General features: G+C 43.5%; 1 protein-coding gene and 1 pseudogene across 2 annotated transcripts; both read left to right on the top strand.

Moving 5' to 3' along the window:
* The first annotated feature begins 794 nt into the window (after positions 1-794).
* SRPX (sushi repeat containing protein X-linked) lies at positions 795-111,910 on the top strand. 2 transcript variants are annotated; one of them, XM_072744568.1, is made up of 10 exons: positions 795-1,041; positions 52,448-52,507; positions 58,553-58,744; positions 60,035-60,211; positions 70,458-70,584; positions 74,041-74,162; positions 74,891-75,070; positions 76,948-77,081; positions 100,379-100,500; positions 111,371-111,910. In XM_072744568.1, the coding sequence occupies exons 1-10, from the start codon at positions 951-953 to the stop codon at positions 111,552-111,554; spliced, it is 1,389 nt and encodes a 462-aa protein (XP_072600669.1). In that variant the 5' UTR covers positions 795-950; the 3' UTR covers positions 111,555-111,910. The 2 variants fall into 2 exon arrangements, with proteins under 2 accessions (XP_072600669.1, XP_072600668.1); XM_072744567.1 differs by lacking the exon at positions 52,448-52,507 and having other exon boundaries at positions 801-1,041.
* On the top strand, positions 89,270-89,654 carry LOC112929971 (cytochrome c oxidase subunit 7B, mitochondrial pseudogene; annotated as a pseudogene).
* Positions 111,911-113,759: the final 1,849 nt, after the last annotated feature.

Genomic DNA, 113,759 nt, shown 5'->3' with positions numbered 1-113,759 from the left:
AGATCCGTCCTGCAGGCAGCCTAGAAAGCCCATCCTGATGCCAGGCCACAGCACAGGGTGGAGGCTTCAGGCTGGTCCTGGTGTCCTTGGAGGTGGTGGAGAACAACTCAGGAAATGGGAAAATCTGATTGCAGAAAAGCACAACAGCTGGATTCCCAAGACTGGGAGCGAAGACAGAGAACTTTCTGTGCCTCGTTCTTGTGCATCAGCCCACCCTGGAAAGAGAACCCCAAGGCCCATTCCAAACTGCAGTGCAGCAGGCACCCAGCCCAGCCCTCGATTCATTCCCTTACAGAAGAGAAACAGAGAAGCTGTAGGACGGACGTCGGTGCCACAGAACCGCACAGCGAACTTCAAACCCCCTCTGTGTCCTTAAGGCGAACTGGGCAAGCTTCCAAGCATTGGTGTCTTCTTGGGTACAATGGGCATCATCGGACTGAGACGCGGTCCTGAGGGTCAGGTCGCGAACGTGGCGGGTAATAGCCGGCCGCACGGGCCACGGGGGCCCGACCGGTGGTCCCGTCACACAGGATGAGTCACGCGGCTCCCTGCGCAGATGACAGCGCGGGGGCCCGGGATCCGGGAGGCGGCGGGGCGCCGGCGTGTGTGCTGGGGTGAGCGGGGTGGGAGGGCAGGGAGACACTGGGGAGCAGGCGGTGCGCTCTCCTGCCCTGGGGGCCTGCCCCGCTTGCAGGAGAAGCGCTGGCACCGAGCAGGGCTGGGTCGCAGCCCCGGCCCGCGCCGCGTCCCGGGAGGCGGAGGAAGGCGGGCCGGCCCCGGCGGGCGGGAGGGAAGGGGGGCGGGAGGGACAGCGGCGAGAGGAGGAGTTTTCCAGCTCGGCTTCGCCCGCCCGCCCGCCCGCCGCGCAGCCCCTCGGCCCCGTCCGTCTCCTCCGCCCCCTGGAAGCGCCGAGCGGGAGCCGAGCCGAGCGAAGCGAGCGCCGCCGCGCCATGGGGAGCCCCGCACTCCGGGCCGCGCTGCTGTCGCCGCTGCTGCTGCTGCTGCTGCTGCCGCGGGTCCCGCCGAGCCGCGCCTCCCCAGGTAGGACCGGAGGCGGGGCAGCCTCCCCGGCGGGGCGCCCTTTGTCCGCCCGGGGCTCGGCTTCGGTGGCCCCCGGGAGGGGCTTGCGCGCGGTGGGCTCGCGTCTGGGCACCGCGAGGGGAGAGCCGGCGGTCAGCCCCCGGCTCCGCGCCCCCCGGGACCCGAGCGGACCCACGCTGGCGCCCGAGGCCACGGAGGGAAGTTGGGCGGCCGGCTGGTCTCTCGGCACCTGGAGTGGTGCCTGTCACCGGGCGGCGCGCGGCCGAGGCCCGGGGGGCCGCGGCTTGGCCTGGAAGGAGCCCCTACCCGCTCCCCTGGGGGTCCCGGGCCACCCCGGGGGCTGCCGGGCACGCGCCGCGGGACAGCGGCCCCCGTGGACGCCACGGGCGGGGCCTCTCCCGCATCCCCCCGACCCCCCCTGCTGGGGATTCCGAGAAAGTCTGCGCCTCCGGGAGAGAGGTGCCAGCTGACAGCGGTGACTTGGGGCAGGCGCTCGGTGACACACGCGCGGCAGTTAGGCGGGGGCGTGGCCTCCCACGGCGGGGGCGTGGCCTCTAGCATCTAAGGGGCCCCTGGCGTTTATTCGGGGCTCTCGCCGCCGCGTCGACAAAAGCTTTGGTGTTGACCTTTCAGAAGGCTCCAGCCAACTCCCTCATCTGGGAGTCTTGGGTTGGCAGAGAGCTTCAGGGGACCAGGGCAACACGGATGCGCCTTTGCCCCCCTAGAATGGAGAAGAAATCCAGGGGCGCGTTTTAACTTAGTGCTAATGGGAAAGTGGGGGACGTGGACTTTAGAGCGTGCAGACATTTGGCTCTGCGTTCAACAGTGTGGGCACTTCACAGCGGGGCTGTGCGGGGTGGACCTGCCAAGTCCTGCGTGAAGGACGGGGCGGCGGAGGGCTCCCAGGTAGTGTGCCCCGCAGCTGTAGGGCCGGCTGCTGGAAATACCCCGCACCTCCCCGCATGAATGCGGGAGGCAAACAAACGTGTAAAGTGATCAACAGGAACGTTTGTGTTTTGAGCAGACTCGTGCAAGTTTTAAGCTCTTTGGTAGGAACGGATTGAGGGCAAAGTAGAAAGGAGACTTCATCCTCAGCCCCGGCAAGTCCATGTCCACGCCCCCCACTCCCCTTTAGCCGAAGTTGGGTTAAAACAAACGTGGAGGGGAGGGGAAGGGGGGGCAGTACTGGCCAGGACAGGAGCAGGGAGAGGTTGCGAAGCTGGAGCAGCGAGCCGCTCACGCTGAGGTCCCAGGCATCTCTGGGCTGCCCGGACGTCTGCTGGAGCCTTTCTCAGCCAAAGGGCCTCTTCTCTTTTTCCGTCTCAAATCCCTCTGCTCTCCTTTGTCCCAGCATCTATCCATCTGTCGTGGACCTTGCTGCCAGGGCCCAGCCATCCACAGAAAAAACTGGTTTGCCACTTTGGGCTCTCCTCTCTGGCTTTGGGGAACCGCGCCTGGCTAACCCTGCCCGCCAGCAGGCTGCCCCCAGTTGGGCACCTCTCAGTGGGGTCTCTCTCGGGAAATGGGCTCTGCTGGGGATGTTGAACCTAAAGGAGGGGTTTTCAGTCCAAGCCAGAGGTTTGCCAAGGCTGGAGAGGGGAGACTCTGTGGGCCAGTGGGTCCCGAGGCAGATCACATCAGCTGAATTCACCCCAAGTGCTGGGTGACAGATGGCTTTGCACATCATTTCAGAGGCACTCCTTTAGCAAGTGCACATTATGTCTCCAGTAAGAGAGAAGGTGAGAGGCCTGGAATTGGGAACCTCTGAAAGAAGGATGTGGGGGTCAAGGGCCCCATCATTCCCACCACCGTAATATAACTGTCTGAGATTTAATAGCTAATCTGTCACAGAGTAAATCATTCCCACTCCTAGAAGGTCTCTGGAGTTCTTCCATCTTTGAATTTGATGCAGCTTTTCTGGCCATCTGATTCATTGTTTGCAGCCTAGCAAAGACACAGTGTCTGCAAAAATCCACAGGAAATGTATAGAAAGTTCTTAGCAAAGTTGTCTGTGTTTGATTGTGTTTGTATGCCTATAGCAGATGAGACTTTTTAGTCTGTTCTTTTTGTTTGTTTTTTTTTTCTGGGTGTAGCTGACATAACATGTTAGTTTCAGGTGTGTGACATAATGAGTTGCTATTTGTGTACATTGTGAAATGATCACCCCAAGAAGTCTAGTACCATCAGTCACCATATGCAGTTACAATTTTTTTTCTTGCAATGAAGACTTCTAAGATTCACTCTCGGAGTAACTGTGCTGTACATTTTTACATGCCTGTGGCTTATTTATTTTGTAACTGGAAGTTTGTACCTTTTGACCCCCTTTGCCCATTTTGCCCATTCCCTACTCCCCCCCCCCCCCAACGTTCGAACCACCAGTCTACTCTCTGAATCTATGAGCTTGGGGCTTTTTATTTTGTTTCTTAGCTTCTACATATAAGTAAGATCATATGGTGATTTTTTCTTTTCTATCTGACTTACTTCACTTAACATAATGCCTTCAAGGTTCCATGTTGTCCATTGCAAATGGCAAGATTCCATTCTTTTTTTGTGGCTGAATAGTATTGCCACACACACACACAGCACGTCTTCTTTATCCATTCATCTATCAGTGCACGCTTGGGTTGCTTCCATATCTTGGCTATTGCAAATAATGCTGCAGTGAACATGGGGATGCAGATATCTTTTTGAGTTACTGTTTTTGTTTTCTTCGGATAAATACCCAGAAGTGGAATGGACACCAGATCACACAGTATCTATTTTTTAATTTTTTGAGGCACCTCCATCCTGCCTTCCACAGTGGCTGCACCAGTTTGCATTCCCACCAACGCTGTGTGAGGGTTTCCTCATCTCCACATCCTGGCCAACGCTTGTTATTTCTTGTCTTTTTGATGATAGTTATTCTAACAGGTGTGAGGTAATAGCTCATTGTGGTTTTGATTTACATTTCCGTTTTTATTCTGTGCTTAAATGAACTCTTGGAACCTCATTTACACCTGAGAGTTTGGAGGTTCCCCCCACCTCATCATGCAAGCAAGGTTGAAGGTGGAGAATGAGCGTGGTGGGCACTAAGAAAGGCTTCGTGAATCTTATGCCTGGAGAGAACTGGTGAGCTAGCAGGGTTTCACCAGTCAGGAAAACCGAGTGAGGTTTGCACAAAGCCCAACCAGACCACACCAGCCAAAGCAGTCCAACCGCCTTTGCAGATAAGTATTAGGAACTGAACACCTGGCTCAGGATATACAATTAAAGTCTCTCCAGGAGCAGGCTAAGCTAGAAATTTCGATTTGGAGTTATAACATGTAAGGAGCTGAAAAAAAAAATGCCTCTTCATTAAAAAGGGGGGAAGAAAAGAGGGGGAATGCTGGGGAGAGCAGGACATTTTCTTCTAGCATTTTCTTCACCGAGAACATGTGCAGTCCAGTATGTTGGGGTTACTGCTTCTCATTTCACAGATTTGTGAGCTGAAAGAGACACCAGAAACCATCCTTCAAGCATTGTCTTCATACCTTCCCACCTCATCAGTCTTCGCACCACCATTGAAATATAGCCCCTCTCTTTTCAATGATTACTAGAACATTCTTGCTTGCTAGAACATTCTTCCCGCATTCTGACCCATTCTACTTTCTCTGGCCAGATACTGGTCTTTTAAGTACAACTCTACTTTCATCACGTTACTGTCCTACTCAAAAACCTAGAGCGGCAGCTCCCTGTCCTCTCTTATGTTAACTAGAAAGTTCTCAGCTGTTTTCAGGGGACTGCACCATTGCTTCCAGCCTCAATTTTCAGCCTTTCTCTCCTGGTTTCCTAAAATGTGGGAAAGAGACTCCCTGTTTTTTGCAGAGCTTGAGTCACATTTTCCCTCTTCTTGGCGATTACTGCTTCCTGCCCCTGGAATTCGCCCCTGCCCTGCCTGGCCCTCCGCCCCCTACCCCAGCCACCTGTCTGCCCAAATTCTCTCCATCCTCCAACGACACCCTCTCTTGGATGAAACTTTTCCTTGATTCCTCAAATGGGAAGCTTCTTCTGCCTTCCCTTAAACACCCATGGCTCTTCATGTTTTTCTTGTGCCATTGATGACACATGCCGGACGGTCCAATACTGTATGCACGCCTGTATACTTCAAGATTCTGTGCTCTTGAAGGCCGGCGCTGCGGTGTCTTCACCTTCTTTCTGTTTCTCATGGTGCCTGGCCGAGCACCTTGAGCCAAGTGGGCATTTGTGCTGATCAAATTAATAGCCCTCGAATTTGGCTGATGGGCCACTGGACAGAAAGGAGGTGAGAAATGCGCATAGGTAACCAGGGCTTTGTGCCACCATGAATCTCCATGCGTGGGCACTGTGGCTCGCTGGCTGTAGAGGTTGCTTTTTAGATCCGCGAACACCCTCTGTTTAAGCAATAACCTTCTCTGTTGGGGGCTGTAAGGCGAGAGACGTACTGCAGCCACAAGCTGGAGCGTACATTTATTATTTTTGTTGGCCACTTTGCTACAGCCCCTTCCAAAGCGGTTGAATGGCTTCCTTAGTGAACGCAAATATGTGCACTACATCAATTCCCCTTTCAGAGAACGCGGCTAAAATGGGTAATTGAAAGTGAAGATTGAGTTTAAACAGAAGAAGGTTTCCTTTTGCCAGGCTATAGCATAGTATGAGCTTGTGGCAGCCAAGTTATGATGAATCCCCAGGTTAAAGATTCACTTCCAGCATAGCAGGGTGAATGAGCTCCAGTTCCTGGGGAGTTTCCCGAGCCAGCCCCTTCGGTTCGGTTGGCCATTGTGTGAGTTCTCGACTGTCAGCTTTTATGGGGCATTGTGTATGGGAGCCTTTTAAGCCTATACTTTTCTCTTGGATATTTGAATGTGGTTTGGGAATAGATTCCATTTCTGCCTTTTCTGATGACAACTGGGCTCTACCCAGAGACTTTTTCAAGCAGACACCAAATGATGAGGTGCTTGGGACAACGGGGTGAAGAAGGTGGGGAATTCCTTCTGGCAGTACTTCCTATCTTACAGGGATGTAGACACCAGCTTCTCTGGGTGGGTAAATGTAGCAGAGGCCGGTGGACAGGCCCTGGGAGCACAGAGAGCAGCCATGCAGGAGCACCGGGCTTGGATACTAAAGAATGATGTTGATGGGTGGCTGATGCCCATGACAGCAGCTCTGCAGGCCCAAGGAAGGCTAACAAAGGGGGCCTGTGCGCTACTCTAAGAACATCTGGAGATTGGGAATCAAAGTCTACATGGGTGTTCTTTTTCTGGGGAGAAGGCTCTTATCCCAATTCCGAACCACTACTCACTAGATCATCTTCATGAATTTCGAGAGCGAGCTGCCCTTCACAGGCAAAAACATCTACATACAAAGTAAGATGAAATTGCCAGGCTTGGAAAACTGTGATTGAACCAGTGAGCAGGTGATCTTTGGGGTTGCAGACAGTGAGTGGTACAATGTCTCCTTCTCCTCGCTTAAAAAGCAACACCCAACAAAGTAGGCATAATCATAGATTGTAATTGATTGTCTTTGGGCCTGGGCCAGCAACTTGTTGTACCCCTCACTTAGCACAGTGTCTGCCACCGGAGGGACGATCTTCAGCCAATTTTTGTGGATTAATTAACTGCCTAAACTAATTGTGACAGAGAACAAGCATTCTGTTTCAAATACTCCTGCAGGATTTAACTGGAATTTCCAAGATGTTAATTCAAGAGTAAGGAATGCCAGACAGCAAAATGTCAGCGGAAATTGGCGCTGCTCTGAAGAAGAGACCCATCCCGACAGGTGACGGGTCAGGGCCTACTTCATTGATGAGGCTCTTGGATTTCATATCCCCCTGGGACATGATACTAGGAGACTTCGAAACTCCCGGGAGTTCCCAGGGCAGGATTTTCAGATCACAGTTTAAGGTTAAAGCTTGAGCAAGAGAAAAGTCATTGGTAGCATTGCAAAGCTCCCAAGTTTTCCATATGGTAATTGGTTTCACCTGGATCTTACGGTTTGCATGGCGCACTCGACTCCGAAACCTCTAGAGTGCTCATTCCTGAGCTGCATGATTCACTCACCCGTAATCCTTAGCTCATACTGGAGGCCGCTTTATGCATTGTTCTCCAGGGAGAAGATAAATGGGTTTGGACCTAATGGCTTGGATTATCCCAGAGGTTTGGGGTTGTAAATTGAGTACACTGGTTTTAAAACGTTTTTTAATGAGTAATAGTCAGACAAATCCAAACATAGAGCTGGGGGCAGCCTTTCTGCCTTGGCCTTAAAATATCGTCCCGCTATTTCTTCTGCCCTGCTTTCACAGTGACCTGTAGTGCGATCGGTCACATGTACCAGCAGCTTGTTCGGTCTGCTGTCACTGGCTCTTCGCAGTGTCTGCCCAGTTAAGCCTAATGACCATCTGTCTCTCCAAAGCCGATTGCGCCCTGGGACCCTCTGACTGATGACTCTGGCCTGCCACTTACTGTGTGGGTGGTTGAGCTGAATGACCCTGCCAGATCCAGGGATCCAGGAATGTTCAAAAACACTGGCTAAATTAGGGCCACAGGGCAAAGATTGAGCCAAGGGTTGGCAGGCTCATTGTGGAGTGGTGAGGAAGTGGTGGCGTGGCCACGTCCCCCACCTTCTGAGACTCTGCCCCCAGATTGGCCTGATCCATAGAAGAACTCTGACAGATTTGCCACTGACTCAGCATTCGTCAGACAAAGGCTCCGACTCCTTTAAACATCCAGTGTTGAAATCCTGTTTCCACTTAGATTTTAATTTAGCTTTCCAAGGGGTGGAATCATATTGTTTCCCTATTAGTTGCTCATGGATCCGAGGCCTCCGGCCATGTGAGCAGATCCTGGAGTCTCTCGTTCATTTTGTGTCCTCCTGGTGGCTCTCAATGAGTGTGTGTGATGAGATCTAAGAGGGAGAACGCCTCTGGCCAGTCCTGACCCTGCTGGGTATCTCAGGCCCTATCTAGATTCCTGAGGAGTTTCCCTTCCACATACAGGCTCCCCTGTGTGGGTCACCTAATCTGTGGAACTGTGGAATACCCGACTTGGAGCACCCGAGACCTAACCCCTGTGTCTTAGTGATGAGCCTCCGAGGCTTGGTGAGTTGAAGAGGTTTGTCTGTGGTCACCTAGGGCTGTAGAAGCACAGCTGGGTTTAGAGCTAAGTGGTAGCTTCAGAATTCCCATCACTCTCCCCAGGCTTGTCCTGAATTCAGTTTTGAGTGGCCACTACGTGTTAGGCACTGTGCCAGGCCCGGAGAAGAGGGGCAGGCCAGGATCATTCCCACTGCGGGCACTCGCTGAACCCCTGTCTCGGTGTATTTCGGGCATCGTTGTGTCTCTCAGGACTTGGCTGCCGAGGGAGGCTCTCATGCCTGGGGCTGCTTGCATGTTCCTCAAGGGCTGTAAGCATCTGGGGTTGCTCCCTCTCTCCACCACTTGCTTTGGCTCCTCAACTGATATGTCATGACATTCTTAACAACTTTACTGAGATATAATTTGCATCCCATACTATTCACCCACTGAAACCAATACAGTGATTTGTAGTGTATTCACAGAACTGTGTATCCATCACCATGGTTTTATTTCATCTTATTTTATATTTTTAGATTTTGTTTATTTATTCATGAGAGACACACAGAGAGAGGCAGAGACATAGGCAGAGGGAGAAGCAGGCTCCCTATGGAGAGCCTGATGTGGGACTCAATCCCAGGACCCTGGGATTATGCCCTGAGCCAAAGGCAGACACTCAACCACTGAGCCACCCAGGCATCCCATCACCATGATTTTAGAACGTTTTCATTATCCCCCAAAAGAAACCCTTTGCCCCATAGCCGTCACTCCCTAACTCCGACCCCCAAGCTCTAGGCAACAATTCACTTGTTTCCGGTCTCTACACATTTGCCTATTCTTTACATTCCGTACAAATGGAATCATGCGATATTTGTCCTTTTGTGTCTGGCTTCTTTCACCGAGCATAATGCTTTCAAAGTTCATCCATGTTGAGGCAGGTATCACTACTTGATCCCTTTGTGTGGTTGAATTTTATTCCATTGCATGGGATAGACCACATTTTATCCATTCATCACTTGATGGACATTTGCGTTTCCACTTTTTGATTATTATGAGTAATGTAGCAAACATCCCCATAAGTTTCCATGTGGGCACAATGGTGTCATTTCTCTTGGATAGATACCTCGGCAGTTTTCCAAAGCCACTGCGCCTTTGTCCATTCCCACCGGCGGTGTGTGGCAGTTTCAGCCTCTCCACGTCCTCAGCAACTCTTGACATTATCTGTCATTTTGACGAAGTGGTATCATTTTATCCCAAGTCGGTAACAGCTTCCACTCAAGGCCTGAGTGAGAAAGCCGTGTCTGTTCTGCCAACTATGGTGGTGAGAGTCACCTAAGGCTGCCTGCCACCCTTTCGCTGCTGGCTGCTGGTCATCGGGCACCCTTGGGCCCAAATCAGAAAGAAAATGAGAGCTAAGTGCCGTGTGTGGGTACGTGGGCACCGAGCTTGGTTAGAAGACAGACTTCGGGCTGATTAGGAAAAGGATAGAGGCAGACCCAAGGCTCAGGATTGAAGAGTGATGGTCAGGATGATTTGAGACCCTGCCTGCTCTTTTTTTTTTAAAGGTTTTATTTATTTATTCAAGAGACAGACAGACAGACAGACAGGCAGAGGAGCCCGACGTGGGACTCGATCCCGGGTCTCCAGGATCACGCCCTGGGCTGCAGGGGGCACTGAACCGCTGGCCCCCCCCGGGCTGCCCCCGGCCTGCTCTTTCGGTGGGTAGGACGGTGGCGGGAATTCCCCGAACAACCTGATGCCTGGCCGTCCTGGGCGTCAGTGGCTCGCCCCAGTGGAACCCGCCATAGCCTTTCGGAGCTTGTGGCTGTTTCAGAGGAGAACAGAACCAACCAAAAGAGCGTGCTGGCTCACCCGGGCCGCACCCTGGCACGCGCGGATCCTTGGATCCCCTGGGAGCGGGTCAGACGTGGGGCGCCGGGTGTTATGTGCAACTGATGGATTCTTGAGAACTACGTCGAGAAATAATGCTGTACTGTATGTCGGCAAATGCAATTCAAAAAAGAAAGAAGGAAGGAAGGAAGAAAGAAAGAAAGAAAGAAAGAAAGAAAGAAAGAAAGAAAGAGAAAGAGGAATGCAGAAGCTCAGGCCCTGTCCGAGACCTACCCAAGCAGCGCTCACATGTTAAGAAGATCCCCCCACCCACCAATCCTTCTCCACAGTGAAATTTCAGAAGTACTGGTGTGATGAATGACTTCAGCGCCTTTGCCAAGAGCAGGCGGCGTGCCTGTTCCCATCTGCCACACAGTCGCCCCCTCGCCTCCTCCCCCCTCTCCTCTGGGCTTTGCCTCCCTCCTGGTCCCTAGACTTCCTTTCCGCAGTTCCCGACATTCCTGAGATAAGCCTGCACAGCCTTTAGGTCTCTACTCGCTCTTCCAGCTCCAAAACAAACCCAGCCCCAAGGGGGAACCTGGACTCCATGTCCTTTGAAGTCCTCCAAGGCCTGACCTCCAAGCAGCAGCAGAGCCACCTTCAGTGAGTGGGGACAGGAGCCTCCCCTGGCTCTGCTCTGCCACTAAGTCGTCCCTTAGAAATAGCTTCAGCTTGTTAAGAAAGCCCTGCTGGGGCGGTCAGGGCCTCCCCTGCCTCTCCAGCCAGACCTTGTCTTGTGACTCAGAATTGCCACCGTGGGGATTACACATCTTTGTACTAGAAACTGAGGCCCCTGGGATGAGGGAGGGGGCAGCCCCGTGGCGGGCAACACCAGCAGGGAAGTCGGAAGAGCACATGCAGCCCCTCGCACTCTGCACCCCCAAGCCCCACGAATGGGGCAAGTCAGGGAGACCCAACTGGTAGCAGCAATAAAAAGGGAGCCTCCCGGGCACCTGGGGGGCTCAGTAGTTGAACATCTGCCTTTGGCTCAGGTCGCGATCCTGGAGTCCAGGCTCCCTGCAGATCGAATCCCAGGCTCCCTCTGCCTGTGTCTCTGCCTCTCTGTGTGTGTCTCCCATGAATAAATAAGTAAAATCTTAAAAAAAAAAAAAAAAGAAGGGCAGCCTCGACCTTTTCTGGGATGGGGATGAGGGGAGGGTGGGCTCTGTATTCTGCTTTGGCAGATCTTGTCTGATGACTAGGATCTAGGGCGGGGGTCTCCCAAGTAAGTCTGGGCAGGCCAGATATGGCCCACTGCCTGGTTTTGTATGACCAGTGAGTCAAGAATGGTTTTTAAGTTTTAAAATGGTTGGAGAAGTCAGAAGGAGAATATTTTCTAACGTGGGAAGATTTCATGAGATTCAGATATCTGTGTCACTGGCTCACGGCCATGCTCATCTGTTTGGGCACTGTCTGTGGCTGCTTGGTGATACCATGGCTGGGTTGAGTAGGGATGACACAGACCATGTGGCCTGCAAAGCCGGAGGTTATTTCTTATCCGGGCCTTTACAAAATGTCTGCCACCCCTAAACTGGGGCCTCACTACTCAAGGTATGGATAGAGTCCCAGTCTCATCTGGGAACTTGAGAGAATTCTAGAATCTCCAACCCCACCTCAGACCTGTGAAGTCAGAGCTAACCATCTAACAAACTCCTAGGGGAGTGGGGCTGCTTCTCGTTCACCGTGCGGCTCAGCTCAGGACTCGTGTTGGCCTTTGGTAGGGAGTCTTCTAAGAGATATGGGCCCGCATGCTGTAACTAGCCCCGTACCCTGTTACTGTCAGTTTACGTGACAGATAACTGGGTGTCTCAGGATATGCCTTCGAGGCTTGGTAACCTCTCAGACCCTCTAGAAGCTAGGACCTTGTTTACTCTTGCCAATTCTTGGCCGGGCCTGATATCCTAATTCAAAGCTGGAGGCCGACTGGCCTCTGCTACCTGCTGACAGGCTCTCTTGATGGTGCGTGGACTTCTGGGCATCTTTCCAGATCTGCTGCCCTGCCAGGACCTTGCTGTGTGGTCCGGCCTGCGACTCTCCCAGCCCCTTACCTTGGTGCCGAGGGCTTGACTTGCACATCTGTCTTTGGCCGGATGCTGTTCTTTTAGGAGCCTGTAATCTTTGTGCTGGTCAGGACCATCCCTAACAGAACATTTCTGAAAGTGGCTTCCTTGCAGCACTGCTTCTCAGGGAGGGCCATAGAGATTGTAGGGGCAGCAGAATGTGTGGTAGTTGGGAAATGCGGGGTTAAGTAGGTTTCTTTCTTGCGGGTCTGTTCAGGGTCATTGATATGTTAATGACCTTGTTACCCTCTGGGAGAGGACCCAGGAGGCTTGGGGGAGAGCACAGATCAGCAGGGGCAGCCCCACCACGGAGAACTTCTTAGATATGTGAATTCTTAGGCGGCACCCAGAGCTACTGAACCTGGACGTGAGGGAAGGTGGGCCCAGCAATCTGTGTTTTATCCAAACTTCCAGGTGATCCCGGTGCTTGCACAAGTGCCAGAGCCACCGGTATGGTCATTTCCAAATTGTTTTCTCAGAGCATCTCATTCGACTAGTGTTTCACATTTGGTTTTGTGCTTTTTATTTTTTTAATTGAAGTACAATTAACATACAGTGTTATATTAGTTACCTGTGTACAACATAATGGTTCAACAATTCTAGACATGACTCTGTGCTCTCCATGGTAAGTGTAGTCACCCTCTGCCACCAATGTTAATATGACATTATCGACTGTATTCCCTATACTTTTCATCTCTGTGACTTAATTATTTTATAACTGGAAGTTTTGGCCTTTTCATCCCCTTCACCGGTTTCACTCATCCCCCGCACCCCTTGCCCTCTGGCAGCCACCAGCTTGTTCTCTCTAGTTAAGAGTCTGTTCAGGTAGCCTTTTGTTTGTTCATTTATTTTGTTTTTTAGATTCCAAATGTAAGTGAACTCATATGGTATTTCTGTTTCTCTGTCTTCCTTTATTTAGCATAGTATCCTGTAGGTCCATCCATGTTGTCGCAAATGGCAAGAGCTCGCTCTTCTTTTATGGCTGAGTAGTATTCCAGTGTGTGTGTGTGTGTGTGTGTGTGTGTGTGTGTGTGTGAGTGTGTGTGTGACGTTGTCTTTATCCATTTGTCTATCCATGGACATGTGGGTTTCTTCCGTATCTTGGCTGTCCACAGTGCTCCTATAATCGTGGGGGGTGCACATATCTTTTCAAGTTAGTATTTTTGTTTTCTTTGGGTAAATATCCAGTAGTGGAATTACTGGATCATACAGTAGTTCTCTTTTTTACTTTTTTTAAGGAACCTCCATACTGTTTTTCACAGTGGCTGCACCAGTTTGCGTTACCGCCAATAGTGCACTAGGGTTCTTTTTTCTCCACATCCTCACCAACACTTGTTACTTGTTTTCTTTTTGATTCTAGTCATCCTGACAGGTGTGAAGTGGTATCTCACTGCAGTGTTGATTTGCATTTACCTGATGATGAGTTATGTTGAGCATCTTTTCATGTGTGTTGGCCATGCGTATGTCTTCTTTGGAAAAATGTCTCAAGGCCTCTGCCCATGTTCATCAGATTATAATTTTTTTGTACGTGTGTGTGTTGAGTTGTATAAGTTCTTTTTTAAAGATTTTATTTATTTATTTATTCATGATAGACATAGAGAGAGGCAGAGACACAGGCAGAGGGAGAAGCAGGCTCCACGCAGGGAGCCCGACACAGGACTCGATCCCGGGACCCCAGGATCGCGCCCTGGGCCAAAGGCAGGCGCTAAACCGCTGAACCACCCTGGGATCCCTGAGTTGTATAGTTTTTTTTATGTATCTTTGGATATTAACCCCTTATTGGATATGTCATTTGCAAATATCTTCTCCCAATCAGTAGGCTGACTTTTCGTTTTGTTGATTGTTTCTTCCCTGCTCAGAAGCTTTTTATTTTGATGTAGTCTCAATAGTTTATTTTTGGTTTTGTTTCCCTTGCCTCAGGACACATGTCTAGAAAGAAGTTGCTACAGCTGATGTCAAGTTACTGCTGCTTGTGTTCTTATCTAAGATTCTTGTGGTTTCAGGTTTCGCATTTAGGTCTTCCATCCATTTTGCGTTTATTTTTCTGTATGGTGTTAGAAAGTAGTCCTGTTTAGTTCTTTTGCATGTAGCTGACCAGTTTTCCCAGCACCATTTATTGAAGAGACTGTCTTTTCCCTGTTGTATATCCTTCCCTCCATTGTCATAGATTAATTGACCATAGAAGTGTGGGTTTATTTCTGGGGTCTCTGTTTTGTTCCATTGATCTATGGGTCTGTTTTTGTGCCACTACCATATGATTACTACAGCCTTATAGTATATCTTGAAATTTGGGATTGTGATACCTGCAGCTTTGTTCTTTTTCAAGATTGCTTTAACTATTCGGGGTCTTTCATTGTTCCATACTGATTTCAGGATTGTTTCTTCTAGCTCCGTGAAAAATGCTCTTGGTGTTTTGATAGGGATTGCATTGAATCTGTAGATCAATTTGGGTAACATGGATATTTTAACAATATTAATGATTCCAACTCATGAGCCGGAATATTTTTTCATTTGTTTGTGTCATCACATTTGTTGTTTTTAAAGGGAAATATGTTTTTGGTTCCAGGACAGGACGTCTGAGAAGATGACAATGAATTTCCTGAAGCTGGTCGCAGTGACCACTGCAAGCTCATAGGGGGAAAAAAACCCCAAAACTTTGGGTAGCATCATCTGTCCCACATCTGTCTCACTAAGCAGTTGTATGCATACTTGGTTAAAAGAAGTTTCTTCCAGTTGAAAGCCACCAATTTTGGGCTGGTGCAAACATGTGTTCTTTAAAACGTGCTTTTCTGTATTAAAATACGAAGAAAGCTGGGAACAGCCCTTGAGATATATTTCTCTCCTCCTCTGCACACTGCCCCTTTCAGGATACTCTTTTTTTCCCCCTTCTGAAAAATTTCCTCATGCAAATCCCACCCCATCTTTCCAGACCAGTCAAGTCCAACTGGCTTTTGCTGGTGTCCTTGCCCACAGTGAGTGACCCTTCTCTCCATGGGAATGGCCAGGGCAGCATTCAGACCTGAGGGGAAGGCCTCTCCCCAGGCAGCGCCTCTTTATTCATTCTTAACACTCAGCTACTGGCCTCACCTTCCAGAGCTTTCTCTTTTGCCATTCACTGTGAGGGCCAGTGGTGTCACAACCTTGGGCCTGCAGATGGATACTTTTCATTCTTTGCTGTCAGAGAGTTTGTACATGTTGTGTTGTCTTTTAGTTGGAAAATGCCAGTGACACCGAGGCTGGAAGGGGAGGGGAGAGGAACCACCAAGTTCTCTGGTCTGGACCTTTGCTCTTCAATTATATGGAGGTGAGGCCTCAAGAGCACAAGGGCTGATGTGGAGGGGTGGGTCCTTGATGTGGATTTACTTTCTGAACAGAATTGTAACGAAGCAGAATCACCTCACTGCCAGGTGACAGAGGCAGTCTGATGGCCCCCAAATGTGAACCTCAGTTGGCTGAGGCAAAGAGTATCTTAGTGGTTCTCCAGACTAGGATGAGCGTCTCTCACGCTTGCCAGGCCACTCTGATGCCACGTGACCTCAGCCTGCGCCTCAATCTGGGGCCTTCTGCCCAAGGCCTTGCCACAGCCTTCTTCCCTTCTTGGATTTTGAGTGTGTTGCACTTGACCTCTGAGGAGGATCACCAAGCCTTTTGGGGACCATATACTACTGCTTTGGGGCCACTGTGTGGTTTTACTTTCAAGGCTAGACCTTCTTGCCCATATGTGTTAAATGTGCGCAGTCAGCCTCCAGGGCCTTGGGGTGCCCCTTGGTGGGCACAGGAGCTGCCATTTGTTGAGGGCCTCTGCTTTGGGCTGACCTCAGAATCAGGCACGTGACTTTTCCCTGTTTATCCTCTCTTCCAACGTTAGGTGAGGGACAGGGCCCCACTTTGGCTCTTTTTTTAAAAAAGATTTTATTTACTTACTCATGAGAGACACAGAGAGAGAGGCAGAGACATAGGCAGAGGGAGAAGCAGGTTCTTCATGTGGAGGATGCAAGATTCGATCCCAGGACTCTGGGATCACACCCTGAGCTGAAGGCAGATCCTCAGCCACTGAGCCACTCATGTGCCCTGGCTCTTTATAATATTAAACAATAGAAGGAGAATAAACTGACCAAAATATATTATTTTTCCCTTGAACAAGAGTGATGCCTTCATTTATAAAGCTGTCCCTTCAAGTTGTTTTTTGTCAGCTGTGTAAAATATGACCACAGCTATTTTTTTTAAAGATCTCCTTTATTTATTCATGAGAGACACAGAGAGAGAGAGGCAGAGACACAGGCAGAGGGAGAAGCAGGCTCCCTGCGAGGAGCCCGATGTGGGACTCGATCCCAGGTCTCCGGGTTCACACACGCCCTGAGCCAAAGGCAGGCGCTCAACCGCTGAGCCACCCAGGGGTCCCTATGACCACAGTTAACACTTCACAACCCACATGCTGTCTTACGTGTCCTTGCTCATGAAAGGTGGAATGCCTGGGCACCGTGGGTGCCGTGGACTCCCCTAAACATCTCCCTTTGGGGTTTCATGTGGAAGACTTTGACTACAAGAAGGAATATTCTCTCAGGTGAAGCAGCTGTAGCAGCATGGCTGTCTCTGCGAGCTCCTGTCGGGCAGGGATCACCAGCACCCCCCCCCCACCACTTGTACTTTTTTTTCTGGAGGACATAAAGTTAGAATGGATATTTAAGAGTAGCCTTAGTGGGGAAAGAAGTTACATAAGGCGGGCATTTGGGTGCAAGAGAGGGAGGAAGAGTCCTAGGTAGGATGGAGCCCCAGTTGCCCACAGCAGCCCGGCCAAGGGTACACTTACTGCCTTTCTCCCTTCCCTCCCCTCCCCCTTCCCTTTGTTCCCCCCACTTCCCTTCTCCCCCTTCCTTCCCATCCTCCCTTACCCTAGCCGTCTTCCCCTAGCCCATTATGCGGAACCCTGGAATCTCCTCCCAGATAAGCTATTTGCACCTTATCTTAGAGCCGGCTTTTGGGGAAACTCCCACCATATCGAAGCTGCAACTTAAGCCAAGATTTTAGGTTCTGATTCAAAGTGCTCTGTACTGCTGAATTCATTCCTGCTGAACAGAACCATCCAGGTCAAAAAGTGAACCCATAAGGCAGACCTCCGTGAGAGGCTTGGGGAGCGGTCAGTCATCTGTTGTTGTGAGAAACTATCCTGAACCTCAGTGTCTCAAAACAACCCACCACCGCTCATGTGCTTCTGATTCTGCACTCTGGGCCGGGCTTAGTGGGGCTGGCTCATCTCTGCTCCACATGCTGGTGGCTGGGGCAGCTCACGTGGGGCTGGAGGACCCAAGATGGCTCCACTCACAGGCCTGGCACTTCCTCTGGGATGACTGGAATGGCCAAGATGGCCAGGCCTCCCTTTCTACCTTGCCACAGTCTCCTATTCTCTACATCTCCTCTGTCTCTCCATGCTGCCTTCCTCCCCAGCAGAGAAAATGGACTTCCTTCCACGCACATAGCTTCTCAAGGGACGAAAGCCAGAGCTGCCGAGACTCTTAAGGCCCAGGCACAGAACTGTCATGGCCTCACTCTTGTCACATTCTACTTGTTAAAGTAGATCATGAAGCAGGCTGAGGTGAAGGTGGTGAGAGTGGAGAGACTCCACTTCTTGAAAAGGGAAGGGTGGTATCATGTGCAGGGTTGGGGGGGATTGGTGGTGGCCACTTGCAAGCAGTCCACGGTGGGTGTGGTTTGGAAGAGCATATTGGAGATGTGAGTTTAACTTCCCAGGGTGTTTGCCGGGTGCCTTCTGACTAAATGCTGGATCCCAGGTTAGCTCTCTGGGTGTTAGCCTATTTAGCTACAGGCTGTGGCATGCCCCGATTCACTGCAAGTACATGGAAGTGAATAAATCTGTGTCCTGGGAATATCCAAGGTTCGTGTGCCAGTGCTTACTGATACTAGCACCACCCCCATCCTTTGCTCCCCCAGACTTCTCTCATTTTCATCAATGGCAAAGACTTAAAGGTAACTCCAATAGATCATAGATGTAACTATAAAACCTGTAACTGTAAAACTTGGTGATAATATGGGAGAAAAATCTTTATGAGCTTGAGTTAGATCAGATTTCCTTAGATATGACACCAAAAGCATGCTCTATAAAAGATAAAAAAGTACTTCATCCAAATTTGAATTTTCTGTTTTTCAAAAGACACAGTTAAGAGAATGAAGGGAGGGGCACCTGGGTGGCTCAGCCAGTTGAGCGTCTGCCTTCAGCTCAGTTCATGATCTTGGGATCCTGAGATCAAGCCCCACATTGGGCTCTCCAGGGAGCCCACTTCTCCTTTTGCCTCCCCCTCTGCTACTCCCCTTGTTTGTGCACACTCTGTCTCTGTCAAATAAATAAAATCTTTTAAAAATAAAAAAAAGAGAATGAAGAGATAAACCACAGACTGGAAAAAGTATTTACAAATGCCGTATCATCCTGATAAAGCACTTTCATCCAAAATATATAAAGAGCTCTCTAAACCCAAATAATAAGAAAGCATGTAGTCCAATTTAAAGAGTAGGCAAAAAAATTTTTTAAGATTTATTTATTTGAAAGAGAGAGAGCATGAACAGGAGTGGACAGAGGGAAAGGGAGAGAGAATCTCAAGCAGACCCCACACCAAACACAGAGCCCGACGTGGGCCTAGATCCTACCACCCGAGCTGAAACCAAGAATCGATCACTTAACTGACTGGGCCACCCAGGCACCCCATGAGAAGGCAAAATATTTTAACAGAAACTTCACCAGAGAAGGTATGCTCGATGTCATTACCCACCTACCAGTTGGATGAACTTGGCCAACTTCTGCTTTCATCTGCTAAATGTGAACAATGGCACCTGCTCCTGTAGGGAAGTGATTTGTAATGTCCTGTGCAGATATAAGGTATGGTTACAACTCCCAAAAAGCAACTTGCACACATTTTTGTTCTTGGAGAGGGCTGACTAGCCATTTCTTTCTCTCCCTCATTGGATTTTATGTGACAGACACCCACAAATTGCTGGCTATGACTGCTAGGTAACCACTGGCCACCAGCAATTTGAGGCTGATCATTTACTGTAAGCTCAAGTGGACGTGGGTGCCTCCCACCATGCTTTTCCAAACCAGTCTGGTTTTTAGGGCTCCCTAAAAAAATCTCCCACTGTCTACTTCTTCTGCCCTCAAGTGTCCTAATGTCCTTTCATTTCAAGGAACTTGCATCATGTGTGCTCTGTAACAAAGGGCTTTAGTGTTTCTTGGTACTATCAATACCTAAGAGATTTACCTTGGCCTTGATTTTTTTTTCTTTGAATTCATTTGTAATCACTGATGAAGTTTGAGATGTATTATTTTATATTCTTATATATTATTGTTTTCTAGGACCTAATGTTAAACTCAATGCTGAATGCTTAGTAAGGACACTGATTATGTGAAGAGTAAGTCACAGAGCATTTTCCATCTAGTGTCTAAATTTGGAAAAAGAAGCCTGGATGAACAGCTGCAGTATCCCAAATCATTTTCCATTTCTGTGAATCCCAAAGGCCCCTCTTCATGCATTTAAAATTCATGGAATTCCTGAAATTAAAAAAAAAATACTGTGAGAGAAACACACAGGGCTGTGTTGTTTTTTTTTTTAACAGCTTTATTGAGATATACTTGACACAATAAATTCCACTGAACTGCCTTTGTGCCTTTTCAAAATTAATTGGCAAATTAATTGCTTTCTGCAGGTCTGTTTCTGTGTTCTTTGTTTTCATCCATTGATCTACATGTCTTTCCATTTGCCACATTATTTTGATTACTGTAGTTTTGTAAATAGTCTTAAAATTGGGTAGTGTGCTTCCTCAAACTTGATTCTTTTCCAATGTTGTCCTGGCTATAAACTCCATATAAATTTTAGAATCATCTTGCCAATATCTATCAACAAAGCTTGCTGGAATTCTGACTGGAATGCTGTTAAGTCTATCAGTCTAGGGAGAATTAACATCTATCTTTCTGATTTTGAATTTTCCAATCTACAGACACAGTATATCTCTCCATTTATGTAAGTCATTTTTTATTTCTTTCGTCAACATTTTGGAGTTTTCAGGATACAGATTGGGTACGTGTTTTTTGTTAGATTTATTTTTTGTTAGTATTTCATTTCCTGGAGCCATTGGAAATGTTTTTTTTTTTTTAATCACTCTCTAATGATTCCTTTGCTAGCAGATAGAAATACAAGTGATTTTTGTGTTTTTTTTTTAAGTTGCAGTGTAATGAACATACAGTTAGTTTCAGGTGCACAATATGATCCAGCAATTTCATACATTACTCAGTACTCCTCACAAGTGTGCTCTTGATCCCCTTCACCTATTTCATCTATTCCTCCACCCACCTCCCCTCTGATAACCACCAGTTTGTTCTCTATAGTTAAGAGTCTGTTTGTTGTTTCATTTTTTCTTCGTTTGATTGTTTCTCAAATTCCACATACAAGTGAAATTGAGTTTTCTGTTTTGACTGTATCTTGAAACGTTGCTAACCTCCGGAGATATTTCATCGATTATTTAGGACTTTCTACATAGATAATAATGTCATCTGTGAAGAAGGACGAGTGTACCTTTTCCTTTCCAATCTGCATGTCTTTCTTTTCTTTTCTTTTCTTATCATAATGCATTGGCTAAGAGTACCAGCCTAATGTTGAATAAGACTGGTGAGGATGGAGGTCTTCATATTATTCCCAATCATCAGGGGAAAACATTCCATCTTTCACCATGAAGTATAATGTTAATTGTAAGCTTTTTATACATCCTCTTCATCAGGTTGAGAAAGTTCCTTTCTCTTCCTAGTTAACTGTGAATTTTGGTCATAAATGGATGTTAAATTTTATCAGATGCTTTTTTGTGTCATTTGATATGATCATGTGAACTTTCTTTTTCAGTCTATTAGTGTGGCAGATTACATTGGTTTTTTATTGATTTATTTTTTATTTTATAAAGATTTTATTTATTTATTCATTAGAGACACACACAGAGAGGCAGAGACATAGGCAGAGGGAGAAGCAGACTCCCTGCGGGGACCCTGATGTGAGACTCCATCCTGGAAGCCTGGGATCACACCCTGAGCCAAAGGCAGACACCCAACTGTTGAGCCACCCAGGCGTCCCTATTGATTGACTTTTTAAATATCAAGCCAGCCTGAGGCACCTGAGTGGCTCAGTGGTTGAGCGTCTGCCTTAGGCTCAGGTCATGATCCTCGGGTCCTGGGATCAGGTTCCATATCAGGCTCCCCGCAGGGAGCCTGCTTCTCTCTCTGCCTGTGTGTCTCTGCCTCTCTGTCTGTGTCTCTCATGAATAAATAAATAAAATCTTTTTAAAAAGCCAGCCTTATATTCCCAAGATATATAACAGTTGATGTTATTTTTGTTTACGTATTGCCGACTTTTATCTAGTAATATTTCACTGGGGACTTTTGCACTTATGTTCATGACAGATATTGTCCTGTATTTTTATTTTCCTGTAATTTCTTTGTCTGGTTTTGGCATCAGAGTTAATGGTGGCTTCATAAAATGAATTGAGACATGTTCTCTCCACTTCTTTCTGGAAGACATTCTGTACAATTTGATGTTATACCTCCTTTAAATATTTGGTAGAATTCACCACTGAAATCATCTGGGCCTGGAGATTTTAACTACAGATTTAATTTCTTCAGTATTATGGAATTATTCAGATTACTGATTTCATCCTTGGGTGAGTTTTGGTAGTTTGTGTTTTGAGGAATTGGTCCACTTCATCTAAGTTGTTGAAATTATATGTAGAGTTGTATGTAGTGTCTGAAGTGATATTCCCTGCTCTGCTCCTGATATTAGTAACTTGTTTTCTTCTCTGTTTTTCTTTGTTGGTCTTGCAAGGGTTGTATCAATTATATGAATATTTTTAAAGAACCAGATTTTGAATTGATTGATTTTTTTTCTGTTATGTTCTTTACTGTGTTGTTGCATTGATTTCTGCTTTTACATTTATTATTTCCTTCTTGCTTTGGTTTTATTTTCTTTTTATCTAATTTGTTAAAGTGGAAGCTTAGGTTATTGTTTTGAGACTTTTCCTCTTTCCTCTTTAGGCCTGAGACTTTTCCTCTTTCCTTTTAAAGGCCTCTTTTTTAAAGATTTATTTATTTGAGAGAGACAGGGGGAAGGGGCAGAGGGAGGAGAGAGAAAAATCTCAGGTTGACTTCCTGAGGTCAGAGCCTGACATGGGGCTTGATCCCATGACCCCAAGATCCTGATCTGAGCTGAAACCAAGAATCAGACGTTCAACCAACTGAGTCACCTGGGTGCTCTGTTTTCCTAATAGAAGCATCCGATGCTATGAATTTCCCTCTTAAGTACTGCTTTAACTGCATCCCACTGCACTCTTTCTCTTTTCCTTCTTGAACTCTGTTGCCTTCAATGTTGCACCTTTTGGTTTTGTCCTATAAGTCTCTGACAACAGAGAAGAAAAATTGAAAAAATATACCAAGCAAAGGGATGATGGGGAAGGAGAAAAAGCCATAGGTGATCTCCCTACCCTTCTGAGACCACAGCTTCTCCAGTCAGAGAGAAAGTCTCTCCTTACTCAGAGTTGTAGGACCCTGCAGACCCCTGTTGCGTGCTATCACTCCTGCCTGTTGCCACCACAGGGTTACCGCAGTCTTAGAACACAAGAGAAAAAGGAAAACCAACAAAAGAAATCTGGAAGATTTGGAATACTGGGGTGGCTCAGCAGTTGAGTGTCTGCCTTTGGCTTAGATCAGGCTCCTGGGATTGAGCCCCGCATCAGGCTCCCCTTCGGGAGCCTGTTTCTCCCCCTGCCTATGTCTCTGCCTTTCTCTCTGTGTCTCTCATGAATAAATACATAAAATCTTTAAAAAAAAAACTGGAGGATTTTCCCCTCTCTTTGAATATTAGGAGTATCCTTTCTTCCTCCTTGAGCCAGAGCCAGAAGGCTTCTTCTGGAACTCTCTCTCTGCATCCAGTGCCCATTTCTGTGTTTGGCCTGACCTGAGTTCAGCCCAGGGGAAAGTCACCACTGATCCGATGGTACTTCAGATTCTGTCTTCTTCTCCAGTCGGCCTGCTAATGTTTGCTTTTCAGAGCCCTCAAAGAGCTGGGCGGTGTACTCTGTTTGGGTTTGTTAGTTGTATTCTGTAGAAAAGCCAGGGAGTGTATTTAACTCCATCCTACCCAGACCTGGAATCTTGGGAGCTATTTTTCTAATGTTACATGATCTTCTTCATGGTAGCCAAACAGGTGTTGTCCTACTTCCTGTCTTTCTTTCTCTCTTTTGTTTCTTTTTTTTTTTTTCTTTACTATATTTTCTTGATATATAGTATATAGCTTGACTTTCTTGATAACAAGCATATTGTTAGACCTTGATAACAATGCTTTCTGACTTGACTTTGTTCCAATGCAAACATGCTTTTTTGCATTTGCATGATAGTTCATAAATATTACAATTTCAAGAAAGGATGGGAATGCTTTGCATTGGAAAACATTTTCTGCTTTCCAAAGATATATCTACTAGGGTGAGATGAGAAAACAATCACGATTTAAAAACAAGAATACTGATATTATGGGGTCACCTTGGAAGTTCAAAAGGACAACATACCTATATGTGGCACAGGGATAAGTTACTTGTGTTCCTTTGGGTGAACCCAGTTCCATCTAAAATTTTTTTCATGACATAATGCCAATAAAAAATTTTGATGAAAGGAACATGACCATGAAGAACAATTATGTGTCGAATGCTGCATATCCTTCCTTTGCTTTATTAGATAGCTTATCTTAGTAGCGAATGCACAATCCTATCTTCTTTGGCCTGAACAGTGGAAATTGTGGAATTAACAGAGATTTGGTAAAACATGATCTTCCACACAGGTGAGGCTTTGGGGAAACTTTTCAATTACTTATTTTAATGTTGGCACTTGTATTGATACCAAACTAAACAGCTTTATTTTTAAAAATATTTTATTTATTTATTCATGAGAGACACACAGAGAGGCAGAGACATAGAGGGAGAAGCAGGCTCCCTGTGGGGGGCCCAATGCAGGACTCAATCCCAGGCCCTGGGATCACGCCCTGAGCCAAAACCAGACGCTCAAACACTGAGCCTCCCGGGTGCCCCAAACTAAACGGCTTCAGAACCGAAGTGAAATTATATCCATTTATTTAGAGAAGAGTGAACTTTGAGGAACCATGTTGATCCTACTGTCAGATGATTGCTTTCCGCAGCAGACCTGTGAGCCCTGCAAGTCACACACTAGGTGGCCCTGGTTCAGGTGATCGGCTCAGCTCCCTACTCTACCAAAGCTCTTTCCACTCACAGAGAAAGCAACCACACATCCTAATTTTGAGCAGGCATCTGAATTTGACTGCAGCCCAATTCCAGTGAGAACTGAGGCTCAGAAAACAGCATTTGCATTAACATCCAAGTTCTGTTCAAAATATCAACAAAAGCCAAATCCCCCAGTTTAATAGGGCTCTTTTGAAGTCTTCTCTTGTGAAACAACACTGTTGACGTGTCATTCATCATTAGCTCATAAAAACACTTCAGGAATATAAATCAGGATGGAATCTAAAGTGGAGCCATACTGCTTTCAACTAGAGTATCCAGCCCTGGGATCTGAGACCTGCTCCAGCCACTCTGTCATTTATCAAACCCGTCTTCCTCCTCCTCTGTGTCCTTCTGCTCCTGCTCTTGAAGTCAGCCTTTCCCTCTGACGCACTGCCTGTGTTTAACAGTCTTCCAAAGAATACACCAGGGGCGCCTGGGTGGCTCAGTGGTTGAGCATCTGCCTTTGGCTCAAGTCGTAATCCTGGGGTCCTAGGATCGAGTCTCGCATCAGGCTCCCCAAAGGGAGCCTGCTTCTCCCTCTGCCTCTGTCCCTGCCTCTCTCTGTGTCTCTCATGAATAAATAAATAAAATCTTTAAAAAAAAAAAAAGAGTACACCAACTCCATGTTTAAACAGGAAGACACTCAGGCTCAGAGGTGGTAAGGTAGGCCACAGTCACACAGCCAGCTGATAGTGGAGCTGGACCAGGCGTCCTAGCATCCCACCCCATTGTTTTACTCCCAGTATTCCAGAAAGGCACTGTGCTCTTCCCAGAACCTCATCCCTGAAGAGATCACGCTGAATTTTTCATCTGCTTATGTCTTTCTTTCCGCACCTTTTGAGAATGGGAAAGAAAATCAACTCATGATGATGTTAGAAGTCAGGATAGTGGGGGCGCCTGGGTGGCTCGGTGGTTGAGCGTCCACCTTCAGCTCAGGTCATGATCCTGGGGTCCCGGGATCGAGTCCTGCATCGGGCTCCCCTTAGGGAGCCTGCTTCTCCCTCTGCCTCTGTCTCTGCATCTCTCTGTGTGTCTCTCATGAATAAATAAATAAAATCTTTCAAAAAAAGAAAGAAGAAAAGAAGGATAGTGGTGTGATTCTGATTGCAGTTCATTTCTTGAGCCGAGTGCTTTTACGTGGGTCCGTTTGTTTCGTGACAACTCATTGACCAGCGCAATTCTCTTGAAATGAAACCTTTATAAAAAAGTATATGGAAGAGAGATTGACTCTCGCAGTGGACTGTCTGGGAAACATGCCTAAGAGGAGACAAGTGGCATCTGGCATGGTCCCTGATTTTTTGCTTGGGCCTCAGAACTTAATGTTCTACTAATGCTCTTTATTATGCAGCAAGTCATCTCTCTCATCCATCTTAAAAATTCATTTTCCTCTTAAAGACCTTTGATTCTGCTCTCTGGGGTACTCCTGCTTCCTGGCGCCTGCATAATCTTTGTACCATTGGTGCTGCGGAATCCTGCCTAAAAGCAGGCATTTGCTGCAGCTGAAAATCATAGTGATAATCATGCAGTGATCTTGGCCCCCATCCCGGGGCACTTGCCTGCTTAATATTTGCTGTGCACGCTTTCTAACAAGCCAGGGCACATCTGGATTTCTAGTTTCCCTGCGCGTCTGTGCGCCAACACTCCAATATGTGTGAGAGAGTCTGTAGCTTCTTTTCTAAATGACAGTACTGAAACTTCTTGTTTTGCTCTTTTTGCATTGAATCTGAGAAGTAGGAGATGATTCTTCTTTGAGGCTTCTCCGTCTCTCTGTGCCCTGCCCCTTTCCTTTTACAGCAGGGGGAAGGGGCAGGAGCCTCAGTGTGTAACCAGCAGTGAATGGAAAGCCATAGATCCTGCCTCCCTCCCAGGGCTGACGAAGTGATCCTTTGGAGGTGTTCATCCCTCTGACTTCTTATGATTTCTCTCTTGTGTTTAGAGTTGCCTTTGGTCGCTTCCTCCACCGTTCTGCCCATCCCATTCTCCCCAGAGTTTGCTTTTCAGCGACCTAAACGTCAATCTGGGGTCTGTGTGCGAGACGTAATTGGGTATTATAATCTTACAGAACCACAGAATCTTAAGCTTGCAAAGGGCCTTAGCGCCCCACCCTCGTCCCCAGTGCGGGGTCCCCCCCGCTCACCTTCCCTGCCAGCCTCCCCCAGCCTTGCGGGAACTCTTCCAGGCTCAGTGAGCTTTGATGGCGTCTCAAGATGGTCTCGAAGCCTTAGAACATTTTTCCCCCCAAACTGAGCTGAAATCAGCCCCTGGGTAACTTCCAGACATCCTCCCTGTTTTTCACTTTGGGGCTGATACAGATCACATTGCCCTTTTTATAGTTTCATCCCTGAGCAATCAGGGAATCTGCTTACCTGAAGTCTAGTTTTCTTCAGACTATAAATCAAAAGTCTACTCCGCACTCCAGACTTTCTGTTTCTTTGTTTACTTATTTACTTGTTACTAAAGCGAGCACCCATTGGCCCCTTTTCGGTTTCTCTTCCTGGTATCTTCCAGCACGTCTGTGTCATTCGCAATATGTGGGCGCAAGAATCGGCCTAAGTGGCCTGGTCTTGCTGGCGTGGCTGGTTCCGTCTAGAATAAACTAGCCCTCCGTCGTGTAGCCTCTGCCCTCTTTCTTTTTTTTTTTTAAGATTTTATTTATTCATGAGAGACAGAAAGAGAGAGAGAGAGAGAGAGAGAGAGGCAGAGACAGGCAGAGGGAGAAGCAGGCTCCATGCAGGGAGCCCGACGCGGGACTCGATCCCGGGACTCCAGGGTCACACCCTGGGCTGAAGGAGGCGCTAAACCGCTGGGCCACCCGGGCTGCCCCTCTGCCCTCTTTCTGATCCCGTGGCTTCCTCTCCTTCAGAACATGCTTCACCCGCGAGCTCATAGTGTGGACAACCAGACCAAGTCGGCCGGGCCGATCCCGGGTTGGTATCCCCGTAGCTGGGTTGGTACAGCTTATGTGTGGGAAGAGAAGTACAAGTCTTCATGTTTATAATCTCCTTCAGTGTCTCCTTGTAGGTTCCCAACCACCTACCACCTCGGGGGGGTTCGTCCGTCGGCGGGCAGTCGCTTTACAAGTGCCCTACCCGCACCCAAGTCCTTGTCACAGGCTCAGCTTTGGCAGGACAAAACTGAAAACCTGTCCTCTTGGGCAGCCCGGGTGGCTCAGCACCCTGCTTTCGGCCCAGGGCATGATCCTGGGGTCCCAGGATCAAGTCCCACATTGGCCTCCCTGCATGGGACCTGCTTCTCCCTCTGCCTGTGGCTCTGCCTCTCTCTCTGTCTCTCATTAATAATAAATAAAGTCTTTAAAAAAATAAAAACCTGTCCTCTCCAGCTTTGTGTCTTCTTACACTTTTTCTTCTTAATTGTTCTTCCGCTCCCAGAACTACACCAAGCCCTACAGCAAGTCTCCCGAAAGAGTGTCACCCACTAGTGGGGTACACACTCTGGGGAGTGGGTCATGACTGACACTTTTTCGAAACTTAAATGGAATAGAATAGAAAATATGAGAAGGCATTGCACCTTAAGTAGTGTTCTGTGAAACTTATTTTCTCAGCCCTATAAATGTATGTGTTCACTGAGTCACAAGATACCATTTATTTCTTACTATGGGTTGTGGTTTTAAAAAAGAGAGGGATTGAGGGGCACCTGGGTGGCTCAGTGGTTGAGCATCCACCTTTGGCTCAGGTCGTGATCCCGGTGTCCTGGGATCAAGTCCCACATCCAGCTCCCCGTGGGGAGCCTGCTTCTCCCTCTGCCTGTGTCTCTGCCTCTCTCTGTGTGCCTCTCATGAACAAAGAAATAAAATCGTCTTTAAAAAGGTTGAAAAGTCACTGCTTTTACAAACGCAGTGTATAAATCAGTATTTCTTTAGAATATTTAGATCAGCAGAAGGTATTACCATCTGGTCCTGGGGATATCAAATGGGGGTGTGTGGGCCTTTATGCACATATGATGTGCTGGATCAGAGGGGCATTCTCTCAAATAAACCAAGGAAATGGAGTTCATTTGGCCTGATTTGTTCTTTGTGAACCAACGCTGATGCCAAATGATCACTTTTTAAAAACCACCTCCTTGTTTTTCTGCTTAACGAGATGTCTTCAAACAAAACATCAGATAGAATTGAAGCTTGTCGTGTCTCTATTTTTCCACACCCCATATTTTGACCAGCTTGAAAATTGCCCATGCTTAGTCTCCGACGCTTCTTTGGTTCCCTTTCATCTTCTAGCGACGACGAGCAATTGGCCCACAGTCTGCCCTGCACATTCTCTCAGCTTCGAGGTGGAGGCCACCTGGCTCTGGGAATCTGAGCTCAGGTGAGGCAGGCCGCAAGAGGGCCCCGCTCCTCTGGTATCAAGCCCCTTCCTAACCTGGGCTTTTTTCTAGTCTCTTGGTATGTCGATTCCAAAAGCACCGTGGGCATTGAAGAAAATCTCCTTTCTGTCAGTCAATCTGTTAATGCTTCCCCAGCTTCTTAGGTAGTCCAAAATTCCTCTTTATCTTCTTGATAAAGAAGATACTTAAGTTAAGATAAAGAAGAACTTAAAGTTTTAAGTTTCACCTTAAAACTCCTCCTTTAGATGAAAATATACGGAAACTGGGCACTTTGTATCATAATAGGATGGATAAGATGTTGCCCTTCCTGGTCACTAATTCATCGACTCTTCTACTTGACTGTGGGAGTAGCAGGCCATGGTGGAAGCTTCCAGATTCCTGATGAGGGCAACACTGCGTTTAGGGCCAGGTCCTGAAACCTGGCTGGTGTGGCAGCAGCAGAGTTAGCACACCTGCCTGGGCTTTGAGCTTGCTCCATTCTCTGCTTCCCTCCTCAACTCACCCCCTTCCTGCTTTCCATCCTCCAGACACGTAAGTTCTTTGCTCTATTTGCTTTTTTGGAAATAACTATCAAATAATTGTAAAAGCCACAGCAGGCCATTGAAAAAAATTCCCCAAAGGCTGAAAACCATAAAATATGTAAAAAATCAAATCATCTGTAATCTACCACCCGGAGCTAGCCACTTTTAATATATTGGTATTTATCTTTCTAGGCCCTATTCTACTCATCCACTCACACAATGAAAACAGTGTAATTTGTCCATCTATGTTGGGGTAATCTGCTCTTTGTAAACTTGAAATTTGTGGTGGTCCCCTTTCCATTGCAATTAATATTTTTGCCAATAAATTGTTGGCAAAAATTTCAATATGTTGAAAGCATTTTTATGGTGAATCACCATATGGTACCTATTAGATTCTATGATTAATATTTACTATATGTGCTTCATTGCATAGATATCCATGTTTTTATCCATCTGTCGATATATCTAGTTTTGAAAAATATATCAGACATATAGACCTTAGCACCCCCTATGCTTTAATCTGCATGCCATTATCATTTCAATTATTATTTGCATCATTATTTTTTATTTATTTTTAAAGATTTTATTTATTCATTTATGAGAGACACAGAGAGGCAGAGACATAGGCAGAGGGAGAATCTCAGGACCTGATCCCAGGACCCCAGGATCACGACCTGAGCCAAAGGCAGACGCTCAACCACTGAACCACCCAGATGCTCTGTATCATTATTCTTAATAGCTGTATCGCAATTTATTTAACTAGTCCCCTCTTTTTTTTGAGAGACAAGAAGAGAATCACAAGCAGGTTCCACACCCAGCACAAAGCCCGACATGGGGCTCGATCTCATGACCCCGAGATCATGACCTGAGCCCAAATCAAGAGTCAGTTGCTTAACCAACTGAGCCACCCAGGTGCCTCTAACTAGTGCTCTTTTGAGGGATATTAGACTATTTTTAACTTTCTGTTAATGTAAACACCATCACAACAAACATCCTTGTTTATGCACACTTACCTGAGTGTTTCCTTAGGATGAATTTTGGAAGTGGCTGGCTCAAGGTTCATGTTTATTTTTAAGGGTCTCCCTGTGCATCACCACTCTGCTTTTCTGAAAGACTCTTTTGAATTGTACCTCTATGAGTGATGTATCTATTTCCCCACACTCTAAGCAACACCGGATATTTTCAAGTGTTTCTAATCCCTTCAGGAAAATACATTTTGTGGATTTAATCTATAAGCCTGTTCCCTTTTGTTCTTTCTCAGACCTCCAATCCCTTCTCATCTTGCTATGGTGGTCAGCACTTCCTGGTCCTTCTCCCCTGGGCAGTCTCCATTTAGAACCTCAACTTCCCACTGCAGAGGTGGGAAGTTCCGTTGTCTGCTTGAGTGACTTCATGGATTTGGCCTTGCTTCCAGTTGGCCTAGTTTTGTTGCCTGAGCCCCAAGGGACCCTTTATGTCTACTTTGATACACGCTCCTCAGCCCTTTCCCAAATGACCATGTAGAAAGTTTCTCCCAAGCACTGGTAGTGATGGTGGTAGGATCTTGGCATACGTATTAAAGCAAGACAGATTTTAGGGAGACCTTGAAGAAGGACTATGGACCATCCTAGAGGTAACACGTTGAGAGCTGCTTGAGAGTAGGCTGGGATGGCACTGTCTCCAAACTTTGAGTCTTCATTGGGACACAATGTCCTTGATGCCGGTGTCTGTACCAGATTATCTTCTGAGAGCTTTTCCAGATCTAAGACTCTCTAATTTCATTGGCAAAGCATGCCTTTTACTTGAAGCCCACATGGTCATTCTTCAGAACTTCTAGGATAAACAAGTTTTTATAATTGCAAACAAATGAAAAACCAACCTAACAGACTTTCTTTTTGCATCAAAGACATTATAATTGCTCTGGTTTAAAAAAAAGTTTAATTAAACACTGAGTAGAACAAAAGAATATGTAATATGGGCAAAGTCATAAACAACAACAACAACACATAGCTCTGTACTTTCCAGCCATTTAATAAATAGGATGTTACCAAAAAAGAGCATCTAAGTGTTACCTTGAAGTCCTTGCTACCCTCTCCCTGGATTCTATCCCTTATATCACCTCAGAGGGAACCAATACCCAAGCTTCAAGTTAATCATTCCTCTGGCCTTCTTTATGGTCTTACAGAATATGTTTATATCTCTAACAATATATTATTTACTTTTGCATGATTTTTTGACTTTTGGGTGAGTGGGCTCATCCTGAATGTATTCTTCAGCAATATGCTTTTCTCAGTCAACATTAGATTCTTGAGGTTTGTTTACATTATTGCATGTAGTTTGTTCATTCACATTACTATATAGAATCCCATTGTGTAAATATACCATAATTTATTCATGGTACTCTTGACGTGCATTTGGGTTCTTGCTAGTTTTTTTTGGGGGGGGGTGGCGGTTTTTGCTAGTTTTATGTTACCACAAACAGTGCTGTGAAGAAAGTTCTTGTGCATTTCCCTGGAATGTGCAGGAATTTTTCTGAAATAAATACCTAGGAGTGGAATTGCTGGATCATGGTACATGCATCACTTTGAGTTTGTTCAGTAATACCAAATTATTTACTGAGGCATTGTACCAATGAAAAATTCTACTACTAATGTGTTTCTACTGCTCAACATCCCTGTCAATACTTGATCTCATTTGATTTTTTAATCTTTTCTCAAACTGGTTGGGCATGAAATGGTTATCACTGTGGTTTTAATGATTATTAATGAGACTTTAGTAATAATATACTAGCAATAATCATGTAGTTATAAATACTTATAATAGTGTATATTCTCCTGGGAAGGTTTTTTTCATTTTTTTCATCTTCTGGTCAGTGCCTGGGAATAAGACAAGAACTATTCTTTGTAGGCCTGACACATGGGGTAGATTTATTTCTAGCTTACTCTTTTTTTTAAGATTTTATTTATTTATTCATGAGAGACACACAGAGAGAAGCAGAGACATAGGCAGAGGGAGAAGCAGGCTCCCTTTGGGGAGCCTGATGTGGGACTGGATCCCAGGACCCTGGGATCACGACCTGAGCCAAAGGCAGACGCTCAACCACTGAGCCACCCAGGCGTCCCTCTAGCTTACTCTTTATACCAAGAGTGTAGGCCTTATGGGGGTGATGAGGGGAGGTTTTGGCCTTTGAGTATTCCTTCTTTCTTCCAAATTCAAAATGGATTTCAAAAAGTAAACAAAAAATTCAGACTTTTTAGTTGATCTTTATATGAGCACAGTCAGACTCCAGTGCCTCCCATACTGTCTGAAATGGAGTCCCAATTGCTTGACTTCAAAACTGATTCCCTTTCCAACTTATAGTTGCTTTTAGATGGATTTTATGGGATTAGACCAGCACACTCTAGTGATTTGATGGGTCAAAGGCTACTTGTACCTCCTCAATTTCATATACTAGAAAATTCTCAGTGGAGGTGGCTACCTCATTGCTTGTTGAAGATTTTACAGTAGACCAAAGAGTTGCCTTTGCCAGTTTGCTGGGATGTTTCCCATTTCCTGCCTGCCTTTAGATTCCATTCGCAGTCCCTTGCTCAGCATCTCGTTGAAGAGTGGTAATCTAGGAGACATCTGCATTCCTGCTCTAAAAATGCCCATATCTTGCTTCCCCAGTGCATCCTAAATGATGAAAAAGAGTCCATACTTGATTTGATTTTGCAGCGTATAATTTGCATGTGACATGACAACCGTACATCTAGGAAAAACTTTCAAAGACTGATACCACCAAAACAATTTACTGACAGCTGTTGTAAGGGATACAAAATAGTGTGTTTCCATTTTGCCTTCTCTTTGGATAGGCTTTATGGGAATACATGGGTTAAATAAAATACTTTATACAAATCACCCAGGGCGTGCCTCAGGCAGTGTCTGTTCACTAAATAGTGGGTTCTTCTTCCTTACAAGCCACAAGTGTTTACCTGTGTTAGGGCTCACTGGTGTCTACTTTGGCCAATAAGGCTGAATAAGTTGGTGCTGTGCAGAGCTGCTCCTGCGTGATGAAAGATTGGAGAAATCACTGCTACCTCATTTCATTTACCTTTTATTTGGCCGTTTCCTCCTTACACTGGACTTGAACCTGCTCATCAGAGTGGTAGAAAATTGCTCAGAAAGATACAAGGGTGTGTACTTCCTTTTTCACTGGCCCATTGTTTCTGGGAACTAGCCTCATCCCTGCAAATGGGGACTTGACCAGCTCTACCAGTCCCCACCTTGCAAACTGTCTTGCCTTGACCCTGGGGCTTACTGATGATTTAAGTTGCTGGAGGAAGGACAAACAGAGCTTGGGGCTGGGAAGGGGCCAACATGCCAGCAGGCTCCTGTATTGACAAGTTGCAGCATCCTTGACAGCAGCCAAGACATAGAAGTGGGGATTTGTGTTTGCATCTGGAATTCCTGAGCTTTGAATTCTTGGAACAGAGGATTCTCAAGAGAAACAAGGACACACATAGAAATATCCATATTCATCTCTTTGTTGGACTCTAGGTTAGCAGATCAAGACCATCAACTAGCAGGGCAATTGTACTGGGAATAGAATGAGCCTGAATGCTGTGTCCCAGGGCTGAGGTAGGGAGCAGCAGATGTGGGATGTTGCAGGCACTAGAGGGAGGAGAATGTCCTCTCCTTTTATTTATTTATTTTTATTTTTTAAAAGATTTTATTTATTTATTCATGAGAGACACAGGCAGAAGGAGAAGCAGAGGGAGAAGCAGGCTCCATGTTCGGAGCCCAATGTGGGACTCGATCCCAGGACTCCAGGATCGTGCCCTGGGCTGAAGGTGGGAGCTAAACCACTGAGCCACCCAGGGATCCCCCTGTCCTCTCCTTTCAGTGAATACTGCATCACCCCCAGGGACATCTAGAGTTCCACTATGTTATGACTTAAAATGGCTCTGGTGGACTCTTCAAGGGATTTGATTACCATTTATAATATGGATTCCAAGGGAAACCCAAGTTCAGATTAGAAGCAACTGACTTACAATTGCACTTGGGGGCCACTGCCATCTGTAGGTGAGGGGCACTTGGGCTCCCCTCTCACCAGTGCCTGAAATCTTGGCAGGGTTACAAGCTACTCTGTGTCTTTCTTTGGGCAGAGGGCTACATGTGGTATATGTTGAATGATGCCAGAACCCCATTGATACTGCCCTCACTTGCCTGTTCTATTACCTGAAGTTTCCCTGTGAGTTTCTAGAATGAGAAGGAAGCCATTTTGGGAACCCTTTGTGTAACTGGTTGTGTTAAGGCATTCTATAAGTATGAGAGTGAATAAATGCCTTACTTGATATGTTTAGCAAAGATTACTGTGTTTCATTATCAATTTGGGATCCCTAGATAAGTTCTGTAATGTAGTTATTTTCAAATTCTTTGCTACCTGCAGAAGAAAACATATTTTCCATCACAATCTAGAATACACACATATATGCACACTGTATGTCATCAAATCTAAGACTCTTCCGGTTGTCAGAGGCACCATTATTTTAGGTACCACTAGAAAAAAGCAGTGCTAATTAAATTATGCCCTTCAGTTGATTATAAAGATCATCATCATGAGTTCACAGCAATTAAATGTAAAAGAGGTGCTTTCTAGGGAAAGCACCTGGGTGGCTCAGCGGTTGAGCATCTCTGCCTTTGGCCCAGGGCGTGATCCTAGAGTCCCAGGATCGAGTCCCACGTCAGGTTCCCTGCATGGAGCCTGCTTCTCTCTCTGCCTGTGTCTCTGCCTCTCTTTCTGTGTGTCTCTCATGAATAAATAAATGAAATCTTTTTAAAAAGGTGCTTTCTAGAATCAATGAAATATTATGTGTATAATATATGCATATATATATATTACTGAAACAAAAGTTTCAAAACTTTTTCTATGTATAGTGTGTTATAAGTATTTACTGTTTTTTTAACCTATTCTGATCTAATGCATTTTATTAAAAATAAAGCTGATCCCGGTAGATTTGCTCAGCAACACACATGTGTTGTGCTTTTGGGCATGGAGCCCAACATGGGACTTGAACTCATGACCCTGAGATCAAGATCTGAGCTGAGATCAAGAGTTGGACACTCCACCAACTGAGCCACCCAGGCACCCCACACACACGTTTTAAAACTGAGCTGTGAAAAATAAAAAATAAATAAAAATAAAAATGAGCTGTTGTATTGTTTTAAAATAAGGAATTGGAGGTGATATGTTGAGACTGATATCTTATTCCAAACCAGATGCCATGCCATAGGTCATGGCCATTCATTTCATTCAAATGTGAATAGATGGCCTACTGTTTATAAGTCACAACTCTTGATGGCAAGTCACAGAAACCCATCTTGAACTAGTCATGGCAAAAGGGAGATTTTATTGTTTTATGTAAAGGCAGGGGTATGCTGGTGGGCCCAAGGATCCTGGAGCCAAGGACTCAAATACTGTGAGCTCTATCTTGACCTCCCTCTTCCTCTGTTTTGTCGCTGCTCTTCTCTGGTGACTTCTTTCGCTTGACTTGGCATTTTCTCTGAGACTTAACTTTTGTCATTGGCAACTACAGGCTCATATCTTCCTTATTTTACCACTGGAGGAGAATACTCTGGAGGATCAGATTGTCCCAGCTTGGTTCATGTGATTGTCCCTGTGATCAGTGGCTAGGATAAAGCCATCTCCCCTAGAACCACACGGGTGGCATGGAGAATTATGTAATTCTCCAAAAGGAGGGGTCTCATTTCACATAGAAGAACGCAGTACATGCCCCCCACACCTAGACCTGGGTAGCACCAAGCATTGTGTCCTAGGGCTTAACCTCTCCCAGCAAGCATCGTGCAAGGCCTGTCAATGAGCATTTGGAAAACCAGAATGGCCGTCGGTTCGGCTCCACCTTTTTTTTTTTGGCCCAGAGCTCACATCTCTCAGTAAAGACAATAATAATTGACAGCAGCCAGTATGTGACTGTCAGTTCAAGGGCACTTAATATGAAATGGATGCTTGCAAAAATCAAGGAGAGAAACGACCCCAGAAGAAACCATTCAACCACCTATCCAGGGTGGAGCTGGCTAAGTAAATCATGCATGAAGTTTTCAAGTTGAGTCCAGGTTTTCATCCTTGGGTGCTTATGCCCCACCCTCTGCCAGGAAACCAGAGAATGTTGCAGAAAGGCAAAGCCTCAGGTTTAAGCTGAGCAGGGCTACAGCCTGTCACCTGCAGACATTCTCACAATGTTCATGTGAGGGCTGTTGCCTGAAGTGTCTTACCTCATAGTCTCGTCTCTCCCTCCGTGTGTGTGTGTGTGTGTGTGTGTGTGTGTGTGTTCGTTCTCTCTCTCTCTCTCTCTCTGCCATTTAATCTTTTTTTTAAGATTTTATTTATTCATGAAAGGCAGAGAGAGAGAGAGAGAGAGAGGCAGAGACACACAGGCAGAGGGAGAAGCAGGCTCCATGCTGGGAGCCCAATGTGGGACTCGATCCCGGGTCTCCAAGATCACACCCTGGGCCAAAGGCAGGCACCAAACCTCTGAGCCACCCAGGAATCCCCTCTGCCATTTAATCTATATTAAAATATCATTAGCTGTACATTTATCTTTTTAAAGGATGGATGGATTTGTTTGTTTATTTATTTATTTATTTATTTATTTATTTATTTATTTATGAGAGAGAGAACAGGGAGGGGAGGGGCAGGGGGGAGAGGGAGAGAGTGTCTCAAACAGACCCTGCACTGAGCGTTGGGCTCAATCCCAGGACCCTGAGATCACGAGCTGAGCAGAAACCGGGAGTGGGATGCCCAGAGGCTGTGCCACCCAGGCGCCCCATCATTAGCTGTGCATGGAAAGACTTGCTGCTTACCATTCTCAGTGCACCCTGCCTCAATTCTCTATTATTTTCGTAGTATCTTTCCTGAGTCCTGTTATTCTCACTTTTGCCATGATGTGCCAGAATTTTGTAAATTATACCGCTGGTTGAGTGCCAAGAGTGATGTACCAGTTGCCACTTTATTTGGGTAGCTTTCCTGAATCTTAAATACAGTATCTGTTTCTGTAGGTACAGCCTTCATCAAGGGAGATGGGTGTCTCCTTTTGACGCTGGCGGAACAGCTCAAACAGATCGGTGGTGTGTAGGCTAAAGTCTGAGGGGAAGAACCCTTTTGAGGGCCTCTTGGTGAAGATGTACTTTGTTAGTTTCACGGGGACAGGAAGAGGACCTGGATCCCCACCATATTCCTTGGGGAGTCTGATGCTTAGCTGAGAAGACAGACTAGAACCACATGGGTGGCATGGGGACACATCTGAAATGGCTTCAGAAAACCCAAAGCAATATGAGATCAGTCCTGATTGGAAAATGTGAACAGAGCATATCAGTATGAATAGGATTTGAAGTAAAGATTAGAGAGGTTCCTGGGTGGCTCAGGCAGGTAAGCATCTGCCTTTGGCCCGGGTCAGGCTCCGTGCTCAGCAGGGAGTCTGCTTCTCTCTCTGCTTCTCCCCCTCCCCCTGCTCATGCTTGCACTCTCCTCTCTCTCTCTTTCCCTGTCTCTCATGTTCTCCCTCTCAAATAAATAAATAAAATCTTTAAAAAATAATAAAGATTAGAAAAGACAAACTAGGGCACCTGGGTGGCTCAGTCAGTGAAGCGTCTGCCTTCAGCTCAGGTCATGTTCTCAGTGTCCTGGGATCGAGCCCCGCATCAGGCTCCCTGCTCAACGGGGTGTCTGCTTCTCCCTCTCCCTCTGCTGCTCCCCCTGTTTGTTCTCTCTCTCTCTCTCTCAAATAAATAAGCTCTTTTTTTTAAAAAAAAATAAAAGACAAATTAGAACAACCAGGCTTTGAAATAGCTTTGTAAACAGGCAAGGGATTACGAAGGGTGGGAAGGGCTTTTCAGGTCGGTTGTGCAGAGAAGGCATGATGACTGAGACCAGTGGTTGTGAAATTGCACAGGATTTATGGTCAGGAGAGTTCACTTCTTCTTTCTCTTATGATTGATATCTGCTTCATTCCCAGAGCACAGAGTATAGTCATGAGCAAGGTAGCAAGAAGCCGCCACCCTGCCAGCTTTACATTCTAGTCCTTGGGTCCTAGGTACCTCCTGGGCTGGTAGGGAGGGCTGCAAGGGGCGATGGCAATGAGAGAAGCTGGTGGAGTTCAGTGCCGCACCATGCTGATGGTTCATTACCAGCTGGAGGGCGAGGAGGCGGGCAGGTTGATTCACTTGACTACAGTGACCCCAATCCAGCTTGAAGGTGGGGGTGTTGGCAGGGAACATAATTCAGAAACATGTCCTGCACTCTACCGTGCACTCCCTTTTACAGATGAGCATCAGGAAAAGGTTTCCCCAGTCGAGAACATAGTAGAGGAGCTGGTACCAGGGCTCTTCCAGCTGCATTCCTGCCCCACAGGATGACCATGGGCAGCTGAAGAAACTCTGGACCTGCTTGACTTCTCATGGGATAGGACATCCATGTCCTGAACAAGGCAGGGGAAAGCAAATGCTTCCATCACTGCTCCTGGAAGCCTTTCTCAGATAGATGACCTTCATTTTGAGGGAAGAAATAAAGAACTAACAAGGCAAAGCCATCACCTGTGGGTTTTAGAAATATTCAGAATCACTGTTTTTCCCATTATTTTCACTAAGACCCATAGGAAGACATATATTCTACTGTGGCCTCTCGTTAGGGTGAATATACCATTTAGTGTCCACTTTTGCATGTGAAAAGGAGTGCTGTTGATAATGCTGGGACAACAGACACAAAATAAGACTGTCTCATGCAAACTGGGGACAGTCTACCACACATACCCCCACATAATTGAAACAATGGTTGTGCAAAGCCCTATTCATCTTTAATACACGTAACAAACTGTGATACTGAATTTTTTAAAATTGAAGCCCAGTTGACATACAATGTTACATTAGTCTCCAGTCCAGGACATAGTGACTGGACGAGTCTATACATGATGCTGTGCTCACCACAAGAGTAGCTAATACAATAGTATTACAATACTATTGACTAGGGCAGCCCTATTGGCTCAGCGGTTTAGCGCCGTCTTCAGCCCAGGGCGTGATCCTGGAGACCCAGGATCGAATCCCATGTCGGGCTCCCTGCATGGAGCCTGCTTCTTCCTCTGCCTATGCCTCTGCCTCTCTCTCTGTGTCTCATGAATAAATAAACAAAATCTTGAAAAAAAAAAAAAACAATACCATTGACTATATTCCCTATGCTGGACCTGTCATCCCTATGACAGATTCATTCCATAACTAGAAGCCTGTATCTCCCAGTCCCCTTCACTCATTTTGCCCATTCCACTCCCCCCTCCCCTCTGGCAACCATCAGTTTATTCTCTGTACTTCTGGATCTCTTTCTGCTTTTTGTTTGTTTATTCATTTGTTTTATTTATTTTTATTTAAGATTGTTTATTTTGGAGAGAGCGAGCAGGGGAGGGGCAGAGGAAGAGGGAAACAAGCAGACTCCCCACTGAGCAGGGAGCCCCATGCCAGGCTCGATCCCAGAACCCCAAGATCATGACCTGAGCTGAAACCAAGAGTCAGATGCTTAACCGACTGTGCCACTGAGGCACCCTGTGTTTGTTTTATTTTTTAGATTGCACATATATATAAGATCATATGGTATTTGTCCCTATCTGAATTATTTCACTTAGCATAATATTCTCTAGGTCCATCCATGTTGCAAATGGCAAGACCTCATCCTTTTTTTTTTATGGCAGAGTAGAATATTACTCTATAGGATATAATGTAATATACATAATATACAATATACATATGAAGATGTGGTATATATATCTAGCACGTCTTCTTTAGCCATTATCTATCCATGGATACTTTCAAACCCTGACATTTTCAATTCTGTTTCCCTACAAAAGTACCATATGACCCATTACATTGGGTTACAGGTTTGAAACTCACAACTCTAGTTGTTGTTGATACCTGTCTGGGGCTTGGGATGGCAATGGGGAAAGGAAAAGGTGGGGGGGCATGTAATGAATTGAATGTCTGAGATGTACTGTAAACTTATCCCATCTGAACATTCTGATAAACATTCTCCCCCAAGAAAAACACTGGTATTTAACGTTTCCTTCGATTTATTACTCATGATTAGCAAAAGGTTCAGATCGATCTCTCTGGATCCACTTGTTGCACTTGGAACAGGCCTCATCTTAGTGTACGTGCCCTTCCATCCCCACCCCCTTTTCTTAGCTTTGGGCTTCCTGCCACTGATTTAGAGGAGTAAGGCTTCCAAGAAAAAGTGGCCCATTTATCATTTCTGACCTTCTGCGTATTCTTTCTGGGCCTGCGTCTTCAAGCTGAAGCTGATGCTCTTGTAAAGCATTTTCTCCGTTCCACTCCTTTAAACACACACATTTATCCACAGCTCTGGATATCTCTTGCCTGTCTCAAAACTTTGCCAAGACCTAATAGACCAGGTCCTGCCTGCCAGTCAGGCCTGTGGGACTCCCTCCTGTGGTTCTTCAGTGCCCCTCCCATATATTTAGAAACCTTGTAAATTTACCCATGGAGCAGAGAAGGGTTACCACTCTACCCTCTGTCTATCCTTCCCCCAAAGTGTTTGAACACTCAGATGTGCTACCAAGAGCCACAAAATGAGAGGCTCAGGAGTAATACAGCAATAAAATAACTTTCTGGAGGTTCCCACTTTGTGAGGATTTTTAGATTAGGAAGGCACATAGGGGACCACAAGGATTTTCCTGCCTCAAAGGATAAGTTATGGTAATATAACAAACCTGAAGGTCACTTTTTCCTAAAGCAAATGTTATCATCTGCTCATCTGAATCCATAGACTAAATTTGACAATAGTTTATTTTACTAGAGAGGACTGAGGATGTGGCTTTTCCGGGTGGTTATTCAAAAATAAAAGTATTGTGTACACACACACACACACACACACACACACTACATAAGATGGTTTAGGTGGAGGAATTTGAAACACAGAGAGAAAACTTTGGCAGCACTGAGATTCCTGATGGTGCTTAATGCACTAAAAAAATTGTTGAAAAACACATCAGGCCAGATACAAGTTTGTCACATTTTCATCTTTTTCTCAGAAGCTCATTTACATGCATAGCAGCTCAGGGCAGCAGCAGCCTAAAATATATACACACTGAATTAAATAGAAGATGTAATTATGAGGCATCAAATAAAAAGCTTGTAAAACAAACCAAGGATGGTGGTAATGATTTTATTTTAATAGAGTATCTTAAAAACATACACATATGCCATTCAACCTTTACAGCAGCCCTATGGGGCATGGCCAATTGGGGTATTTGAGTTTTAGGGAGATTCAATGGCTGTCTTACCTTGGTTCCCTGGAAGCTGAGTCAGTCTGTGGCGTGTTGATGGACAGCTCTCAGGGGAAACCTCTAAGTGAGGGCGGGATGCAAAAAAGAGCCAAGCAAGGATACGGTCTCAGGTAAAATCTAGCACCATAGGATGCTTGAAAACATGCATTCTGCAGGTTTGCACCCCCTCACCCCATCATCCATCTTAGAGGACGCACATCACAGTCTACCTTCTGGGTAGAACCAATGATTCATGTCCTTTCCACATGCAAAATACACTCACCCCCTCCCCAGGTCCCTAACATCTCATCCCATTATAGCAACAGTTCAAGACTGAGAAGCTCATCATCTAAATCAGGTCCAGGTGGGTTTGAGCCCCCTCAGACCTACCTTAACTATAACTCCTTGAATACAGTTCTTCTCTATCCGGAGACCTATAAAACGAAAGAGCTAAGTTATCTGCTCCCCATGCACCCAACCTGCAATGGTGGAATAGGCATAATACTATAGACATTCCTTTTAAAAATGAGGTTAAATGGGGGGCACAAAGTCATCACTGTTGTATAGAAATTCTGAATAGAGCTGCCCCAATTTTGGTAGTTACTTAGTCATGCCTCACAATCTGGAAAGAATCTTTTTTTTTCTTAAAGATTTTATTTATTTATTCATGAGAAACACAGAGAGAGAGGCAGAGACACAGGCAGAGGGAGAGGCAGGGTCCCTGTTGGGAGCCCGATGCAGGACTCAATCCCAGGACCCCGGGATCAGGACCTGAGCCAAAGGCAGATGCTCAACCACTGAGCCACCCAGGTGTCCCTGGAAACAAATTTTTTGTATATTTTTTTTATTGGAGTTCAAGTTGCCAACATATAGCATATCACCCAGTGCTCATGCCGTCAAGTGCCCCCCTCAGTGCCCGTCACCCAGTCACCCCATTCCCCACCCACCTCCCCTCCCACTACCCCTTGTTCGTTTCCCAGAGTTAGGAGTCTCTTATGTTCTGTCTCCCTCTCTGATATTTCCCACTCATTTTCTCTCCTTTCCCCTTTATTCCCTTTCACTATTTTTTATATTCCCCGTATGAGTGAAACCATATAATGATTGTCCTTCTCTGGTTGACTTACTTCACTCAGCATAATACCCTCCAGTTCCATCCATGTCGAAGCAAATGGTGGATATTTGTCGTTTCTGATGGGTGAGAAATATTCCATTGTATACATAGACCACATCTTTATCCATCATCTGTCGATGGACATCGAGGCTCCTTCAACAGTTTGGCTATGGTGGACATTGCTGCTATAAACATTGGGGTGCAGGTGTCTCGGCTTTTCACTGCATCTGTATCTTTGGGGTAAATCCCCAGCAGTGCAATTGCTGGGTCGTAGGGCAGCTCTATTTTTAACTCTTTGAGGAACCTCCACACAGTTTTCCAGAGTGGCTGCACCAGTTCACATTCCCACCAACAGTGCAAGAGGGTTCCCCTTTCTCCACATCCTCTCCAACATTTGTGGTTTCCTGCCTTGTTAATTTTCACCATTCTCACTGGTGTGAGGTGGGATCTCATTGTGGTTTTGATTTGTATTTCCCTGATGGCAAGTGATGCGGAGCATTTTCTCGTGTGCATGTTGGCCATGTCTATGTCTTCTTTGGTGAAATTTCTGTTCATGTCTTTTGCCCATTTCCTGATTGGATTGTTTGTTTCTTTGCTGTTGAGTTTAATAAGTTCTTTATAGATCTTGGACACTAGCCCTTTATCTGATAGGTCATTTGCAAATATCTTCTCCCATTCAGTAGGTTGTCTTTTAGTTTTGTTGACTGTTTCTTTTGCTGTGCAGAGGCTTGATGAAGTCCCAACAGTTCATTTTTGCTTTTGTTTCCCTTGCCTTCATGGATGTATCTTGTAAGAAGTTGCTGTGGCCAAGTTCAAAAAGGGTGTTGCCTGCATTCTCCTCTAGGATTTTGATGGATTCTTGTTTCACACTTAGATCTTCTATCCATTTTGAGTTTATCTTTGTGTATGGTGTAAGAGAATGGTCCAGTGTCATTCTTCTGCACGTGGCTGTCCAATTTTCCCAGCACCATTTACTGAAGAGACTGTCCTTTTTCCAGTGAATAGTCTTTCCTGCTTTGTCGAATATTAGTTGACCATAGAGTTGGGGCCCCATTTCTGGGTTCTCTATTCTGTCCCTGGAAAGAATTCTTTATGGTTTTCTACCTCTGGGCTCATGATTCTACCCTCTGAGCATTCTTTCTTTTTTCATGAAAGGTCACACCTATTGGCAGCTAAGTGGTTCTGTGAGCCTGCTTCCTGACAGGAGAATTCTGGGACCCCAAAGACCTCCCCTCGTTCTGTAATGTTCTGTCCCATCAGTCATGCCAGGGATATTTCTGCATATATAACTCGTTAAGGACATCATGGGTCACCTGTGAATCTTCTTGGAGTTCACTCCACTAGACAAAAGCCGTACCCACACAATTCATAGCTACAAACTCTTTCCTCTTGTTTGGTTGAGAGGATCTATGAGACAAATCCTGAATATCTTCCAGGGGCCTACTATATGATTGAAGGGGCTCTGAGTCACCACCTTGACTTAATGAAGGGTTTGACAGTCATATCTTTGGCTTCATCTTTAGACTGTGTTTTCCTGGCAATGCCCTGGATTTGATCTTTGTTCACAAGCCACCCAAATGTCCTTTACACTTAATTGTGGCTGCAGTGTAACCCCTTTGGCAAATCATTTGCTCGCACTAAATTATCTGGCTCTCACAAATAAACACCCTATGGCTTTCAATAGTACAAAATGCCTTTTTTCTGGGGCTCCGGGTGGCTCAGTCGGTTAAGCGCCTGGCTCTTGATTTCAGTTCAGCTCATGATCTCAGAATCATAAGACTGAGCCCCGCATCGGCTCTATTCCCAGCGTGGAGATTAAGATCCTCTCTCTCCTTCTCTGCACTTCCCTCCCTCAAAAGATAAAATAAAACAAATATAATTTAAAAATACCTTTTTCTAAACATCAAGGTCTCTCCAGGATTGTCACATTTCAAATTTATGTACTGAAGCTATACTGAGTAGGGTAAACCATGCCAGACACATAAGCATAAGGACACATGATTTATGTGTCATAGAAACTTAAGGGGATTTCTCTCTTTTCTTCCAACATTTGGTGACTACCAATTCTGAATCATATGCTAGGTATATAAGGCATATTAAACATGGTTCTCACCACTGAGCTAGAGACATAATTTATCACCATAGTTTTCTTTTTAAATTAAGTCTAGACCTATGCTGTCTAATATGGTAGTTACTAGCCACATGTGGCTGTTAAAATTAAAATTAAATGAAATAAAAACATGCTGTTCCCCAGTTGTACTAGCCATATATTTTAGGTGCTTAATGACCACATATGGCTAGGGACTACCCTCTTGGACAGCACAGATATAAAACATTTCCATCATTGCAGAAATTTTTCTTTGACATCAAAATCTAGGGGAAAGACAGTAAAATATAATAAAGGTAAGCATTTTTCTCTGTTTTATTTTTTAAAAGATTTTTTATTTGTTTGTTCATGAGACACAGAGGCAGGGACATAGGCAAAGGGAGAAGCAGGCTCCCCACAGGATGCCTGATGCAGGACTCCATCCTGAGACCCGAGGATCATGCCCTGAGCCAAAGGCAGATGCTGAAGCACTGAGCCACCCAGGCATCACTATCTCTGTTTTAAATATATTTGTCTCTTCTCCTATACAAAACGAGTCAAATATCAATGTTTCTTCAGTAAACGTTTTAACATACTTTATAATAAATAATGCTATACAACTGTATAGTTCTTAATACTTTTTAGATTGCAGACTCTTATTAAAATCTACTGAAAGTTAGCAACTTTTCCCCCAGAAAAGTGTATTCATGTACCAAAAGGCATGTCTGATTACAGGGGTTCATGGACTCCTCACACAAAGCCCTTCCATTGATCCTCTGGGAGGCCTGGCACTCAGATTAAGAATCTCTGCTGTTCTTAGGGAATAGGGAATTTTATTTTGCTGCTGACTTTCAGTATAAAATTGATGATGCAGTTTGCTATTTAATATGATGACTTTTGATAATAATTAGAATAATGATGATGAAGGGAAAAAAATTTCCTACAACACATTAAGAATGCAGAGCTGTCTTCAAAATAACTAAAAACTAAACCCAGCCCTTTGGGCTAAAAATATAACACAGAAGCAGCAAATCTGTCCATTTGGATCATGTGTCACAATCAATAACGAAATACATAGTTTTAGCAAATTGGCTCCATTTTTATTAGTCTCAATGCTTCCCCTCATCCACCATGAGAAATCTTTTAGGGTGATGGAAAGAGCATTCCACTACCCTTCTAAAATCTAAATGTCTGATGTAATTCTAATACATATAACAAATATTTCTTAAGAGTGACTTGGTGCCTCAGTGATATGTGGACATTCAGAATGATAGGGTGGGTCTCAGTAGACCAGAAAGACCCTTATTTGAACTTTGGGGGAGAGGAGTGGCTGTTTCTTTGGAAATCTGTTGAATTAGATGAAGTTTCTGCAAGGAGAGCAGAATTATAAATGGAATTGGCTCCAGGTATGGCTGAGGGACAGAATCCTTCATGGCACTGAGTTTCTGATTTCTGAGCCAATGTAGAATTTGTATTTGTGTGGAAGAAGCACTGAAGCATTCTTTCCAAAGAGTGGTAATCTGAACCATATGAGGACTGATTAATGGTTGGCGTAATAAAACCTCAGTTAACCAGAATTCTAAAGGGATAGACTTTCATAAATTAAGAAGAATGTGTTGGGGAACCTTCCTCTCTCCTCCCGCCATCCCCTGCCTTTTCTTCTTTTCTTTCTTTTCATTGTAACCCAGTGGAACATCCCCAATATGAATGAACCTCTTTTATTGCTCATTAAGCTTTAGTAAGTAAAATCTACTGCATGTAAGTTAGTCTTTGGTCTTATCGTATCCTTCAGTATGTCCGTTTTGTAGACTGGTCGTTATTTTTTATAGAAGTTGATGTGTGAGTTTAGGCTGATGATAAACTGGACACTTTCAGAGAGGGATGGCTGATGTCCATGTATTTTCTTTTCCCTTCTTTCATCCCCTGTCAGTAATAGGCAGCACATTTCCCATTCATTTGTGTATCAGTTTGGATGCATTCAGCTGCAAGTGATAAACAGTGCTATTCCCCAAAGCTTAAACTGAAAGGACATTTATTGTCGACCTAACAAGAAGTCTGGAGCTAAGATGTCTGAGGTTGATTTAGTGGCCCCGTAAGGTCACCATAGACCCCAGGTTCTTGTTATCCTTCCACTGTACCATCCCTAGCTGAACATTTTTAGAAGTCCCAACATCTTATCTCATAGTTGCAAAAGGGTTGCAGTAGCTTTGGGCATTCATCCTTACACAACAGCTTCCGAAGCAGGAAGCGTTTTCTCCCTGTGCAGTTCTCTCTTTTATCAGGGAGAAAGTCTTTCCCATGTTCCCCATCCCCCCCAAATCAGGCTTCTTCTTACTGGTCATTGACCAATCCCAGGTTTCGTGCCTATCCCTGCAACAGACATTGGCAAAAGGGCAATGTGTGACTTAAACTTACCATCGTTCATTTCCTGGGGAAGGGCATGTTGCTGCCAAACGTGGCCTGGAGGTCTTTTAAAGCAAGAAAAAAAGAGGAGAATGGCTGCCAGGCTGGCAGTCAGCAGCTTTTGGTACACCGAGATTCGTCTTGCTTTTGGGGGGCCCTCTCTTCCCTGGCATACACCACGAGAAGGCCATTAGCTGTTGGCCGATCAGTGCTAGGGAGAGACAGACTCGTGGGTTCGGATCTAAGTGAAGGTGGATAGAGCAATGTATGGGGGCTGCTGCTAATCAAGTTGCTAACCAGGGCAACCTCTGCCAGGATTCTGAATTGAGATAATCTGCAATGTCTGCCTTGCAGTCTCTAATTTAAGTAAAAACTCTAGTGAGAAGGCTTGGTTTGGGTTTGAGTAAGCTCTCCAGAGAAACAAATGAAGAGGAGAGCATAGTTGCTTTACCTCTGCCAGGGAGAGTGCTGCATTCGGGTGGTCATTGGACACCCTCCTTGCGTCTCCTTCTGGCTCATTATAAAGATTTCCTCACCATGTGACCTGGAAGTTTCTTCTCTTTGGGCAAACATCTACCACTTTTCAAATGACACTTGAGTTTCAGAGCTTGTGGTCTTGACTTGAACTACTACAACACGCGGAGTTTACTCCTGACACCCCTAGAGGCAATGAGCAGGGTGGAAGCTCACTGTGGGAGTTATGTGTGTGCAGCTGAAGGGGGAGGTGGGGGAAAACTCAAAACCCAGAGTATAGAAGCCCAGCTTCTGGCAGCTGGTCCTGCACTTGCTTATGCGGCAGTCCTTCGAGACGTCTATCAAGGCTTTGGGATGTGAAAACTTGGAGTAGTGTGGAATGAACAGGAATATTAAATACCACAGTCCACCAGGTCTAGTCTTCAATGATTGTTCAGTATGTTTTTGTTAGAAATTTTAAAGTAATGACATGCTCAATGGAGACAACCTGAAAAGCATAGAAAAGGGGAAATTTTCACCCAGGAGTTCCACTCGAGCATGGAAGTTTCTGGTATGTTCTTCCAGACAGCTTCCCCATTTCTTTCTTTTTCTCCCTCCTTTCCTCTCTTTCTCTTTTCCTTTTTCAAATAATGAAGTATTTCAAGTATAAAAAAAGTATTCATCTAGACTCAACTGATATTCACATTTTCCCACATTTCCTTCAGACCTTTTTTTTTTTTCCTGCTAAGACATAAGATTATCAGTGGCCCTGTGTATGAGTTTCTGAGTTTCTTCCCCTTCCTTCCTGCCCAGAGGAAACCACTAATCTGAAGTTGATGTATATTTTTCTAATCCATTGTAAGTTTATAGTTTCCATATCTATGGAAAACATAATAGTATTTTTTTTGCATTTTAAGATGTTATGTAATTGATATCACATGCTATATTTATCATGTGACTTGCTTTTGTTCACTGTCCATCATGTGTTTGAGATTCCACCTTGTTTCATGTAGATTGAGTTCACCGATTTGAACTTTGACAGCTTTCTATCATTTCAACACACCACCATTTATTTCCAGTAATGGTTTTATACAGTTGTGTTTACTACCGGCAGTGCTGCAATGAGCATTCTAGCACACAGCTGTTTTTGCATTATGTAGGAGCCCCTGAGGAATATCTCTAAAAGTGGGATGGCTGCTTTGAAGGGTAGTTTCAAAGGCAGTGCACAGGATCTCTTCCACCTAGTTGTACCAATTATACTCCACGGGCAGATCTTGAAAGTTCCCGTATCACGACATCCTTGTCAGGGAAGGTTGTGGCAGTCTGATGAGTGTGAATTGGTATCTTGATCTCTATTGTCCTGATTACTAGTGAGGTTGAGGATTGTTTCATATTAATGTGTTGCAGCATTTGCTTCAAATCCAGGAGTACTTGTTCGTATTTGCCATTTTTCCCCCATTGGACTGTTTCCTTTATATATCCTGGATAATAATTCTGTATTATATGTGTTGCAAATATTTCCTCCCAGTCTGGCATTCATCTTTAAACTTTGTTTATATGTCTCTTATTGCACAGAAGTTTTACATTTTAGTGTGGTGAAGTGTAGCAATATTTTCCTTTATAGGTTATGGTTTGTACGTTTAATTTAATAGTCTTTCCCTACCTCATGATCATGCAGACATTCTGCATTTTTCCCCAAAGTTTTGGCTTTCGAATTTAGGCCTATAAATGCTTTGGAAATGGTTTTTTGGTATGGTGCGAGGTAGGACTCTTATTTTTTTTTCTTCGTATGCATATCCATTTAATCCTAGCATATTTATTGACCTTTACCCCCACTGATTAGTAATCCTACCTTATGGTATTACAAGTTAGGATTATAAGTAATATATATATATAATACTATATATATAATATATATAATACTATATATATTCAGTGTTTTATATATATATAACATATATATATGTATATATTCAGTGTTATACTTCATTCCATGTATAGTTTACAGTATCTTCTTTTCTGCTAAGCTGTATTTCACACACATTTCCCTATTCCAAACTTGATTAGTGGATATATTGTTGATAGAAGATAACTTATTTGCTGATTCCCCTGTGGTCAGATGTTAAGTTTTCCCTATAATAAATAATATATGATGAAGGTATCTTAGAATGCTAATGTACCAGCAGAATGGGGCTGTGCACCCCAAGTGCACCCACCTCTCCAATAAGTTCCTTCCCTTCTCTATGGAGAGTATCCCCCTGCCTTGTGACTACACATCTTGAGTTATTTGTCAATGAGGGAGTGTTGTGATGGGTCACAGAGATGGCCTGACCAGCTCTCCCTTCAAGGAAGGACAGGTGGTCTCAGCTGGAGGCAGTGCTGGTCTCAGCCAGTCATCAGCTTTCAGCCCCTTCTGAGATCACCTTTGTGTCCGGAGTGCTTTGCCCATGTTCGTGTCCTCCCAACGTGGGCCATATTCAGTGGCTGATCGAGGCAGGGGTATAAAGGCTCAGCCATTTCAGCCCAACCTGAGAGACTGTCATTGCTCTGACATCAAAGCTCAACTTCTCCCTCTGTCCAAACCTGCTTCTTTCTTATCCCTTTCACAGATGTTGATGATTGATCACTAATAAACCTCCTATGCCCTGAACTCCATCTCAAAAGCCACTCCCCCAAGAACCCAACCTATGACAGTTGTTTTCTTTGCTTCCAACCAGGAATAGGTCTAGAACCTCTTACCGTGTAGGTAGATTGTATGGAGGCCAGGATGACTTGGGGGAAGAGGGAAGCACTCTTAATATAAGATCAATCTCTTAGGGAGACAAAACATGAGAGACTCCTAACTCTGGGAAACGAACAAGGGGTGGTGGAAAGGGAGGTGGGCAAGGGGTGGGGGTGACTGGGTGATGGGCACTGAGGGGGGCACTTGATGGGATGAGCACTGGGTGTTATGCTATATGTTGGCAAATTGAACTCCAATTAAAAAAAAGAAAGAAAGAAAAGAAAAAAAGATGAATCTCTTGACAATATGAGATAGGCCATATGGAGCTGAAGAATCCAACAACTGTTAGAGCACTCCAGTTCAGCTCTGAATGTGGAGAGAAACGGGCAGGGTGGGAGGGGAGGGACAGCAGATTCTGAACCGCTTCTGATATGTTCAGAATGCATTTTGGAAATGAAGCTTCTTTGAGTTACATGCATAATAAAGTTTATTTTCCATTGTGAAAGTAATACATGTTTATAGTAGAGAATTTAAATGAGAAAGAAGAAAAACATCCAATTACCATAGCTCTTCTATGCATTGTTTATTTTGAACTTGATTGTTTTACATTGTTGTAAATCACGCAATTTGTGTAATTTTGCTATAACACATTGCTCACTTAGTGTTATAAGCTTTTCCCACACTGTTGTATCTTTTTATAAACATTTTTAATGGCTATATTACATTATAATCCAATGAATGTCCTATGGTTTATTTAACCATAATATTGACTGTTTGGTCTGTTTATAGTCTTCTGCTATTCTAAGTGACATCAGAAAGAAATCCTTGTGTGTAAAATTTTTTCCTATATTTAATATCCTTTCCTTGGGATAGATTCCCAGAAGTGGAATGCCTGGATAAAGGGGTTTGAACATAGGCTTTTGATTCATGTTGCTAGATTGCTTTCCTGAAGAGTAATACTGGTTTTCATGTTCACTTTTTGATATTGAGGAAAGAACAGTTTGTGTAACTTTGTACCTGTTGTGGTGGCTAGAGACCAAGTGAAGAACCCTGGAGCAAAGCAGAACACAGAACTTCTCTAGTTGGGAAAATTGAGGCCTTTTTCAAATGGATATGGTCCAGGCTTCATCAGCTTCCAACCTTGAATTTCCACTCTACCTCTTGTCCAGAATACATGTGCAGTGAGGACCGTTACTGACTCTCTCTTATCCTGTATGGGGATTTGAAAAGCCTCATAATAGAGAGTATCATTGTCCCTGTCTGTTATGCTTGCACGTCCCTGTAGGTAAATGTGTGACCAAGATGGTGCCAACTCCATGGTCAGTGATCAAACCAGGAAGTCTAGATATGTAAATTTAAGATTATGGTTTTGAAGTTTGGGCCCTGGTACCACTTTAAAGATTAAGAATCTACCACTTACTGGAATCCAATACTTAATATTCTAAAAATGATTCAGTTCCAACTTCAAAATGAGTTTAAATTTTAAAATTAAATGCAGATTTTCTCTCTGAGGCTGTGGTTTTCAAGAGTAGCAAGACTCATCAAGAAATTCTGCTTTAGCGATGCCTTGGTGTGAGGCTCGAAATAAACATCCAGATTGTTGATTCCAGCCCTCATTTCCTACAAATATACCAAAGTAGCTTTGTATTTCTTTGGTCATTAAGATAAGACATTTGCTTTGCCTCCTTATCCTCCACCCAAATTCATTTCACAAGATGGACTGATTTTCACTCAGTTCTACCGGGTTTTCTTTAACTGCCGGAGAAACCATAGGCCATGTCTGAGTCACACACATTTTACTGTGTCTCCCCTGGCATGAGATTCATATACATTGGCGTCTTCTCAGAGTGAAGTTGACTTTCTATCCTGAGTCTAGAATTTCAGTTGGCACGTGGTGATTCCAAAAACAGTTGGAGGCTCATTTTGATTGGCTCTGGCAATCTCAGCCCAGCCAGGTTCACTCTGAGAGGTCCCTTGTCCCCTCATGAATGGCCACAGAAGCTTTCACTCTTGGCTCTGCGTTCTAATTGCCCTTCTTGCATGGACTGTGCCAAAGCATCGCTTCGAAATATTCGTCCATATCAGGTGGCTTTTCTTGCTGCAGTTTCTGTTCTTTTTTTATTGTAGGATCTGGAGACTCACCGCTAGAAGACGATGAAGTCGGGTATTCACACACTAGATATAAAGGTGAATGCTTTGCTTCTGTGCTAATGAGGACCTGCTGATGCCAGGAGAACTTTCCTTTTTTGCCCTGCAAGAGCAGACTATAATAAAGTGACCAGCCAACACATTAAAGTGCGAATTACCTGTCCAGAAAAAAATATTCAAAAACTAATCAGCTTATATTCCCATTTTTTTAAAAAAAAAATGAAGAGAAATGAAAGAAAGAAAAAGCATGTTGAATTTTCTGAAGTGCTGACCTTCAGCACCCCAGTGGTCATTTTATTCTCTTGAGTCTCTTTACTGTCCTTACTTCTGCAAAGCCAAGCTCTAGCTGATGAAAGTGAAAATCAAGCCATGACTTCTGCCTGATTCATACATTACAGCTAGAATGGTCCAGAACAAACCCCCCAAGGTCAAATCTGGACCCTGTGCTGCTAATGTACTGAGATGAATGGAGAATGAGAAAACTTGATTTTCATAAGCTCATTTCATTGTGCTCTTCCTGAGTCCAGCTTGGCTCCCGAAATGTTTAAGTAAAGTGTGTTGCCCAATGACACTTTAATCTAATGACAAAGAACTCCATCTCTACACATTTCCAGCAATCCGCCCCCCTACCACGTATAAAAAGCCTAATCAAGAAACTTCTATGCAGGCTCAGGTAAGTATGTCCACAAATATTTCTACTGGTGAGTCATTTCTCTGAAGCTCAGCCCTGGGAAAAGGGAAGGGAAATTTAGATGATTTCTCTCTGAATCCTGGTTCCTTTTGCAGTGGAGGAATAATTTGAAGAAAAATTGGTTAATAAAGTTCTGTTGTGGCACTTTGCCCAGGAAATTTGCCCATAGTCTAGCAAGAGGACACTGCCCTGGTCTGTTGTGATATGTGTAAGCTGTAGGAGAATCAGGGTAGTGCTGGCCAGCCTTTGGCTGCAGAGAGTCCTTCAATTGTTTTCCACAGAAGTGAACAGTCTAACATAATGACTGGTGCCTATGTCCAGGTGTGTTTCCCACCATGTTCCACATTTTCTTATGATTTGTGAATGCAGATACTCATTCCTACCCATTACTTCTATAGTAATTGCCTCAGGAATCAACCAATCAAGGAAAAGACAAACTTGTTAATTAGATGTTTGGGTTAAGGAGGTATTCTGATTCCTCACACTTCCTTAATTATTTGAGGGTTTGAAAATTTTTTTTTCTTTGAGTTACTTGTTGAAAAAGCTTCCTAAGATGCATATGTGCACATATGGCCCTTCACCTGTACAGTAAAAGTTGTCTAGTGTCCTCGGCTCATGGTTCCCAGTGTTCCTGCTCACCTCACAGCAGTGTGATTGTGGGAGGTAGACCAGATGGATAAGATATGTGCCTGTCCTATGGCTTTAAGAATAAAAATTCTTAGGAGATTGTTTTTATTGTCAGTTTTCTTAAGTTTTTTGTTGTTGTTGTTGTTTTGGGGTTTTTTGGTTTTTTTGTTTGTTTTTTTTTGTTTTAGTAATCTCTACACCCAACCAGGAGCTTGAACTCACAACCCCGAGATCAAGAGTCACCCACTCTACCGACTGAGCCAGCCAGGCACCCCTGTTGTTTTTTAAGTTTTAATACTTTAAGCTCAAACCATCGGTAACCAGGGGGTCAGCTGTAGGTCCTCAGGTCCCTGCACAGTGTCTGGCACAGAGCACATACTCAATAAGTGTTTTTGAGTTAAAGTAAAGAAAAGAAGGAAGTGAAATGGAATTTACTGTGACCCCAGAATGTGGCAAGCATTGCTTTTGATTCTCTTTTGTGGAATGCCACTGTATAGTCACACACTGAGGGAAGGGGGAAGGCGTGCAGGGCTAAATGTTATTCCTTATTCAGAGATGGAAACAGAGATTAGAGAGGGTAGGTGACTTGCCCAGAGTCACACAGCTAGCTGACATTGCATTTCGGTCTGAAATCCAGACATTTTATTCTTTTTAAAAGATTTTATTACTTTATTCATGAGAGACACAGAGAGAGGCAGAGACAGGCAGAGGGAGAAGAGGCTCCCTGCAGGGAGCCCAATGAGGGACTCAATCCCAGGACCCCAGGATCATGACCTGAGACAAAGGCAGATGCTCAGCCACTGAGCCACCCAGGTGCCCCAAATCCAGACATTTAACTGAATGTCCAGAGTTTGCTAGTAGCTCCTCACGGATCTGCTGTAAGACACTGTCTATCCCAGGAACTCCCAGTTAACTGGGATGCTTACCACTTTAGCCTAGGGGGCTGAAAAAGCTTTGCTGAATAATCAATTTAGATTTCTCCTGAAATAAACCCTGTCTTAATTGAAGCAGCATAAGATATGTTTTTCACTAAACCTGTGTTAAGTGTTTTGCCCATTCACTTCAACTCATGGCACTTTCGTGCATTTCAGATTCAAGTCACTCACTACCATTTTAATTATTGTTACTGAAGAGCTGTTAAACTGTCAAAATATCTTCCATATATTTGTCTTGGAAAGTAATATGAAAGAAATTCCTTTTGCAAATAAATGAAAACAAGATTATTTTCCCTACGTGTTGACAACAGCACAGCTTTTGGATATGCAGCCAGCCCTTCTAGGAGGATTTGAGGACTCAGAATATGGGGCATAATCTAATTGCATTGAAAAATACTATAGGAATATAGAAATATAGGAATTTGTGATATATGTATCCTCAGGTCATTCTCTACTGGATACGCCAGCCTTAAATATTAGTCCTGGGGTACATTTGTGGAAAAGCCAGCCGTAACACGTGTGCTAAAGTGAAGGTATGCTGCTTCATTTTAGCTTCCTCAAGAATCGTGTCCCTCCTGAAAAAAAGTCCAGAAGCTGGAGGATGTGGGTGTTTTCGATATTTGAGTGAAAAACAGGTTGAGAATTGGGACACTTTTCCCATTTTTACATCAGTGGAGTTGTGATCGGGACCCAGAACGCACAAAGGATTTGCCTTTGGCTGAAAGGGTCATGGGAGTTGGTTAGGAGAGACTACCCAGTCAGCAGTCAGAAGAGGGAGTGAGGAGGCAGGCATGGGTGGGAAGTCGGAAAGGAATAAGGGTATGAATCCTACAGCTTCAAAGTTAGATGGGACTTTGAAAATAACTTAATCCACTCCTGTCTCTTATAGATGAGGAATCTGCTTCCCTGAAAAATGTAGTGAGTTGTCCAGAGTTGCTAGGAGATGACAATGTTGGAATGGATGCCTCCTGGGGCTCTTGCCTCTGCCCCATATTGCGTGCACCATACTCCACTAGCTCAGTGCATTTTCCTCCTCTCTCTCTCTCTGTGTCACCTGAATTCACTCCTCCTTTGCCACTCTTCCCCAACCCCTGGTGGGGACTCACTTTCTCTCTCGAGAGAGAGAGGCAGTAAGGGGGACCCAGTCAGCAAGAGGAGAGGCTGGTGATGGGGAGCACAGAAACCTTGCAGTCTAGAAGGAGAACAAAACACGCAGGGAAAGTAAGAGGAATGAGGCAATGGGGAAGGCATTGAGGAGGGGTGGGAAGATGATACAGATAAAGAGGTAAAATAACACGTGATTTTTAAGAATTTTAAGAATTTTTAAGATTTTTAAGAATACCATGAAGTCCTCTGATAAACTATAAAAAGTGCTTCTCTGAGATTGAAAACAACAGGTATATTTTGGAGTTTCCTTGGAGGTGATCTTTCCTATTACATTTGGAAAAGAAAGAAAAGAGATAGAAAGAGAAATACACCTCACTTCTAGTAGTCACAGAAGCCAGTAGGTTTCAAATCTCAGTTTTGTTTGAGTGGTAGGCATCTGTGGATTCTTCCAGAATTTATCTTAAGATCTTTTGATGATAGAAGAAATATCCACAGCTTAGTCTGCTAAGCAAACACACCCCAAGGGCGTCTCATTTACCTGTGGTCTGGAAATCTCCCAGTTTCATGGCTTACCTGGAGCCACCGCCAAAGAAAGAACCAACACATTTAAAATCAGCTCGAGAATCCTTTTTTTTTTTAAAAGATTTTATTTATTTATTCGTGAGACACACACACACACACACACACACACAGAAAGAGAGAGAGAGAGAGAGAGAGAGAGAGAGAGAGGGAGAAGCAGGCTCCCTGCAGGGAGCCCGATGTGGGACTCAATCCCGGGTCTCCAGGATCAGGCCCTGGGCTGAAGGTGGCACTAAACCACTGAGCCACCCGAGCTGCCCCAAGAATCCTTTTATACTTAGAAGAAAATAATGGAGACATGTAAAGTTGTATTGTACTTCACTTCAGGGTTCAGATTGTTCTCATTTAAAACTGTTAGCACATGCAGTGTGTGTAAAGGCCAGGGGAAGGAAACTTTGCTCAGGGAAGGCCCGTAGGCCCGAGGCAAGCTCCCGCAGGCCTGCGTCCACATGGTTGAACTTAATCAGCTCTAGGCCAAGCCCACAGGACATGACTTATACCCTGAAAATCCAGGGAATAGTTGCTTGAGTCCTGATCTTAGGACCCAGGTGGCAGCTGTCTGCAAAAACATTATATGATGAAAGTATTAGCCAAAGGAGTTGTGAAAGCACAAAAGTAAAAAAAAAAAAAAAGAGTCTGTGCACAAGCCCTGGACATGACTTGGTCTTCATGGCTGAGAAGCAGTCAGAAACACGTCCTCAGAAAACTCCTGGGAAAGTCCAACAAGGTGTCTGTCCTCCTCCTTGGCCACATGATGGCGCACGCCCCCCGCTCACGGACGGCCCAGGTGCCTGGGCGGCGGCAGGGGCCGGCAGCCGTAGGAGGGGCCTCCTGTTCTCGGCGCTGGGGAGCCTGTTCCCGGCGGCCTTGGGGAGCTCTGGCTCTGCTCCCCATCGACTATGCGGTGGGCACAGAGGCAGCTTCCCCACGCGGGAGCCAGCCTTGCCCTAACGATTTTAGGGCTCAGGGAGCACCTTCCAAAGGCGGGGAGAGGCGCTGATTTATCAGAAGCTAACTGTGCTCTGGGCAACCACCAGACCAGAATCAAAACACCCTGGAATCTGGTCATTTAGGAACTTTGCCACTTTTGCCACTCTCTTACCTACATGGGGCATAACTGGGGACATCTGAAGAGGGGAGTTTCTTGCCTATGGGGAGCAACTGTTCATTTATTTATTTATTTATTCATTCATTCATTCATTCATTCATTCATTCATTTATGAGATCACAGAGACATAGGCAGCGGGAGAAGCAGGGTCCCTGCGGGAAGCCCGATGCGGGACTCGATCCCGGGACCCCTGGATCATGCCCTGAGCCCAAGGCAGGTGCTCAACCACTGAGCCACCCAGGTGTCCCTGTTCTGTCATCTTAAGCCAAAATTGTATCCCATGGCAAACCCCTGGAAATTGCAGCTTCATGCACATTAACTAAAATACTATGATGAGTTTTTACAGAGAATATGTGTGCAGATTTGGGAAAAGTCTAACCAATTATTGATTCCCTTGCCATTATGTATGGATGGTTGGTGTCAGGGTTTCCAATGATATCAGTTGCCCTCCAAAGAATTATGTTGTCTCCTTAAGGAAAATACCCAGAGGAACAAGCATTTATTGAACATGTGCTATGTGCTGGGCACTGTGCTAGGTGCTTGATATGCATTAGTGGGTTGTTGTTTTGTTTTGTTTTTTTGTCCTTCTAAGAGCCCCTGTGACAGAGCTATAGGTATTGACTCAGAGAGGCTAAGCAACTTGTCCAAGGTCACACAGTTAGAATGCAGGAATCCAGATCCACAGTCAGATATGTCTGACACCTGGTCCTGTGACTGTAACCTCCCTCCCCCAGAGACTCCTTAAAGACTCCTTTTTTTAAAAAAAAAATTATTTGTGTGAGAGGGCACAAGCGAGGGGCAGAGGGAGAGGGATAAGCAGGGAGCCTTCGGTGGGGCTCAGCCCCAGGACCCAGAGATCATGACCTGAGCCACAGACAGATGCTTAACCAACTGAGCACCCAGGGGCCCCTACCTTAAAGACTCCTTAAAAGATTCTAAAATCTGGGGCCAGCCAGGGACTTTGGAGAATGAGGAGACATATTTTCTAAAAGTGTCATTTCCTATTTCTCCCCCTCCTTTGTTTCCGATACCTGCAGACACCCCTTGGTGCTCCCCCATCAAGGTGAAGTATGGGGATGTGTACTGCAGGGCCCCTCAAGGAGGCTACTACAAAACAGCCCTGGGGACCAGGTGTGACATTCGCTGCCGGAAGGGCTACGAGCTGCATGGCTCTTCCCAGCTCGTCTGCCAGTCCAACAAGCGGTGGTCCGACAAGGTCATCTGCAAGCGTGAGTAGCCCAGCCATGGTGGGTCCTTGGGGCCCATCGGGGCCAAAGTTCTTTCACTCTGAGATTAGGGCCTTTGAAAAAAGGACTTTTACGTGGTCTCCGGTGAGAAAATGTCCCCCTTGTGAGCAGACGCCACAGAGGTGTTGGGGATCTAGAAACAAGACACACTCAGGCACTGAGACCCATCAAGGGTCTCAGGCAGTAGCAGCAGAGAGCGGGGCAGAGGTGCAGATGGTGCCCGAAGTACCCAGACACTGCTAAAGCCACAGACCCATGTTCCTGGAGACAGGCAGCGTTCTCCCAAGGGGTAGAGCTTCAGGAGGCAGGGGAGTCACTCCAGAATGCTCTCCAGTGGAAGGGACTGTGCCTCAGGGGAAACAGAAAATGGGACGAGCATTTGAGGGGCTGACTTTTAGCTTGAGGACAAGTCACCCCTCCTTTGGGCAACTGCAAGAGGCACGGCATTGTTGAAGCACATTTTAGATGCCAGTGGTATCCAGACAGCCACCGTTTATTGATCACCTGTTGTATGCCAGGCATTTGCCTGCCATGTGTCCAGTTTTTGCAGCAAGACTATTGAACATGCTTTAACTTTATCATGGGGGACATGAAGGCTCCAGGCGCAGCCATGTGGCCCAGCCCGTGCAGACTCTGCACCACGGTGACTGTGTATGTCGTGGACGCTTCTGGTGCTTCACCTGCATATTCCTCAATGCCTTTTCCCAATTCTGGGTGTCCATCCCCCAGCTTCTGACTTGCATGCTGGATCTTCTTCAGAGGGAGAGGAGGCCCTGCTCCTCCAGAGGGCTGTCCCCTTTGCACTGACAGGGAGAGCATCCCCAGTGGGCTTGTAGCTGCCCAGCACTGGCCAGTAAAGGATTAGGGAAGCCCAGTTTCCTTGCCTGCGGGCAGGCCAAAGGCCCCTGTTGTTCTGCTCCAGGGCTCCCCTGCAGGAGGAGGCTGGGGCTGCCTTTGCCCCCCATCCCACATTGCCCGGTTTCCTTCCCTCCCCTGTGCTGCCTTCTGCACCCCTCACCCATCTCCCTCGGGAGCCCTTTCTAGCAAATCACTTGTGCACAGATCCATGTCTCGGGGCCGCTTCTGGGATGCCAGTCCAGCCTGCTCTGATAGGCGACAATGGGCCCCTTCTGTGTGGTGTCCCTTTGCTTCTCTGATTCTGTCCATTACCTTTCCATCGGCTTTGCACCCTGTGATTTCAAAGCTCCTGGACCGCAAAACTCTCTGGACAAAAACTAAGAAACGCTGCCTATCGGGTTTTCTCTGTTTCAGAAAAGCGATGTCCCACCCTGGCCATGCCAGCAAATGGAGGGTTTAAGTGCGTCGACGGCGCCTACTTTAACTCCCGGTGTGAGTACTACTGCTCCCCGGGCTACACACTGAAAGGGGAGCGCACCGTCACGTGTATGGACAACAAGGCCTGGAGTGGCCGCCCAGCCTCCTGTGTTGGTAAGAAAACACCAGCCTTCACGGGGTACGTCCTTCGGGAGGAGCAGGGTGTGTGTGTACTGTGGGTTTTATTTTTATTTTTTATTTTTTGCATTTTCGTTTTTTTAATAAATTTATTTTTTATTGGTGTTCAATTTGCCGACATATAGCATAACACGCAGTGCTCATCCCATCAAGTGTCCCCCCTCAGTGCCCATCACCCAGTCACCCTCACCCCCCACCCACCTCCCCTTCCACCACCCCTAGTTCGTTTCCCAGAGTTAGGAGTCTGTACTGTGGGTTTTAAAAGGAAGCAGCAACACACTGTCTGCAAAGCAGAAGCACCCAGCTTTGCTTTCAGAAGCTCTCCTCATCCCTGCTTCTCCGGCTTAGCCCAGACCTTACGTCAGTCAGTCTCTGTCCCGGAGCTGACTTCAAAGCCGGTGGCTTTTGTCAGAATTTTGTCTCTTTCTTGGTTTGCTACCGAGGCCCTGCAGGTGCTCCTTCCGTCCAGGGATCTGCCCTGTAGTGCTGAGCAGAGTCCTTGATGTTTGTGGGATCAGCCCCACAGAGAACATCTCTGTAGCCTTCCAGCTGACAGGGGAGGTCCTTTGGTGATCAGCAAGCACTCGGTTTGCTAAGTAGAGATTTGGAAATGTTACCTTTCTCTGGATTGCTTGAACAGCGGTTCTGAAGGTGTGGTCCTGGGAGCCTGCAGTAGTACTTGGGAACTCTTTAGAAACGTGAGTTCTTGGCCTCACCCCAGATCTGCTGAATCCAGGCTCAGGGGTGGGGGGGAGGCTAGCGCTTTGTGCTCTAAGGAGCCCCACCCCCACCCCGGGAGCATCCTGGAAGTGCTTAAAGAGAGCCACTGATGGAAGACCATATTTCTCAAACTTTTAAGGCACATGGAATCACCTGGAAACGTTGGTGAAGATGCAGATTCTAATTCAGCACGTCTGCGGTGGGGACTAGCAAGTGGCCTTTTTTCAGGCCCTCCAGGGGATTCTGATGCTCTGAAGTTTGAGAACCTGCCTTAGAATATCAAATTTGGGAAGAACTTTAATACTTTCATTCTCAAAATAGTGCCCTTGGGCCAGCAGCATTAGCACCAGCAGGAAGCTTGTTAGAAATGTAGAATCTTGTGACCCAACTCAAACCTGGCAGATCAAAATCTACATTTTAATAAGCTCCCCAGGGGATTCCCATGCTCTTTAAATACCGAGGCAGACTGCTGTAGGACAGTGGTTTTCAACACTGGCTTCTATTTAAATCTGAAACACTAGGGCCCAGGTATTTTTCCAAAGCTCCCTCCAAGTGGTTGAGAACCACCATCCCAGAGGATCATTTACTCAAAAACTGTTAGAGCTGCTAGGACCCACCCTTATAGAACATTCTAGTCCCTTCCCCTATTCTACAGATGAGGCCTGAGAGGTCACCTGACTTATTCAGGGTTGCTTAGAACCAAGCCTGTGTTTCCAGGCTCTCAGGTCCAAAGTCCCTGAACCCAGAGACTGCTCTGGCACTGACATGCTAAGGCCATAGGAGCCTGGCTCCTGCCGTGTTACTGTCTGCCCGTCCTCTGGAGAACCGGTCAGCTCAGGCTGCTAATATGTTTTACTCCAAGGGCTCCTTCCTGACTGCTCATTCTCTGGACCATGTACTTCACTAGTGAGACCAAAATTGGATGCCACCCTCTGGGGCATCTGGGGGCAGAAGTACAACAACAACCCCTCTGACCTCAGTCCCAGTGGTGTCTTCATGATGGCACCACTGTCCACGGTCCGCCCTGGCAGTCACTCTCACTCTGCAGTTATGTGGTTACTGAGCTATAGCCAAGGGACCTTGCCCAGGATGTGACATAAACCCTTCTATGGCAGAATCACAGCCTGGACAATCCCTAGTATCCATTTGATGAGAGCAACAGGTCCAAATAAACTCAGATAACTGACTCAGCTTTGTTCTAGCTTCTCTCTCTATTTTTAAAGATTTTATTTGTTTATTCATGAGAGACACAGAGAGAGAGGCAGAGACATAGGCAGAGGGAGAAGCAGGCTCTCTGGGGGGAGCTTGTTGTGGGACTCAATCCCAGGACCCTGGGATTACGACCTGAGCCAAAGGCAGACGCTCAACCACTGAACTACCCAGGTGCCCCTAGGCTTCTCTTTTTCTAGGATTTAGGTAGGAGTTTGTATTGGTCAGTAATTGGAAAAACAGAAACAATGCTAGGAACTTCAGACAGAGGAGAATTTACTGTAGAGAATTGGTTTTAAAAAAAATAAAAAAAAAAATCTAAAAAGAGCGAGAGGAGCAAAAGAGGAAAAACACTATTACCAGAGATAAGTTACAGTAGAAAGCCGTATCAACCAAGGGCTGGAGAAGCAAATGTGTCATGGTGGTGTCACCCGAAGTCCATAAGCCCAGCCCAGCTGCCGACCTCTCTAGAATGGATGCCATCATTGATAAGGATGAAGTCAGGAGCCCACACTCCTGCTGATGTTTCAGGAGCCCAGGAAACCCTCGCTGAAGCTCCCACCAGAGAAGCATGATGGCCTCCACCTTCTTCCTACCTTCCGATCTTGGGACAGTTCTTCCTATTGGCACACCTGTTTGGCACCCAGCTGGCAGGAGACGTCCAGAAAATAGAATTTTGAGACTTTCAGGCCAGGTAGTAATGGGGAGATTATAGCAAACCTAAGCACCAACAGGCTAATTGGGTCAGCAGCTTTTCTCTGAGGTTTTATTTTTTTATTTTTATTTTTTAAAGATTTTATTTATTTATTCATGAGAGACACACACAGAGAGAGAGAGAGGCAGAGACACAGGCAGAGGGAGAAGCAGGCTCCATGCAGGGAGCCCGATGAAGGACTTGATCCTGGGTCTCCAGGATCACACCCTGGGCTGAAAGCAGGCGCCAAACTGCTGAGCCACCCAGGCTGCCCTCTCTGAGGTTTTAGACCTTTCCCCCTGAATCACGGTAGTTCTTGGTGAGAAGAGGGCTGAGCAGTCCTAGTCACACGGTGCAGGTGCCAAGAGCACGAGCTTCTAGAAGGACAGGACCTAAGCACAGATGTTGCTTTCAGATCTTCCCCGTGGCTTAGTATGTGCCAGATAGCCCTTCAGAAACACCACCCAGGTTTTTCATCCCTCCTCCCTCATGTTGGAAAGGGCAGAGGTGGGTAGGAGAAGAGGAGATGCTTGAAGGTGTTTCTGCTAAGCGAGTGTTGGCAACTTGGGTTCTCTTGGGATCACGCCGTTCAGGTGTCCAGATCATATGCAGCAGTGGAAAGAAAATGCCGATTGTTCTCAAAAAAAAAAAAAAAAAAACAACAGGCATGGCTTAAGCTGGACCAGATGGGGCTAGGACCTTCCCAGAGGGAGATAGAAAGAACCAGGGAATGAACTCCAATTGCAGGGAACTTATCTTAGAGTTTGCCAAGGCAAGGTTCAGGCATATTGTGGAGGCGGGAAGGGATGTTGTGCATCCAGTGAGGTGGGAGTGGCCACGGGGGAACCAGGGAGCCACAGGAGAGCATAGAGCTCCCCGGAAAAAGAGACAAATGGACAAAGCAAGCCAGCAATTCTTTCTTTGATTTTGGTGACACATAAGCTGCAGATTGTCCCCAGGGAATTTTACTCCAGGGAGGTCATTGACTCTTTTGGCTTTAAATGTATTAAATTAGTTTAATAACCTTGTTTGTGTGTTGGCAAGGCTTGGGGGGGGGGGGGGCTTGAGCATTGCTCAGAGCCTCAGCCTCATTTTAGATGCTGACACATGGTGGCTGAAGAGTTCCCAAATTTCAACACAACTTCCAGCAGTGCATCTTGGCCAGAGCTTTGCTGAGTGCTGAGAAAATCGTCCCAGCTCTCCTCCAGACCTGGAGGGAAGAAGGAACGCTGGGCTTGCTTTGGACTTTGAGGTGGTCAGTTCTGTGGTCTGGCTAATTCGAAAGTACCATGAGTTAAAATTAATTCTCTTATGCAGACCGCACTCTGGCAGTGGGTTCAAACCCATGGTTATTTCCAAAACAGATACAGAAAGAAGTCAATGCAGGAGGAGAATCATACTGCAATTGCAAAGAGAGTAACCTATTTAAAGAGCCACAACTGCTGTTGATATATGTAAAAAAGAAACCTTGGAATGAAACAACTATTGTTTTTAGGGGATGTTTTTTCCTTCTTTCCATTTGGAGTTATTTTTGGTTGCATTGGCATTCGGTTAGAACAATGGACAGCTAGAATTACAAGTCCTCATCCAGAGACCAAATTTTGAGTTGACACATGATTTCTCCTTCGGACCAACACTTTTTCCTGGGCCAAAAGAGGAAGAGAAAAACATTAAAGAAAGTTGAAAAATCACAGATAATGCAAACCCAGCCAATATCTTTTGACATGCAGAGAGCTCCATTTAGTTGTCTTACCAAAGGACAATGTACAAAGCAACTTGGTTTTTGGAATTGCATCTGCTTATTTTGCGTTTCCTGCAGGGTAGGATAGATTGAGAGCACAAATGAGATTCTGGAATAAAAAATTCTCTGAGATCTCACATATGCACGTTGATGGGATGCTCGTCTGACTTCTCAACTGACAGCTGGGCTTACTGGCTGACCCACAGGGAGGTTTGCTGGGCTGCCCTGCCTTATTTCCAGAGATTCAGTTGAAGGTAGAAACATGATGGGACTAAGAATAAATGTATCAGTACATCGTTGTCGACCTTAAATCATGCTAAATTTTTCCGGGGTTGACAAATACACATCCTTTTGCAAACTTTCGGGAAGCTAGCATCAGCTTTGAAACAACTGGATCCGTTGAGATACTTTTTCCCCTGGCCTAATTTGTTAGTGCAAAGCAAACAGGTAAACTTCTAGTGGTCATCTCTAATAGAAACATACCACCAGCGACTTTTCAACTCTGTGTCTTCCTGGTGAAGATGGTGACTTTTCAGTGGGAATTCATTGCTTCCATTCTTGCCTCTTTCATCCATTGGGGAAAATCTTCTAATACATTACATGATACCAAAGAAATGGAACCACTTCCCAGAGACATACACAAAGATTATACTCTAGCTGGGGGAAGCAAACAGTTGAGCAAGTCTTCAGTGTCCAGGTTTGTTCTGCCTTTGGCCATCACTATCTTCCTATGCTCCATGAAGTGGCCACTTCCTTCCCCTGTCACCAACTTCAAACTATTTTATATTTGTATCAGTAATCTATTGCCGCATAACGGACAACCCAAAATTTAGTGGCTCCAAACGACTATGTTATTTTGCTCCTGGTTGTTTGGGTTAGGAATCTGGGCAGGGCTTGGTGAAGACAGCTCATCTCTGTTCCACTGACAGGGGCCCAGAGGATCCAAGATGGCTCCTCTCACATGTCCGGAACCTCAGTTGGCTGTGCTGGCTTGGGTTCGGCTGAGTCTCTTTCTCTCCTTCCCTCTATCTCTCTCTCTCAACCTTCACAATTTCTTATCTTCCTCACATGGCCTCTCCAGCCAGATAATTGGACTTCCTTAGATGGCATCCCCATCTCCCAAGACAGCGAAAGTGGAAAGTACCAGACTCTTTAAAGGCCCAGACGGGGGACTGGCGTAGTGTTACTTCCTTTACATTCTGTTAATCAAAGTGAGTCACAAGCCTGGCACAGATTCAAAGGGAGGGGAGATAGACTCTACCTCTTGGTAGGAGGTGCTGCATGCATATAAGAGGATTATGAGTAGCCATCTTTACAGGAAATTCACCACAATATTCTTTGAAATCAGTACTTAGAAGTCATTTATGAAATACATCTTAGAAGATGCCATACAAGATAGAGTAGTTTGCAAAACAGGTGTGATTGCTTATATACCAGTTCAAGTACTATTAACAACGCCAAAATCATAGTGCTTTAAACGAGATAGAAGTTCTCTTCTTTTTTTTTAAAGATTTCATTTATTTATTCATGAGAGACACAGAGAGAGAGGCAGAGACACAGGCAGAGGGAGAAGCAGGCTCCCCATGGGGAGCCCGATGTGGGACTCGATCCCAGGACTCTGGGATCATGACCTGAGCCAAAAGCAGACAATCAACCACCGAGCACCCAGGTGCCCCTAGAAGTTCTGTTCTTATCTAAATGTTTGTGCTCAAGCAGCCTTGGGCAGTGTTCTCGGCCTGGCCCCTTCTCGCTTGCTGTTCTTCGGTCTAAGGTGGCTGCTCTCACTTCCCCCACCACATCTACATTCAAAGCAGGGTAGAGGAGGGAGGAAAAAGAAAAGGATGTGCTGCTCCTCCCACCCTTTTTAGCAGCACTAGAAGTTGCCCTGGTTACTTTACCTCACAACCCATTGGTGGAACCTATCACATGGCCATGCCTAACTTCAGGGGTGGCCGGGAAATGTACTCTTTATTCCAGAAGGCCAAAGGCCCAGGCAAACTTCTCTTGCTATATAATAAGGGGAATCAGAGAGCAAATGAACCACCACTGGTCCCTGCCACATTGCCTGTAGAGAGAGAGAGCAAGTTGATGGGAACAGCCAAGGGATAGAAGAAGTGAGAGAAACAGCAGGTAGAGAGCCAGTTCGCATGAGGTATGTAGGTAGGAAGTCAGGAAACAGGCACTGAATGGAGTCTGCGTGTTGTGAGGAGTGGTGGCAGCCCTTGACTTGGGGTAAGAATATCATCTTGCCTTAGAATGAGGTGGACAGAAGGCATCCCCCCTCTGCCCCTGTCATTCAGTTTCATTTTTTTTTTAATTTTTTTTTTTATTTATGATAGTCACACACACACAGAGAGAAAGAGAGGCAGAGACACAGGCAGAGGGAGAAGCAGGCTCCATGCACCGGGAGCCCGACGTGGGATTCGATCCCGAGTCTGCAGGATCAGGCCCTGGGCCAAAGGCAGGCGCCAAACCGCTGTGCCACCCAGGGATCCCTGTCATTCAGTTTCAGATACAAGTTATCGCTGTGTTCTGAGGCCTCTATTAATCACATGTCTAGCAGTCACCTTCAAACACAGATCTCCAGTGGAAAACAGTATTTCAGGAAACATCTTACTATGTGGTTAATGTCTAGCCTTAGTTTAAAAGGTTTTTTTTTTTTTTAAAGGTTTTTTTTTCTTCTTCTTATCTGTTGGCCAGGACGCTATCCTTTTGAACCTCTTATTTCTACTGCCTACCTGGTGAGACGTGTTGAGGGTTCCCAAGCCTGTCAGATAAATAGTAGTTGATACAGTGAACTATATCTGTTTCATATATATATATATATAATGTTTTTAAAGATTTTATTTATTTATTTATTTATTTGAGAGAGAGAGAGAGAGCATGAGTGGAGGAAGACGTAGAGGGAGAGGGAGAAGCAGGCTTCTCTCCGCTGAGCAGGGCTTGATCCCAGGACCCTGGGACCATGACCTGAGCTGAAGGCAGATGCTTAACCAACTGAGCCACCCAGGCATCCATTATTTCTGATATTTTATATGTAGAGAGGCATCTAGAGCACAGAGGAGGGACACTGTTGGTCAGATGTCTCCCGTGAATGGGCAGAGGCCAAGGTTTCCACACAATAACTGGCTCTGTGGGCATCCTGACTCAACAGGGAATTGCAATTATGTTTCTATAGTAACTTTTTTCAATTCATTCATGGAAATTTATGATCACTTATAAAAAGCAATGATGGCCATGGCTGTGTAATAATAGGCTTAGGTTTCTGGAACATCTGCTGAAGAGCAGGCCAGCTGGTCTCGTCAGCTGAACGTGAGGGCAAAATGCTTGAGGGTACAACAGAATCTGCTCTTCAAAGATTTAAGACAGAGCTGTAGCAGGCAACCCCAAAAGAATGTACGTGTTGGAGGAAACTCTTAGGTCAGCGACAGGCAGACACACAGAAGTGTTTGGCTTATTAAGATAATTAAAAAATACGTGATCATATATGAAAATCCCAGACCACAGAGAAATTCCACAAGAGAGGAAATACTTCCCAGGGTACAAATGACTATGCTAATAACAACACTTAGTCTGGTGGGCAGCAGGGAGGTCAGTGAAATAATGCAGGCATAGTACTCAGCCGAGGTTGGACAGGCAGGTTAGTTCGGTAAATATTAGCTATCGTTTTTAATGATTGATTTTTTTCCTTGTTTCCAGCTTGCAAGAGCACTGATTCTGGAAAACTAGGCCAGCGTTGGCTGATCATTGTTAGCGGGACATAAGCTGGCTTTGGGAAGCTCTGAGAGCCTTCACCCAGATAACCTAATTTGGAGCATGTTTGCTCGCAATGTCAGTACGAATGGTTGGATACAGAAAACCCAGCACATTATTCAGATGTTTAGATGACACGGAGAAGCAGGAGTGTCTCTTCACTCAGACAGTGTTGCCCCAAGAAAATATGGAAACACAATGTAATTTTGCATTGCCATCTAGCTCCTTTCTTCAGACCCTCCCCTTTTGTTTTAAATTAAAAAAAAAAAAAAGGGACGCCTGGGTGGCTCAGCGGTTAGGTGTCTGCCTTTGGCTCAGGGCGTGATCCTGGAGTTCCTGGATCGAGTCCTATATAGGGCTCCCTGCATGGAACCTGCTTCTCTGCCTATGTCTCTGCCTCTCTCTCTCTCTCTCTCTCATGAATAAATAAATACAATCTTAAAAAATAAATAAATAAATGTTTTAAAAAATAGGCTTTCCACCATGAGCGTGCCAGCTGGATTTGACCACCAGGGGGCAGGTATTGTAAACTCCTCTCTCTTTGTAATTCACCCAAAGCCGTGAAACATTCATCTCAATTATACACGTATGTCTTCTATCACCTATTGTAACAAAAATAAAAGGATTATTTTTTTAAAGATTTTGTTTATTTATTCATGAAAGACACAAAGAGAGAGGCAGAGACACAGGCAGAGGGAGAGGCAGAGGGAGAGGCAGGCTCCATGCAGGAAGCTTGATGTGGGACTGGATCCCGGGACCTCGGGATCACACCCTGAGCATCCCTAAAAGGATTATTTTTTTAAAAAAACGTAGCAAATGAAAATAGGAACCTCGAATGCATTTAAAGCACGTTCCATTTCATCAGAACATGTATATACTTTATCAGTTTTAGGAAGCATATTGTTTTACATTTTAATACCCCTGAAATTGGGATGCATCTCAAAATTGATTGGAATTTAGATGCCATAAAATAGCTATTCAATTTGGGATTAGCGTATTAAGGTTTTTAAATTCATACTCCATCAAAGCATGACATAGAATGCATATAAATTTGGATAGCCGGAAGCAAAATTATTTAACATATTTATAATTTCTGACCCTAAATAAAATGAGAAATTATTAGACAAGATGTAGGAGAAAGTATGTGAAGACCATATGTGGTACTTTAGTCTCTCAAAGATGTTTGTGATTCAGAATCAAATGACATTTAATTTTCATTTAGGTTGTAGCATAGCTGCATTTAAATAATTACCAGTTGACATGAAAAGCAATTTACATCTACATGTTGCTAACTTGCTATGCTGTCTTTATTTTTTTTTAAGATTTTTTATTTACTTATTTGAGAGAGAATGTGGAGGAGGGGCTAAGGAAGAAGGAGAAGCGGACACCCTGCTGAGCAGGAAGCCCCACACAGGGCTGGATCCCAAGACCCTGAGATCATGACCCCAGCCAAAGGCAGATGCTTAACCAACTGAGCCACCCAGGCGCCCCATAGCATTACTTTTATCTCACCTGGGGTGGTATCATCTTCCACCTCATGTCCTATTTTATTTATGGTGACTGTAATCTGCCCCAGTAGACCGGAAACTCTTGAGGAGCACATGATTCTCTTGCCTTCATTCATCCCCAAACCCAGCAGTTGGAATGATGCTTTGGCTAAGGCAGTCTCTCAGTAGAGATGTGTTGCCTTGAATGGAATCAAACTAGAAGACAGCTAAAGTTCACCCTCTCGGATCATCTCTGATGCTGTCTTTAAAGCAGGAGGGACTCCCTGTGGCTGAATGACTAGCTGGGTGGCTGCAATGTCATGAAGTCAGTAAGCAGAGTTTGGAAGCATGGGGAGAAGTTGCTATAGCAAATGACGCCTCACATGGCCAGTTGATTGCAGTTTTAGCCATCCACATAGGAGTTCTCCAACAATCTTCCAGACTCAGCAGGAGAGAAGGGGCAAGACGAATGGAGGAAAGAGAAATACATCGGGGTGAACAAACTCTTTGAAAACGGGGTGCATGTCGAGCTCCTGGCATGTCAGATGCTGGGTGTTGCACTGCAGGTTGACAAGATGTTTCTTAATGATGGTGAAAATCTTCTGATTATATTTTCAGATATGGAACCTCCTAGAATCAAGTGCCCAAGTGTGAAGGAACGCATTGCTGAGCCCAATAAGCTGACAGTCCGGGTGTCCTGGGAGACCCCGGAGGGAAGAGACACAGCAGATGGCATCCTGACAGAGTAAGTGCAATGTGGCCATGGGAAGGATGTTGCTGCTTTTATGAGAGACATTAACTGGCCAGCGTGGGGAAGTGTATCTGTGGGTCCATCTAGGCTATCGGAGTCAGTACGGCACTCCTCCAACAGTTCCTCGTTTGTGCTTTCTTTTTCTCCACCATCATCTTCAGGACCTGACCTGACATACCGTATATTTTACTTCTGCACTTGTTTCTTGCCTGTCTCCACCATAGCATGTTTGGTGCCAGATCCCTAATGCCCAGAACCATGCATAGCACAGAGTCAGTAGTTGGTAAATATTTGCTGAAGGAAAGAAGGGAAGGGGGGGTGGTGGGAGGAAGAGGACACCACCTGGTTAACTCTGGGATAGAATCACCCCCACCTTGCCTGCCCAGGGTGCTCCTACTGAAGCCCGTAGGCCTTGCTAAGCCATCACCTACCTCCCTGGGAAGCCTCTGTGTCTCCCAGGTGGAGCCGAATGCTGCCTCCCTCATGCTCTGTGAGTATGGTTGAGTGCAGAACTCTTGTTTTTGGCAATTGCTTCTTTTAAAACCTGATTTTTTAGTTTTTTAAAAGATTTTATTTATTAATGAGAGAGGGGGGGCAGGCTCTCTACAAGGAGTCTGATGAGGGACTCGATCCCAGACTCTGGGATCATGCCCTGAGCCAAAGGCCCACGCATCCCTAGCTTAGTTTTTTAAACTTGTGACTATATTAGGGGCACCTGAGTGGCACAACCAGTTAAGCATTAACTCTTGGTTTCGGCCCAGGTCATGATCTCAGGGTCGTGGAATCAAGCCCCAGGTTGGGCTCCATGCTCAGTACAGAGTCTGCTTGAGATTCTCTCCCTCTACTTCTATCTCCCACCCCTGCTCTCTCTCTCTCTCTCTAAAGTAAAGAAATAAATCTTTAAACTTGTGACTACATTGAACTCTTACAGAAGAAGCTTCTAAAAAAAGAATAGGGGGGGATCCCTGGGTGGCGCAGCGGTTTAGCGCCTGCCTTTGGCTCAGGGCGCGATCCTGGAGACCCAGGATCGAATCCCACGTCGGGCTCCCGGTGCATGGAGCCTGCTTCTCCCTCTGCCTATGTCTCTGCCTCTCTCTCTCTCTCTCTCTCTCTCTCTCTCTGTGACTCTCATAAATAATTAAAAAAAAAAGAATAGGGGTTCTTCTGTCTTCTTTCTGACCCTAACCCCATCCCCCAGCATTCCTCCAGAATGCTTTGTAAAAGGTGGGATTCCCTAAGGGAAAGTTTGGCTACATGCAATTCTAATTTAGCACCCGGGCCTGTACCCCTGCAGCTGTCCGCTTGGCCTTCCTGTTCTCTGGAGGCCACTACTTCATGTCAGCACATTCACATCCGTGCCTTAAAGTTCATGGCCCCATCAGACCAACCCACTTGCACATGCACTGTGGCCGAGGGATACCCCCGACTTGCTGCCTCTGAGCTACACCGCCGGGAAACCCTTGTTAGAATCCTGCCAACCTGGGCTGTGTGAGAGGAAATATTTTAAGCAATTATGGGCAATAAGAGAACATCTTCTAGAAAGATGTTGAGTCTTTCACCCCGAGCAAGGCATTTTGTTCCTGCATCCTGATCATTTCTCCCAGTAGCCATTCAGCCTGGATAGTATTACCAACTGTGGTCCTCCTTGGAACTCCTTAAAGGTAACATTTGGAGTATTATGAAAATTATTTCTTTGCTGTCATATGCTCATGGCGCAAACCCCTATGGAGAACTTTTGGGCAACTGGGATTAAAAAGTAAGTCACAGTTGATATCAACAGGGATTGGATTTTGTTTATCTTGGAACCTTTGGGGCCTAGCACAACACCTGGCCCCGTCCCCAGCACACAACAGGTTCTCAGATCTTTACAATTGCAATTGCTATTGAAATCCTGTGTAATCAACACAGTGTCAGGTCACTAAATGACTGTTTGTCTAGCTAGGATATAGATCTTGGCATTTTTATGGGTCGCCTGTGTGTTATGGTTAGAAATGTGACAGTTTCAAAGAGTACCTTAGTAGCCTCCAGCCTTCTGTTCCAAGCAGCTGTCTGCTTCCAGAGTCCTACAGCCCCGAACCAGCAGAGGCTTGGAGCAGGAGGCTGTGGGGAGTGCACTCCAGACACAATGAAGAATTCAGCGAAGGCTGTCTTGTCCCCTTTTCAGCTCTCACTTGGGTTCTTTGCTTCTCCGGCATTTCTCTTGTCCAAGCTACTGTTCTGCAGTCCCCTCCTAAGAAGGAAAGTTCTAGAGAGCAAGTGCTTCCCGTGAGCTCCCTTATTTACTCCTGATGACTGTTACTTGCATGTCACAGATGAAACAGAGTCTCCAGGAGGTCAGCAGCCACTCATATTTGAAGTATGATCCCTCTCAGGTTTATCTGCATTTTAATTGTGCTTCAATTCGTACCTTATAAACACACACCCTGTCCACCTCTGTGGAAGGCTCTCTTCAGTGGTCACAGTGATAATTTCACACGTTCATTATTAGCAGGTAGTCTCATCATTGCTAAGAACTGTAGAGAGAAGGCAAATTAAATATCTGTTGGAAAACCAACCAACCACCCTGGCATTGAATCATGCCGTACCTCTTGGTGTTCTCATCAGACAGCCAAGAAGAGATGCTAGCTAGAGTTACCCTAGCTGTGTGATCTTGGGCTAGTTTCCTAACCTTTTGGTGCCTCAGTGTCTTCATCTGTGAAATGGAAATAATAATCCGTGTCTCACGGGGTTGTTTGAAGGATTACATAAACTAATATGTGTAAAATGCCTGAAACTGTGCCTAAAATATGTATATATAAGGTTTATGTAAGTGCAAAGGACTACTGTTATCATTGTTGCTGCTGCTGTTGTTGTTGTTGTTATCGTTGTTATCACTACATTAGGATAATCAAGGAATCATAATAAATGTGCCTTTTGCTCAGGAAAGACCTCCATTGGACCGGAAAGAAAAAACCAGAGACAAGTCTAGCACCCCCTGCAGGCCCAAATTGCCGATGACTGCTTGGATTATAGTCTGAAATGGTTTTCCTCACAGGAAATTCCCTCATCCTCCCCAAAGTGAGGTAGTTAAGGATTCCCCTGGAACAAAGGTGGGATCGGAAGAGGACTTAGGCCCTGGGTTCTCTCGGCCTGCCCCATCCTCTGTTCTACCTTCCAGTGAGAAAAATGAATCCCAACTTCCCAGGAATTGGCGACTCCCATGTTCTGGTCTCAAACTGCTCTTCCAAAGCAGAATAAAGCTCAGGAAAGTCGGCTCTTCAAGAAATCTTTGTTCTAGTCAGACTGGCCTAATGGCTGCCCCTCAGTATCTCCACATCCAGTACAGAGTGGGTACTCAACATATGCCCATAATGATCCCCTTTGATCATTAGGTCCACAGTGACCTAATTGTTGTTAGGCCTTTAATGATTACCTTTGGTGTTCCTGTTTTTTTTTTCTCCCCCCTTTAAGTGTTATTCTGAAAGGCCTCCCCCCAGGCTCAAATTTTCCAGAAGGAGACCACAAGATCCAGTACACAGTCTATGACAGAGCTGAGAACAAGGGCACTTGCAAATTTCGAGTTAAAGTGAGAGGTAAGAATACTGCTGATTGGCTTTTTCCTCTCTTTACAAGAGCAAAGGGAAGCTGGCCCTTAAGCAAGAACCTTTGTGGATGCCCACTGCCATAGGGATATGTGCTGGCTTTGGATTAGCCCCTGATGATGAGGCTAGGGGAAGCGTGCCATCTTAATGCCTGAATTTCACAATACAAATTCGGATGAGGTTCAGTGCTGGCAGATTATTTAAGAAGTCTGAGAGCAGTAAGCTAGTCTCGCATGAGCCCATAGCTGGTTGTCCCAGAGGAATATTATTTCGATAACGTTTTCATCCCTGGCCTTGGGTGACCAGCTAAAGCCTGTAAATCCTTTCTATAAAGGAGTTCAGGAGTCCCCTGGCTGGACCACCAGGAACCCATGTGCTTGGTATTGCAGAACCTTTGTTCTCCCTGAAAAAAAAGACTTCTAGGATTTATTTTATGCCTCGTGGCTTGGGCAGCTAATTACTAACCATCTTTATTCTTTACTCGTCTGGGCCCAACCTCCTCATCTATAACACAGGGGCATAAACTGCTTGATCCCAGTGGTCTCATTGGTAGGAGCAGTGACCACCCCAAGGCCCACCCAGTGTCCAGATAGCCACACCTGCCCCCTCACTCATTCACAGGCCAGCAGGGAAGCTTGACTGCAAAGCCCCTGTCTTCCCTGATGACTCTGCGGAGGGCAGCTCAGCACTGAGCCCCCTCTGGCCTTGTGTCCCTACAGTCCGGCGCTGCGGCAAGCTCAACGCCCCGGAGAACGGTTACATGAAGTGCTCCAGTGACGGCGATAATTACGGGGCCACCTGTGAGTTCTCCTGCATCGGTGGCTACGAGCTACAGGGTAGCCCTGCCCGAGTCTGTCAGTCCAACCTGGCTTGGTCTGGCACGGAGCCCACCTGCGCAGGTATGAGCCCACCTGTGCAGCCCTCTCTCCAGCGAGCAGCAGAACCTGAAGACCCTTCAGTTCTGAATCCCAGTACAGGGAGGGAGGATTTCGTTGCGTGCACTTTGACAGGTGCCGTGCCACTCCTCTTCATCTGCTGGGTGAAAACGGTCCTCACATTTCTAGGACAGCTCATCTCATCCACCCTCCTCCTTTGCCCCTGTCCATCTTCTCATTTCTCTTTCATGTCCTCTAAAGAGGAAACCGGAGGTGGGAACCCAGGGCCCCACCATCAGCGACTTTGTGAATCAGCGGAGTCTGCTTTAGGTACCCTGTTCTTTCCTCCTACAAATGTAAGGGTCTTTTTGTGCAAAGCCAGGACACTACTGTGAACAGACAGCAGAATGCCTGCTTTGTTGCACTGGCTTGAAAGTCACACAGACCTTTGGGCATTCAGGATGTTTCCTCCTAATGTCAAATGAGGAAGATAATACCTTGAGTTGTTGTAAGGATTAAATGAGGTTACCCATTGAACAGTGGAATAGAGCAGTGCCTGGCACAGGTAAGTGCCCAATGCAGGTCAGCTCTTATTACCAAGGAACACAAATTGAGCTGGGTAGTGATAATGATGTGAAATTTGGACTAGTTAGAAAATTCTGGGCATATCTTTTATTTATGTACTCCACTTTCCCCCCTCAATTCATGGTACTTTATCTTTTTGCTTTCTCTTTAACCCCAGCCTTTCAGAATTGGGTGAGAGAGAGGCACACATGTAGAGCATCAGCTAAATGTCCAAGGTTCTTCAGTTTCGTACATTACAGTAGAAAGAACAGGGGAGCCTGGGTGGCTCGGTCAGTTGGGCATCTGCCTTTGGCTCCAATCATGATTCCCAGGGTCTGGGATCGAGTCCCCCATGGGGCTCCCTGCTTGGTGGGGAGCCTGCTTCTCTCTCTCCCTCTGCTGCTCTGTCAAATAAAATCTTTAAAAAAAAATAAAGTAGAGAGAGCATCTTTCCCTCTTTTCCTGTCTCACTTCCTGAGGCAGGGAAATGCCCCTCCTCCAAAGATTTTCACGTCTTAGTCCCTAGGCCCTGTGACTATGTTACCTTACGTGGCAAAAGGGACTTTGCAGAGGTAATCAAGTTAAGGGTCTTGAGATGCAGAGGGCAGCTTGGATTCTCCAAGTGGGCTCAGTATAATCACAAGGGTCCTTATAAGAAGGGGGCAGAGGGAAGAGAGAGGTGAAGATGCCACGCTGCTGACTTTGAAGATGTAAGAAAGGCCACAAACCAGGTGACAAAGGTGGCCTCTAGATGCTGGAAAAGGCAAGGAAACAAATCCTTCCCTAGAGCTCTGGGGGGAGGGCAGGCCTGGCAACACTTTGACTTTAGCCCAGTAAAACCCATTTGAAATTTCCCACTGCTGGGGCTGCAGGAAAATTTGTGTTTGTTAAGCTCCTGGATTTATGGTGATCTGTGATAGCAGCAAGAGGAAACTAATACATTTCCCCATTCCCCAATCCGGTGCTTCTTGAAACCATCTCCCAAATAAACCACTTACAACTGGGGTACCTGGGTGGCTCAGTAGGTTCGGAGGCTGACTCTTAACTTTGGCTCGGGATCCTGGAATTGAGCCCCACCTCAGGCTCCGTGATCAGCGGGGGATAGTGGGGCAGCTTGGGGGCGTCTGCCTGAGATAGTCTTTCTCTTCCCCCCCCCATTTATCCCTCCCCCCACTCGCATGAGCATGCTCACTATCTAATAAAATCTTAAACCCCACACCTGAAATTTTATCTTGGAGTTTATTTCTTCTGCATTCGCGTATGCTGTGTCCTCACAGGCTATGGTGAACCAGAACAAGTAGAGGGTTTCTCATGCATCTGGCCATTTCTCATTCCAGCCATGAATGTCAATGTGGGTGTCAGAACAGCAGCTGCACTTCTGGATCAGTTTTATGAGAAAAGGAGACTCCTCATTGTGTCCACACCCACAGCCCGGAACCTTCTTTACAGGCTGCAGTTGGGGATGCTGCAGGTGAGTCCTTGCAGCCGGGCCCAGCTTGGGGAGGAGACCGCTAACAGGAAGGGCCCGGTGATTTCATTAAAAGCAAAGGCCAGATTCAGTGCTTCATCTATTTACTGTGAACTCCGGGAACTGGAGCTTTAGAGCTACCACCGTTCATTTCTGGTTCTAGGGCATAACCTGATTACCATCGACTCCCCAGAGCTAACTCAATTGTCTTCCATCTAATATGGTTTCTTTGTCTTTGCTAGTCAGAGTAATCGACCTGCTGTGCGGGCCCAGCTAACGCGGTCTTTGTTGAACCTGTCCAGGATATGCCTGTGCTGAGGGCCATCACTCAGTTGTTTGAGAGGCTGGCTCAAGGGACGAGGGGATTCCAGGAGCCTTCAGGTCCCAGGCCCTACCCCAGGGAGCTTCCCCCACTCTCAGAGCTCCTCAGAGTCCTTAAGATCAGTGGTTTTCCAAGTGTGGTCTGTGGACCAGCAGCATCAGCATCACCTGGGAGCTTGTTAGAAATCCAAATTCCGCCCCATCCCAGACCTACTGGGTTTAATCTACATTTTAACAAGACCTCTAGAAGAGTCTTAAGCAACTGAAAGTTGGAGGCATCCTTCTCAGCTGTGGAAATTTGATAGCTACAAAATGAGGCAACCAGAGCCTTTTGGAGAAAAAAAAATTAGAAACAGACAAGGATCGAACTAGAACTTGCTAGATTTTGTCCAGAAGCTGGTTTGCAATAAGGGCGGCCAACCTGGGGCAGCCCGGGTGGCTCAGCGGTTTAGCGCTGCCTTCGGCCCAGGGTGTGATCCTGGAGACCTGGGATCGAGTCCCATGTCGGGCTCCCTGCATAGAGCCTGCTCCTCCCTCTGCCTGTGTCTCAGCCTCTCTCTCCCCCCTCTCTCTCTGTCTCTCATGAATAAATAAATCTTAAAAAAAAAAAAATAAGGGCGGCCAACCTGACCATATACAAAAGAGGTAGGATGCTCTGCTGGGTCAGAGACACGGTGCTGCACGCATTTTAGAAAAGCATTTCATCTACTATGGTGAATAAAAATAAGACTAAGTGCTCAAAACAATCTTGGTTTAGGGATGCTTGGGTGGCTCATTCAGTTGAGCGTCCGACTCTTGATTTCAGCTCAGGTCATGATCTCAGGGTCCTGAGATCAAGCCCCATGTTGAACCCTGAGTCAGCTCTGTGCTCAGGGTGGAATCTGCACGGGATTTTTTTCTCTGCTTCCTCTGCCCCTTCCCCTGCTCGTGCTCGCTTGCTCGTGTGTACTCTCTCCCTCTCTGAATACAATCTTTAAAAAAACAATGTTGGTTTAATCAAACGCTGCAATTTTACTTCTCATTTCAGCATTTATACAATGAATAAATTGTATTCACTTCCATGTACTGGAAAGGCTTCCCCTAAACTCTGAAGAACCATGCAAAATTTTGTATTTTTTTAATTTAAATTCAATTTGCCAACATATCGCATAACACCCAGTGTTCATCTCATGTGCCCTCCTTAATGATGGGAACTCCATTCACTGCATCTTTGCTCTCAGTCCCTGCCACATTCCCTCCCTCCATCTTTGTGTCCCCCGGGGTCCCCCCTGGGACTTGCTTTTTCACGTATCACAAGGCTGTATGACCCCACTGTGTGGGAAATTTGGCCTTGCAGGCTGTACATACCACACAAGCATACATTTCCTGATTTCTTAATTTTGTAGAAAAATGAATAAACCAGGCAACTTTTCCTCTATGTTGGCAAACTATCACTTTTGCAAGTGAAATTTGATTGGAACACAGCCACACTCTTTCATCTGTGCACTGTCTACGGCTGCTTTTGCACTATGGTGGCACAGTTGAATAGTTAGGATACAGACCATCCAGCCCCGGAAGCCTAACATATTTACTATCTGGCCCTTAACTAAAAAATGTTTGTTGTCTCCCACCTGACTCTATCCCATCCTTTTGGGTACTTGCTAAATTGCTAATTAAATCATTGTGATGCCAGTAGGCAGAGTCCAAGGACTCAGAGTGGGGTCCCTCAGGACCAACCAAGAGGGTCCCTGTCCGTACACAGGATCGAAATCAAATGCAAGCCAGCAGGAGGTGAAAGTGGAGTTTATAGAAGGTGTAGAGAGAATGCACGTAGAGTGCCTGGGGAGATTCAGAAAGGAAAAGAGATGGAGGCCCGCCTTTGTTCGGGGTCTGGGGATTTTATTGAGGATCGTGGACTGGTGTATGTGGCTTCTCAGGCATCCAGGAACCAGTTAGAACAAAGATGAGGGCCCAGGTGTTATTCCTTGGAGCTGGGGTGGGGCGTTTTGGCGTCCAGATGTCCAGTGTCGCTGGTCTAGAATATGCATAGAAGGGCTGCCTCTGGTCATCCTCCCCGGGGCCTTCCTTAGATGTTATCTGTTTGAAAGAAGTCATTAGGGGCACCTGGGTGGCTCAGCACTTGAGCATCTGCTTTCGGCTCAGGATGTGATCCTGGGGTTCTGGAATTGAGTCCCACATCGGGCTCCCCGAGTGGAGCCTTCTTCTTCCTCTACCTATGCCTCTGCCTCTCTATGTGTCTCTCATGAATAAATAAATAAAATCTTTAGGGGAAAAAAGTCATTAACTCCCCATCCCTTACCAGGAGGGCCTATACTATTTGCATTATAAGGCACATGTGAAGTGGGGGGAAAAGGAGCAAAAAGCAGATTTTAATGGACCCCTTCAGTTTGCCTCTCTCAGTTGGCTAAGATATTTGGTATCCAGGTGTTTCTATGTGACCTCCCCCACAACATATTTACATTGACATTTTAACTGGAGCCTTCAAGGAAAGGTTTGATTGACATAGGTGGTTCAGTTAGAATAATAAAAATACATATTTTTATCCTTTTTACCAATTCCATCACCTTACAGAAGATGGCTTCAGTGAATTGTGGTAAAATACTTGGTGTTATAGTAACTTAGCAGTTTAAATTTTTCTTTCCCTATTTAACCAGATTCATCATATTTTTTTTTTTTACTGTTCCCAGTTACCATCACTCTTCCTGATGTGACCTCCTAGCACATGGTTGAAGGCGCCACATCCCCAAGACACTTGCCAGGGGCTGACTCATCGGGCTAGAATTTTCTTTTTTCCTCTTTTTAAATGGAATATCATTGACACCTGGGTGGCTCAGTCAGTTAAGCATCTGACTCTTGGTTTCAGCTCAGGTCATGATCTCAGGGTCCTGGGATCAAGCCCCTTGTTGGGCTCCACACTCAGTGCAGAATCTGTTTGAGATTCTCTCCCTCTTCTTCTACTCTGCCCCCACTTACTTGCTTGTTCTCTCTCATATAAATTAATTTAATTAATAAAAATTTTAAAATAATTTAAAAAGTGAGGTTATCATTGACTTGTAACATTAGTTTTAGTAGTACAACATCATAAGTCAATATTTATATGTATTACAGAAGATCATCACAATATTCCAGTGAGCATCTGTCACCAAACCTAGATATACATTTTTATAAGCACTTTTAAAATCCACTCTCCTAGCTACTTTCGAATAGGCAATAGAGTCTCATTAACTATAGTCACCATGCTGTACATTACATACTTGAGACTTTTTATAACTTGAAACTTGCACCTTTTGGCCCTCTTCACCCACTTTGCCCATCTTCCCACCCCTGCCTCATGAAGACATGTCTATTCGCTATATCCATGAGATCACTTTTTGGTTTTGTTGTCTTTTTCAGTTTTTGTAGATTCCACATTAGAAGTAAGATCATATGGTATTTGTTCTTCTGTCTCATTTATTTCACTCACCATAATGATCCCAAGGACCAACCATGCTGTTGGAAATGGGAAGATCTCATTCTTTTCTATGACTCAATAATCCACTGTGTACATATATCACATTTTCTTTATGGAAAATTAGGTTGTTTCCAGGTCTTGGATATTGTCAATAATGCTGTGGTGACCATGGAAGTGCAGATATCTTTTGATAGTGTTTTGTTTTCTTCAGACAAATTCCCAGAAGTGGAATTGATGGATCAGATGGTAGTTATATTCTTAACTTTTTGAGGAACCTCCATACTCTTCTCCATCGTGGCTGTACCACATTCCCACCAACAGTGCACAAAGGGTTCCCTTTCCTCCACATCCTCACCAGCACTTACTCCTTGTGTTTTTTATTTTGGCTGTTCTGACAGGTGTGAGGGGGTATCTCATTGTGGTTTTGATTCTCATTTCTCTGAAGATGAGTGAAGTTGAGCATCTTTACATGTGTCTCTTGGCCATCTGTATGTTGCCTTTGGAAAAACTTCTGTTCATGTCTTCTGCCCATTTTTTAATTAGATTGTTTTGCTATTGAATTGTAGGAGTTCTTTATATATTTTGGATATTAACCCCAATCAGATAAATGATTTATAAATATTTTCTCTCATTCAGCAGGTTACATGTTGATTTTATTGATAGATTCCTTTGATGTGCAGAGCTTTTTGGTTTGTACTCGTTTTGGGTTTTTTTTGCCTTTTAAAAAATTTTAATTGTATAATTACAGTAGTATACATACAGTGTTATATTAATTTTAGGTGTACAATATAGTGATTTAACAATTATATACATTACTCAGTGCTCGTCCTGGTAAGTATATCCTTTAATTCCCATCAACTATTTCACACACCCCCATCCACCTCCCCTCTGGTAACCATCAGTTCTCCCTTAACCATCAGTTAAGGGTCTGTTTTTTGGTTTGTCTCTTTTTTGTTTGTCTTGTTTCTTAAATTCCAAATAGAAGTGAAATAGTATATTTGTCATTCTCTAATTTATTTCACTTAGAGCATTATACCCTCTAGATCCATCCATGTTGCTGAAAATGGCAAGATTCCACTCTTATTTATGGCTAATATTCCATTTTATACATCTATCTATCCATATCCATATATATGCATACATATATATGTGAAATGTATTTATATATGTATTATATTCCATTATATATATCTATATATCTATCTCACATCTTCATTTTCCATTCATCTATTGATGGACATATGGTTTACTTCCAGAATTTGGCCATAGTATATAATGCTGCAATAAACACAGGGGTGCTTATATCTTTTTGAATTAGTGTTTTCATATTCCTCAGGTAAATACCCAGTAGTGGAATTAGTGGATTGCATGGTAATCCTATTTTTAATTTTTTGAGGAACCTCCATACTGTTTTCCACACTGGCTGAACCAGTTTACATTACCACCAATAGTGCACAAGGGAATTTCCTTTTTCCTTGTTTTTTGTGGTTTTGATTTTAGCCATCTGACAGATGTGAAGTGATATCTCATTGTAGTTTTTATTTGCATTCCCCTGAAGAGTGATGTTGAGCATCTTTTCATGTTTCTCTTGGCCATCTGTATGTTGTCTTTGGAAAAACTTCTGTTCAAGTCTTCTGCCCATTTTTTAATTGGATTATTTGGGTTTTGGTGTTTTTGTCATGAATTGATATTGTACTTTGTCAAATGCTTTTTCTTTATCTGTGGAGGTAATAATATGGTTTTAATACTTTGTCTCATTGACATGATGTATCACATTGATTTGTGAGTATCGAACCATCCTTGCATCCCAGGAATAAATCTCACTTAATGATGGTGAATGATTTTTTTAATGTATCCTTGGATTTGGTTTGCTAATATTTTGTTGAGAATCTTTGCATCAATTTTCATCAGATACTGGCCTATACTTCTTTTTTGTGTTGTCTTTATCTGGTTTAGGCATTATATTAATGCTGGCCTCATGGAGTGAATTTGGAAGCTTTCCCACTGCATTATTTTTTGGAATATTTTGAGAAGAATAGGCATTAACACTTCTTTAAATGAACTCATCTGGCCCTAGACTTTTGTTTCTTGGGAATTTTTTGATTACTGATTCAGTTGTATTGCTGGTTACCAGTCTTTTTAATTTTCTATTTCTTCTTGATTCAGTTTTGGGACATTCCATGTTTCTAGTAATTTCTTCATTTCTCCTAGGTTGTTCAATTTCATGGCATATATTTTTTGTAATATTCTCTAAATGATTGTTTTTTTTTTCCTGTGGTGTTGGTTGTTATTTCTCCCCCATGATTTTTGCTTTTGAGTCCTCTCTCCATTGGTTTTGATTTATCTGGCTAAAGGTTTATAAATTGATCTTTTCAAAGAATCGGCTTCTGGTTTCATTGATCTGTTCTATTGGGTATTTTTAGGTTGTATTTCATTTATTTCCACTCCAGTCTTTATTATTTCTTTCCTTCTACTGGTTTTGAGTTTTGTTTGTTCTTTTTCTGGCTCCTTTAGCTGTAAGGCTAGGTTGTTTGAAATTTTTTTCTTGCTTCTTGAGGAAGGTCTGCACTTCTATCTACTTCCCTCTTAGAAGAGCTTTTGCTGCATCCCAAAGACATTGGACCATTGTGTTATTTTCATATGTCACCCATTATTTTGTCATTTCCTCTTTGATTTCTTTCTTGACCCATTTATTGTTTAGTAGCGTGTCATTTAACCTCCATGTATTTGTTTCTTTCAAGATTTTTTTCTTATAGTTGATTTCAAGTTTTATAATGTTGTGGTCAGAAAAGGTGCATGGTATGACCTCAATCTTTTTGAATTTGTGAGACTTGGTTTTGTGTCCTGACTTGTGATCTACTCTGGAGAGTGTTCTATGTACACTTGAAAAGAATATGTATTCTGCAGTTTTAGGATGGAATGTTCTGAATATATCTGTTGATTCATCTGGTCCAATGTGTCATTGAAACCCACTGTTTCCTTGTTGATTTTTTTTTTCCTGTTTGGTTGAATTAGCCATTGATGTAATGGGGTGTGAAAGCCCGCTACCATTATTGTATTCCTATCGATTACTTTATGTTTGTTATTAGCTGCTTTATGTATTTGGGTGCTCCCATGTTGGATGCATAAATATTTGAAAATTGTTATATCTTCTTGTTGGATTGTCCCCTTTATAATTATATAGTGTCCTTCTTTGTCTCTCATTACAGTCTTTGTTTTAATGTCTATTTTGTCTCATAGAAGTATTGCTACAATGGCTTTCTTTTTACTTCCATTTGCATGATAAATTTTTTTTTCCATCCCTTCACTTTCAATTTGCATTTGTCTTTAGGTCTCAAATGAGTCTCTGGTAGGCAGCATATACACGAGTCATTTTTTAATCCATTCTTACACCCTATGTCTTTTGATTGGAGTGGTTAGTCCATTTACATTCAATCTTATTTTTGATAGGTGTGTACTTACTGCCATTTTGTTACTTCTCTTATGGCATTCTTCTCTGTTCCTTTCTTCCTTTGCTCTCTTTTCTCATGGTAAGTTGGCTTTCTTTAGTGATATACTTGGATTCTTTTTATTTTTTGCATGTGTATTTCTGGGGTTTTGTGTTTGTGGTCACCATTGGACTTAATATATAACATCTATGCATACTAAGTTGATGTTTCCTTAAGTTTGAATCCATTCTATAAGTACTCTTCTCCTCTCCAACCCCCAGTCTGTCTGGTATGTGGTGTCAAACTCTGCATCCTTTGATCTTGTGAGTCCCTTGACTGATTTTTATAATTTAATTTTACTACTTTTGCGCTTCCTACTTTTCTTACTCCTGCTTATGGTCCTTCCTTTCCACTTAAAAGATTCCTTTTTTAACATTTCTTGTAAAACTAGTTCAGTGATGGATTCCTTTAACTTCTGTTTGTCTAGGAGCCTCTTTATGTCTCCTCTATTCTGAATGATAGCCTCACTGGAAGAGTGTTCTTGGTTGTAGGTTTTCCCCTTTCAGCACTTTGAGTATGTCATGACACTCTTTTGGACTGCAAGGTTTCTGCTGAAAAATCACCTGATAACCTTATGGGATTTCCCTTCTATGTAATGGTTTTCTTTTCTCTTGCTGCTTTTAAAATTCTCTATCACTGCTTTTTGCCATTTTCATTACTGTGTTTCTTGGTGTGGACTCCCTTGGGTTGATTTTGTTGGGGGCTTTTTGTGCCCCCTGAATCTGGATTTGTTTCCTTCTCCAGCTTCATGAAGTTTTCAGCTATTTCTTCATATAAATTTTCTGCCCCTTTTTCTTCTGGAATCCCTATAACACAAATGTTACTCTGCTTAATGGTGTTGCTGAGTTCCCTTAATCTATTTTCATTCTTTATTCTTTTTTCTTTCCTATTCTGCTTGATTGCTTTTCTTTAAAAAATTTTTTATTTACTTATTCATGAGAGACAGAGACAGAGAGAGAGAGAGAGACAGGCAGAGGGAGAAGCAGGCTCCATGCAGGGGGCCTGATGTGGGACTCAATCCTGGAACTCCGGGATCATGCCCTGAGCTGAAGGTAGCTGCTCAACTGCTGAGCCACCGAGGCATCCCAAGCTTGATTGCTTTTCATTATTCTATCTTCCAGGTTGCTGATGTGTTCTTCTGCTTCCTGTAGTCTATTTATTCCATCAAGCATATTGTTAATTTCAATTGAGTTCTTCATCTCTGATTGGTTCTTTTTTATGTTTTCCTTCTCTTTGTTGAGGGCCTCACTGAGGTCCTCCACTCTTAAGTCCGTGAGTATCTTTATAACCATTACTTAAAATTTTCTATTAGGCATATTTATTTTAGTGTTCTTGCTGTGATTTTTTTCCTATTCTTTAATTTGGGACCTATTCCTCTGTCTCCTCATTTTGCCTAACTTTCTGTGTCTGTTTATGTGTTAAGAAAGTCGGATATATCTCTTGCTCTTCGTAGTGCCCTGCGTGCAATGTACCCTGTTTACCAGAACCTGTTTGCCTGTTGGGGGCAGGATTTGGTTCCTGTGTTGTTATAGGGCCAGTCTGGGGTCATCTTGGGCTTGAGTTGGGTCAGATCAGACATTTGCACCAAACTGCAGGGTACTCTCGATGTGTTAGACCCTGAGAAGCTCTCATTGGTAGATGGCACCTGCAGTCAGGCCAAATGTCTGCTCCTAGTCCACTGCTGGGGCCAAAGTTGAACTGGTACTTGTGGTTTTCTTCCCCTGTCCCCAGGGCAGGAGACACTTTGGGGGTGGTGCTAGCCCCTGTTGGGGTGGCTTGGACACTGCTGCACTTGGGGCACCACTTTGGATGGACTCCTGTCAAGGGTGTGGTGGAGGGGTGGGTCCATTGGAGAACATGGGGGGTGGGGGGAGAGGTGCACAGTGCCAGCAAAGTGCCAGGGCCCACTGTTAGCCAGATAGGTGAGGAGTGTTGGTGCTGTGCTGGTCCTGCAGGTATCTGTGTATCTAGGTTGGAGGGGTTGAGTAGGAAATGGGGCCCTCCAGCTCTTTTGTTCTTAAAGAAATCTCTCGAAGATCCCTGCCCCTCTAGCACATGCTATGAGAGGAGTAAACTGATCTTTTCCCCATATAATCCAAGTATTTTTCAAAGTGCTGCCTCTTTAAGGGTAGGGATTCAGTTTCCTGTAGCCTTCAGGCTCTCCCACACCTGAGCCACTGATGTTTAAAGTTTCATGTATTGAGCCCCACTATAAGAATTTGTGAAGTTAGAGCCCTGTGGTTTTGAAAGCCAAATATTACAGGGATTTTTCTTCCCAGTGCTGGTCCTCCATGCCTGGAGCACCTTGTGTGGGGTCTGTTCCTCTCCTCTCTTCCTGCTCACAGTGACCCTCCCTCCCATGGGCAGTCCTGCAGGTCATTCTGTCTCCTGATTGCATCTCTACCTTTCTCCCCCTCTTCGATGTGGCTTCTTTCCTACATTTCACTGTGGAGGGTCTGTTCTGCTAGTCTCTGGTTCATTTTCTGGGTTATTTTCACTGATTTTGGGGTTATCTAGGGGTATCCCTGGAATGAGGTGAGCATAGGATCCTCCTAATCTGCCATCTTCCCCAGAATGTGTTGCCTTTCTTTCAATGTCAAATCCAAACTATTACCACCAAGACCTATGCCAAGGAGCTTACCACCTGTTTTTTTTCCTAGAAATTTTATGGTTTCAGATCTTATTTATGTCTTTAACTCATTTAATTTTATTTTTGTATATGGTATAAGATAGTAGACCCATTTTCCCAAAATCATTTATTGAAGAGACTGTCCTTTCCCCACTATACTCTTGGCTCTTTTGTCATAAAATAATTTGACCATATATGTTTATTTCTGGGTTTTATATTCTGTTCCATTGATCTGTGTGTTTTTATGCCAACACCATACTGTTTTGTGATACAGTTTAAAATCAGGAAGCGTGATACCTCCAGCTTTGTTCTTAAAATTGCTTTGGGTTTTGTAATTCTCTACAAATCTTAGCATTGTTTGATCTATTTTTATGAAAAATGGCTTTGGAATTTTGATAGGGATTTCATTGAATCTGTAGATTTCTTTGGATAGTATGGACATGTTAACAATGATCTTCCAGTTCATGAGGATGGAATAGCTTTCTATTTGTTTTTATATCTCTTTTAGTTTCTTTCATCAATGTCTTATGGTTTTCAGTGTACAGGTTTTCACCATCTTGGTTAAATCATTCCTAATTATCTTATTCCTTTTGAAGCACTGGTAAATGGGATGGTTTTTTAAATTTCTCTTTCTGATAGCTTATTAGTGTATAAAAAGGCAAAAGATCTTTGTATATTGATTTTTGTATCCTGTAACTTTGCTGAATTTATTAGTTCTAACAATATTTTGGTGCAGTCTTTAGGGTTTTCCATGTATAATATGTCTTCTGCAAATACTAAGTTTCACTTCTAATTTGTGTGGCTTTTCTTTCTTCTTCTAATTGTTGTGGCTAGGACTTCTGGTACTATATTGAATAAAAGTGGTGAAAATGGCATTTTTGTCTTGTTTCTGATCTTAGAGGAAAAGCTCTTACCTTTTCACCACTGAGTATGATGTTAGATGTAGGCCTGTCATAGATGGCCTTTATTATTTGGACCTTTCTTTCCTCGATAGCCACTTTGTTGAGACTTATTATCAGTAATGGATGTTGAATTTTGTCAAATGCTTTTTCTGCATCTATTTTGATCATATGGTTTTTATCCTTCATTTTGTTAACATGTTATATCACATTGATTAGCAGTGTTGACTCATCTTTGCATCCCTGGAACAAATCCCATTTGATGATGGTTTGTCTTCTTTTAATGTATTGTTGAAATAGGCTCGCTAATGTTTTGTTGAGGATTTTTGAAGCTGTGTTCATCAGGGATATTGGCCTGTAATTTTATTTTCTTATAGTGTCCTTATCTGGTTTTGGTATAAGGGAAATACTACCGTCATAAAATAAGTTTAGAAGTGTTCCCTCCTCTTCTGTGTGTGTTTTTTTGTTTGTTTGGGGTTTTGTTTTGTTTTGTTTTGGAAGAGTTTGAAAAGGACTTGTGTTTTTCTTTGAATGTTTGGGAGAATTCACCAGTGAAGCTGTGTAGTCCTGGTCTTTCATTGAGAGGTTTTTGATTACCAATTCATTATCCTTACTAGTAAGTACTGGGTCTATTCAGATTTTCTGTTTCATTGTGATTTGATCTTAGAAGATTGTATATTTCTAGGAATTGATCCACTTCTAGGTTCTCAAATTTCTTGGTGTGTAATTGTTCATAGTAGTCTCTTATGATCCTTTGTATTTCTGTGCTATCAGTTTTAATGTCTCCTCTTTCATTTCTCATTTTGACTCCTCTCTTTTTCCCTTTGGGAGTCTAGCTACAGGTTTGTCAATTTTATCTCTTCAAGGAACTTATTCCTATTCATTGATCTTTTCTATTGTTTATTTCATCTGTTTCTACTCTGATCTTATTTCCTTTCTTCTAACTTTGGGCTTTTCTTTTTCTATATCCTTGACAATGTGTAAAGTTAGATTGTTTTATAGAGACTTTTCTTGCTTCTTGAGATAGGCATTTATCACTATGGACTTCTCTCATAGGCCTGCTTTTGCTACATCACATAATTTTTGGTTGTATTTCCATTTTGATTTGTCTCAGGGTATTTTTTTGTGATTTCTCTTTTGATTTGCTGACCCATTGCTTGTTCAGTAGCATGTTGTTTAATCTTCATATACTTATGAATTTTTCCAGCTCTCTGGTAACTCATTAATTTCATACCACTGTGGTCAGAAAAGATATTTGATATGATTTCAATCTTCTTAAATGTATTAAAACTTGTTTTTTGGCCTAACATATGATCTATCCTGGAGAATGTTCCATGTGCCCTTAAGAAGAATGTATTCTAAAGCAGTAACTGCAGTTGCACCATTCTGCCTTCAGCTTCAGGATGTTTCCATGGCCAGAAACACTCTAAATCGTCTCTGTTCAAAGCATTCCACAAACAATGGCAAGGCAGAGTCACCAGAAACAGGCTCCTGATTTCCATGACAAATATGGTAATGTTGTATTAGCTAGTGGAGCCACTTTCTTTATTGCTGTATGGGCATATACAGCAACACAAATTGGAATAGAATGGAACCTGTCCTCTGTTGGCAGAGTCACCCCAAAGGAATGGAGGGATCAGTAATCGCAGCTGGTGTAATAATGAATTGTTTCAAAACCAACTCATAATTGATGCCAAGTGAAAGCCCTATGCACCCACTAAAATATGGCATGATTTAAGAAATAAAGTACATTTGAAACCTTCAAAAAAAGAAGAATGTATTCTGTTGCTTTTATATGGAATGTTCTACAGATCTGTTAAGTCTATCTGATCTAACATGTTGTGTAAGGACAATGCCTCCTTATTAATCTTCTGTCTGGATGAGCTATCTATTGTTGTGAGTGGGGATAGTAAAGTGTCCTATTGTATTGCTATTTCTGTCTTTAGGTCTGTTAACATTTGGTTTATATATTTAGTTGCTCCTATGTTATGTCCATAAAGATTCACAAATTTTCTGTCCTCTTCTTGGATTGATCCCTGTATCATTATCTGATACTTTTCTTTGCCTCTTATTAGATTGTTGTAAAGTCTATTTTGTCTATGTATACTTATCCCAGCTCTTTTTTGGTTACCATTTGCATGGAAAATCTTTTTTCAACCCTTCACTTTCAATCTGAGTATTCTTATATCTAAAGTGAGTCTCTTATAAGAAGCATATAGATGAGTCTTGTGTTTTTTTTTTTTTTATCCATTCAGCTACTTTATACCTTCTGATGGGAGAATTTCATATATTTATATTTAAAGTCATTATTGGCAGATACATACTTATTGTCATGTTCTTACTTTCTGGCTGTTTTGTACTATGTTCCTTTCTTCATCTCTAGCTCTTTTATTTGTGGTTTGATGACTTTTAGTATTATGCTTAGATTCCTTTCTCATTGTATTTTGTTTCTACCATAGGTTTTTGCTTTGTAGTTACCATGAGGCTTACACAAACACTTATATTTATAATGGTCTATTTTAATTTGATTAGAACTTAAGTCTGAATGCACTCTAAATTTGTATTCTCTCCCCTGATATTTTGTTTTTAATGTAATAATGTACATCTTTTCATCTTTTGTATCCCTTAATTGATAGTTGTATTTTAGTACTCTTGTCTTTTAACCTTCATATTAGCTTTATGTGATCTATCCACTACTTTTACTATATATTTACCTTTGCCAGTGAATCTTTCATATGTTTCTTTTCTCTTTAAAGATTTTATTTATTCGTGAGATAGAGAGGCAGAGACATAGGCAGAGGGAGAAACCAGCTCCCTGCAGGACTCCATCCCAGGATCCTGGGATCACACCCCAAGCCAAAGGCAGCCGCTCAACCACTGAGCCACCCAGGCATCCCCTTTCATATATTTCTTTGTTATGAATTAGTTCCCTTCGATTTTGGCATAAAGAAATCTCTTTAACAGTTTTTGTAAGGCTGGTTTAGTGGTGATGAACTCTTTTAGCTTCTGCTTATCTGTAAAAATCTTTCTCTCTCTTTCCATTCTGCATGATAACTTTCATTGGGTAGAGTCGTCTTGGTTGGGAGATTTTTTTTTCTTTCAGCACTTTGAATGTATTGTGCCACTTTCTCTGGCCTGAAGAGTTTCTGCTGAAAACTCTGAAGGGGGCTGTGGAGGCTCCCTTGAACTTAACAAGATATTTCTCTTTTGCTGCTTTAAGGGTCTCTCCTTGACTTTTAACATTTGAAATTTTAATTATGCTGTGACTCAATATGTGGGTCTCTTAAAGTTTCTCTTATTTGGACATTCCGTGATTCCTGGATCTGGATGGATGTCTGTTTCCTTCCTCAGGTTAGAGACATTTTCAGCCATTACTTCATCAAATGAGTTTTCTGCCCCTTTCTCTCTCTCTCTCTTTTCTCTCCTTCTGGAGCCCCTACAAGGTGAATGTTACTCCAAATGATGTTGTCCCTTAAGGCTATTAAGCTATCTTTACTATTTTCATTCTTGTTTCTTTTTATTGCTGTGATTGTGTTCCATGCCTTGTGTTTGAGTTCACTGATCCTTTCTTTTGCTTCATCTGGTCTGCTGTTGAACCACTCTTATATTTTTTTATCTGTGGGTTGAAGTTGTCACTGTGTTCATTCATTCATTCTCCCAAGTGCAGTGAGTATCTTTACAACCATTACTTTGAATGGCTTATCAGGTAAATTACAGATCTCCATCATTTCATAAGAGGTATGTGTGTGTATGTGTGTGTGTGTGTGTGTATAAATTATTCTCCAGTTATGGAGAATTTACTGTATGTCATTGCTACATTTTCTTTTCTCTGGATCTTTTTCTCCCCCGGTTATATTTATAAATAATTGACCTACATCATTATATGAGTTTAAGGTATATAGCATAATGATATGACTTACATATATTATAAAATGATCGCCACAGTAAGTTTAGTCAGCGTCCATCAGCTCATGTATATACAATAAGAATGGAAAGCAAAAAAAAATTTTTTTTCCTTGTGATGTGACCTCTCAGGTTGTACTCTCTTAACAACATCCACATATATCATTCAGCAGTGCTAACTATACTCATTGTGCTGCACATTATATTGCTAGTATGTATGTTGTAACTGGAAGTTTCTACCTTTAGATCACCTTTCTCCAATTCCCCCTCCCTCCAACTCCCATCTCTGGTAACCACAAATCCAAAGATAGCTTTTTCTATGAGTTTGGACTTTTTTTTCCATTTCACATATAAGTGAGATCATACAGTATTGGTCTTTCTCTAACTTATTTCACTTGGGATAATGCTGTCAAGGTCCATTCATGGTGTTGCAAATGGCAAGGTTTTATTCTCTTTTGGCTGAGTAATATTTCATTGTGTGACTACAACCTCTCATTTTCTTTATCCATTCATCCATCAGTAGACACTGAGGTTGTTTCTATATCTTGGCTCTTGTAAATGATTTTTCAATGAACATTCTTTGAGTTAGTGTTACTGTTTTCTTTGGATAAATATCCAGAAGTGGAATTGCTTTATCATATGGAGCTTCTATTTTCAATTTGGGAGGTAACCTACATACTATTTTCCATAATGACTGCACCAATATACATTACCACCAGCAGTGCACAAGGGTTCCTTTTTCTCCACATCCTTACCAGGATTTGTTATCTTTTGTCTTTTTGTTGATGGCATTCTAATAGGAGTCTCATAGTTTTGATTTACATTTACTTGATGAGTAGTGATGTTGAGCATCTTTGCATGTACCTGTTGATCTTCTGTGTATCTTTGGAGAAAATTCTATTCAGATATTTTCCACTTTTTAATTAGATTATTTGTGTGTGGGGGGGGGGTTGTATGTATGTATGTATGTATTTATTTGCTATTGAGTTGTATGAGTTCTTTATGTATTTTGGATTGTAACCCCTTCCTAGATCTATCTTCCAAATATTTTTTCCATTCAGTAGGTTGTCTTTTCACTTTTTTTGTTTCTATTGCTGTGCAGAGGCTTTTTAGTTTGATTTAGTCCCACTTGTATTTCATTTGTTGACTGTGCTTTAGATGCATACCTAAATCAATGCCAAGACCCATGTCAAGGAGCTTTTTCCTTAATTTTCCTTCTAGGAAATTCCTGGTTTCAGGTCGTATGTTTAAGTCTTTAATCCATGCCAAGTTAATTTTTATAAGTGTTATAAGATAGAGGTCTAAGGGCAGCCCAGGTGGCTCAGCGGTTTAGCCCCACCTTCAGTCCAGGGCCTGATCCTGGAGACCCGGGATAGAGTCCCAAGTCGGGCTCCCTGCATGGAGCCTGCTTCTCCCTCTGCCTGTGTCTCTGCCTCTCTCTGTCTCTGCCTCTCATGAATAAATAAATAAAATCTTTTTAAAAAAGAGAGGTCTAATTTCATTATTTTACATGTGAATATTCAGTTTTCCCAGCACCATTTGATGAGACTGTCTTCATTGAATATTCTTGCATCCCTTGTCAAATATTAGTTGACTGCACATACATGGGTTTACTTCTGAGCACTCAAGTCTGTTTCATTAATCGGTGTGTCTGTTTTTATACCAGTAGAACACTCTTGATTCTATAACTGCTTTGTAGTGTAGCTTAAAATCGGGAAGTGTAATGATTCCCATTTTTTTCTTCTTAGGAATGTCTTGGATATTTAGGGTCTTCCGTGGGTTTCATATATATTTTAATACTTTTTTTCTACTTCTGTAAAAAAATGCCATTGCAATGTTGATGGTGATTGCATTGACTCTATAGATGGCTTTTGGTAGTATTCACATTTAAACAATATTCTTTCAATCCACAAACACAGGATACCTTTTCATTTAATTGTGTTTTGATTTCTTTCATCAATGCCTTGTAGCTCTGAGTAGACATCTTTTACCTCCTTGGTTAAGTTTATTCCTATGTATGCATTTTACTGTTTTTGATGCTACTGTAAATGGGATTGTTTTCTTTCTTTTTCAGATAACTCATTCTGTATAGAAATGCTGCTAATTTTTATAAGTTAATTTTGTATACTGTAACTTAGTGCATTGATGATACCACACGATTTTCTGGTGGTGTCTAGGATTGCTTCTATATAAGATCATGTCACCTGCAAATAGAGAAAATTTCACTTCTTTTCTAATTCTGCTGCCTTTTCTCTCTTTCCTTCAACCTGATTACTCTGGAAAGGTCTTCTAGTACCGGTTGGATAGAAGTGGTTAGAATGGGCACCCTTGTTTTGTTCATGATATTTAGAAAAAAGAAAAATTTTCAACATTTAACCCTTCCATATGAAATTAACTTTGGGTTTATCATATATGGCCTTTATTATACTGAGGTACATTCCTTTTTATACCTAATTTGTTAAGAGTTTTTATCATGAATGGAATTTAAATTCTATCCAGTACTTTTTTCTGCATCTGTTCAGATATCATGTGACTTTTTCTATTAGTCTGATGGATCACATTGGTTGATATGTCTATATTGAAATTTTTTGCATCTCAGGAATAAATCCCACTTTTATCCTGGCGAGTGATCCTTTTAATGCACTGCTGAATTTGGTTTGCTAGTATTTTATTGAAAATTTTTACATCTGTATTCATCAGGGATGTTGGTCTCTATAGTTTTCTCTTCTGGTAGTATCCTTTTTTGGCTGTGGTTTCAGGGTAACGGTCGCCTCGTAAAATGAATTTGAAAGTATTCCCTCTTTTTCAGTTTTTTGGAAGAACTTGAGAAGGATTGGTTTTAAGTCTTCTTCAAAAAACTCACTAGTGAAGCCATCTTGTGGGGATCCCTGGGTGGCTCAGCGGTTTAGTGCCTGCCTTCAGCCCAGGGCATGATCCTGGAGTCCCAGGATCGAGTCCTCCATCAGGCTATCTGCATGGAGCCTGTTTCTCCCTCTGCCTGTGTTTCTGCCTCTCTCTCTCTCTCTGTGTCTCTCATGAATAAATAAATAAAAATCTAAAAAAAAAAAAAAAAGAAGCCATCTTGTCCTGGGCATTCTTTTTTTTTGGTTGTGAGGTTGTTGATTACTGATTCAGTCTCCTTACTAGTAATTTGACTCTTCATATTTTTTACTTTTTCTTAATTTAGTATTGGTAGTTAGTATGTTGCTAAGTTTTCCGTTTCTTCTAGGTTGTCCAGTTTTTGGTGTGTACTGGTTCATAATAGCCTCTTGTGATTCTTTGTACTTTTATAGTATCAGTTGTAATATCTCCTTTTTCATATATAATTTTGTTGATTTGGATCTCTTTTTTTTTTTCCTTGGTTAGTCTAGTTAAGGTATGTCAATTTTGTTTCTCTTTCAAAGAATCAATCTTAGTTTGGTTAAATTTTTTTCTATTGTTTTCCTATTCTATATTTATTTCCACTCTAATCTTATTTCCTCCCATCTGCAAACTTTTGGCTCAGTTTGTTTTTCTTTTTCTAGTTCCTTAAGGTATAAAATTAGGTTATTTGGGAACTTCTTAATATAGGTTTTTATTGCTATGAACTTTTCTCTCAGAACTGCTTTTGCTGTATCCCATATGTTTTGATGTTTTCATTTTCATTTGCCTCAAGATACTTTTTTTTATATCCCCTTTCATTTCTTCTCCAATACAGTGGCTATTCAGGGGAATGTTTGATTTCCATGTATTTGGGTGTTTCTATTTTCCTCTTGTTACTGATTTCTAGTTTTATACTGTTATGTACAGAGAAGATACTTGGATTTTATTCTTCTTGAATTGGCTAAAACTTGTTTTGTGGCCTAATATATGGTCTGTCCTAGAAAGTGTTCCATGAGTATTCCATGAGTACTCTGCTGTTTTCAAATAGAATGTTCAATATATGTCATTTATGTCCATTTGGTCTATTGTACTGTTCAAATCCACTATTTCCCTATTGGTTAACTTTGGAGAATAGGTGATCTGTCCATTGTTGACAGAGTTTAACAATATTAAAGTCCCCAACCATTCTTGTATTGCTCTTTATTTGTCCTTTTAGCTGTGTTTTTGCTTTATGTATTGCACTGCTCTGATGTTAGGTATGTAAATACTTTTGATTTTTATATCTTCCTGATATATTGATCCCTTTATCATTATATTAATGACCTTGTCTCTTTTTTTCTTTTACCATTTTAAAGTGTTTTTGTGATACAAGTACAGCTACTTCTACTTTTTTTGGTTGCCATTTACTTGAAATATCCTTTCATTCACATACTCTGAGTCTATATGTGTCTTTAAAGCTAATGTAGGTCTCTAGTAGGCAGCATATAGTTGTATTTTTTTTTAAAAAATCCATTCACCCATTCTGTCTTTTGTTTTTAAAGATTTTATTTTTTTATTTATTCATGAAAGACACAGAGCAAGAGAGAGGCAGAGACACAGGCAGAGGGAGAAGCAGGCCCCATCCCATGCAGGGAGCCCGATGTGGGACTTGATCCCGGGTCTCCAGGATCACGCTCCGGGCTGCAGGCGGCGCCAAACCGCTGCACCACCAGGGCTGCCCCCATTCTGTCTTTTGATTAGAGAATTTAATGTGTTTCCATTTAAAGTAATTATTGATAAGAACATTCTACTATTTTGTTAACTGTTTTTTTAATTGTTTTGCAGATCTATTGCTTCCTGTGTATTTACTGTGTGTGTGTGTGTTTGATGTGGCTTGATTATCATGTTCTTTTGTATAATTACTACAGGTGTTTCCCTTGTGGTTACCATGAGGCTTACATAAAATATCTTAAAATTGTAACACTGTTTTAAACCAATATTAACTTCAGTAGAATTCCTACGCTTTGTACTTCTACACTCTAGGTTTTTGATGTTACAGTTCACGTTTCATAGTGTATAACTAATAACAGCTGATTGTAGTTTATTTTTACTCTATTTTTTTAACTTTTAAGTTACAGTTGTAAGTGAACTAAGTATCATCCTGATCATATTACAGAATCCAACTTCGACCATATATTAGCCATTGATAGTGACTTTTACGTTGCCTTCTGTTTTTATGATATTAACTAATATTCTTTTATTTCCAGTTAAATGAACTCATTTGTTTAGCATTTCTCATAATGCACATCTAATGGAGAAACCAACTTTGGTTTGCTCAGGAAAATTTTTCTGTTTCTGAAGGACTGTTTCACCTGATATATTATTCTTGGTTGAGTTTTTTTCTTTCAGTATTTTGAATATGCCATTCCATTATCTTATGGCCTGAAAAGTTTATTGAGAAATCCAGTAATAGTCTTATGGGCTTCCCTTATATGTAACTTCACTACTTCCTTTTGCTGTTTTTGAAATTCTTGCTCTGTCTTTGACTTTTGAGAATTTAATTATAATGTGTCTCAGTGTAGCCCTATTTGAGATAATTTGGGCATCTTTGATTTGGATGTCTATTTCTCTCCCAAGGTTTGAAGTTTTCAGCCATGATTTTTTAAATATACTTTCTGCACCTTTCTCCCTTTTATTCCCCCTCCTTCTGGAATCGTTTCTTTTCATTCACTACCATAAATCCTATGGGCTTTATTCCTTCTTTTCCATTCTTTATTCTTTCTCCTCTGACTAGGTAATTTCAAATGCCACATCCGCCAGGTTGCTGATTGTCCCCCCCCCCCCCTTCTGGATGGTCAAGACTGCTTTTGAAGCTCTGTATGGAATTCTTCAGTTGAGTTACATATTTTTTCACTCTAGAATTTTGTTTCTCTTTGTTGAATTTCCTGTTTATGCATTGCTTTCCTAACTTTGTTTAGTTATCTATGTATTCTTGTAGTTCACAAATCTTAGAATTATCCTGAATTCTCTGACAGTTCATAGATCTCCATTTCTTTAGGATCAGTTATTAGAGATGTCTAGTTCCCTTTGGTGGTGTCCTTGATTGATTTCCTTTCATGATTTTTTTTCATGATCCTTGATTCTTTATGTTGGTATCTATCTACACATTTGAGTATGTGTTCTCTTCTAGACATTGCAGGTTGTTTCTGACTGAGACCGTTCCTCAGCAGTAAGCTCAGTTTTGGTTTTTTGGGCATGTCTGCAGATAATGTCTTTGGGAGGGTGGGGCGCCTGCTATGAGGGTCTATTTTGGGGCAAGGTAACTGTTTGAGTTCTAAGGCTGGTGGTGGGGGTAGAGGGTGTGCACTACTGAAAATAGCTGGTAAGACTGCTGGTTTGGTTCCCTGTCCAAGTGAAGCTATAGGTTGGGCTTCACACTTGCCTGGATTGTCTAGTCAGGCTTATTAGACTGTCAGAACTGGCTACTATGCTCGGCAGAAGGTGGAAGGAACTAGGACTTAGCTCCCCTGTTCTGGTGGGGCAGTGGGATGGAACCCAGGGTCAGCACAGCTCACTGCTTGTGGACCTGAATCAGGCAAGAGCATGCACTGAGTATCATAGTTGGGTGAAGCTACCAATTTTGCTCTGTAGACAGGGAAAGCCACGGGCTGTGCCCTCTGTTCAAGTGCCACTCTAAGCCGGGTTGTTAAATAGGCCATTCAGCATCCCTTATGCTGTGGGAAGGTGCCCTGGTCGGGCGGTCTGGAGGCTGTATGCAGCAATAAGTGGGGTGACCAATTAGTAGGCGATGCATTAGGCTCCCTGCTTGGGCTCAGTGGGAGCAGCAGCTCTAAGGCTGCCAATGCTCTTTATTTTTGGTCTTGACTCAAGTTGACCCAAGCTTCAAGTTCATGTCTGAGCAGGGCTACTGTGTTTGCTCTGGTGGCCATCAGCTCTGTCTACCTACCTCCCAGCTTGGGAGTGGCTGGGTTAGGTAGTGCCCTGATGTTCTTACCAATCTTCCCTGTCAGAGTGGGGTGGAAGCCATATTCCATAGCTGGTGGGGCCATGATCCACGTTCCTGCCTGGGCAGGACTGGAAGAGGTCACTTACAGCAACTCCCAGATTTTCCCAAATAGGCTTTCTGGTCAGGAGTGACTGTGAACCTTGATCCATAGTGGATGGGGCAACAAGTTAATTTGCCTGCCTGGGCAAATCCAAGAAAACTTCGAGAGCATGAAAGAGTACAAAAGGTGGTGTCCCTTGGCCTGGCCTGTGTTCCCTGAGAGCATCTCTGCAGGCCTCTAGGTGTGTGCCAAACCTGAAGCCTAAGATCCAGGACAAACGAAGAGGCTTCTTTCACAGAAATACTGGGATTGTGCTTCAGTTGGCTGTGGATTTAGTGCTCTGGGGGTGGCAGCCTGCAAAGAATTGTCTGATTGTTACAGTCCCATAGGACCTGGGAGTGCACGGCCTGCCCTCCAAGGTCTCTGGAAAGGTTTACAGTCTGCTCTTCAATGTGTATTTAAGGAGAAGCCTGCCCTTCAGGCTCCAGCTGTGATGATAAGCTCACAGGCCTCCTTCACATAATGACTGAGCTCCTGAGGGTGGTGGCTGTTTAAGAACTCTCTCTCCTTTGCTTACAGTCCTGTAGGATACCACAGCCAGGTAATAGAAAGATGTTCCCTGGCAACAGCCATAAAAATCAAATGACCAGACAAAAGAATAGCTTTTTTTTTTTTTTTTTAGAAGATTCTAGTGAGGTGGAATGAGGAGGAGGTAGAGCACAAACATTGCATCCACTGGCCTCCAGTCCCTGAGAACATCTCTCTTGGCCCCTAGATGCATGCCCAACCAGAAGCCTGCCTCTCAGGCCAAACCAACCAGACATGAAGATAGGTCCCATTCTCAGAAACGCTGCTGGTAGGGGCGCCTGGGTGGCTCAGTGGGTTAAGCATCTGCCTTCAGCACAGGTCATGGTTCCATGGTCCTGGGATTGTCAGGCACCCTGCTCAGTGGAGAGCCTGCTTCTCCCTCTCCCTCTGCCCCTCCCCCTGCTCGTGCTCATCCTCTTGCTCTCTCACTCTCTCAAATGAATCTTTAAAAAAAACTGCTGGTTTTCAGTCTTCCATCTGTGCTGTGCTATAGGAGTTGTAGTCTACCAATAACTGTTTCTCCAGTTGTTATGGTCTCTTGAGACCCAGGAATGCAAGTCCCACCCCCCTCGCCCTGGCCTCTAGCGACAAGCTATCAAAGGGTGTCCTATGGGCAGCAGGCATAAAAGTCAGGTCACCAGATGTGAAAATTAGGGCACTAGATGAAGACTGAAACCTTTGATTACTGAGTGTTTTCTTACTGTGTTGGTATGAGGAGCTTAGGGGCATGGGGGTGGAGGGAGAAGCAAGGGCAGATAAGGGGACTCTGGAAATATTCTTCTCTCCTTGAAAACAAATTAGAATTCTCTGTGGGTAGTTTCGGACACTTTCTAGGATCTTAGGCTCATGCAAAGTCTCACCCCACCTGGAAATACTGCCATCTTGTGTAGGTTTTCAAAATCTTGTTGCTAAGTTGTTTTTGAATGATTTCTCCAGGAAAATATTTAGGTTTTATAACCACTAGTTGAACCCTAATTTCTCCACTGTTTTCAAGAATGCCTGGAGTAGGCAAATAAACTTCCCAAAACAGAACACTGCTGCTTCTGTGAGTCTGTAGTTTGACCTGGAAGTCTCTTTCTTCATGCTCATGCCTTTCTTTTTTTTTTTCTCCAGCAAGCACAGTGTGGCCTGGATCTTCGACATATTACCGTGGTGGAGCTTGTAGGTGTGTTCCCAACCCTCATTGGTAGGATAGGAGCAAAGATTATGCCTCCAGCCCTAGCTCTGCAGCTCAGGTAGGTAGAAATTCTGTCCTTAAATTGTACCCCCTAAAATGTGTTTTTGGACCAGATTCCCTGATGTCTTGCTAGTCAGTATTAATGCCAGGTAATCTTCAATGTTTAATGGCTTGTAGTCTGAGAATTCTAGAGCCATGATAATCGGCATGGTGCTGCTTGTCCAAATATATTATGCAGTAGATAATTTCCAGTATTTTCTTCTTTTCCCCTTTAACCGAGGGTCTATGCCTTGTCTTTGTTTTGTTTTTTCTTTCAGCTTGGTGGGGTTGGGGTGGGTAGAGAAGAGGCTGCCAAAAGGACCTATGCAGCCCTTTGTGTTATTGGGAGAGCAGGCATCCAATAAGTTTTTCCAGGCCTGGCCTCTTTTACCTCCATGCTTCCACGACACTTGTCCATTCCTCCATTTTAACAACTATATTTTACTTTGGTAATACTTAGAAAGCTAGAATCATGGTGCTCAGGATGTGAGTTATGGTGCATTAAAAAAGCAGGATTCAGTAGCCAAAAGGTAATTTCAGAACAATCCCAAATATTTACTTCCATCTCTTGACAACCGTGAAAAGGATAATTAGACTAAAGCAAAACTCCTCAAAATCTTCCTTTCTCACCCATCTTCTTTTTCACCCAGTGCAAGGAAGTTGTTTATAGTTGAAGCCCCTACTCTTCTTAGTCTTTAAGAGTCCCAGGCTGATGGTGGCTCCGCCATCTTGTAGCTTCAACATTTCGAACACATGACTTCTGGGTTTCTGCAAAGAGGGCAGACTGTAAAGACAAACCATAGGCTCCTTTTGTGCTTCATGTTGGAAGCCTAAAATTGTTCTCTGCAAGTCCACTGGCTAGAATTCATCACATGGTTGCCATTGAACTCCAAGGCAGGCTGGGAAATGCAGTCTTTCTGTATTCCCAGAAGAAGATAATGAAAGAAGACCTGATGAGCCCCATCACAGGTGTTCAGAGAGGCTCACAGAGATTCCTTGAAAGATTATATGATAGAAGTACATACTTAGCTGGTGATGTTATAGATGGACACAAAAGATTCTTTGTCTATTTCCATCTGCCTTTTAACACCCCCCCCCCCATGTTTTATACCTCTCCATGCCAAAAAGAGTGCCCCATCCATACCAAGGTCAAAAACTCAGAGGCAAGGGATGGAAAAAGAAATGAGGATGCCTGAATTCTCTTTAGTTGGCTGAAAGAGGGAAGGCTGGGTATACTCAAAAGCTTTTATGCTTCCTTTTTTTTTTTTTTTTGGTCCTGCTTCATTCACTAGCTTCTCTCTACAGGTGACATTTTTGAGGTCACTATCAGATCTCCTCAACATCATGGGGCTCATCATGGGGCTCAATCCCAGGACCCTGAGATCATGACCTGAGCCAACATTTGCTGTCCAGTACCTACCATAGTGCCTGGCACCATGTTGGAGTTAAATAAATGGAGGAAATGACTTGAAACTGAAATAGAGGGTATTCTCAACCTTGGAAATAGTAGATCTAAGAGTGTATTTACAGTTCTATTTCAAGTCGAAAACAGCAAAACTCGGGAGAGGATTATGTTGACATCTGAAAATGTATAACAAAAATTCTCAAAATAAGTGTTTGAAGCTGTTGGTAATTTAGAACTATCTGCTCATACCCTGTGTTCATGATTTCTTAAAAACCTGCCACAGAATCTGCTAAATGTTACTCTTTGGATTGCGGATATATAGAGAGGCAATCTTGATAAAATTTTAATGTGATGTGATTTTAAACTATTGAAATTTGAAGATCTGAGTTAAGACAAAAACTTCTGTCATTCAGGTTGTAGATGTGGGGCTACTAGAAACCTCTGCAGGCTGGGAATGATTGAAGAAACAAAGAAGTTGCAAAAATAAATTATGCAGAGCTTCTCAGGCTAGAGCCAGCCTCAGAATCCCCTGGAGCACAGTTAAAACATAGAATGCTGGGCCCCACCCCCACAGTGTCTGCTTCAGTAGGTCTGGGATGGGGCCTGAGAATTTGCACTTCTAGCATGTTCCCAAATGTGGCCGAAACTGCTGGTCCCCTGGCGTAGTGTGTTTTTTTTTTTTTTTTTTTGTGGGTTTTTTAAGATTTTATTTATTTGAGAGACAGCATGAGCAATGGAGAGGAGGCGGAGAGGGAGAAGCAGACTCCCCTCCGAGCAGGGAGCGCATCATGGGGCTCAATCCCAGGACCCTGAGATCATGACCTGAGCTGAAGGCAAATACCCAACCGACTGGGCCTCCCAGGCACCCCTGGCCTACCATTTTACCAAAGGCTTCACGACTTTGAAGTGGATATTTTGCAAAGCAGCCTATAAAAAGAGTCAATCATTACCAGTAGCCAGAAGCTAGTCCAGGTAGATGTCACGCAGAGATGATCTGTCTCATGTGTTGCCTGATGGATTCAGTGTCAGGCCACATGTCCCCTTTATCAGCCCTATCTGTGAGGAATAAGGGACTTGCCAGATGGATGTTTTATCTTTTTCCCTTTGAATTCCACCCTAGAGTCTAGTGCAGATGAAAAGAGCCAATTTAGGCAAAGAATGGGAAGCATGGAAGAAAAGGAGATGCAGAATGCCTGGAGAATCTAAAAATTCTCTTGTCTGGTTAGAATACTATTTTCAAATAGCACTAAAGCCAGGATAAAACAATTAGCAGGCAGCAGCAGTGCCTGGTGTTGCAAAGTCCCCGCCTCCCTGCTTTCTTGCTCTCATGGTTTTTTATTTTTTTAAGATTCATTTATTTTTGTGAGAGAGAGAGAGAGAGAGCAAGTGTGCATGCAAGCAAGCACATGGGGGACAGAGGGGCAGAGGGAGAAGAGAATCTCAAGCGGGCTCCCTGCTGAGTGTGGGGCCTGTCGCAGACTCTACCCCATGACCCTGAGATCATAACCTGGGCTGAAATGGAGAGTCAGACTCTTAACTGACTGAGCCACTTGGGTGCCCCTACTCTGTTTTTTAGAGATGAAGGTATGGGCAAATTCACGTTCTCTAGAGTAAGTTCCCAGCAATTGCAAGGGTGGTAGGGACAAAGAATGCCATTATTTTAATATTCATTTTATTTGGGGGGTATAATTGACACTATACAAATATACAACTTAGTGATTCAATATTTGTACTGCAAAATGATCATCATGCTAAGGCTAGTTAACATCCATCACCATAGATAGTCATATTTTTTCCTTGTGAAATTTTAGGATTTACTCTTAGCTACTTTCAAATCTGTAATGTGGTATTATTAACTATAACCACCAAGCTGTATGTTAATCCCCATGACTTACATCTAGAAGTCACCTTTTAACCCCCTTCACACATTTTACCCACCCCTAACCTCCTGCCTCTGGCAACCACTAATATGACCTGTATATCTATGAATATTTTTTGTTTGTTGTTTTAGATTCTGCATGTAAGTAACACCATATGGTATTTGTCCTCTGATATATTACACTTAGGATAATGTCCTGTAAGGTCCATCCATATTGTCACAAATGGCAACATTTAATTCTTTTATATGGCTGAGTAATATTTTATCATGTGTACTATATTGTCTTTATCCATTTGCCCATCAATGGACACTTACATTGCTCCCATCTCTTGGCTATTGTAAATAATGCTGGAGTAAAGATAAGGGTAGTGTGTATATCTTTTCAAGTTTTTAAAAATTTCTTCAGATAAATACCCCAAAGTGGAATTGGACAATCATATAGTTGTTAATTTTTTGAGGAATATCCATACTGTTTTCCAAAGTGGCTGCACCAACTGATTTTTCTCCACATCCTAACACGTTTTTTTCAAGATTTAGTAATTTTAGAGAGAGCAGGGGTGGGGGAGCAGGGAAAGGGAAACTCTTAAGCAGACTCCCCACTGAGTATGGAGCCCAATGAGAGGTTTAATCTCATGACCTGAGCCAACACCAAGAGTCAGATGCTTAACTGACTGCACCACCCAGGTGCCCCACCAACACTTACTTTTTTGTCTTTCAAATGCTAGCCATTCTAACAAGACTGGGGTGATATTTCACTGTGGTTTTGATTTCCACTTACCTGATTAGTGATGTTGAGCTTCTTTTCATGGATTTGATGGCCATCTGTATGTCTTTTGTGGGAAAACATCTATGCATCTTCTCTGCCTATTTTTAATTTTGTGTTTGTTACTGAGTTGTATGAGCTCTTTATTACATATTTTGTATATTAGCCTCTTCTCCAATATGAGTTGTGACTATTTTCTCCAAGTTAGTAAGTTGCTTTTTCATTTTGTTAATAATTGCCTGTGCAGAAATTTTTTGATTTATTCCCACTTATTTTTACTTTTGTTGCTTTTATTTTTGATATCCAAAAAATCATCACATTGATGATGGATTTACTGATTATATATTCTCTATGTTATGGTTTCAGGTCCTACATTCAAGTCTTTAAGCCATTTTTGAGTTTATTTTTGCATGCAGTGTATGAAAATGTTCCAATTTTCCCAAAATTACTGACAAAATTGTCCTTTCCCCATTGTGAATTCTTGTATCTTTTGTCATAAACTAATTGACCATATAAGGTGGGTTTATTTCTGGGATTCCTATTCTGTTCTACTGATCTGTGTATCTACCATATTGTTTTGATTATCATAGCTTTGTAATATAGTTTGAAATCAAGGAGTATAATGCCTCCAGCTTTGTTGTTGCTTCTCAAAATTGTTTTAGCTATTCAGCATCTCTTCTGCTTCCATACAAATTCAAGGATTTTTTTGTTCTATTTCTATGAAAAATAGAATTTCTATAGGTATTGCATTGAATCTGTATATTGGTTTGGATAGTATGGACATTTTAGCAATATTACAATTCATGAGCATGGAATATCTATTTTTTTTGTGTATCATCTTCAGTTCCATTCATATCTTACAGATTCCAGTGTTCAAGTCTTTTACCTCCTTAAAAGTGATTTTCTTTCTGATAATTATTGTATAGAAATGCAGAAGATTTTTGTATCTTGATTTTTTTTTTTTTGTATCCTGTAATGTAACATTACTGAATTCATTTACTCTAACACTTTCTTGGTGCAATCTTTAGGATTTTCATTTATATATAATGTCCTCTGCAAATAGTGACAGTTTTAATACTTCCTTTCCAATTTGAATGCCTTCTATTTATTATTCTTTCCTAATTGCTGTGGGTAGGATTTCTAATACAATGCGAATAATAGTGAGAGTGGTCATCCTTGTCTTGTTCCTGACCTTACTGGAAAGATCTTCAGCTTTTTGACATCAAGTATGATGTTAGATGTGGGCTTCTTGTCATATATGACCTCTGTATGTTGAGGTATGTTTCCTCTATATTTTGTTGAGGGTTTTCATCACAGATGGTGTTGAATTTTACAAATGGTTTTTCTGCATTTGTTGATGAGCATATTATTTTTATCCTTCATTTTGTGAATGTGGTATATCACGTTGATTAACAGATGTTGAAACATCCTTGAATCCCTGAAAGAAATCCCACTTGAGCATAGTTAATGATCCATTTAATGTATTGTTGAATTCATCTTGCTAGTGTTTTGTTGAAGATTTTTGTAATTATGTTCATTAGGGATATTGGGCTTTTCTTGTAGTGTCTTGTGTCTTAATCTGGTTTTGGTACCAGGGAAATGCTGGCCTCATAAAATAAGCTTGGTAGTGTTCCCTCCTCTTCCATTTTTAAAAATGGTTTGAAAGGATTCTTATTAATCTTCTTTGAATGTTTAAGTCACCAGTGAAGCTGTGTGGACCTGGTCTTCTGTTTGGTGGGAAGTTTTTAAATTACTGGTTCAATCTCCTTACTAGAAGTTGGTGTATTCAGATATTCTGTTTGTTTATGATTCAGTTGGGAAGGTTATATGTTTCTAAGATTTTATACATTTCTAGGTTGTCTAATTTGTTAGCATATTATTAATAGTAGTATATGATTTGAATTCCTGCATTCCTATGGTATCAGATGTAACCTCTCCTCTTTCATGTCTGATTTTACTTGAGCCCCCTCCTTTTGTTGGTAAATCTAGCTAAAGGTTAGTCAATAATTGCTATCTTTTTTCATTGCTCTTAACTTTACTTCCTTCTTTTTTGGCCTTCACTTGTTCTTTTATCTGGTTGAGGTGTAAACTTAGGTTAGTTACTTGTTTTTTTTTTCTTACTTGAGGTGGGCATTTATCATTATGAACTTATCTTAGAACTGTTCTTGTTACATTCCATGAGTTTTAGTATATTTTTTTGTCTCAAGGTATTTGGTTAATGAATTTTTTTTAGAGAACAAACTAACACAAAGTATTATATGTTATAAAAGGGTACTGATCACATGAAACATTCCAGAATAGATCACATATTGGGTCATAAAACATGGTATGACTGATATTTTTGAATTTGTTGAACTTGTATCTGTTCTGACCACAACACTATGAAGTTAGAAGTCAATCACAAGAAAAAATCTGGAAAGACAAATACATAGAGGTTAAAGAACATGCTACTAAACCAGGAGAGGGTCAACCAGGAAATCAAAGAATAAACAAAGTACATAGAAACAAAGGAAAATGAAACACAATGGTTCAAAACCTTAAGAATGTAGTAAAAGCAGTTCTAAAAGGGAAGTTCATGGCAATACAGGCCTACCTCAAGAAGTGAGAAAAATCTCAACCTGATGTTACACCTAAAGGAGCTAGAAAAAGAACAAAACCCCAAAGAAGCAGAAGGAAAGAAATAATAAAGATTATAGCAGAATAGATGACATAGAAACTACAAGACCAATAGAACAGGTCAGTATAACCAGGAGCTGGTTCTTTGAAAAAATTAATAAAGTTGATAAACCTCTAGCCATACTTCTGAAGGAAAAAAAACTCAGATAAAATCACAAATGAGAGTAGAGATCACAACCAACACCACAGAAACACAATTATAAGAGAATATTATGAAAAATAATATGCCAACAAATTGGACAACCTAGAAGAAAAGGTGAAATTCCTAGAAACATAAAACATACCAAAACTGAAACAGGGAGAAATAGAAAATGTGAACAGATTGATTACCAGCAAAGAAATTGAGCCAGTAATAATAATTAAAAAAAACCCACAACAAACAAAAGTCCAGGGCCAGAGAGCTTCACAGGTGTATTCCACCAACATTTAAAGAAGAGTTAATACCTAGTCTTCTCAAACTATTCCAAAAAAAAAAAAAAAAATAGAAAGGGAAGGAAAACTTCCAAATTCATTGTGAAAGACCAGCATTACCCTGATACTGAAACCAGATAAAGACACCACAAAAAAGAGAACTACAGGCCAATATCTCTGAACACAGATATAGAAATCCTCAGCAAAATACTAGCAAACCTATTCCAACAACACATTTAAAGAATCCTTCACCACCATCAAGTGGGATTTATTCCTGGGTTGCAAGGATGGTTCAACAGTCACGAAGTAATCAATGTGATACATCACATCAATAAGAGAAAAGATAAGAACCATATGATCCTCTCAGATGCAGAAAGACATCTGACAAAGTACACCATCCATTCATAATTAAAATCCTCAACAAAGTAGGGTTAGAGGGAACATACCTCAACATAATAAAGGCCATCTATGAAAAACCCACAGTGAACATCATCCTTAATAGGGGGAAACTGAGAGCTTTTTCCTCTAAGGTCAGAAACAAGACAAGGATGTACACTCTGGCTACACTCTTACTCAACATATTACTGGAAGTACTAGCCACGGCAATCAAACATCAGAAAGAAATGTATCCACATCAGTAAAGAAGAGGTAAAACTTCCCCTGTTTGCAGATGACCTGATACTCCATATAGAAAGCCTGAAAGACTCTACCAACAAATGGCTAGAACTGATAAATGAATTCAGTAAAGTCCAAGGATATGAAAAAATCAATGTACAGAAACCCATTGTATTTCTAAATACCAATAATGAAGCAGTAGAAAGAGAAATTAAGAAAAACTGTCTTCTCCATTGTTATATCCACAGAGGGGAAGAGATGGACGTTGAAAGAGAGACAGGGACAGAAATGGAGTGAGAGGCACGTAGAGAGGGGTAGGGGGGGAAGAAGGCGAGAGAGGAGGAGGGTGGAAGATGGGACAAAGACTGAGACCTAGAGAGAGAGAGAGAGAGCTACAGAGGTAGAAGGACACCAACATGGAGAGACACACAGAGAAAGGGAGGCAAAAAGAGAGAAACAGAGGGAGAGAGAAAGAGAAGGATAAAAGGGAGAAGGGGATGGAGCAAAGGAGAGACACACATAGAGAAGGAGAGGGAAAGGGGGAGAGAAATGAGGAACAAGAGTGTGGAGGACAGATGGAGAGAGGGCGAGAGATGGACAGAGCTGGAGGGCAGGAGAGCTTGAGTGTGCAAGACAGGGAGCAAGGAAAAGATGGAGAGAGAAAAACAGTGCCCCCCAGCTTTAGGAGACAGGATAGCACAAAGATGGCACCTGCTGGCTGGAGTGTAAAGCAGCGGCCCACAGCCCAAAAACAGAAAAAAGGTGGCTTCCACTGACTTTAGCAAGACAGAGATAGAGTGTGAAAATGGTACCCACCAACCTTGGTCCCTGGAGACTCACCCTCAGGCCTCTGACCTTCAGTCACATGCTTAAAAATGATCCAAGGAGCCTCTTCCACCTGACGTCTGGGGTGCTTTTCAAATGGCTGCTTCTGGGCTGCACTTTGGGGTGAGTTCGCATGTTGAGCCCTGTTAAGCATCATTTCTCAGTTTACCACAGACCTGCGAGTCTCACAGGCTTCAGCCCTATTAGTCTTCAAAGCTAGGTGTTTGGGGGCTCTCTCATGTGCATGTCTCAAAGGACAGGGTTCCCTAAGTGGGGTGGGCTTGCTTTGATCCTCAGGGAGAAGCTCCAGGTTTTCAGTTCCCTCTTGTGTGTCATGATGCCAGGTGTGTGGATTGTGTGGTGAGACTGTGTCTCGGCTTTTCCTACCCACTTGGATGTGGCTCATTTCCTGATACGCGGAAGTCACTCTGCCTGGTTTTGTTTTTGTTTTGTTTTTTCAGAGGAACTTGTGTCCAGGGGAGGAGGTGAGTTCAGGATCCTTTTCCATTGCCATCATAAAATGGAACATCCCGTGGTATTTTTTGAGTCTACAGAGTTTTCTAGAAGATTCTCCAGGAGGATCTCATTCTGGTCTGATGACAGGCATTTATGTGACTCCAACACACTGCTGGCACCACCCCTTAACCTGTGGGGTGCCCCACCATCTACCCCCAAGATTTCTGTGGTCTCTCGGCCATGGTGGGATACATTCCAGTGACTTGATAGCATGCTGGCCTGAATACTCATTTCTTGCCCTGGTAGTTTTTCTTTATATTCTGTTAAGGCAAGAGGCTCACACGAGGAATGTGTGCGGTAGCAGGTGGTGGCAACATGGGAGATTTCCACCCTAGGCTCAGGAGCACTAGAACGTCAAATGCTCCAATTCCTCATTGGTTACCCTTTCCCTTAGGCCACAACATTGCTTGGCCTTTTTTTCCCCTCCAGACCAGCTTTCTTTTCTACTCCTGTTTTCTGGGACCCACTGCCCTAGGACATCCCCCTCTCCCTCAGACCTAAATATTCTTCATTTTAAGAATGCGGAGAAGTTTTTCTCTGCATTTTTGACTCACTTCGTGGTCTACAAACACTCCATTAATGCATTTCTGGGTCATCTACTTCCCTCTTATATCTCAGGAGACCTGCTGGAGATACTTTAATGTCGTCTTTCTTTTTCTTTCTAGTCACTAGCATGGAATTAGCAATTTAGCTTCCTATGGAGATAAAGTAGAAATTATTCCCATCTTCCCTGAAACTCCCCTTAAAGGCAGAGGAAAGTACAGTCAGTTCGGATTCGGAGTAGTGAATATTTTTCTTTTGATCCTTTCATGGGGAGAAAAATATTTCACTTTAAATACAGATGGCATTGTATAGTCTGCCTTACATGTAATTGCTAGATAACGAAATTAAAAAATAAACCCACTCAATCTCCATTTTATTTTTCAATGGGCTCAGGTGGTCAGCTTGTTTGCTTTCTCTGGCTTATTTCATCTAAATATTTCTGTTGATATAAAAATCATTTTACACAATATACCTTCTAGTGTGGTAGAAAAAAATCAGACTTTTGAAACTTTGAATTTGGGGAAAATTATTTGAGTCATACTTAACCAAGTTAATATACCTAGAGTGTAGAGTAAGTTTAATCTGCTCTAATGGTGCAGTCCTGAGCTGGCTACCGAATAAGCCAGCATGGGCCAGAACTATAGTGTTTCTCAACCTTAGTACTATTGAATTTGGGGCTAATTCTTTGTGGGGGAGGCTTTCCTGTGGGTTGTAGTAGATTCAGCAGCATCCCTGGCCTCTACTCACAAGAGGCCAGAAGCACCATTTCACTGTGACAATGAAAACTGTGTCCAGACATAGGGCAAGATCCTCCCTATTAACCACTGACCTAGTTCCAGGATGTACATAGTTGTGCAAACCTAGTCTGCAAATTTGGGTTGACGACAGTGTAATGCACAAAATCTGCTAGTATTGTTGTACCTACCGGCACACAGCTCCAAGGCAGGCCCGGTGTCTTCCTGATTATAAAGTAGTACTACTTAATCCTTCATATGCATACCAGTCATCTGGGGATCTTGCTAATAATGCAGATTTTAATTCAGTAGGTTTGGGATGGAGGATGGGATTCTCATTTCTAATAAGTTTCCGTGTGATGCTATTTGTCCAAGCATCATACTTTGAGTAGCAAGGGTCTTGAGATGAGTAAGTCTGTGGAAATAAGCCTTTCTCTACACACAGTATCACTCTAGGGCTCTGGTTGGTCCAGCAGAAGCCTTGGGAGTCAGGTTTGACAGTCTTCTCTTTGTCTGTCCTAGGTTGTTGCTGCGCATCCCACTCTACTCCTTCAGTACGGTGCTAGTGGATAAGCATGGTATGGACAAGGAGCGCTATGTCTCCCTGGTGATGCCTGTGGCTCTCTTCAACCTGATTGATACTTTCCCCTTGAGAAAAGAGGAGATGGTCCTGCAAGCTGAAATGGGCCAGACCTGTAACACCTGATGTGATGGTTCCTCTCTTGGCAGCTCCTCTTCTCATTCTACAGAGTGCTATGCACACGGAAAGGCCTTAAAAATATCCTTGATGTACAGATTTTTATTTGTAATTTTTAAAGTCTATTTTAATATGAGCTTTCTTTGCACTTAAAAATTATCATGATGCTTTTTGTACTTTGAAGTGTACCCCAAAAGTGATGAATATAGTATGTACTCTTTTTCTTTATTCCATCATGGCTGGTTAATTTTAGAGAAACTAGAAACAACAACCATACACATGCTTTCACTGTGTTATTCAATGTAACACATAACTTCTACTTTGTTTTTTGTATAAAACATATTAATAAAATATTTTGGAGCAAATTTATTAAAACTTATTTAGTGTTTTAAGCACAGGCCATACTTAGTGTGGTCAGTGGTTTTTAGGACTGTGATTTTTAAAAAAAAATTTATCCCTAGGAACTAGCAACTTATGTTTTTTTAAGATTTTATATATTTAATTGAGAGAGATCAGAGGGAAAAGAGGAAGAAGCAGACTCACTGTTGAGCAGGAAGCCTGATGCGGGGCTCTATCCCAGGACCCTGAGATCATGACCTGAGCCGAAGGCAGATGCTTAACTGACTGAGCCATCCAGGTGCCCCAGGACTGTGATTCTTAGCTGTGTTTTAGGAATGGAAAAATGTAATTACTTTTGTTAGGAGGAGCTGGGCTGGGAGACCTGTCCTTTCAGGTCCTAGAGTAGCAACAAGCCAAAAATTAAAGAGTTAAGCCTTTAATTGCTAACTGTGATAGCATAAACAAAAGGCTAAAACCAGAGCAACCCCAGTTCTTCCCTTTTGTTTTTTCCCCAATGGACCACTGTTACCAAAGGTCAGGTGGAGTGTCAAAGACATGGGGTTGTCACCTTGTTGAAGGAAGTCCATGGAACCCTCTAGTTAAAGATAGCCCCTACCAGGTCACATCCAAAGCCACAAGTGCTAAACACAAACTTACCCCCACTCTGCCACCACCTTTTCTTCCCAGTAGCTTTATGTGTGCACTCAACCTTAGCAAGTCAGCTCCCATAGGAGAAACCAAAAACATGGGCTGTAGCAGTACTTTCTGGCCAAAAAACTGCCTAACAACGAACCAGTTGAACTATTAGAATCAAAGTAAACAGATGTTGGGAAGTAGAAGAATCCTGAGCTCGCTTCTTCCTGTGGGCACACTGAGGCATCAATTACATGTATATAACTAATGCTGAAAATTACCTAAAGATTGGCAGAACAGACCTACAGCTAGTCAGAGAGAGAAGGCCATTTCAAAAAGGGTAAGAGGAATGGAGATGTGCTTGGGAACCAATCCTCTGACACAGCTAACCAAACTTGGAGGAGCAAAACAATGAGACCCCACACCAGGCACCCCTGGCACTGGGAACCTGCACTGGGAAGACAAGTACCCATGATGTCTGGCTATGGAAACTACTGGGGCTTAACTCCGGAAGAGCGCAAGGGTGATAGGAAACCAAGTTCTTTCCCTTAAAGAGTCAACATATTAAATAATGGCCCAAGACACAGCACAGAAATAACAGTTTGATAAGCGCCTGGGGTATACATGAAGGAGGTTTATCAACTAATCTTAGAATGTGCATCAGAGGAGCAGAGATCTGCAGGAGATTCCTCTGAAACAAAAGTACTGGTGGGTCCCATTTTTCTTGTTCTTCCCCAGCCCTAGATGCTTATGGGATCCAGTTCTAGTACTCTCCATCTATCTTGTTAGTATTGCATGCTTCCACCCTGGCCATCTCCTGTACAACCACCCTATTCAACCTGCCAGCCTCCAAAGTGACTCCTGCCCTGCCTCATTTGGCAGGTAGCCCTGGCCAGGGCTGGCACCACTCCAATGTGATTGCTGCTACCATACCAGCACACTCACAGCTCTAGCAGCCAGATCTTTTAGCTGTCTGTTCATGGGGCAAGCCCTGCCCTTTGGTGCACCTGCAGCTGTATCAGAAAGGCTAATTGCAAACAGCTAAGGCTGATTAATTTCCTTGCCCATGAAAGGGCCTGTGGTGACTGCAGCCAGACATCTCAACAGCACAGGGACCAACCCTGCCTAATGCATTCACAGTAGGGAAAGCAGGTTATTGCAGACAGCTGGGCTGGAGACAATCATGGCTCAGCCACAACAGAAGGGTGCACACAGCTGACAAAGGATACCCCGAGAATGCTT

This window comes from Vulpes vulpes, chromosome X, assembly GCF_048418805.1.
Source record: "Vulpes vulpes isolate BD-2025 chromosome X, VulVul3, whole genome shotgun sequence".
NCBI lineage: Eukaryota > Metazoa > Chordata > Mammalia > Carnivora > Canidae > Vulpes > Vulpes vulpes.
This window is presented reverse-complemented; position numbering and strand designations above follow the sequence as displayed.

Bases quoted from the DNA above. Each gene is read 5' to 3' on its own strand.
- SRPX (XM_072744568.1), top strand. From the start codon at position 951: ATGGGGAGCCCCGCACTCCGGGCCGCGCTGCTGTCGCCGCTGCTGCTG. The intron at 70,585-74,040 runs GTAAGTGCAATG...CCCCCCTTTAAG, and splicing joins GCAGATGGCATCCTGACAGA to TGTTATTCTGAAAGGCCTCC. The intron at 74,163-74,890 runs GTAAGAATACTG...GTGTCCCTACAG, and splicing joins ATTTCGAGTTAAAGTGAGAG to TCCGGCGCTGCGGCAAGCTC.